General features: G+C 39.3%; 8 protein-coding genes, 2 long non-coding RNA genes and 2 other non-coding genes across 15 annotated transcripts in view; 8 read left to right on the top strand and 4 right to left on the bottom strand.

The window, feature by feature from the left end:
* The window catches only part of LOC144700427 (uncharacterized), a 1,972-nt gene extending 1,428 nt beyond the window's left edge, over window positions 1-544 (top strand). Inside the window, exon 3 of the long non-coding RNA XR_013580756.1 lies at window positions 138-544. This is a non-coding gene — a long non-coding RNA (uncharacterized LOC144700427). The remainder of the gene's footprint in view (window positions 1-137) is intronic.
* A 15,777-nt stretch (window positions 545-16,321) lies between these two features.
* LOC144700426 (serine/threonine/tyrosine-protein kinase HT1-like) lies at window positions 16,322-18,153 on the bottom strand. The gene is made up of 2 exons (XM_078571845.1): window positions 17,037-18,153; window positions 16,322-16,587 (listed from the first exon to the last, which is right to left on the bottom strand). The coding sequence occupies exons 1-2, from the start codon at window positions 18,003-18,005 to the stop codon at window positions 16,381-16,383; spliced, it is 1,176 nt and encodes a 391-aa protein (XP_078427971.1). The 5' UTR covers window positions 18,006-18,153; the 3' UTR covers window positions 16,322-16,380.
* A 30,480-nt stretch (window positions 18,154-48,633) lies between these two features.
* LOC144701247 (Transducin/WD40 repeat-like superfamily protein) lies at window positions 48,634-70,044 on the top strand. Its single transcript, XM_078573000.1, has 21 exons — window positions 48,634-49,028; window positions 49,111-49,195; window positions 49,447-49,486; window positions 49,598-49,846; window positions 51,265-51,364; window positions 51,478-51,552; window positions 53,704-53,802; window positions 54,056-54,172; window positions 54,276-54,391; window positions 54,472-54,571; window positions 55,878-56,236; window positions 56,370-56,700; window positions 57,268-57,485; window positions 62,760-62,978; window positions 64,955-65,141; window positions 66,186-66,436; window positions 67,933-68,025; window positions 68,107-68,208; window positions 68,607-68,967; window positions 69,045-69,182; window positions 69,499-70,044. The coding sequence occupies exons 1-21, from the start codon at window positions 48,897-48,899 to the stop codon at window positions 69,865-69,867; spliced, it is 3,741 nt and encodes a 1,246-aa protein (XP_078429126.1). The 5' UTR covers window positions 48,634-48,896; the 3' UTR covers window positions 69,868-70,044.
* A 6,402-nt stretch (window positions 70,045-76,446) lies between these two features.
* Window positions 76,447-76,517, top strand: TRNAG-GCC (transfer RNA glycine (anticodon GCC)). Its single transcript has one exon. It is a non-coding gene; the product is annotated as a tRNA-Gly (tRNA).
* Window positions 76,518-78,833: 2,316 nt separating this feature from the next.
* Window positions 78,834-78,904, top strand: TRNAG-GCC (transfer RNA glycine (anticodon GCC)). Its single transcript has one exon. It is a non-coding gene; the product is annotated as a tRNA-Gly (tRNA).
* A 370-nt stretch (window positions 78,905-79,274) lies between these two features.
* On the bottom strand, window positions 79,275-81,863 carry LOC144701246 (transcription factor bHLH30-like). Its single transcript, XM_078572999.1, has 2 exons — window positions 81,474-81,863; window positions 79,275-79,873 (listed from the first exon to the last, which is right to left on the bottom strand). Exons 1-2 carry the CDS (start codon window positions 81,714-81,716, stop codon window positions 79,424-79,426), a joined length of 693 nt encoding a protein of 230 aa, XP_078429125.1. The 5' UTR covers window positions 81,717-81,863; the 3' UTR covers window positions 79,275-79,423.
* An 8,345-nt stretch (window positions 81,864-90,208) lies between these two features.
* Window positions 90,209-94,569, top strand: LOC144701245 (ketol-acid reductoisomerase). Its single transcript, XM_078572998.1, has 10 exons — window positions 90,209-90,536; window positions 90,622-90,714; window positions 90,882-90,947; window positions 91,070-91,210; window positions 91,311-91,538; window positions 91,986-92,103; window positions 92,181-92,320; window positions 93,111-93,278; window positions 93,349-93,504; window positions 94,065-94,569. Exons 1-10 carry the CDS (start codon window positions 90,240-90,242, stop codon window positions 94,419-94,421), a joined length of 1,764 nt encoding a protein of 587 aa, XP_078429124.1. The 5' UTR covers window positions 90,209-90,239; the 3' UTR covers window positions 94,422-94,569.
* Window positions 94,570-101,703: 7,134 nt separating this feature from the next.
* Window positions 101,704-105,005, bottom strand: TAP38 (thylakoid-associated phosphatase 38). The gene is made up of 11 exons (XM_078572997.1): window positions 104,644-105,005; window positions 104,146-104,274; window positions 103,935-104,037; window positions 103,715-103,825; window positions 103,433-103,512; window positions 103,277-103,330; window positions 102,753-102,869; window positions 102,578-102,632; window positions 102,478-102,510; window positions 102,034-102,080; window positions 101,704-101,938 (listed from the first exon to the last, which is right to left on the bottom strand). Exons 1-11 carry the CDS (start codon window positions 104,967-104,969, stop codon window positions 101,818-101,820), a joined length of 1,176 nt encoding a protein of 391 aa, XP_078429123.1. The 5' UTR covers window positions 104,970-105,005; the 3' UTR covers window positions 101,704-101,817.
* A 307-nt stretch (window positions 105,006-105,312) lies between these two features.
* Window positions 105,313-111,646, top strand: LOC144701240 (Tetratricopeptide repeat (TPR)-like superfamily protein). 4 transcript variants are annotated; one of them, XM_078572994.1, is made up of 12 exons: window positions 105,313-105,387; window positions 105,566-105,694; window positions 106,138-106,408; window positions 106,562-106,712; window positions 106,816-107,038; window positions 107,121-107,212; window positions 107,635-107,770; window positions 107,854-108,185; window positions 108,259-108,510; window positions 109,650-109,758; window positions 110,647-110,849; window positions 111,297-111,646. In XM_078572994.1, the coding sequence occupies exons 1-9, from the start codon at window positions 105,335-105,337 to the stop codon at window positions 108,507-108,509; spliced, it is 1,638 nt and encodes a 545-aa protein (XP_078429120.1). In that variant the 5' UTR covers window positions 105,313-105,334; the 3' UTR covers window position 108,510; window positions 109,650-109,758; window positions 110,647-110,849; window positions 111,297-111,646. The 4 variants fall into 4 exon arrangements, with proteins under 4 accessions (XP_078429120.1, XP_078429118.1, XP_078429117.1 ...); XM_078572992.1 differs by having other exon boundaries at window positions 106,135-106,408; window positions 111,308-111,646; XM_078572991.1 differs by having other exon boundaries at window positions 106,135-106,408.
* Window positions 108,954-113,250, bottom strand: LOC144701242 (putative protein ABIL2). The gene is made up of 9 exons (XM_078572995.1): window positions 113,119-113,250; window positions 112,598-112,953; window positions 111,634-111,716; window positions 111,355-111,505; window positions 110,847-110,946; window positions 110,607-110,751; window positions 109,813-109,922; window positions 109,630-109,733; window positions 108,954-109,297 (listed from the first exon to the last, which is right to left on the bottom strand). Exons 2-9 carry the CDS (start codon window positions 112,706-112,708, stop codon window positions 109,127-109,129), a joined length of 975 nt encoding a protein of 324 aa, XP_078429121.1. The 5' UTR covers window positions 112,709-112,953; window positions 113,119-113,250; the 3' UTR covers window positions 108,954-109,126.
* A 207-nt stretch (window positions 113,251-113,457) lies between these two features.
* Window positions 113,458-114,691, top strand: LOC144701243 (Glutaredoxin family protein). The gene has a single exon (XM_078572996.1). It carries the CDS (start codon window positions 113,605-113,607, stop codon window positions 114,508-114,510), a length of 906 nt encoding a protein of 301 aa, XP_078429122.1. The 5' UTR covers window positions 113,458-113,604; the 3' UTR covers window positions 114,511-114,691.
* Window positions 114,692-128,673: 13,982 nt separating this feature from the next.
* On the top strand, window positions 128,674-130,088 carry LOC144701239 (uncharacterized). The gene is made up of 2 exons (XR_013580958.1): window positions 128,674-129,517; window positions 129,711-130,088. It is a non-coding gene; the product is annotated as an uncharacterized LOC144701239 (long non-coding RNA).
* The last annotated feature ends 14,091 nt before the right edge of the window (window positions 130,089-144,179 follow it).

The raw sequence follows: 144,179 nt of genomic DNA, 5'->3' as shown, positions 1-144,179 counted from the left end.
ACGATTTTGTTTAAGTATTTCGATGCGAATTATTCTAAGTTGTTCATCCAGATCAAGGCCTCCAATACCCAATAATCCCTTCTCCATGGAAGTGCAATCTGATTTGTCAATAATGTTATGTTTATTTTCTTTGCCAGAAAACACAAACCCCTTAGGGGTTCTTGGACCTTGCTCAAGCAGGAGCCCTTATGGGATGCACTCATGCAAGAGGTCTCCTCCAATTTGAGAAAATGCTAGAATGGGATGTCATCACTGGAACAACAACATTGACTACTAGAAAGCCCTAAAATTTCCACCCGATCTCACAACAAGCTCTGATACCAATTGATTTATCTAGGAGCATACATGTAGCTTCCATGACGATGTTATAAGGCCACCTACGCTCTAGGATCTTCTATGATGTAGAATGGCTCTTGCAAGCATGTGACTCCCTCTATGGATAAGCGACATCAAAGACTAGGTAAGCATATCAAAAAACAAGATGTTGGGAGACCTTACATGTTCTCCATTAATAGGGGACATACCATAATGCCCCTTAACACATTAACCCTACTGTGTAATCTTCTACCATGGAAAAGAAGGTGATAACCTTATACATTACTAGTTAACAAGGTCAACATTTTAGTATAGAACATCAAAACGAGAATCCTACACGGGAATATTTAAATTCCTGAAAGAGTGTAAAATGTTTTTTTTTCATGTTGGTGTGAAATAAATCCTCTTGGGCTCTCATGGCCACACTCTGCCTCGCAGTAGGTGGTGTGCTGGGCCCGTCTAGGTGTACTGGCTGGTTGGAATACCTCCACATTGGTTCAACAATGTCAGCTCCTACTGTGGGTCCATGCCTTCAATTATTTTTTATTTTTGGGCATTAAAAATCATTAAGTTCATAATGTATTATTATACCTTAGAAATTTAATATGTCTTAATTTATAATTCAGACATATACAAGAAAGGCATTTTTAATGAAATTTTATCAATCGTTTTCTGATGTCCATCTTCTTTAAAATCATGCATCCTGAAATTAATAAATAAGATAGAAAAAGGATTAGTTTAAAGAGATCCACCTATGTTTTTTGCTTCTTTGTCATTCAGCTTACTGAAAGAATTTACTCAATAAATGGGGTTAATTTCAAATGTTTCAACCTTGAGAAAGGTGAAACATGAATAGAATTTTATATAATTAACCTTTAATTACCATAAAAATAGGACTTTGTGGAATGGAATGGTAATGGTAACGATATCATAAAATAATGAAATCATGAATCAAAATCATGATAATTTAAGCATATAATATGGCAAAAGATGATATAAATGAATGCACAAGGTGAAAGTTATCACTTGAAGACCACATAATATCCATCAGCATTATACACAATGAGAAGTAGGCTTCACTCATGGAAATTAGCTTTTCTCAGTATAAAAAAGGTTATTTCACTCATTCCTAGATCCTAGAGTCTTACCTTTTTTACAGAGTATTTATACTAAACATGCGACTGATACTTTTTAACACTTCATGTGCACATCTTATTTTATTTCAAGGTGAATGGAAAACCTAAGGAGAATATAACATGCATTTCTGAGGGACTAAAAATGATTAAGTTGGGGTACTTGATAGTCACAAATAAAATAGTATTTCAACTATAGTTTCAGAACTATTTTTACAATTATTTTTACTAATATTTTTTCTCTAAGAGAGCGACTGGCCTATACAAACAAAACCTTTCTGCAATCAATACAGCTACTTTTGTGTAAAATGACAATACACATGGAATCACGCAAATTTGTGGAACAAAGAGGCCCATTCATTTTTACACTTTTTAAGTCCATAATGCAAAATTTTAATGGCCACAACATTTGAAGCATAGAGTTTCATGCAATGATTAGCACTTTACACAAAACACGAGGGCACTGATAACACACTAATTATTATATTAATATCATTTGTTTCCAAATTTGTTTCTGAAAAAAATGATTATATTGTCTTCTGAGTTTTTGGTATTTGAATGAAATTTTCTGACATCACGTTCCTAAAGAAAATAATTTTCTTACTTGAAATATATATTTCTAGAAATTTCTGACATTATATTTTACGAAATATATTTTTAAAGTCAGAATAAGTGTCCTACATATTTTTATGAATTAATTATATTTTATAGAATAATTTATCTGGTATTATAATTTTTTTGGTCTCCAAAAGTTTCACACATGAATGTAATGGGAGAGAGAAAATCAGATTGATAAGAGTGATTGGGCATCAAATCACAATATCTACAGTCTAAATGTGTTTGGGCTGAAAATTTGAGGGTAGTTTTGTCTTGCGCTTCTATCCTTCCATACCCTCTGATCTATAAATAAATCCCTCTATCCATGTTAAAGTTATAGTGGACATTCTTCTATTATTGGAGGTCGAGTGAAAGAAAGTGATTTTAAGTCCATCCATTGAAGTACGAAGGAGAAAAAAGAAGTGGAAGGGCTCTCATGGTAGAACATAAGGGGTCTAAGGGAAGTCTTCTTGTGCTTAATTCGTCATCTTCTTCTTGACATCATCCACCTATTCACATCCATCCATTCACATATACCCATCCACATTAATCTCATCCATAACATCCATATACATCCTTCATATCTATTTTATCCATCATCATCACTTGATGTACCCACTTGTTCCAGTCATTTTATATACATGAATTATTCTATATGTCTGCATGAAATCATGAAGACATACACATCTTAAGGCCATTTTTTACCATTACTTTACTGTTATTATCTTCATTTTATGTTAAATCCCATCTCACACATTAAATGTGTCATTTTGTTGAAAAGACACCTTTTAATGTATATTTTTAATGGCTTGAATTATACTCTCCAATAGTTACTCTACAATTTTGCAGGGCTTTATAGAAATAAATGAATTAAAATAAAGAAGATAAATGAGAATACTAATTAAAGCAAAACAAAAATGGTTTTAACAGCCAAGGGAGCCAACCAAGTCGGGCGCATCGCACAAATTGCGTGCAGCCAGCAAGCCCCAAGCACTTTTGCTTGCAACGACACTTATGGATAGACAAAATTGTAAGATTCAACATATTATAACCATTTTTCATGTCTCGCATTCAATTTATTTTGGGAATTCAAATATTTAAGAGCCTCATGGTCAGAGTATAGGACAAATTCTTGTGACAAAAGATAGTGATGCCAACGTTTAAGGATTTGAACTAGTGCATAGAGTTATTTTTCATAAGTGGATTACTTCAGTTTAGCATCATTTAACTTCTCACTATGGAGGGCAATAGGATGACCCTCTTGATTTAAGACACCACAAATACCAATTTCGAATGGGTCACATGCAATTTCAAAAACCTTAGAAAAATCGGGTAATTTAAGGATGCAATTTCAGTTTAGCATCTTGATTTCAATGATTTCAAAGGATCTTTGGGCATCATCTGTCCAGAGAAAATTTCCTTTCCATAAACAACTTGTAATTGGAGCTATAGTGGAACCAAATCTCTCACCAATTGTCAAGGAGCTCCAAGTTACAAGCAACAAGGCTTGGCAGAAGGGAGCCCTCAGTAAAGGCCCATTAAAGGGCCCACATTCAGCACAAAGTTGAATGGTGACCTGCACAACACAATGAGTAGCTTTATTTAATCCATCAATTAAACATTTACTACATTTGTATAGATAAAATATTTTTGGTTTCCTTGATATGGGATTAATCTTTCTTTGTTTTCCAAAGCGCAAGCAGGCTGGGCTTACAGGGCCAAGTGCAAATCCCGCGTCATAGCAGGCTTATTTTTATTTGTCAATATAATATTAACCATCTGATGTTCTTAAGGAATATTGATTGTGACATTTAATGAATAAAAGTTTATAATGTTTTTCCTCTTCTCATATGTTGCTGATGAGGATTGTGGGGCCAGACAATCGATGAATCAAGAAGACAATTTCTGGTCGAGGGGGAATGCCACAAATGGCCAAGGAGGACCCCTAGTGCTGGTCTGCACAATCCACAACCATTGAAGCTCATTTGGGATCCTTAAGAAAAGGGTCTATGTGATGGAAATATATGTGGCCGGCAAGCCAATCACACATTCCACATCTCGTTCCATGTTCATTAATAGAACATATTCATTATAGTGCACATGTGATGCGTATAATGAAGTCCATGAATACATGATCGGACTTAGTGAATTATGATGAGATCGTAATACGGAGATCACTAGTCTCGAAGCATGTGTTCTAAACATTCCTATTCAAAGGATACGAGATAAGGGCATCGAAGTATCCGGATAGAATAGCACAATCTAGCCTCACTCATATGATGAGTATGGCCGGTCCCGTAGCATTAGTGTGGAGAGACTAAGGATAGTTAGTGGGTGTTCTTTAGTGGAAAGAGTTCACTGAATTGATCCGTATGAATCCCTGAATGGTATTATACCGAATTGTCAATTAGGTTGATTCACATCATGGTTGTGTATGTGGTTCTTAGACATGATACACCAAAGACGTCTTGTGGACGGACGGTTGTACTTTGACTATGGCCAATGAGTCTCTAATCATGGGATTCTAAATGCTCTTAGTTCGGGTACATCAAGAAGTTCGTGAAGACAATTGAGTGGTCAAGATGGGATCGTCCACCCTCAGTATAAGAGGTGACAGCTCAAGGAAGATGATGCGATGAAGTCTTTGGCCAAGGCAGTGAAATATCAGAGAAGAGTTCTCCGATGATTTTCGAATGCAGCAATACTAACTTGGATGATCTATTAGGGTTTGACAGTTGACTATACCTTAAGTCGGCCAAGGAGCGTCAAGTGGATGAGGGATTGTACATACATGGTAACCGATGACGAACAGTTTCCATGAGTGAGTCGATACACACTCTTTGTATCTTCTATGACACGAGGTGTAGCTTGACACCCCACAAGTAGGAGTCTCGACCTATCGACTGGGTTAAATCGATCCGACATTAATTAATCTATATGATGATATAGTTAATTAATTTGGAAGGCCAATAAAGGTTATTAGGCCGCTGGAGTCGTTAACTAGACTGATACATGGACCTAGAGGGTCACACGCAAATGGTATTTTTGACGTTGGAAGATTGATGTGAAACGGCGACGGCCGGGATCGATCGACGCGTTTCACGTCACAGGATTATGATGCGAATGTATGGGATGTAAGCCGAATGATGAGAAAATATGAATGAGCAGATAAGGACTTGACGGATAGCGACGTCGGCCATTCCGATCAACGAGAGAGGAGTGATCCTAAGATCAAACTCCCAATGACCCGCTGGACCTACTAGACGTCTACTAAGTGAGGGGCGTCTAACAACCCTGGAGCGTTCGGCGTCCAAGTCAGATGACAGTCCGTCTACCACAAGAATCCCTACGCTCGACAAGGTGGCTAGTCCTATCCGATGATGTTCGAGAATATCGCGGTAGCGGACGCGATAGGGGAAGACGAGACTATCGAAGATAATAATACTGGAGTTTATGGAGGTGAGACGAGACTGACCTTTGTATCACTTAGTCCAAGGCGTCCAAGTCGTCGAGCGGATGCTTAGTGTCGGATCGTGCGGGCGAGTGTCGTTGACGAGGATGAAACCGGGTGTGGACGGTGCGGTCGTAACTACCAGCAGAGAGCTGAGTCCACGGGTGGCGTGTAGCAAGAGTCAGAGCAGAGGGCGCACAAGGCGCGCGCTTGGCTGGCGCATGGCGCAGCCGTGTGGGCGGGCAAGACAACGAACCAAGTATCGTGGGAATAATCGTGTGGGTGGGGCAGAAAACCAAGAAATTGGTTATGGCGTAGAGGGTGGGAGTTAAGAAATCAAGAAAGATGAGGGCGATGGGACGGCGAAGGGGAAGACGAAGGGGAATCAAGGTGATATGGTGAGACCAAGAAATCAAGAAATCATGTAATCAAGAAATCAAGAATTCAAGAAATCAAGAGGAAAGAAAGGTGGACGATCAAGAAAGGCAAGAGGAGGCGGTTGGGAATCAAGAAACGATGGGGAAAGGAGGGCGGACGATCAAGAAAGGCAAGAGGAGGCGGTTGGGAATCAAGAAACGATGGGGAAAGGAGGGTGGGCGATCAAGAAAGGCAAGAGGAGGCGGTTGGGAATCAAGAAACGAAGGGGAAAGGAGGGTGGGCGATCAAGAAGGCAAGAGGAGGCGGTTGGGAATCAAGAAACGAAGGGAAATGGATCAAGAACGTGGTAGGAGGGATCAAGAACGCGATGGGAAGGGGAATGGATGGTGGAGGTGGGAAAAGGTACCAAGAAATGGCTTTCTTGAACTGTAACAACCAAGAACCCTCCAAGAAAGAGGAGTTCTTGATGGATCTGGGGTGTGCTCCCTCGGCGGAGCAGATTTCCCCGGTTGATGGCGTGTCGGCGATGCTTCTTGAATCTCCCAAGACCCCCGGAGTAATCTCGACGAAGGCCTCTTTTGATTCTTGATGGCGGCGGCTTCTTGAAACTCTTTCCTCGCACTGGAGTGATCTCGACGGTGCGCTTTAACACGTCTCCCTCGGAGTGATCTCGACGGGAGAGACGTGGGCTCTACCCACGGAGTGATCTCGACGTGGGGTGGGGCTAGCCAAACCCCCTACACTACTCTCTACGATAAAGGGGAGACGAATTGTGAATAAAATTTTCAACAATGACTCCCAAGGTGTTCCTTGGGCATGCCATCCCCTTATATAGTGACGATGGGTGCCAAGTGAACGTGGGAGAGGACGAACCGTCGCGAGACGTGGTTCGGCCTCTCCTTACAAATTCAAAATACAAACATAAAAAGTAAAAACGATGAGGACGGGGCCCAACAACATTGGCCCAGTCCACGAATCTGAAAATACAAACACACATGAAAATGAGCATAAGTAAAAAGATAAAAGTTCTTATGCGAGGTACTTAAACCCCAGGTGGCGAGCGTCGGCGCGAGCTGCTCGGCGTGGCTGACGATGTCCCGTCGCGTCATCCTCGAGATGGTCCTCCATCAAAGATATACTTAAGTTTTGGGGTGTTTTATGGAAAATACCCACTTAGTATAAATAGGGGAAGGCCCTGAAAAAAATTCACCCAGGCCAGAATTGTACAGGGGCATTTCCCCTTCTTCTCCCATCTCCCAACACCCCCTCTCCCTCCCCGATTTGATCAAGATGACGTAACGACGCCGACGGAGAAAGAACGGGACTCGTTAACGAGGAGGAGGAGATCCAACGTGCTGAGGACTGTGTAGATACGTCAAGAGGCTGCACACGTGAGCAGCTTGACTCGGCTCACTCCAGGATCCAAGAAATCATGGATGCAATCTGTGAAAAGGCACTTCGTTTAATGGTTTTTGTTGATGTCGTTCGATTCGTTCAAGTCTTCCGCTGTGAATTGTTTTCATTTATTCATCCATGTCAAGGCCTCTAGATCCCAACACTATGGCCCCTAATTGTCTTTTAAATCCAGATCCAAGGTAGAGAGATGAGACCCTTCTGGTGGTAGGACGAGGTAAGGGAGAGATGTGACACCTCATTGACGGCTCCACACACATAGGACAATGCCCGAGTCCTAGAGCCCTTTGGATTCATGACATCGTAGAGGAAGGTGGGAAGAGATGCACATCAATGCTCCAGAGCGGTGATTGACATTCCCATTATTTAAAAATATATATTAAATATAAAAACTATATAAAATATACTTTGCTACTATATGATATTCCCTAACTATATATAAATAATCTAATTGATTCCATGGCACTACTCATCCTCTCTCTCTCTTCTCTTCTTATTCTTTTTCCCCTCTACCTAAGTTCTTCTACAATTAAACAAAAAATATTATCTCTGTCTCTATTAATATGTTATTCCAAATATGTATATATCTGTGTATATATATTCATCAATATATATCTAATTAAATAATACCTTCTTAATCATATCATAGTCCTTATACATTCATCTTTTTTACTATCTCATATTCCATTAAAAAGATAACCATATTCACTAGTTACCTAAATCTCGTATCCCTTTACTTACTGTATATATATCTCTTCTACCTTACATATAACCTGGTAATAAATCCATGATCATCCACGTTCATCTCATCCATAATATCCATACACATTATTCATCTCTATTTTATCCATTATCGTCACTTGACGTACCAACTTATTCCACTCATTTATATAGATTAATTATCCCACATCTGTACATCAATTATCATCTTTCTCATTTCAACATATTCTTAATTTATAAGTTACCATTCATCATCTCCTAATCGCCATATAAAATGGGAATAGATCCTTAATATTTGATCCCTATGGAGATTACCCTTGTTAATGACTAGCTATCCACATACTTTTACGAGGTAAGGTTTATGATTCTTTGTCGAGTTAATCAAATAAAAATGAACAATTAGAACCTTAAATTTGAGTTCATCAGGGATTTATTGGAATGCTTATTTAAACATAGAGTTTGATCCCAAATGAGAAAAACCTGAAGCTTCTACACCATGTTGATGGTCCATAATGAAGGGACAGAATAATTCACTATGTTATTTAATATTCCATAATGAGTTTTGGAATTAAAGGTCAAGGTTAGTTCAGGTTTTACCTCTTTTATCCATCAGTGGGCTTGGATCAATAAATAAACGCCTGCATAAAGGTAGAAAGACACCCTTAGATTTTGTTCGTAATTATGATTTATGGAGTTATTTGTCCATTCAAAGTATTGTTTGGATCCGTCCAGTTTTGAGAGCAAAGGATTGAAGGATTCATGTCATTATCAAGACTAAGGAAGAGAAAACATCAGTCCACCCATTTGGCATGTGACAATAAGGCTAGTATAATCTTTATCTTCCTTAGCCTCACGTCTCCATCCATTTTCCTAGGTTATAGTTGTCAGGGATAGCCTGAGTTTTCATCCCACCATCAACATACTGCTCGTTGGCGCTTGATAACATGCAAATAAACATGATAATTCATGTTTATTTCATGTACTTTAGAGCATAATTAAGCTAAATTTATGCATGTTATCATGAAATATACGTAATTTTCACCAAAAATACATATGTCCACTAAATAATTATTATTGCATTAAAGTCAGTATATTTTGATGTTCTAATGATATAAATGGTATTATTTCAAAAAAAAATTAACTTGGTGAAAATGCATCCAAAAATGAGTTTTAGATAAGGTATATTTAATTTTTTATTTAAGGGAATTTTATGGATTATATTTGATATTCTTTCAAAGTATTTTTTAGGTTAAAAATGGCAACATCGAGGCCTAGTGAGGAGGGATGATATGGAACAAATGGTGGCTCCCTTTTCTTATGGAACAAGTCAAATTAGATCCCTACAAGGACGGATGATGTGGCATGCTCTGGTGGCTCCCTATACTGGTGGAATTACTCAAACATACGAATGGCTAGAAATGCTCAAAATTCAAAAGGCCACAACTGCTGATCCCATGGGTAATTTTGGATCAAATGGCCATCACTTATTTCTCTTTACGTGACCTATGGTTGAGCCTATACATAAATCACAAAATTAGGCTCTTCTTATACTTCATTTTGCCTTTCTCCATGTGGGAGACCTTGTAAAACAAAGGTTGATGGCGAGGACGCCAATGCATCAGCCCGGGACACGTCACCGCAGGCAGTCGGGGTCAACACAGACGTTACGGATCCAAAGATGAAGTCAACAGAAGTCAACCCACCTCGGTCAACAGGAGTCAACGAAGAAGTCAACACGCCACAACCGTCGTCCGCCACGTCACCACCCGCGCACGTCACCACCCGCGCACGTCTCCACGCGCGTCATGACACGACGCCAAAGGCAGATCCACAACTGCCCTTTAGCGTGACGTGATGCACATTTTCCCTTGCGTGTCTTATTTTCTAGTTATTTTCTCTTTCCTCCAAGGCCTATATAAGGTCATTTGTCATTAGGCAATCATAATTCAAGAATTGAGTTTTCTTTCTAACTCTTCTTGGAGGATTGCCCTACCCCTCATCTTGCCCTACCCCCCCCCGCCGTCGCCGCCGCAGTCGTCATCCCCGTCGTCGCCGCCACCGCCACCGCCGCCGCTGCAGCCGCCGTCGTCATCACCGCCGCGCGCAGCCGCGCGGCCACACGCCGCGATCGCACGCCACCGCGTGCCCTCCCGCCGCGCGCCGTGCGCCTCAGACGCCATGTCGCGTGCGGCGCTGCGCGCCGCCGGGCGGCGCCTCAAGCCGCGCGCTGCTCCGTGCTGCTCCGTGCGCTCGCGCACCCTTCGCAGCTGGAGTTCGCCGCGCCACCCGGCGTCCCGCTTCATAACGCGTCAACCAGGGCGGACAATGCCCGAGCGCCCGTTCTAGTATCACGCCGCCGCCGCCACGAGCAGAATTACCTGCAGCCTCTACACGCACTCACGGTGCTGAGGTATACCTGAACCCTGTGGTGTCGGCGTGTTCTCCGCTCAGTATTTTCTCGGAGGTTTCACCCGTCCAGAATTAGACTTGGATTTCCTCTTCTTCTCTCCTTTTCTCGAGTGTTTCTTCGCGACGTGAATTCGAGGTATTGATTTCGGTGCTTAGGCATCGTCGCGGTGGGGGAAGACAGTACTCCCGCCCTCGATAAGGGTCGGAGCTGCACCACCAGATTTCATCGGTTTTAAGTCCGAGAATCGACCGTGATTTCTGTGGATTGTTTTATCCCTTAACCCATTCCTACCCATAGCCTCGTCATCCGCCCTAAATCGTCCATCCCATAGTCGTCCTACGTCAAAGGTGCATTTTGAGTACCAATTTAGGTTCTTTCCTCTTTCCAAAACTGAGTTTCTTCCCTCTCTTGATCTATTTTCATGCAATCGCAACATGCTAAAGCACCGGGCAAAATATAGGGCTCATGAATAGAGATTAATTCTCGGGCGCATCGCCAAAGGAAAAAGTAAGTCTTAAATGTTTAATTAGGGTTTCATTTCGTTCTGATTCCATTTCATCCATCCACATATTTTCCTATCCTTCCACTCTTTGTTATAGGTTATCAAAACCCTATGAGTAGGGATTAAGAGCTTATACCACCCATTCCTAATTATGATTTTCATAGGAAACCCCTAATTAGGGTTTCTTCATTACATCCATGTTGGGTTTGGTGCCTTGGTTCGTCCATGGAAAACACATTTCCATGGATACGAAAGTGTGTCGACCGATTCACGATCGATCTTTAAAACAAAGCATTGAATGTACCTTGTGGAGAACTCGTTCCACCCTTTACTTTGCCGCTTTGAGATCGTTTTGAAGCCATTCTTGCGTCTGGCCTCTAGAAGTATCCATGCGATCACTAGGCGCTTGGATCTCCACGTCTTCTTCTTTGATTCTTCTTGAAAATCTAGAAGATCTCCTCACCTTGAAGACACTCTCCCTTGGATGTGTGGAGAAGAGAATGGAGAAAAGGAGGTGCTCTCTAATCAGGCTTGCATGGGTGCTAAAAATGAGACCCCTGTCCCTTTTTATATTACACTTAAGGTTTTTTCTCAAAAACCTAATAAAGTAAAATATATTCACCAATGCCCCTATGCTTTTATGTGTGTGACCATCTAGGGTCATGTATCATTCTAGTTAATAACTTAGTGTCCAATAATAGTTATTGGTCAACATGATTAATTAATCATATCAACATATAGATTAACTAACTAAGGATCGATCTAACCCAATCGACAGCTTAAGTTTCTAGCCTGTGGGATGCCAAGCTAAACCTCATGCTCTAGAAGATACCAAGTAGTGTTCGAACTCTCTCATGGAACCTTTACCGTCATCGGTTACCGTATATGTGTAATCCATCCTCCGCGCGAGACTCTCAAATGACTTAGGGTATGGCTTATCGTCAAACCCTAAACTGTCATTCAATTAGTACTGATGTGTAACAGGGATCATTGGAGAACACCTTCTCCAATATCCTCACTACCTTGGCCACGGATTTTTTTGTATCGTCTTCCTTAAGTCGATATCCTCTTATACCGAGGGCTAATGATCTCATTTTGAATACTCAATCATCTTTGTGAGCTTCTTACCACATCTTGATTAACGTTTAGGTATAATACCATTCAGGGATTCGTGCGGATCAATTCAGTGAACTCTTTCTCCAAAGAGCGCCCACTATCTGTTCTTCGTGTTTCCACACTGATAGCCCCATGATTAGCTACACTTATCGTATAAGTCAGATCCACTTGTGATATTCTATCAGGAAAATTCGATGTCTGTCTCGACTATCCATTGAATAGGTATATTTAGAATACATGTTTGAAAACTAGTGATCACTGTATTATGATATCACCATAATTCACTAAGTCATTGCACATATTCATAGACTTCCTTATAAACATCACACCGGAATGATAATGAATGTAAACACTTCATTCAATGAAATTAAATAAACATGGTGGTGTGATTGGCTCGAAGGCCACATAATATCCATCAACAAACAAATTTATAATTAATATCTTCCAGGATTTGTGCTGGCCTTCATAAATCCCATAATAGAATAAGCAGCAGATATTTTGAGATGTGACTCTAATAATCCTAGAAATGAGGCATATTGCAGAAAGAAAATGGAGTCTTTTTCTTAGGCTACCTTAGCCAATGAGGTAACCATAGCCTTTCTAAATCAACTATAGCACTATTCCCAAAATATCAAAGGCCTTTTTCTCTATTGGATTGATGATCTTTAGGGTATCTTATAACATAAAAATATACATTTGGGCATGTTTTGATGGTGACTCCTTTGGGGACGTAGAACACACTGGAAGACAACAAAGCTTGTGTTATGCAAAAGCCGACGTGTTCTCCCCTAGGCACCATTGCTACTGTGAGGTTGGTGAGGTCGACAAGAAATATGCGGACATATAACAAACCAGATGACAACAGAGGTTGATAATGATGGTCAAGTTATTAAAGGGTTGAATCAATTTTATTATACTAGAATATAGAAAAATGCACATAAAGACTGACATAGAAATAAATATGAGATATTCTTTATAGGAAATCTAATAGACAATTAGGTAATGATCTAGGTGCCCACTTAAATTTCAAACCTTTTTTTACTTACTAAGAAAAAACATACAGAAACCTATATATACAGACTAAAAAAATACCTGCACACTTTTACTTATATTAAAATATATTGTTTCTAGAGAACCAGTTGATGAAACTAAGTGATTCATGAATACATTTATGGTTTCACTTTTGCATGCCCAGTGTCAAATATCATAATTAATGTATAAAACTTTTAATTTGAAAGATCCATGAAACTAAAAAAGTTATGGTTTTATTTATCCAGAAAATCACATCAAGCTCGATAAAAAATGAACCATAGTTATAACCAGTTGAGTCCAAGTTAAAAAATTAAAGCATAATACCTCATCTAAATCTAAACTTAAAATAAACGAATCCAACAATTAGGATTCACAAATAAAGTATGCATCCATATACTATTCATGTTTGCGGGATTATGATCTAATGAAAGCTACTTATTGATTATTAGTCCTAATTCTTCTTCTATCTATCTTATCTATATTATTCATTGTATCTATGTCTTACCATATTATGCCTTTCATATTTCTCCATCCTCCAGTAAGACTATTTTGGCTATCAGGTTCAACGTGCCCTAATAGAGGACTCCACTATTAGGATGGATTTGGTCTTGAAGAAGCTTGAAAAAGCTTCTATAAGATATTATATTCCTTTATATTATTCTATAGCTTCAACACTCTTATGTGTCTTCAAGACTTTTCTAGAACCTTCAAGAAGCTTATAAATCCTTGTAGACTTTTGTTGAGAAGTGTCTTCATAAAAGATACCGTGGAGTGATAAAAGAGGAGGAGCTCATCACACACTTGAGGTGCCCTGGAGATTTGAGGCTATTAAATTTTGTGAGTCGAACCAGAGTGAAAACATAGCAACTCGAAAAAGAATCTTTCTTACGATGTGTCTCCACATGTGGTTCTTCTCATCCATTTGTTCCTTTTATATTTTTGATCTCATATTCTCTTTGTTTCTTCTATTATAGACCTCTATTGTAACCATTGATCATCCCATTAAAGAGGGTTGCTTTTATTCAATGTTTTTGTGATTTTCATTATAATATTCTCCAATTATTCTCCAAATAATGTAAATGTACACGACTCTCAATTCTCTTGGCATATTTAGTTTCTCCAGTTTTTTTTTATGCCAAATGTTCTACGATGGCCAAGTTAAATGACCAAGAAAGACCTTATGCTATGAATTAAGGACATATTAAATAGAGAATTACTATTTTTAAAACTTCCATGCTCATTTCAGTTACATTTTTCAGATAAGATGCATTTTTTCTGACCCTGTGTTGGATCTTATATGTACTATTTATTTTAAATCTATGTATTATTTTTTTTCGAATATCTCATCAAAATTGACTTTTATTTCTATATTTTTTTGTTTCAAAAGATTATTCTTTGAGTTGAAGAGTAGTTTGTATGTCAGTCTGAGGCATTATTAATAATCCTAGTGGTATATATATTTCTGACACTGAGTCAGTTACAGAGTGGTGATGAGTAGTTTGTATGTCAGTCTGTGATAAACTCAGATTTAGGGTTAAAATTATGTGATTGTTGATTTGAGTTTTATCAATAAAATTCACAAACCATTATGTACACGATAATTATAGCTAGTGGATAAGTACATGTTCCACAGGGAATGTATCTTGGAGATTAAATCATCTCTAGCTAATGATTTGGGTATAATAAGAAGGGATACAAATAAGATAAGAGGTAGGGATGCAATGGAGACAGTGACATGAGATGGAAGGTATTAAGTATATAGCTAGGGTGTATTCATAAGTAATAAGAGATCATAGGTGGGATGACACAATTTAGGGAGTAAGATAGACTAAGACATAATGGATCGATTGCAGATGTAGCGGATGAGTGAGAAGGAAGATGGAGTAAGATAGTGGTTTTGAATTTATTATTTAAATGGATGCAAAAACACAGGATGAGATTGTAACGATGTAGATGATGAGTGACGTAGATGACAGATGGTGGCTGATGATGAAGGATGGTAGATGACAATGAAATAAGAATGAACCTAACTAATGGTTGTGATGGAGGTAAATTAATTTGAGGCAAGAGACTAACCTTAGATCCCTACGTTTTCTTCTGGGATCTGGGAAATTTCTTCGTGAAGATCAGCCTATCCTCTTCTTTGTTGACCTTCTCCAAGAACTCAAGACACCATGAAAACCCTTAATGGACCTTCAAAACCTTACTCTCTTTCAATCTACCTCTCTTGGAGGAATTGAGTTTAAAGATGCTTTCTTGCAAAGATCTGGGGTCAATTTATACATTCAACTGAATAATGGAAGAGGAGATAAAGATGAAAATACCCTCCAAATTTCAGCTCTGTCGGGCTTCTCTCCCCATCGTCCCTCAATCGTTGAATATCAATTCGTGAAGTTAGAGAATTCTTGGAGGTTAAATATAATCACTGGTTCATTTTTTACCATGGTATCGTTGATTGATGGCTCACACTGCAGCCGGTATCCATACATGAAGAAGACAAAAGGGCTAAAAACGTATTATAAATTAATTTACAGACTGATAACACACATTCTTAATAGGTTAATATGAAGATATTTACATGTTTAATTGCATTAAAATGAAGTCTAAATAATTAAAATGAAGATTAATTTACATGTTTAATAGGTTGATTGATGGCTCACCTGGATCTATCTTGCAAGATGGATAATAGTGGATCTTCTGAATCTTATTAGTAGAACCTCTGACGCAGAAGATCCACTATTATCCATCTTGCAAGATAGATCCAGGTGTGCTTCGGTTGCAAAATAATTTCTACCAACATAACTTTGAATATTCATTATTTTATTGCGAATGGAAGCTAAATAAACTTATACTGTGGATGTAGCGTTTAAACACATTACTGTACCTCTTGCTACCATTAGGATAAGCGTGACCCATTCCCCTTTCCCCCTGTATATAAGATATTTTAAGAAATTTATGTCCCTCTTTTACAGACTATATAGATATATTCCTGACCAGGCACTGGACTGATGATAACAGTAAACAATATGGTTGTGCAAAAACTCTTGAAATAAATATCTCATAAATTATTTTTCACCTCAATGGGGATTTCGATCGGCAGCGGCTAATTCAGAACCACTGGTCGAAGTGTAAACAAACCGCACCTTCAAACCGCCTTTTTCTTCCATTAGCAAAAACTTGTCTCCCGTGAGTATCATTAGGGATTTTAATTACAAGTTCAAATGCAATTTAAGGAACCCCACTATCTACGGGTTTACTATCTTCAGAGAAAGGTCTACAAGGGTGATCAGAGAAGGAAAGATTGGGAGAGAGGTCAATAGCGAAGAAGGCGTTCAGAGGTGAAGAGGGCTTGAAGGTCGACGTCTTCGTCGATTTGGAGGTCTGTCGCGAGTTTCAACTTGTCCAAGACCCTGGCAATCCACGAGAACTCTGGTCTGTCAACCGACGACGGTGTCATGCAATGCGCGATCAGCCGTTCGAGTGCCGCTGCGTGTTTCGCCTGCCTCGCCGGCGTTATCTCCTGCACCAGCAAGAGTCATCTACTCAGAAATTTGAAGAGGGAGGAAAGTAGAGACAGCGGAAGATGAGGAAAAGACTGAAGGAGATAAGATAGGGAAAGCCAGAGCAAGAGAGAACAGAGAGGGTTTGTGTTAGATACCGTGACACAGAGACAGAGAGACAGATGGAGAGTAAAAGAGAGAGAAAAGGATCTTTAATGGGCAGTATGGTTGAGAGAAATGGAGATGTTATGAGAAGAGATGAGAGAGGAAAGAGCCATATAAGCGTAAGGGAAAGAGACAGAATGAGAGAGGGTGACGGAGAAATGTGTTTGTAAATTAGCAAACGGAGAGGGAGAGATGGAGAAGAAGAGGTTTGCGTAAGTTCTGTGGGAAAGGGAGATAAATGTAGGAAGCTATGAAGAAGATGGGATAGAAATAGAGAGGTCGAGAGAGAAACGCGTAAGCTGACCTCAGTGACGGATTCAGGCTCTGTTGGAAAGAGCATGTTTCGAAGGGGTGCGATCCCGTAGAACATCTCATAGAGTAACTCGCCGAAGCAGCGCACGTCCTCCATCCTGTCGCAGACTATCTCCCCGTTCATCTTCGGCGCACACGAGACTCCCGTTTCCGGAGACCCCTCTCGCTCTTCTTCGCAGGCCCCCCAAAACCCATCGACGATCACCGAAGGAGACGACGGTCCGCCCTCGATGAGGATGTTCTCGGGCCTCAGCTTGCGGTGAACCATTCCCTTCTCGTGGACGTGCTCCATCCCCCGCGCGATGCCCGCAGCTATTCTAACGATTTTTCTTAGATCCATAGGCTTGGTAGATCTCCGGATGAGATCTTTCAGGCTCCCCCCGCCATGGCGGAACTCGTAGGCCAAACAGGAATACACCTTCTGCTCTCTCCCCGCGGCCACCAACTGCGATAACTCTTCCTCCGTCAAACTTACAATGCCTTGCCGAGAGATAACAAAAGAAAGAAATACCTTGATGACGTTGGGGTGGTTCAGGCGGGAGAGGAAGTGGGCTTCTCGAAGGAACTCAATCTCCAGAGAAGCGGCGAGGACGGCGTCGTCCGAAGGCGGCGTCGCGATCTTCACGGCCACGGGCTGTTCTCCGTAAACTCCGCGGTAGAGGAAGCTGCAGCTATGGCGGAGTGTAACTCCAGAAATCCTGGACCCGATGGATAGCCTGTTAAGGGACGCGGCGTCCTCTCCCGCTGCAACTCGCGTCTTTCTGAAATAGTTGAAGAAGCATCCCCTGAACGCCGGCCGCTTGTTGGTCCGATGGCGGTGCAGCTGCTGGGGAGTTAGCCGGACAGAGCCCGAGAAAGATGGGCGAGTTTCGAGGGGGATCTCTGCCGGGCGGTGGAAGACGGTGGAAGAGAACGCAGAACGAGTTACCCAAGAGACGTTGCCTTCTCCTTTGGACGCCATTGCTACTGAAAGTTGAGGAAGAAGACTTTCGCTGTAGAATAATGGATGGGAGAGACGAGGGTATCGCTCTGTTTATATACAAGGGCGTTACGCTATTTTTGCGGTAGGGGTTGGCTACGTCGCCGAGAAGAACGCGGCCAGGGTTATAAACTCCGCGATTGAAGGGGACGCTTATATCTAGGAGACAGTTATTCAACGGTAAAATAGCATAAATTCTACCGGAAAACAAGGACCATAACATACGTGAGCAGAGGCAAAGAGATGAATAGCTTGATAAAAAAGCAGGCAATTAGCTACATGCATATTTACGGACTAAAATTTTACTCCCTACATTGCTTCTTTCAACTTACTACGTAGCTTCTTTCAACATACTACATATCTACTTCATAACGGAACGGAACGAAACGGAACGGAACGGCAGAACTAAGGGAACAGGTTTATGTGAAAGAAGATGAGGCGGCGTCATCAGGCGGGGTGTCGCACTACTAACAAGAAGACGTCATTTGGAAAGGCGGCACTGCCACCCTAATATGCTCAGATAATCTCATGATTACATGGAATGTCGGCAATGCTGCCCAAGTGTCAATCCTGAATGAACCTCATTAAGGATTCAGTTCTCCCGACTCTAAACTGTCATTTCTGCCCCTTGAACTACGCATGTATAGAAACTCTAAAGACATTGAAATAAGTTTGTTCTTTCATCAGTACTACCTCCAGTTTCTATGATGGTATCATAGCCTCTCCTCTGGCACCCTGAAGAAGAGTCATCTGATGAGGATGTTGTCCAGTGAACATGAAGAGCAAGAACCAAATCGCCAGAACAATTTGTTGAAACTAGTTGAAGAAAAAAACAACCAGGACGGAGTAAATCCAAAACCCAAGATGCTATGGTGGAAATGCGGAATCCACTCGGACAAGATAAGTACGTCGGCAAATAGGGACAGATAATAAGAACCTCTTTACGTCACCGGCGTGACGTCAACGTCCAAGGCTCTCGGTGCAGGGCACTGGCTTCTTGTGTGGTGCAGTAGAACAACACCTCCTTGAACTCCCAAGCCAAGGGAGTAACCACCAAGGAGTGATGAAGACAAAACAAGGGAGAGAGAGGAGAAGAGAGGAAGAGACGAGAAGAATTAACAAAAAAGCAATTGACGGCTGCAATTTGGGTTCAAGGGGGATGAACACCCCTTTAAATAACAGAGAAATGGGCCCCTAAATGGGCCATTTCCTCACAAAGGACAAGAGGTGGGGGGCGCACCTCGGACCCATGCGCCCCCTCTCTCAAGAGGGCTTGGACAAGTCAAGCCCCCCTTCTCCCGCATTCCCGTGGTGGGGGGGCTGACAAATCCCAACACAAGTTGCTGCACAAAACATTGGAAGCAATATTATCCCAGTGGGATTGAAGCTTAGAGGGTTGAATCACCCTCTATGGCTTCACTGTGTTCACCTGACTCATGAATCCTTGTCCTAGGCCTAGGTAAGCACCTGACACATGAAAAACCTTCATCAACACCTTTGTTTTTAGACCCCCAAACATTTGTGGTAGAAGAAGGATATGGCAGTCATGGCCACCATATGGTCATCGATGACTGATGAAGTATTATTGATCATCCAAGACTACATCCCACTGTATGTAGCATAGTAAATGCTTACTCGTGAACTACTCTCCAACTCAAAGTTGAGAATCATGAAGCTGATGAACAAGCTCCGCAACTTGTGATGAGGTAGGCACATCCGTTGACGGCTTAACTCATGAGATTTGTTGCATTGGTATCTATCTAGTGAGGTAGGTTGTTCCATAAATGAACAAAAGCAAGAGCTCATCATTCTATTGGGGATGGGAACGACCCAAGATTTTCATACTAGTGCGAACACTCACATAAGTAAATACTCCTTTGATGCAATCCTTGCAATGATCTGATCAGAAGAAAACATGCTTCTCTTCGGCAACAACCGCGAGACAGAAGAACACTCAACTGAAACCAATCAAACTCAAGATGGAACTGACCAACATCACAAATAGAACCGCGGCGAAGGTGGGCAAACCCGAGGTCGTGGTTGCCCTAGATTGACCAGCTCCAACCAACAAAAATAAGGGAGAACTAGACTAAAATGTCAAAATATGTTGCCATATTGGACATTGAGTTGATGTATGTTAACATATTTAGTCCAATACAAGGACGCAATGATCATCCAAAATAGTCCAACCACATCAAATTACCCACACGCACAAGCATATTTTCTCTCTCAAGGGAGATACCACAATGGTATGCGCACAAGGGAGATATGTGTCACATCACCGTCAACTCTTAACTAGTAAGTCACACAGCTCCTTACAAAGGACCTCACAGACAGTTCGTTAGAGATGTCTCAGGCTTACAAATCTAACCTGAGACCCCACAGTTAATTCATCAGTACTAACACAACAACATTATCTTACTTTAAATAATATTTGACAACTTCCTGAAATCACAAAAGATCTTCAATCTATTTGTAACTTATCATTGAAAATTATGTTTTTTGTTGAATTTGAACCTCTTGCTTATTTTATGAAGGACAGATGTACCGAGGACATGCTTTACCGCCTACCTCTGTCTTTGCCAACTGCATCTTTTGGAACCAGGGCCACACCGGTTCCATAGCATCAATGAATGAAACATCCTCCCTTAACGTTTTGAGAAAAAAATATAACTCATTTTGGTTTTCCTCTAACATAACTGCCTACACTGCATGTTTGTGAGTTATGTTGTCTATCTAAGGAAAAAACATTTAATATCTTCACAATATGATCATGTATTTTTAAACCTCCTGAGATCATTCATTCCAAGATTAGGGGGCCGGCTCTCATTCACTTGGATTTTTCCTATTACATCACCTTCATTGATGCATTCAACAGGTACACCCAAACAAGAATAATAACATTATTGATACCTTTATCAAAATCCATCATCTAGTTTATCGCCGATTCAACATCAATATCCTAGTTTTCTAATCCAATTGGGGAGGGAAATACCAGACTTGAAACCACATTAGCTATGATCCATCGTGTATTATGACTCAACACTTATGGGACAAAGCCATTGCAACTGATGCATATCTCCAATTAGTGTTCGCCCGTCCCGATGCCGGTACCGGATACCGGTATCGGGACGGATGCTGGATGGATGCCGGTACCGGAAACTTCCAGTACCAGTTTTTTCCGATATCCAGATACCGGATATCGGTATCGGATATCGGCTGCTACAGTGCCGATATCCGATACCGGTATCCGTCCGATACCGTGATCCGTCTCCCGTCTCAGGGGGACAGATGACGGTATCGGATATCGGATGCGGATATCGGTTTTCGATATCCGCATCGAATTTCATAAACATTTCATATAAGTTAGTTCTTTTATGAAATTTCATATAAGTTACGTATTTCGATTTTTTAAAGTTTTGAACCTTGTTTTCTGGCAACGGCGGGAGCGGGCATCGGCGAGCACCGGCGGGCAACAGCGAGCAACGGCGGGCAACGGCGGCGGCGGGCAACGGAAGCAGAAGGCAACAGGGGTAAGTCGATTTTCTGCTGGCAAAATAGGACCATTGCTCTTCTGTTTCCGTCAATTTCAGCTCTCTCTCTGTCTTTCCTCTCACCTTCCTCTTTTTCTCTATCTTTTCTCTCCCGTTATCTTCGTCCTCTCTCAATTTCCTATCTCTCTTCGTCCTCTCCCTCTCTCACTTTCATATCTCTATTTTACTTCTCCCTTTCTCAATTTCGTAGCTCTATTTTTCTTCTCCCTCTCTCAATTTCATATCTCTATTTTTGTTCTCCCTCTCTCAATTTCATATCTCTGTCAATTTCCTATATCTATTTTTCTTCTCCCTCTCTCAATTTCATATCCCTATTTTACTTCTCCCTCCATCAATTTCATAACTCCATTTTTCTTCTCCCTCCCTCACTTTCATATCTCTATTTTACTTCTCCCTTCCTCAATTTTGTAGCTCTATTTTTCTTCTCCCTCTCTCAATTTCATATCTCTATTTTTGTTCTTCCTCTCTCAATTTCATATCTCTGTCAATTTCCTATCTCTATTTTTCTTCTCCCTCTCTCAATTACATATCCCTATTTTACTTCTCCCTCCATCAATTTCATAACTCCATTTTTGTTCTCCCTCCCTCAATTTTATAACTCCATTTCTCCTCTCCCTTTCTCAATTTCATATCTCTATTTTACTTCTTCCTCTTTCAATATCATATCACTATTTTTGTTCTCCCTCTCTCAATTTCATATCTCTGTCAATTTCCTATCTCTATTTTTCTTCTCCCTCTCTCAATTTCATATCCATATTTTACTTCTCCCTCCATCAATTTCATAACTCCATTTTCCCTCTCTCAATTTCATATCCCTATTTTACTTCTCCCTCCATAGATTTCATAACTCCATTTTCCCTCTCTCAATTTCATATCCCTATTTTACTTCTCCCTCCATCAATTTCATAACTCCATTTTTCTTCTCCCTCCCTCACTTTCATATCTCTAGTTTACTTCTCCCTTTCTCAATTTCGTAGCTCTATTTTTCTTCTCCCTCTCTCAATTTCATATCTCTATTTTTGTTCTCCCTCTCTCAATTTCATATCTCTGTCAATTTCCTATCTCTATTTTTGTTCTCCCTCTCTCAATTTCATATATCTGTCAATTTCCTATCTCTATTTTTCTTCTCCCTCTCTCAATTACATATCCCTATTTTACTTCTCCCTCCATCAATTTCATAACTCCATTTTTGTTCTCCCTCCCTCAATTTTATAACTCCATTTCTCCTCTCCCTTTCTCAATTTCATATCTCTATTTTACTTCTTCCTCTTTCAATATCATATCACTATTTTTGTTCTCCCTCTCTCAATTTCATATCTCTGTCAATTTCCTATCTCTATTTTTCTTCTCCCTCTCTCAATTTCATATCCCTATTTTACTTCTCCCTCCATCAATTTCATAACTCCATTTTTCTTCTCCCTCCCTCAATTTTATAACTCCATTTCTCCTCCCCCTCTCTCAATTTCATATCTCTATTTTACTTCTTCCTATTTCAATATCACATCACTATTTTTTTCCCCATCTCTTAATTTCATAACTCTATTACTGCTCTCCCTCACTCAATTTCATATCTCTATTTCTCTTCTCCCTCTCTCAATTTCATATCTCCATTTAACTTCTCCATCTACTAATTTCATAACTCCATTTTGTTCTCCCTCCCTCAATTTTATAACTCCATTTCTCCTCTCCCTCTCTCAATTTCATATCTCTATTTTACTTCTTCCTCTTTCAATATCATATCATTATTTTTTCCCCCATCTCTTAATTTCATAACTCTATTACTGCTCTCCCTCTCTCAATTTCATATCTCTATTTCTCTTCTCCCTCTCTCAATTTCATATCTCCATTTAACTTCTCCATCTACTAATTTCATAACTCCATTTTTTTTCTCCATCCCTCAATTTTATAACTCCATTTCTCCTCTTCCTCTTCTCAATTTCATATCTCTATTTCTATTCTCCCTCCCTCAAATTCATATCTCCATTTTACTTCTCCATCTATTAATTTCATAACTCTATTACTGCTCTCCTTCTCTCAATTTCATATCTCTATTTCTCTTCTCCCTCTCTCAATTTCATATCTCCATTTAACTTCTCCATCTACTAATTTCATAACTCCATTTGTTCTCCCTCCCTCAATTTTATAACTCCATTTCTCCTCTCCCTCTCTCAGTTTCATATCTCTATTTTACTTCTTCCTCTTTCAATATCATATCACTATTTTTTTCCCCATCTCTTAATTTCATAACTCTATTACTGCTCTCCCTCTCTCAATTTCATATCTCTATTTCTCTTCTCCCTCTCTCAATTTCATATCTCCATTTAACTTCTCCATCTACTAATTTCATAACTCCATTTTTGTTCTCCCTCCCTCAATTTTATAACTCCATTTCTCCTCTCCCTCTTCTCAATTTCATATCTCTATGTCTATTCTCCCTCCCTCAAATTCATATCTCCACTTTACTTCTCCCTCTCTCAATTTCATATCTCCATTTAACTTCTCCATCTACTAATTTCATAACTCCATTTTTCTTCTCCCTCCCGCAATTTGAAATCTCTATTTTTCTTCCGCCTCTCTCAATTTCATAACTCCATTTTTTCTTCTCCCTCTCTTAATTGAAGACGAGCTTGTCTGATTGAGGACCGGAAGAGTAGAAGACCCACATATGGGCATTATTACAACTGAAGAAGAGCTCTTCAACGGTATTTCTTCACCTAAAATCCTTTATTACACTATGGATTTTATTGTTGATTTGGTGTTTAGGTGTCAGTCTAGGCAATGTGATTTTTATGGTTAACTTAGATCTACTTTTCGTGCATATTTTATCACTTCACGATTCTGGAAACAAACGTCAAAATTGTGGGGAATATGTTAATTACGATGATGAAGATGGAGGTCGTGATTTTGATTATGCCAAGTTTTCTGTACTTCCACTATTTAGATTGATTATTAATGTATCTAGATTTGAATTTAATTGGTCCAAAACATGTAGGATAACTTGAATTTGTGCAGAAAGATGAATCCAACTAGAGGCAGTGACCCAACCCAAGAAAGAGCTGGGTCAGGAGTCGTACGTCCCGAACGTACACAGGAGGGAACTTCCCATGTCGTACAGAGTCGGCCTCGCACGAATCGTTCCCTCATCATCGACTACTTCGAGCTGACGGAAGATGGGTACTATATATGCTTACTGTGCCGGGAGTTGAACCCGCACAGTAAGAGGAGACCCATTAAGAGGCAGGCGGACAGAAGCACAAATGTGTTTTGGCGCCACTTCAAATCATGCCATCCAGATCGTCATGCCGAACTGAAGGGCGAAGTCCCTGAAGAACGTGGTCAGACACGCATCACCGATAGAATGCAGAGCAGGCAACAGGGAGAGCCAAGCCGACGGGGCCGATCAGAGGGCACACCCCAGACGAGACGAAGAACTTCATTGCACGGTTCGTATGCCTGACAGATTCTCCATGGAGCATCATTGACAACGTCGCATTCAAGGATATGTGGCGGTATGCTACGCTTATAGACCTGGATCCTCCAAGTGCGAAGGTCATAAAGAGGTGGACCATCCAAATGCATGGCCAAATGAAGATTGGTGTGAGGAAGCATTGGGAGACCGTGGCCCGAGTGTCACTGACCGTAGACGGGTTGCTAGGCATCACCGTCCACTGGGTGGACGACAAGTGGACGTACAGAGAGTGGGTTCTTGCCATCCGTGAAATCGTCGGCAAGCACGACGGGGGGAACATGGCGTCCATTGTTCTCCAAGCACTAGATGAGTTCTATTTGCGGACGAAGGTCAGAACTCAGCGTGTTGATCGTTCTATTAGTAGAGCTTGCTAGTTTTCTTGTCTAACGTAATTATGCAGGTCTATGCTGTTACTACGGACAATGCGACGGTGAATAAGAAGATGTTGGCTTTGTTGGCGAGGAAGGTCAGGAGCGTGAACCCGACGTTTACTGCCAGGAGGCACGTCCCTTGTATCGCACATATTTTAAACATTGTCGTGCAAGCGGCGTTGAAAAGCTTCAACATTCCTTCGGCCCAGAGCGTGGAACCTGAAGAAGGCGATGTTATGATAACCGCAAATCAGTATGACAGCGACCAAGACAATGAACTCGGAGATGTCTACTCAGTATCCGATGAGATTGACGGGCCGCGCAAGCCATTATGTTTGGGTGACGCAGTTGCGAATGTTCGCAACTTAGTGCGGAGTATTCGAAGCTCTACGCAACGACGAGAACTGTACACCCAAGCATGTGAAGACGACCCCGAAGTTGAGGACACCAACATGGTTGTCCTAGACTGCCCCACCCGATGGAATAGCACATACGATATGCTAGCGGCCGCCGTAGAGAAGCATGATGTGCTGGACGAAGTCTCGACAGCTTTCGGCTGGAAGGCAACGTCCTTGAAGCTGTCGAAGGATGAGTGGGAATTGGTCAGACAGTTCTGTCGCATCCTTGGCCGTTTTGCCGTATCCACAGACCATGTTTGCAAGTCCGTGACGCTAGCGATCTGCGATGTCCTACATCTCATATACGGCCTAAGGGTTCACATGGAGGAAGTGGTCGAGCAAATTGAAGATGGCACATTCTTCACATCTGTTCGACGTTTGCACGAAGGAGATCGGTCAAATATGGCACAGGTGTGTAGAGCGATGCTTTCCAAACTTAAACAGTACGCGGAGATATTGTGGGCGAATGAGGCGATCACTGCCGCAGCGTTGATGGACCCAATCCACAAAGAGTCAATGCTCCGCTCAGGGGTTCGAGAGGCGACTATCGCGTACGTACAGTCGTTGTTGCCTAGTGACAGGTCGAGCCGTGTTCCGAGAATGGCCGCTCAGAGGGGGCGGCGAGGAGGTGCAGAGTTGGTTGGGTGGCTTAGCACCACTATGCAACACGTGGAACCAGCACCGTTGACAACGCGGTCGGCCTGGGATGAGTTCGACCAGTTCCTTGCGGAGATTGTGCCGAACGAGGGTGTCTACACTCCACTGTCTTGGTGGGCAACGACGGGGGCGAAGCATTTCCCCTTGGTTGCAGCCGTCGCGAGGGACTTGTTATCCGTATGTGCGACGAGCGCCCCCGCCGAGCGCATGTTCTCGGTTGGCAACGCTATTGTCACGTACAAGCAATCCCGTATCCCACCGCTAAGCATTGAAACACTCATCACCATGAAGTGTTGGCTCCGTGCGGACAACAAACATTGGTACAATGACGTCGAGCTAGACGAGGATATTGAGGACGACGAAGATGGTGGGGTTAGCTGTTCTCGAGGTACACGTCACATAACTCAACCAAATGTTATTTATACATATTTATCACTACTTATCACTTCTCTTATGCAACGCAGGTGACGATCAGGTGAGCAGAAATCTTTGACAGAGACGTTGGGCTTATGATTTTTTGACAGGGCTGCATTCATAGCATACTCGTAAATTTTTTGACCGAATATCAGAAAACCGGATACCGCCGAACAGTACTGTATGGTGTCTTTTGTATTAGTAGAGTTTTAATGCACTGGCCAGTCATGTAATTAAATATCCCAAATTTACTATGACAATACAGTTGAATGCACTTGCCATTAATTTCTTCATTCCATTCACTAACTATCAAACGCCATAAATGAAAATTAACTACAACCCGTGAGTATGTTCGCTTGAAATGAAAATCGTTTCCAGTTCTTAATTCAATTAACTATGTATGAAACACCATAAACTCAATTAACTTAATATGTTCATTACTGTTAATAACTAAATCTGCACTCTTCAATACACTAACTACAACACGTGACTTCTACGCTCCCAAATACACTAACTACGCTCCCAAATTCACTGACTACGCTCCCAAATATAGTAACTACAACACGGGACTTTGTTCACGTAAATGAAATTTGTATTTACTCTTTAATTCAGTTAACGCAAATTTATTATTATTTTTATGAAATACATCACGTAATTCTGTTCACATAAAATAAAATTTTTTTTGGCTTCTTAATTCAATTGAAAAATTGTATTACTATTTTTTACTATTTCTGATAACTACAACACGTTAGTTAATATTTTTGTTACCTACATCTATGCTCCCAAGTACACTAACTACAACACGGGTCTTTGTTCACGTAAATGAAATTTGTATTTACTCTTTAATTCAGTTAACACAAATTTATTATTATTTTTATTAACTACAACCTGTAATTCTGTTAGCTTAAAATAAAAATTGTTTTTACTTCTTTATTCAATTAAAAAATATTTATTAATATTTTTATTAACTACATCACGTAATTCTGTTCACTTAAAATAAAAATTGGTCTTACTTCTTAATTCAATTAAAAAAAATTTATGAATATTTTTTACTGTTTCTGTTATTTACAACACGTTAATAAATATTTCTGTTAACTACATCCACACTCCTTAATACACTAACTACAACACGTGACTTACTTCTCTTAAAGTGAAAACTCCATTAATTTATTAATTCCAATAACTAAATATCAAATGCCATGAATTTTCCCAAGATAACATTAAGATTTTTAGTATTTTTATTAACTACAACCCGTAATTCTGTTAGCTTAAAATAAAAATTGTTTTTACTTCTTAATTCAATTAACAAATATTTATTAATATTTTTATTAACTACATCACGTAATTCTGTTCACTTAAAATAAAAATTGTTCTTACTTCTTAATTCAATTAAAAAAAATTTATGAATATTTTTTACTGTTTCTGTTATTTACAACACGTTAATAAATATTTCTGTTAACTACATCCACACTCCTTAATACACTAACTACAACACGTGACTTACTTCTCTTAAAGTGAAAACTCCATTAATTTATTAATTCCACTAACTAAATATCAAATGCCATGAATTTTCCCAAGATAACATTAAGATTTTTAGTATTTTTATTAACTACAACCCGTAATTCTGTTAGCTTAAAATAAAAATTGTTTTACTTCTTAATTCAATTAACAAATATTTATTAATATTTTTATTAACTACATCACGTAATTCTGTTCACTTAAAATAAAAATTGTTCTTACTTCTTAATTCAATTAAAAAAAATTTATGAATATTTTTTACTGTTTCTGTTATTTACAACACGTTAATAAATATTTCTGTTAACTACATCCACACTCCTTAATACACTAACTACAACACGTGACTTACTTCTCTTAAAGTGAAAACTCCATTAATTTATTAATTCCACTAACTAAATATCAAATGCCATGAATTTTCCCAAGATAACATTAAGATTTTTAGTATTTTTATTAACTACAACCCGTAATTCTGTTAGCTTAAAATAAAAATTGTTTTTACTTCTTAATTCAATTAACAAATATTTATTAATATTTTTATTAACTACATCACGTAATTCTGTTCACTTAAAATAAAAATTGTTCTTACTTCTTAATTCAATTAAAAAAAATTTATGAATATTTTTTACTGTTTCTGTTATTTACAACACGTTAATAAATATTTCTGTTAACTACATCCACACTCCTTAATACACTAACTACAACACGTGACTTACTTCTCTTAAAGTGAAAACTCCATTAATTTATTAATTCCACTAACTAAATATCAAATGCCATGAATTTTCCCAAGATAACATTAAGATTTTTAGTATTTTTATTAACTACAACCCGTAATTCTGTTAGCTTAAAATAAAAATTGTTTTTACTTCTTAATTCAATTAACAAATATTTATTAATATTTTTATTAACTACATCACGCAATTCTGTTCACTTAAAATAAAAATTGTTCTTACTTCTTAATTCAATTAAAAAAAATTTATGAATATTTTTTACTGTTTCTGTTATTTACAACACGTTAATAAATATTTCTGTTAACTACATCCACACTCCTTAATACACTAACTACAACACGTGACTTACTTCTCTTAAAGTGAAAACTCCATTAATTTATTAATTCCACTAACTAAATATCAAATGCCATGAATTTTCCCAAGATAACATTAAGATTTTTAGTATTTTTATTAACTACAACCCGTAATTCTGTTAGCTTAAAATAAAAATTGTTTTTACTTCTTAATTCAATTAACAAATATTTATTAATATTTTTATTAACTACATCACATAATTCTGTTCACCACTAGTTGACCTTTGATCAGTGTAGGATCGTGCCCAATCTGCGACACTGTAAGCGTTTAGACAAATGTTAGAACTCTTAGAAACTTAAGACCAAAGAGAATATGTCCCTTGATATAGTGTAATAGATATTTCACTTGAGTCCAATAATTTGGAGCTGGATTATGCATTGATTGGCAGGCCCTGTTTACTGCATAAGAGATGGCAGGTCTTGTCAAAGTGGCATTTTGTAGTGCTTCCACTATACTTCTGTAAACTTGTCAAAGTGACATATAGAGGTTTGACTACAGGGAGTCAAAGCTGGTTTGCATAATTCCATATTAGCCTGCTCGAGAATAGAAACTCAGTATTTTTCCTGTGATAGTATGTGTTGATTTAAGTTGCTAAATATAGCCTAAGAGGGGGGGGTGAATTAGGCTCTACCCTTTTTCTTTCTGAATCTTCTTTCCCCTCTAGTGATGTGTTTTATGTAGATATCTCAGACACTACTTAGACTTTAGAGGAGGTGAGGGACAATGCACGATATTTTTATACAGGTTAGGACTATTCCCCTACTCCTGTCCCAGGATATCCCGTCCGTTTATAATCAATCCCTAACCAAGTTCTTTAACCCCCCCAGCTAAAACAGATTGGTAATAGGGATACACGGATATCACCTATCTAGGAATTGAAATGGAGAGTAGTCTCGGGCCCCCTTAGTGTTCACAAATTCACTCGTCCCTTCAACTCCTTCTAGGCCACACCATTCAGAGATTTGTGATTTTTTGATGTTTCTGCACCTTAAGATGTCTTCTTCTATATGTCTGACTTACACAGAATATAACTTGAAAAGGTGGATGAGCAGTGTCTATTGATTTGTTAATCAGAAAATTCAGATTCGAACCTGTAAGACTTTGTATAAAGTCTTTACACCTCACCCTCCGGTGCCTTGAAGTTTGTTGAATATATTCTTACCTGCATAGTGAGTCTTTCTCCACCATACAACTAGAAATATATATAGTGGATTTTTTAAGTATTCCCTCGTTATCAATATGATCTTTAGGTAGCACTTGCTAAAAGGATTTGAACACAAATTGATTTCAGCAATGACACTCACCTGCTGTAATTTGTTAGTGATCTCAAAACAGATGATGATAATCAAATGACGGACACCTAAAACCACTTAACCAATTGATTTTGAGATGATATAATGCTTATCAGCCTCAGTTCAATACAGATAGATTAGTTCAGCAATTAATAAGATAAGTACTGATAACTTGGATCACGGGAATTAAGTGTTCAGAGCAGATTCTTTAATTAGAGAGTTAAGTCAGAGTGATTATTTTGATGTAAACCTTCACCAAGAAAATTAAGCTCAGAGTGATAAAATAGAATTGCGTTCAGACCAATATTATTGATTTAGATAGTTAAAAGAGATGCTATCAGATTGTCGATTCGAATTTTCAATAGAGTAGAGTTAGTTCAGAAATAAATAGTCAATTTAGATTTTCAATAAATAAAAAAAAAACAGTTCAGAGAGATCTTGTCGATTTAGATTATCAGTAAAAGAACGATCAATTCAGTAAATATTTTGTCGATCCAGATTTTCAATAAAAACGATCAGTTAAGAAATGTTTCGTTGATCTAGATTTTCAATAAAAGGACGATCATTTGAGAAGGATTTCATTGATTTAGTTTTTCAAAAACAAACGATCAGTTCAGAAGGATTTCAACGATTTAGATTTTTAAAAACAAACAATCAGTTCAGAAAGATTTCGACGATTTTGATTTTCAAAAACAAACAAACAGTTCAGAAAGATTTCAACGATTTTTGATTTTCAAAAACAAACAATCAGTTCAGAAAGATTTCGACGATTTTGATTTTCAAAAACAAACGATCAGTTCAGAAAGATTTAGACGATTTTGATTTTCAAAAACAAATGATCAGTTCAGAATCCACCAGTTTCTTTGCAGATTCAATGGAACGCAGACTCAAGACTCAGGGTCCTGCACGATGCAGATTGCAGTCTTTCCTCCGAGATTCAACACACAAGAACCAGATGATTTCTTCACTTTTGCTTTTGCAATCGCTGTATCTCTTCAAGTTCTGCGCAGCTTGAAAGAAAACTTTGATCTCCACACGCCTAGCAAAAACTGAAAATCGCCCCCCTTTTCCTTTTTGTTTCTTTCATTTCAAATCTTTTATCTGGTACCAAAAAATTGTCCCTGCATTCTCTATATAACGGCTATTTTCTTCGAGGGTAATAAGGTGAAGAAATTCTATAATACTAATATTAGCATAAGTTATGGATAACACTTCTAAAGAGAATTAGCTAATTCGCATTCATTATTGATTCCATTTTTCCTAATGATTTTCTTCAAAGTGTCCTAGTGATAATATTGATCACAAAACAAATCATTAGTACATTATTACTGAAATTCACATTCAGTATGCACACGTTACATTCAGGAATAAGTTCTATGCCAAGAAAGTACTTTACTCGTCTTAGATCCCTGGTTGCGAATGGGGATGACAGACACTTGATGACATGTTGGATAGCTGAAGTATCTGGGCTTATAATTAACATGACATCAACATAAATCAGTATAAAGATAGGGAGAGTGGAGTTGGTTTTCAAAATTAAAGAGGTGTCAGGTTTAGATCCAACAAATCCAAGAGTCAAGAGATGTAATGTTAAACTTTTAAACCATTCATGTGGAACCTGTTTCAGGCCATAGAGGGCTTTCCTTAGCTGGCAAACATGATTAGAGAATTGATAATGGAAAAATATTGGGTTTGTTCCATATATATGTTCTCATTTAATGATCCATGTAAAAACAAATTGGATACCTCTGTTGATGTATGTTCCATCGTTTGATGATGGTGGCAGCTACGAGAAGCCATATCATTGTATCTTTGATGACATGACTAAATGTATCAAAGTAGTCAAATCCTTATTCTAGATTAAAAAAAATTTCCACCAGTCTAGGTTTATATTGATCAAACTTCCCATTTACATCTTATGACATTCATTGTAGGTAATCTAGGAAATAGAATCCAGGTATTATTTTGGATTAAAGCCATGAGCTAAGAGTGCATTGTGTTAACCCAAATTGGGTGTTGTGAAGCAACCTTCTCGGTAGTAGGTTCTGTCATAGAACTAAGAATGGATGATAGACATAGGGAATGATTGGGAGTGAGTTTGGCTTTTTTTGTCCTATGAAGGTAATATTTAGTATGGTCTTCTTGGAGGGCAGCAAGATCTGTTCCAAGGTCAGCATAAACATCTTGTAATTCCCTGGTTTTGGGATTGGGTAGTGAAGACACGTTTGAGGCCTTAGAGTAAATTTCTGAGGTCAAATTTGTAAAGGTTTCAGATTCTGGTAAGGGGTCCCTAATGGAAGTTGGATTTTCAGTTGTAACTTTTGAAGGTTCTTGTTAACTATTGATGGAGATAAGTAAAACCATCACCTTTTAAGGTTTTACAATTCTAAGAATTGATTTTGATGATTGCGAGTTGTAAAAGTTTGTTTCAGAATAAGGAAATCTATTCTCATTAAATATATCATCTTTATAAATAAAGATTTTAAATGATTGAACTGATAAGCACTGGTATCCGATGTGTGATCCACTCTATCCCAAGAGCACACATAGTTTGGTTCTATATAGTACTTTTTGAGAAGCATATGATCGCATGTTAAGATAACATAAGCATACAAATGGTTTAAAAAGTCCATAATCAGGTGTTAAAGAAAATAATTTTCAATATGGGGATTTGTTTTGAAGTAACAGAGTAGGCATTCAATTTATAAGATAAGTTGTAGAAAAATCTTCATCCCAAAACTTCTGAGGCATAGATGCATGATGTAATAAAGATAAATCAGTTTCAACGATTTGTCAATGCTTCCTCTCATCAATTCCATTCTGTTGGGGTGTATGTGGACAAGACACTATAAGAGATACCGTGAGTTTTTATGTGATCTGTGAGAGCTTGAAATTCCCCACGCCAATCAGATTAGCATGCTATGAGTATAGTTGATAATGGACATTCCATTATTGACCGAAAGCCAATAAAAACTTGTAGTACATCACTCTTCCTTTTAAGAGGATAGAACCATGTATACTTACTAAAATCATCCACAAAATAACATAGTAAGTGAAACCAGAATGAGACAGAATGGGTGATGGACCCCATAATTCAGAGTGGACTAACTCTAATGGTTTACAAGCATGATGATCTGAAAAATTAAATGCCAACTTATTGCTTTTAGCAATGCAGCATGAATCACAAATGTAATGTCTAAGTTTTCCGTCTGTACGCAATCCATAGATGTTTATTATATTTTGTAAAGCTCTAAAATGGGGATGACCTAGTCGACTATGCCAGGTTTCTGGGTTATTTTTGGATCTGATGACATCAGGTGATACAAGCCTTCAAGACGTTCGATGAGGTGTACTTGGCATGTCACCTTGTCCTTCACCTAGCAGTGGGAGAGTGAAACTCAAAGAATATAGTGTTATCTGATGTTAGTTTCTGAGCAGAAAGTAGATTTTTAATTATGTCTAGAATATGCAATATATTTTCCATCTTGAGGGGAAAATGTGTTGAATCAAGTTCTGATGAACCATGAGATAAGATGTTCGAACCTGAGCCCTTACCTAGGTGGAGTTTTGCAGTGCCTTGTAGGGTGACATGTGTTGAATTTTTTATGGATTTGGTGTGATATGATGGGTAGCTCTAGTGTCCGAATACCATGACACCGATGAGCCAAGTTGTGATTGATCTGGTATTGGTCATGTAAATTTGAGTAGGTTGAGGATATCTATGGTTGTTTTGGAACCCAAAGTTTCCAGTGTTTTATGGTCCTTGGAAGTTTTGATGTTGAGCTTGAATATGCCATTCTTGGAAGTTTTTGTTAAATTGTTCTCCACAATTATGCTCTCTGTTTCCAAATTGTCTACAAAGTTGACATCTTGTGACAAATCTATTTTGACAACCTCTTCCTTTGTTAAATCTTCCTCTGCCATGTCCTTGATCGGTGGATACATTCTAATGAGTTTGATTTTCCATATGATAGCAACTTCATTCTATGGATATGTTCCTCTATGATATCAGTTCATCTTATCCTCTGATCTTTGAAATGACATCTTCACGAGTCATGCCATCTGCACGAGCATTTAGACCGGATACAAAGGCATAGTACTTGGGTCCTAATCCTCTAAGAAGATTAAAAATAACAACAAAGTCATCTATCATTTATCCAGTTGCTGAAAATTCATCATTAATGGAACTGAATTTTCTGAACATAGTTGTGTGTTGCCATTGTTCCCTTTTTAATGCTCTAGAGCTTGTTGTACAGATTCATGATCTTGGACTTATTCCTGTTTGCAACATCTTCTGCAAATACCTTTCCTTATTTTCTTTGTAGTGTTGTGCCTTTCAATGTAAGGCAGAACCAATTTTAATATTGGTTTGGAGATCGGCATGAAAACATTGAACAAGGAGAGTCTTTTTCAATGTTTTTTGTAAGCCCACAACTCTTGATTAATAGGATAAAGTGTATTTTCCATGTCAGGAAATTATCACACATCAATTCCAAAGGAACTGGCATACCCTAGGGAACCATTGTTGAGGTAGTCAATCATGCATTGGCAACATTCTCTAGAGCTTCTGGGTTTCCTCCATCATTGGGCTTTGAATCTCCCTCCTGATGGTTGTCTATTGTTTTTAAGCAGATGGAACTAATACCATGAAAAGGAAGATAGAAGGATAGAGAATCAAGAAGATGGAAGAGAAAAACAGTCTTATTCAATTGTCTACAATGTTTACATGTAGAGTCATTTATAGACTTCACTCTGGGATTTGGAGGCCATTGAGTCCATAATTGGGAGGTGGCCATTAAATTTTTTGTTTCTTTGTTTGAGTTGTTTTATTTCTTTTTTTAGTCTTTATTTATGTGATTTATGTGTTTGTTTCCTATTTGCTGATATCTTAAGTGAATCCAAATTGGTCTATTCATACTTATTTTTTGTTTTCTTTGTTTTTTCTTATACTTCAAGTGGGGTATGTGTCCTTAGATGGTTTCCTATGAAGTGATTTGCTATTGGTTGAGTTTCCTCTTTGAGTTGACTAAGATAGGCTTACTTCAGTTTGACTCAGATAAGCTTAGAGTCTGAAGCCTTCAACACGTTCCTCCTCTTCAACCTCCGCTCCAACATAACAATTTTGCCAACTTTCTGAATTATGCATTGCCTCTTCCAAATATTCATGATCAGTCTATTATTTATTTTCCTCCATACCATTAGTACATCCTCAACAGCGCATACTCTTCAGCGTCCTTGCTCAATGGCATCAAGACATGCATGAGGAAAATGATCCTCTTTTGTGCAAAAACACTTGGGACCTTTCCCCTCCCTACAAACTTGTGGACTCCAAATGGATCTTTTGGGCCAAACTTCGTAGTGATGGCTCCTTTATTTGCAACAATGCTGACCTCGTCACTTAAAACTTCAGTAAATTTTACTATCATGACACATACTGCTGTTTTGAGATGACGACCTAACATATTCTTCTTATTTCGCCACTACTTAGAATTGGGGTTTTTAACAATTTGATATCTCAAACACATTTCTCAATGGGGATATCCTTGAAACTATTTACATCCTTTAACTCCTCGGCTTTATTTCTTCTCACAACCCAATCATGCTTGTCACCTTTGGAAATCTCATTATGGTTTAAGACAAGGCCCCCACACCTTATATCAAAAGATAAGTTTGTTTATCCTTTATCTGGATTTCACTGGCTCTCAAACCAACACCTCGTTATCATTTCCAAATACTTCCATCTATGATTTCATCTTTGTTCTCATCTATGTGGATGCAATATTCATCCTTGGATTGGATAACTCAGGCATACAAATCATCATCTCCACTCTTTGCTCACATTTGTAGTAATGCTCCAATCATGTACATCATTTGTTGGGTATCAATTTACAACATCTACAAACATGTATTATTTTATCCCAAACTTAGTACACCATTAAGTTGCTAAGCATGGTCTAGATGGATCGATGTAAACCCGTGGACACCCCTTGATGTGCACAACCCCTGGCCCATTCATCCTAGGGAACATACATACCCAGACACCAAAGTGATCCGACTCAAAAAATGATTTTTCTATAAAAATCCTAGTAAGAAAAATGATTCAGATTAGCTTTTAAACAAAAACTTATCTGAATATATGAAAAAAATCCGGAAAATTGCTACCTCCAAAGGTAATACACCATCGTTTGTGAAGTATATAAATCATAAACAAATTTAGAATCTCTAGTAAGAAAAATTAAGACCCCCTCATTGGTTGATCCCTTTGAGAAAGCCGACCTTACATGTTCCAAATAAAATTTTGCGAAACCAAAATTAGGGGGGACAAAGAATATAAGAAAGTCCTGAGATGAAAACATCCAAAAAGATATCACTATCAAAGATAACCACAAATTAAGGGGAAGCATGGATCAAAGAAAATATCTATGGGATCTTTTTATAGATCCTGGATGATCATGGATCAAGCCTTAAATTCACACCATGGATGGTTTTAAATGATATTTACAAGGGAATGACAGCCCGCTAAAATATTACCATTTGTCGCCAGGACAAAAAGAGTAAAAGGGCATCCATAAGGGATGTGATGGAACATCTAATGTTTTCCAAGTGTTTGATAACCAAAGAAGATCTAGAAAGTGGCTTAAATGATGTCTCTGTCCCTTCAAAGATTAAAAAATCTCTTAAAATGACAAAAAATATATTTCTATCCCTTGACATAACTAAATGTCTTTAAAATCATTAAATGATGATTAATCTCTTGGTGAGATGATAAGAAATCTTGACAGATATTAAATCAGAGGTTGTAGTAGAGATACTATCATAGAGTATATTATATAACATATTCTTCCAAATGATAAATTATACAAGGATTCTACAAAAATTGTAAAGTTAGCATGAGATTACTTACAACACGCACCCCACTTTGTGGCTCACTAGTGCAAATTTGCTTCCATCTTCACCACAATTTGTCATGGTAAAACATCTCTTCTCTGCTCAATCCACAATCCCTTGTACCTCATGTCAGCTAAGGCAATTATGTAGGATTAATTATTTTCTCTTATTCAGAACCCATAGCCTTCACCATGTTGACCTCAAAAGTCTTCTAGGATACACTTCCTCTCTATAATTAAGTTAATTCAACTATTCATAGAGATGCATATAACTTCAATGAAATAGATTTTATGGATATTCAATAAGAAACCATCATAAAAAATATATCCTAATTTAAAAATCTTTAAGTATTCAATTTAGCATAAGAATATGGTTTTATACACCCTACTTTTACCTGTCTCTGATTCTATTATTTGCATCTTGTTTTATCAATATCAAACTCTCCTTCTTAAGATTAAATTCACCATGAGTTGGAGAGGTGTGGAAATGAATATTCTTTGATTCAAACCTCAGGGTTAGCTTCTAGCTGTTTCCTGCTCTTGCCTTTAGTTTTTGAGTACTACACATAGAATTATGAATAAACTATCCACAGACCCATTAGGATCTGAAGAATAAATATAAGTTGATTTCAGGGTGATACTGTGAGTAAATCTTGATGAACCCAGTGAGGCAAGAAAATATACAAATCTTAAGGCCATTTTGGCATCATCTTATAGATCTTAACTTTGTTTTGATATGAATTTTCAATACATGCATTAGTTTCTACATAATTTACATGCCCATAAACTCTCCATCAAAATATGTTTTAAGATTATAGATTTAATTCTTTTTCGACTAGGATATTGTTCATTTAAAAGGGCTAAATTAAAGTAGAAACATAAAAGAAAAAAATTAGTAGCTAAGTACAGAACAGTTGAGCATGGTGCAGCAGCGCTCAATCCAGCTACAAGCGAGCGAGTGCACAGTGCTCAAGCTTGTCCACCGCTGTAAGCCACCTGACATCAGCATAAAGAGCACAACGAGCTCACGTAGGCCTACATTCGAGATGCCCAAAAAAATATTGTGGCTTGCACGTGCACATGAAGACGGATAGCATCTTACACTTTGAAATTTTGATATGGGATAGCAACTAACCTACTTTATTCTGCCCTGCATCGGGCCTAGCCGGAGGGAGAGACAGATCACAATCCAATGGACCACAATCTTGATAAAAGAAGAAGAATGCAATGAAATGGATTTGAGATGACCCAACCAAAGCCTGTGTCATAACAGGCCTATTTTAAAATTGACATATTTAATCTCAGCCATCTAATATTCTTAAAGGAGATCATACAGTGACATTGAATTGAAGTACATCAAGTAATCACCATTTTTTTATTTTGTGCAGGCTTCCAATTTGTCAACAGTTGCCAACGATGATGGTGGGGCCACCCGATTAGAGAATCAACTACTTAGAAGGTGGCTGACATGGCAGATGATGTGGCACAAAGGGGTACCCTCATCCTTCTCCACACCTCGGACATTGTTCCCATCGGTCGTCCAATGGAGGCCAACGAAGAGGGGCCATAGACCAATTCAATGGCCCTAAGAGAGCTGTTGTATTAGGGACCACTTGATTAGGGATTGAGAGAGGGTCTCGTTGGACCCTTTAAATGAATTTTTTAAAGCCTAATTTCTCTATCTCGTCACAAGGAGAACAACTCAGTAGAGACCCTTTTGGTGGCTTCACAGCTCATCTTAGGTCATGACAGCCTTGGAGGAGCTTGGGAGCTTCAGGACGGTGCCATAGAATGTGGAGGAAGACAAATAGTTTCACCAACATAGTGGAGAAGAAAAGGGGTAATCACACTATGGCTTGGGGTGGTGATTGGCACCCCCACCCCTAGTCTTCAAGTCAGGGTGGATCCAGTATCTTTCTAACTCAATCTGGAAGAAAAATAGTTGAGGAATATCGTTGAGTGCATTAAATTTAGTTCAATTCAAAGTTAGAGTCAGATTTTGATGGTGGACCATCCCACCAACAGGACAATGGTTTGTGAACAACCTCATCATGAAGCTCGAGCCAACTCTCGTGACCCAAACTTCAAGTACACGGTGTAGCGATGGGTCGTAACAGTTGATTTTATTGTCATGTGTTTTGTTTTTTAATTATCAAATGGATCATCGTGTTTGAGCCTCGTCTGTTGTTATTTTACTTTTACATGTATTGTTGTACATTTAGGGGACATTTAGGGCATTCTCCTTACCCTATATAAAGGGAGGCATGTCCAAGGAGCCAAGTGGAGTTCATTTGAAAGTTGAATTTGAAGATTTCTTCATCTGGGCTCCCTCCCTCCCCCCTTTTGGAGTTATCATTTACCATTTTCTAGATTAGATCGTGAGGAAGCCGCACATCACCATGCCATCAGATGCACCGACATCAAGCAACTGTCTTTGTCAGAAGAATGATTGTCGTTGCCACCGCCGTGTCCCTTCTTGTTCACCATAGCATTTCTTGGAGCTTCTTGGAGTGAGTTCAAGAATGCTCCCCTCAAAACCTACCTGCCTCTTCTTGCTGCCCAGAACGCCCCTTGTGATCGTTCTTGATTGAATCATCACTACCCTATTCTTGTCGTCAATGAGCCACCATGCTTGGCCATCGCATCTGCTTAGTCAAGAACCAGATTCTTGACATCCGCGCAAAGCCTTACGCATCACGTCGACCCTGCTCTGCCCATGCTGCCCATGCAGCCGACTGCTGTATGCACCCACCCCATCCACAGACTCGCTTGAGCCCCAAGCACCCAGCATGCTAGCGCGTCACACCACCCGTGCGCGCTAGCATGCCCGCGTGCCCTGCACACTGTCGCACGCCAACGCACGCGCCCCAACACCAGCTCCACACATCCATGTGCCCCGCCCACCAACGTGCACCGACCCACATGCCCATGCAGACGCCTGCTCGCACGTTGGCATGCCCACACACGTGAATGCACTCCCTTGTACTCGTTCCTCCTCTAAAGCCAGCCGCACACGCACATGCCCGTCCACCAATGCATGCAAACACTCATTGGACACCCACTGCCGGTCAACACTCGCGTGTCTGACTCACAATCAATTTCTAACCGTGTATCCCACGATCCTCACTGCGTGTCAACTCGTGCCGATCCCCCTTCATGCGCCATTCCTCTAACGTGAATCGTATGCCTTGCACCATCATCAAAAATCAATGATTGCAACGAGTCGAACCTGTCATCATCCCAATGATCTCTCACACGGACTTTTGTGTTTCAACCCGTCAAGTTTAATCGCTTCCCCTCATCTTTGCGGTATCATTATTTCCTTCAGTGCAGATTTTGAATTGCTCCTCTGCCTAGAATATCATCGTCTACATGATTAGCCACTGTCTCGACGAGAGGTAGGAATTCATTGAGATATTTGATTAGGATCTCTAACAGAGAGGGTTGTGGACCCCCTGCGGATACTAGTTATCCCTCACTATGTAGCGCTTTGAGTCGATCAGATGGGTCATTGGGTGTCAGATCGCAGCTTAATCCACTCAGGTTCATTAATAGGTCATCGAAGTCGTCAACAACTGCCGTACACTTCTCATTAAATTTTCACAGCTTCCACATTCATCTTAACTGTTGCATACAATCACATCGCTTTTCCCTATGGTGTAACACGAGCCGACTGATCCCGGCAGTCATGTTACATCAAATTTCTTTAGAATTAAGTCTAGCAGCCTCATTGAGGCCTTTTCACAAACAGCTATCAGGCATCGAGTATTTTACATGAATTTCTCATATATTCCTCCTGACTTTATCTTATAAAAATATGTATATTAAATATCTATACCCATATAAATCATATCATCATAATATATCATATCCACTAATCATACATTATAATATAAATATTTACACCTTGATTAGTCTTATCATCCCTCCTCGTTATCTCTTATCTTCTCCATTTCCATCTAATAAACTAAATTTTTATAACAAACAAAAGCTATTCTCCCCCTATTTTCCATAATTCCTATCCCCTTTCCTATCATGTTCTTCATTTTATATCTTAATAAAATAAAACTATCTATACACTACCTACGTAAATCTTAATTTGCCTGATTATAGTATCTCTCTTCTATCTAACATATGACCTCGTCTTAATTCAAAATGCACAAATAATTCTTAAACTACCTATTTTACTATCCCTCTTTAATGAAATAATATAAACTAATTTCAATTTATCATATTCTTACTATCTCTAATATATATAAGAATATTAATTCTAAAAATAATATAATTAAGATATTTACCTTATAAATATATTTCCTCTAGCATTCCACATTTCATTATAACTCTTGTTACCTATTTCTACTTACTACTTATTTTCTACCTTATCACTATCGTATCATTATTATTACTTCATTTCTTATATAATCTTATTACATAATTAATTCCGCTTATCATTCACTTTGTCTGGTTTTCTTAACCCTAACTCAAGTATATGATCAATATCTAAATGCCAGTCCTTGTGGAGATGACCTCACTCCCGTTATACATACTTGAGGTATGTAAATTTTGTCCTGACCAGCCTATATGGGCTTCAAAAGTGAAAAGGGAAGTCAGTAATCTTTCCGATTCCAATATTCAAATGCATTTGATATGATAGACGAAAATAATACATAATAACTGTTTTAATATCTAATTGACATAATTAAAACAGTTTCATTCACTTCATAAGCAATAAAAGGTAACAATATAATTTTATTTCCTCCATGAATTTAACTTCAAAAATTCCTCAAAGCACTATTATGTTATCTGACATCATATTATTAAAAATATTGGAAATATTTAGGTTTATTCATCTATAATTAAGCTCTATAACATAAAATTTTAATATGGATATAAGTATTTAAGTCTTGATGTCCAATTTCCAGGCATTGATCATTGAAGTGACTTTATATAGAATAACAATAGAGTACCATATATTATCCTTAAACTAGTAAAGTAGTTTGTTATTTTGATATTTTATTTTTGACTCATCTAATAGCCTGAATAATCATGAGGTCCATGAGATCCACAACCAAATAAAATTTTCATCTTTGTTAAAATTTTACTATTGATGTGATTATATGATCATTTTCCTTGTAATAATTTTAATTTATGGGTTGATATTAACTTTTATCCTTGAAATTTCAAACATGTTTATAAAATCTTGAGGGGTCTAAAAATTTACTAGATCATTACATAAATAAGAACTTACAATACTGTTTGAAAGTAAATACATGCTTAGTTTTGAAATTCCAATAAAGGAATAAAAAGTCATAAAGGAATCAAAAGGCAAGACACAGCCTTAGATAAGTTTGAAGGTGCATGTTGCATCCCATATAGTGCCTTCCTAGTGCTCTCATTGGCGTTGGATGGGATAACAATTAGTCTCTATAGGAAATGTAATTGCCTAAATGCAATAAAGTGGTTGTACATAACTTATTGGCTTATAAATTGTCATCATTGTTAGAGTCGTAGGGGCATTGGTTGAGATGACATACATTGCTTGAAACATCACCAGCATTTCAATGCTCTACGAATCAAGGTGTGATCTATGATATGAGGTGATCCCTCGGTTGACGGAAAAGAGTCATTCCACCAGTGCGCTTGTTGGGCTCACGACAAGAAACACAAGTGTAATTTTGGAAAACATGAGAAAGCATTGTGAGTTGACCTCCTTCCTACAGCTCAAGGGGGTATCTTCCACCTCACTATATGTGATGTTCAAGTACTTCTCCAACTCCTACCTGGGTGTTGAGCATGGTCGATGATGATGGCCCCGTCGCATAAACATGCACTTAGAGGTGATGTAATGTGGTGATCCTTGTCCTTGTAATCATTGTCCATGCTTATACTCATCATTGCTTGCATCTGAATCTGATTTATACTCCATGAGATTGTCGTGCACATTCTGGTGGTATGATGAGTCTGTAGGGTTTGTGCCTTGGTTTATCCATGGAAACACGTTTCCATAGATGTGTAAGAGTGTCGATCGATTCATAATCGATCTTTAAAATTAAACATTGAATGAGCCTTTTGGGGAACTCGTTTCACCCTTGACTTTGTTGCTCTGAGATTGTTTTGAAGCCATTCACGCTTTTGGCCTCTAGAAGTATCCACGCGATCACTCAGTGCTTGGATCTCCATGTCTTCTTCTTCAACTCTTCTTGAAAATCTAAAAGATCTTCTCACCATGAAGACACTCTCGTTGGATGAGTGGAGAAGAGAGTGGAGAATGGGAGGGGTTTTCAAATCTGGTTTGCATGGGTGCTTGAAATGAGAGCCCTTTCCCTCTTTATATTTCACTAAATTTTTTTCTCAAAAACACCAATGCCCTCATGACCTTATGCGTGTGACCCTCTAGGCCCATGTATCATTCTAGTTAATAACTTTAGTTGCCAAATAACGACCTTATTAATTAACTATATCACCATATAGATTAATTAAATAAGGATCGATTTAACCCAATTGATAAGTGATAACACCCTGAATTAGGTATTTCATTCAAGACCTTAACACAATTTTATGCATTTAAAAAGTTTCAAATTGGGTTGATATCATATATTACATGATAATTTATTTTTATAAGTGAATTCTGATTTTTTTCCTAATTTTCTGTCAATTTTGTGACTTTTATGGTATTTATTTAAGCTTGAAATAATTCTGTTTAAATGAAAATGGTAGAGTTAACAATTAATGTTAATGTTAATAATGTGGGAATGAATTACTGAATTTTCTAGAATTTTCTAGCCTTTTATTGGATTTTTGGTAAATATATTAAAATAAGAAATGAATTTTTAAATGGAAAAAAGTATATTTATAAGAAAAATAAGAGTTTTAAGCAATTTCTAAAGTTTGAGGGGTTTTTCTTAAATTTTCATTGCAATTATGCCTTTAATTCTGTTGTCGATCGTGGTTGTAAGAAATTAAAATAGTTACAAGGTTTTATTGAAATTAATCAGGATTTTTCATGGTTTTTTAAGGAAAAATGGAGGAGAGAGAAAGCTAAAAGGACATACACATAAATTTTTTTTGGGGGGGTCAGTTTGCATGCGCATATTTAATGAAGGATTTTAAAAAAAATTCTAGGAAAATTCTCTCTCAGGGTGGTATGTTCACTTCCCGTGATGTGCATACAAAGCGCACACACGGAAAGTGACGTGGCACTGAAATGTGATTGGGTGTAACTTACAAGGCGCACAGGTACGTGCAAATCACTATATATTGTGCCTATTTTTATTGTTTTTTTCTTTATTTTGATTTCAGGACAGGGGTACGTGGTATACGAGAATGAACCTGCCATTTTAAGTTCAAATGCATCGGCCAATCAGAGAACGACAGGACATTGCGTGTAGAAATAAATCAAATTAAATAAATGAAAATTGATCCAACGGCTTAGATTGGTCAATTTTCATTTATTTATAACTTTTGATCCTGAAGTCTGATTGAGGTGATTTTTTATGGATTTGCTTTTCTCAACCTCCTGTTTCTATATGTACAGTTGGATCATTCAGATCAAGCCTACATTGATGGATAAAAATTAATTACTAACTGGGGTAAAATGGTAATTTTTCTACGTAACCTAAGTATAAAAGTCAATTTTGAGAGGAGGAGGTCATTCTAGAGGTGGTTCTTTCACAACTGCAAGACAAAGAGGAGTATCATCCTAGATCAACCCTATTAGGTGCTTTCTATTTCCTTGTATTTGAATTTTAGTGTCATTAAGAGTATTTATTAGTGTAATTTGTGATTTTTCCTATTGATCTTGGTCTGTATTTCTAAATCTCTTGGCTTGGGAGGCATGTACAAGCCTTTGCTGGGATTGATAGGACAGATTGTGAAATTTACCTGGCTATTCCATTTGCACGTTAAAAAAATTCATTAAAGTTTAGCTTCTCGGATGAATTAGATTGTCATTATGATACAATAGTTCGTGAATTTGGTTTCTAAATCCCCCCAAAACAAAATAAAAGCAAATCAGATCATCTTTCTATCCCCTCTAATTGACCCCTTTGATCCTTTTTTATTAGATCAAAGAATTCAATCTAGAGCTCCCTATTACTTCTATTCCTCTCATGTCCTCTACCCCCTTTCTAAATTCCTAACCTAATTAGGGTGATTTGATCTTCATTGAAGATTAAATTAACTCTAATTAGTATTAAATTATTAAACCAATTAACTAACTAAATTCCGTACTAGCTTCCCTTGGACGATACCCATAATTAGCATTATACATCTTAAGTTAGTGTTTTATAAATTTTATTGTAGAAGTTAATATCAACAACGGTAAGGTTAACTTTCCAGCCAGCGGGGTGCCAAGCTACACCTTGTGCTCCATAAGATACCGAGTAGTGTTAAACTCTCTTATGGAACCTTTACCCGCATCGGTTACCGTATACGTATAATCCATCATCCGTGCGAAACTTTCGAATGACTTAGGGTATGGTTTATCACCAACCCTAATCCATCATTCGATTAGTATTGATGCGTAACGAAGATCATTGGAGAACACCTTCTCCAATATCCTCACTACCCTGGCCACGGATTTTTCTGCATCATTTTCCTTGAGTCGATCTCTTCTTATAGAGAGGGAGGATGATCCCTCTTGACCACTTAATCATCTTTGTGAGCTTCTTACTACATCCGAGCTATAACTTGTTTGAATCCTATGATTAGAGGCTCATAAGTCGTAGTCAAACTGTAGTCGTCCATTCACGAGATGTCCTTGGTGTCTCAGGTTGGTGGATCACTTATATAACCATGACATGAATAAACCTGATTGACGTTTAGGTATAATACCATTTAGGGATTCATACAAATCAAATGAGTGAACTCTTTCTCCAAAGAGCACCCACTATCTGTCCTTAGTGTCGCCACACTAATAGCCACAAGATCAACTATACTTATAATATAAGTAGGATCTGGTATTACTATTCCATCCAAATAATTTGATGTCCATCTCAACTATCTGTCGAATAGGAATATTTAGAATACATGTCCAAAGACTAGTGATCAGTGTATTATGATCTCATCATAATTCACTAATTCATTGCACATATTCATGGACTTCATTATAAACATCACACAGAATAATATTGAACGTTAATATTTCATTCAATGAACCTCACTAACAAATAATCATGGTAGTGTGATTGGCTTGACGGCCACATAATATCCATCAAGGTCCTATGCCTCTAATTTTGAAAATGGATCCAACATGACTGCACTAGAAAAGGTTTGATTGTGTCGAATCCAGATCATATATTACATGAGCATTGCATGCATGTCACCGCCCAATATGATTAATACATCCCTATGCTCAACAAATTAATGCATCAGACTCAAATCCCAAAAAATACAACATTGATTACAATGAAACTACGAGCCACATGAAGTTGAACCAATTGTAAATGTACTGCCCACATATATTCTATTTGCCTCCTGACTTAGAGAGTTTGTTGTGAGGTGGAGTTTCTCTTCCTATCATATACTCAGACCTATTTGAGTTATCTTTTATCCCTCAATCCATTAGTGATGATGTCTTGTCATCACTATCATTACTTGTGTCATATTCTGTCATCACTTCTTCCTCTAGCTATCTCATGCGAAGAATGACATAAGGCTATGTGTCTGTATTATTACTCTCCAATTCTTCTTTTATAAACTTCAAAGAAGATTAAACTGCTATTTTGAAATTATAGATTCTGATACATGGCAGTATGAAAACTCAATGCTAAAAACAGATACTCTTTGCTAGATTTGGCAGCAAGAAACAATGGCTGAGAATACAGATAAGCAAGGTCCAACTCCAAATGCTACAAGGTCTGAGAGCTGAGACAGCGAGGGCCGAGAGCACAAAGGGCAGGGAGCTGTGAAGTTGACTTCTAAGCACTAAGAGGGGTGAGGGTTGACAATAGAGAGGGCCGAGAGGGGATCACGAGGGAAAGCCTTGTAGGAGTCAAGAATTCATAAGGTTGGCCTATTTTTTCCATCACGGATGTCAGACTTGACGAGGATGTCTCAGATGGGATGTTCCAATAATATTTGGGATGGGACAGATCACGGACGGGACAGTTCGAACAAGCCTCTAAAAATTGGGACATGGGACAGGATGACCATCGACCAGTCCCATCCTGCACCCCCATCCCAGATGATAGTGCACTATACATATAGTTTTGGATCGTCTCAGACGTGGACAATGGATGTGACGGGATGAATTTCGTCCCGTCCGACTATAAGGTAAGTTCAGGGATGAAGGACGGGACAGTTTTTCGTCCAACAATAAAAAAAACCGTCCCGTCCAATCATACCGGGATGGTTTATCGTCTCGTCCAGTCCTTCCGGGACAAATTTTTGCCCCGAAATTTTTCTGGGACCAAAAAACCCATTTGATATTTTTAATATATTAATATAGATTTTTTTAAGTTTTTAAGGGAAATATGGAGGAGAGAGAATGCAAATGGACATATGTACAATTAATTATGAGTGACATCAGTTTGCACGCGCAAAAAATACAGTCACCTTGATGCAAATTTTCATAGCGAGGCCACGTGGCGAGATCTCAACCGTCGGATGCGAATCCGGCGGTTTTTCATCCACATCCGTCCGTCCATCGTCCGAGACCTCTGGAAGAACGGTTTTTTCATTCCACAGGACGAAAACAGTCCCATCCGGTGGTCTTCGGGACAAAATTTTCGCCCCAAAATTCGTCTGTATCCTGGGACGGGACAATTTTTTTGTGTTGGGACGAAAAAATCGTCACGTCCGCGTCCCTGAACTATGGTCTATACATCTAATACAATGTACTTTCATGTTTTGTCCTTTTTAATGATGGCCTTTTGCCACATTTCATATTAGGAAAGCCCATTAAGCGAAGTCCGGCCCATTGCTGGACTAATTCGGTACTTAAATAATCATAGATCTGAAATACCAGTCCATGATCAGAAATTCTGAATCAAGCTCTTGCGGAGCCTTCGACAATGGAGGCAGCGAGAGCAGGCGGCCGGCTCGAGATCCTCCGCAGTTTCTCGCCTGCATTCATCTTCATCTCCTCGGCTTCTCCACTGCTCCGATTTTTCTAGGTTACGCAGTTTCTGTTGATCTCTGCGCTTCTGAATTCGTTCCAGGATCTCGTTGATCGAAAGAGGGAAGAAAGAGATCTGGGGATAACTGCTCGGGAGGATCGTGGATCGTTCAAGATGCTTCGACTCAGAGCGTTTCGTCCGACGGGGAGCAAGATTGTGAAGATTCAACTCCATCCGACTCACCCATGGCTCGTCACGGCGGACGATTCCGATCACGTCTCCGTCTGGAATTGGGAGCATCGTCAGGTATATGATCTTTCTTCGTCTCGAGATTTAGGGTTTTGGTTTTGATTGCTTTCTCAGTGCCGTATTTTTTCGTCTCCGAAAGGTGATCTACGAGCTCAAGGCCGGCGGTGTAGATCATAGGCGAGTGCTCGGCGAAAAGCTGGAGAAGCTGGCGGAGGGAGACTCCGGTATGAGTAGCAAAACCGTACCGATATCACATTGATTTGGAATTTTTCTCCCTTTTACTCCTCAAAGTCTGAAATTTTCTTGTCGAGCAATCGAAAAGTTCGTAAGAAGGTTCGATTGACGACATTGTCTCACAATTAGAAACAAAACATAATATTATCATCCTAAAAGGAACATCAGTCGGCACATCTTTTGATCTCATTTAAGTCTTACAAAAAGACAGTTATAATTAAGTAGTTTCCTTCCCGTCCAGATGCAAAATCCAAAACAATTGAAGCAACGCGCGGAGGGAGGTAAAGAATTTTGGCATGCAATCGTGAAGATTGCTTTCATGGTTAATTAACAGTATTTAACAAATAATCATCGATTCGTTATTTCAATTGAGGTCCGTGCTGTTTGTAAAGTGTCAAGCAGGTCAACTTTTACGATGATGATGTTCAGTATTGGCAAGTTTCGCGCAACCGGTCTGCGGCATCTGAAACCCCATCATCAGTCAGCCAGCATACATTCAATGGCAGTTCTCCTGGTTCATCCACAAGGGGAAGACACTTCCTTGTTGTCTGTTGTGAGAATAAGGCTATATTTCTTGACCTCGTGTCAATGCGTGGCCGTGATGTTCCAAAACAGGAGCTTGACAATAGATCTCTCCTTTGGTGAGTTCCATTTTTCCTGTAGTTGAACTTCTGTTGTGGTTCAGTTCTATTTCTTTCCCATGGTGTCCACACCTATATATATTCACTTAGAGAAATTCTTTCAAACAAACATTTATTTGGCGAAATGAGTAAAAAATTCATTGGTTTTGATAATATACATAAATATTCGTCTATTGCTTTTATATACATAATATGAAGAGCCGTTCTGGCGCCCTTTATCTGTCGCTAGCTTTTCCTCTTTTCCGATTTACAGCTCATTGTTTCTTCCTGAAGAGCAATCTCTAGACTACGGTAAATAGTTTTCTACTGCAGGGTAACGGTTTAAGATAGAAAAAAATACTTTGTCTTCCGTTCAAATCTAATAATTTTCAGCCCCTCAGTAGAAATTCCGTGAATCATTTGTAAATTGCTCCTTTTTGCCTGATAAAAATATTGGAACTTTTTTTTCACATCTTGTGTTTTCCAAAAATGGTTTTATGTTTCTTAATCGATCTCTCTCTTGAACTCTGCATATTATCATTGGGGATTCCAATCTCTTTGGTGCCATTAAAACAAATGTTTTGTGGTTTCTTTTCATTAGAGAAGAGGGACAACATTTTCCACTGCTCCAGAACCTCCATCAATTACAGGAGATACCCAACGTTAAAGACATCTGCAAGGGAAAATTTTGTTATTGGATTGTGCTTAAAAGTTTATCGTGTGGCAATGATAGATTAACATTGAGAACTGGGAGGGTCACTGACTTGTCGGTAATCATACCTTTTAAAGTTTCAAGAAAAAATATTCAGAACTCTGTAAATGGTGTCATATTTGGGTGTGAGTGGCAAGTGTCAGTCCACAGAGTTCGATCGTCATTAAAGGGTCTTCTTAACCTCCCATATGTAATCCCTATATGGCCCGTTAGATAAAACCCTTAGAGACCTACCACCTGATGACTAATATGGCCTAAAATGAGGACCATTAACCCCCCTTTATTAAGTGGAATTTCCTGCTTTAGTTTTAAATAGTTGAACCTCATTTTCCTCTTGGAAACCTTAATCTCTCTTCAGGTCAGCTCCACAGGCGACTATCTTTGCTTCCAATATTTCAGTGGCTTTCAATGGTTTTTTTAGCATGAGATTTGATCTTCTAAATTGTGACAAACCTTTATAAATTCATTTTTCATCCATTCGGGCTTATCTTTCTCTCAAAATCCAGAACAAACATAAAATCCAGACGTTCTTTGGTTTGATTAACGAACTCTTAGTGTGGGCCATGTTCCAATTTTAATTTATCTTTTGAAGCTGAGATGCGCAGCTTGATGTATTTTAATGATTTCTATGTCGTTGAAGTTAGACTCTGAATCTTTTAGTGGCTTAGTGTTAGTTCATGTGGATAGTATTCTACAAAACTAGTCAAACACCTTTTATCTGATGCAGCATGGAGTTTCTCCCGAGATCACCAGGTGGTGACGGGCCCTTGGTTGCTTTTGGTTCATCTGATGGTGTAATCAGAGTCCTTTCAATGATAACGTGGAAGGTTAGTACTGTTGTCGACATTTCAGACTATTGCCTGCTAGCCCATTCATTTTTATTTGAGAAACTGCAAGCCCATTCTTTATATGGTCAACCAGCACCGAATCTATTTTTCAGCTTGTTCGAAGATACACCGGTGGTCATAAGGGCTCAATATCATGCTTGATGACATTTATGGCATCTTCTGGTGAGGTAACCATTATTTGTGCTTTTGTATTGCGATTCTTTCTTGTTTTCCTGATATATGTGCCTGCTATTTATAGTTTTTAAGTTTAGTTGTTCATCTTATTAATCATTTCAGACGCTGGTCGGCTTTTGATTTGGATCTGATAGGAACCCGAGAGTTCTTAGCATGGAATATAGGATAGAGGAGGGAGACTGGCGATAAGATTGTCATCATGAACTCAGAGGGAAGGGATAGTGCTGAAAGATCATCAGCATAGGGAGGGGATGCCGTGATGGACGTCTGCTGGAGGAGGGATACCAGCAGAATGGACATGGCCCCTGTGGGTTCCCCCCATGTGTCAGTCTACCCCAATGTCGAAACGAATGATGCATCCCCACCACCTCTATGTGAATACTGATTTCCCCCTCTAGTGATATCATTGATATCTGTACATTGAAGCTCCGCTTGATTCTTCTGATGACCCGTTGGATTATTATTTTTTGAAACTTTCCGATGACCTGTTTGATGGCGGCTCAACCATCTCCTCTGTCATCTGTGGACACCAACCGTTGACCTAGTCTTTGCTCAAAGAAAAGTATCTGTGAAACCAGCAAAGAGACATTAAGAAGGTCCACCTTTGTACATATCAACCTCTGATATTCAACTTCAAATTATCTCAACATAATCCAAATGTGCTAAGCATATCCTGCATATTTTTTGACTGACTACCTATTCTGAGCCAAGTGTCAACCCTGTTGGTTATTTGATTCCTGTTCCATATAAATCGAATGGATACTAATAATAGTCTTGGTTTTGAAATCCTGAAGTATCATGTCGCTGACCGATAACATTTTGGTCGACAGATATATGGATCCACATTTTCTTGACTTTATACTAAGTTTTTCTCACCGGTCGATTTGTGAATTCTCCAAAAGCAGATTCGCAAATACTGCGGAGGACCATTGGTTTGGACTCAATGTGAAATGTGCTTCTTAGTTGGAAACTTTATATACACTCTGATTATGTGGTGTCAATTCCAAATCATATGTTACTGCTTGCAACTGCTCATTTCCTTTTAGAACCTGATGGCAATGTCAGTTGCCATTCCCAGTGGTTGATGGATCATCTCTGACAAAGCCACCTGGAGGTCTAGCGGGTGGAACTTTAATAGGGATGGGAAGAATTTTTTACCTTTTGGGTCAAACGACCTAATTTGTCATGAGTTACATTTGGTCCATTATATAGCCCATATGTAAAGGCTGTATTTGGGGGGGAATGCATTATATTTAGGAAACATGAGGGGAAACTGATGCAGTCCTTCCAAGGACCTTATGGAAGGAGGCCAAGGAGATTGCACGAGGCACTCACACTTGCCAACTGAAGGGCACCTGTCTAAAAGTGCTATAAATAAAGAGCGATGCATGAGATCCAAGGCATTCAAGAAGTCTGTTATGAGACTCCTGAAGGAGACAGTCGAGAGTGGCTGAAGGCTGGATGGGGGAGAGGTCTGGAACCAGATGGGAGGCTGACAGAATCTTGTCACGTCTTTGCAAGAAACAATGTTGAATGGTCTACTTCATCACAGAAATAAAGTTTAAAGCTCTCGAGGAATTCTTCAATCATTCAAAATATTGGTTTGTAGCTAGATTCAAATTTGTGATTTTTTGTTAAGCCTTGTCAAGTTCTTCGCGACCACAAGTTTTTAATCAGTACGGAACTTTGAACCTAACCAACATGACCAAGAAGACATTAAATTGATTGATGTGTCATAAAAAAGGTCATGTCATAAAAAACTATGTTACAAATTCTTCAAAAAGAGTTGTCCAGGTCGCATTTGAAACATTTCTGTGGCAACTGGACAATAATTAATGTTCATTCTTAGAGGCTAGTTTCTAGCCTTTAAGAATGATTATTTATTATTCCTTCATAAACTACCTCCTCCTGTTTTGAACTTCTTCCTAATTGCTAATTTTTTCTCTTTATGGATCGTACATTGGATGTACTTATACCTGACAGTAGCTCTACATTGGGTGTAGACAATCATCTTTCTATCATTCTTCCCCTTTACTCCAATGACTGAGGCCTGTTAGAGCACGATTAGTTTTATTTCTCGGATTATTATTTCTAATATTTAGATTTATGCATAAAATGCAGCGTTTCTTTGATGTATCTTTCAGACACTCCTCATTTCTGGCGCAAGTGATGGATTAATAGTAGTCTGGAGTGCAGATTATACTCAGGATTCACGTGATCTCGTGCCTAAACTCAGTTTGAAGGTACTTAGGATGAAATTTATTTTTAAGTGTTGCAGTTAGTGCATATTAATTTCAGTTAACTTAGAAGATTCATCAACTGATTTCAGCAGGTAATATAGTTAAATTGCTTTGTTTTTAGTGGTCGTTTCTTTTCTTCCCATTTGCTTGGTTAGGTGCTCTTTTATGTACATGACTTGCCATCATTTGGCGCTGCTTTGTTGTGGTGGAAAACAGCAGTTAGCGTTTGATACTACTCTTGCACTCATTCTTGAAGGCACATGATGGCGGTGTTGTGGCTGCTGAGATTTCTAGAGTTTTGGCGAGTGCCCCGCAACTGATCACCATTGGTGTTGACAAGACATTAGCTATATGGGACACTGTTTCTTTCAAGGTGTTTAATACTACTCTTTATGTTTTGTCTTTTACCCAGTTAGCTTCTTAGTATTTCTTCTTAAGTTTCTTAGTTGTGCATCATTTGATTTTGTCTTATTCAGGAGTTGAGACGCATCAAGCCAGTTCCTAGACTTGCTTGTCACAGTGTGACATCTTGGTGTCACCCACGAGCACCAAACCTTGATATTCTGACTTGCGTTAAAGACTCTCATATCTGGTATAATTTCGTGTTTAACTGCATCAGAATTTTAGAAAATACATGTTAAACTGTTGTTTTGAATGTGATATTTTTTCCAGGGCCATTGAACACCCAACTTACTCTGCTCTGACAAGGCCACTTTGTGAATTGTCATCGCTTATTCCTCCCCAAGTGCTGGCTCCTAGCAAGAAACTAAGAGTATGTTCTTATAATTATGTTTATTGAGGTTTACCTGTTACTTCATGTTCAGTCATCTTGTAGCATCTATTCTATTCTGTGCCTGCCCTCTCCCAGTTGAAGAGCTACTTTTTGGCTGACGATATTTGGATAAAAATCATTGTTCCATTGAGTTGAATAAGATTCTTAAAAAAAACGCATTTTATGTATTATTGCATCAGGCAAATTAACCAGGTCTCTCGGTAAGAAATGGCTATTTCAGGCAGGTCAGATTGAATATAGGGCACGAGGGAAAAACCGGCCACCCCTGGTGCAGTTTTTGGGTCTTGATTCTTCATTTCTTCCTTTCACTTAAAGCAGGTTGAATATCTCAAAATTACATAAAACCCCAGATGGAGTATGAAATAAACTACCCCTTTGTAATATAACAGTTGAAATATCCAGATTTCTTAATGCTAGGATACTTTGATTTATCATGTGGGGTCCGTCCCATTAAATTTTTTTTTTTTTAGAACAAATGAACCAAATGTGAGATCAAATTGCAATTGGAAAAATGCTCCTTGTCAGCCTTTATGACCTGTCTTCTGATTCTCAAGGATCATAGTCACTTCTAAACACACACAAGGAGTCATTTGAAAGCTTGTTCCGCTACTTTTGAGATGTTTTCATTTACCCATGCTTGCGGATACTTGGTTCTTGGATAGCATTTTTGGTTGAGATAAAAGTTTGTCGTTTATATTTAGATTTATCTTGTTGAATTTTGGTTGCTTAGATGTGATCCTACACATGAAAGGACATCACATAGGGAGAGCGGTTTTGGTTGACTCTGAGCTATGTATTTGGCCTTACTTTCTGATAGGCTTCTTTACCTGTTGGTCTATTGCTTATCTGACTGGGGTCGGTTTCATTCCGCAGCCCAATTTCTGAGCTATGACGCCAAGGATTTTCCGTGTAAACGAAAAAGTGATTAACCTTCTAGGCTGAGTTTCTTGCAAAATTTTAATCCGTTTTCACACTGAGCACTCGTCTTCTGTAAATTAAGAGAGAGCTAGTTTAAGTTTCGTAAGTTTCTAACATTTAGATCCTTGAGATAAATTGCCTTTTGAATTTAAAGTTGTAAGGAGTTTTTTTGAGTGACTTTTTGTGGGGATGTGCTCCATTGGCATCCATCCCGTGAGCTTATTACCCATTCTAGATTACTCAAAGCTTCTTTATTGCTCCCGTCCATAGTTTAGGACTCTTAAAATATTGAGATTTAAGATTTTTGGGTTTCCATGAAAATTGAGGTTGCGGTGTCAGAGTCTAAGCTCTCCGATCCGTGGTGTAGGTCTACTGCATGGTGGCTCATCCTCTACAACCACACCTTGTGGCAACGGGAACAAATGTTGGCGTCATACTCAGTGAATTTGATCCAAAGTCTCTCCCTGCTGTTGCTCCTTTACCAACCCCTTCTGAAAGCAAAGAGCATTCAGCTGTGTACGTAGTTGGAAGGGAACTCAAGTTGCTGACCTTCCAGTTATCAAACACAGCAAGCCCAGGGCTTGGAGGAGGTGTATCTACATTAGAAACAGGAAGGGGAAGAGGGGACTTCACAGATGTGTTGCACATCAAGCAAAGTAAAAAACACATCAGCACGCCTGCTCCTCACGATTCATATTCTGTTCTTTCTGTAAGCAGTTCTGGGAAGTAAGTAGCTTTGATACGTTATTTATATCTTTGTTTTGATGACTACTAACCAAGAAATTTACTTTTTTGTATTTTAATCTCTCATGTTTATCACAAAATCATAGCATTTGAGCCAAGAGTATCACTTTTGCAGGTATGTTTCGATGATCTGGCCGGAAATTCCTTCATTTTCCATCTTCAAAGTAAGCGACTGGTCAGTCGTTGACTCGGGGTCTGGACGCCTTTTTGCTTGGGACACATGTCGTGACAGATATGCTCTTATAGAGACTGGACTCCTCCCGCGTATGCCGGTTCTTCCGCGGGGGGGTATGTCGAGGAAAGCAAAAGAGGCAGCTGCCGCAGCAGCCCAAGCTATGGCAGCAGCTGCCAGTGCCGCGTCATCAGCAACTGTGCAAGTGCGGGTATTACTGGATGATGGATCTGCCCACGTCTTGACCAGGTCCATTGAAGGTCGTAATGAACAAGTACGCACCATCTGAGACAGCTGTATATACCTTCATTTAACTTTACATTTTGTTCATTTCTCATGTAAACACAATTCCTTAAATCCCCAATCTTCAAATCTCCTTTTCTAGTTGTTGAAGTCAACGCCAGCCTCGAAAAGCAGCCCTTGATATCAGCTATAGCTTTTATCCAGTGGTAGGTGCTTGACTCAACATGGAATCAGAGTCCAGGTCGAGGGTTCAAACCTTAGGCACAACACACTGAATCTTTGCAGCTTTTGTTGAGTGGAAATGCTGAAGTCAACGCCAGCTATAGCTTTTGCATGGTGACTGGTGCTTGAATATTAACACTAGTAAACCAGGTTAAGTTGCAAATATTTGCAATCACATGCGTATCAAATATTGGCTTATACATGTTTAGTTCTCTAGGTATCAAACGAAATATAACTTGATGATGCGGTATATTATTTGACATATCATATGGGATATAAGTTTGATGACGTGGTCTTGGTTCTCATGTTCATTGCTTCTGCCTAAGAATATTTTCCCCGGTCATTCTCAGTTTACACGCTTGAGTTTGCCTTATAGGTTGTTGGTTTGTATGGAGGCGCATTACTTGGAGTGGCATATAAAACTTCACGAAGAGCAAGCCAGACTGCGCCATCTGCTATCTCAACAATGCAAGCAATGCCATTATCTGGCTTTGGAAATGGAGGGGTATCTTCTTCTTTCACTGCGTCAGAGGATCCGTTCTCTTCCAGCAGAACAGCAGTTGAGGCAGCACCTCCCAATTTTCAGCTGTACAGGTATGTGATTCTCATCTTCTTTGCTACGGCCCCAGATTCTTACTCATTCTTACACCTTTTTAGAGTCTCGAGATATTAGTCCTCAAGTAAGACAAAATGTGCTTACAATGAGTTGTCTTGGTAGTCCATTAATGTGAGATGCTAGTAGGATTGGTCTCAACCCAAGCCTATGGGTGGTTGGACGATTTTGTTGGGGAGGGAAGGAGGAAGATAATGACATACCTAAACCAGAGTACATAGAAGGGTATGTATACCCTAAGAGGGGGAGAAGGATAGTTGGGCTAATGGGCTTATAGAATAGGGCCCATTAGCCCATGAGGGAGACTCTCTCACTAACACCCCCCCGCAAGCGAAGTATGGATGTCTTCCATGCCGAGCTTGGAGACAGCACGTTGAAGAAGGGGGCGGGAGAGTCCCTTGGTGAGGACGTCCGCTGCCTGGTTGGCGGAAGCAACAAAGTCCAGATCAAAGATCCCTTCGTCCATTCGCTCCTTGAAAAAGTAGTGATTGCGCTCCATGTGCTTGATGCGGCCTTGTTGTCCAGGGTTCTTGGCCAGCGCGATCGTCGACTGGTTGTCGCAGTAGAAGTGAATCGGGCCAGCATACTCCACGCGGAGATCGTGAAGGATGCCATAGATCCACTGGCCCTCAGAGGCTCCATCGGCGAGTGTGCGGTACTCGGCTTCGGCACTAGAGCGGGACGCTTTGTCCTGCTTGCTGCTTTTCCAGCTGACGAGACTGCCAAAGACAAAAGTGCAGTATCCCATGGTAGACCGATGATCCACAACGGAGCCGGCAAAGTCAGCATCAGTGTATACTTTCACTGTCCAGTCAGGGCTGCGAGGGAAGAGCAAGCCCTTTCCGGGGCAGCCCTTCACGTACGCAAGAACCTGGTGGGCGGCCTGACGGTGAATCTCTCGTGGGGAGTGCATAAACTGACTGAGCAGGTTGACGGCGAAGGCGATGTCGGGCCGAGTGTGCGTCAAGTAGAGGAGCTTCCCCACCAGCTGCTGATACCGGTGGGAGTTCGTTAGCAGCGAATCCTCCCCTTTGCCCAACTTCACGTTGGGATCAATAGGAGTGCTCACCGGCGCACAGTCGGTCAGACCGGTCAGGGCCAGTAAGTCGACGGCGTACTTCTGCTGCGAGACAAAGATCCCACGAGGGAAGTAGCGAAGAAGGCCGAGGGCCTTGATCTCAAACTCCTTAGCCAAGGCAGCGCTGAGGCGGACGGCTTCGGCAGCATCAGATCCCGTGATAAGGATGTCGTCGACGTACACGACAAGAATGGAGACACCGGTCGGGCGGTGGCAGAAGAAGAGAGAGGCATCTCCATTGCTCTGAGTGTACCCTTCGGTCTTCAGAACAGAGGAGAACCGCCCAAACCACATGCGCGGGGACTGCTTGAGTCCATAAAGGGACTTCCGCAGTCGGCACACGTGACCGGGGGGGCCAAGTGAGTAGCCCGGTGGCTGCTGCATGTACACCTCCTCCGTCAAGTCTCCGTGCAAGAAGGCGTTCTTGACGTCGAGACATGGAGCACGGCAGCAGTTTGCTGCGGCGTGTGCAGCGGCGGCTTGCTGCGGCGTGCGTGGCAGCAGTTTGCTGCGGCGTGCGCGGTGGCGGCTGCTGCGGCGCGTGCGGCGGCGGTTGCTGCTGCGTGCGCGGCGGCGGGGTGCTGCTGCGCGTGCGGCGACTGCTGCTACGTGCGCGGCGGGTTGCTGCTGTGCGTGCGGCGGCGATGGGCGGGCGATGTCAATTTGATGCCGGACGTCGTCTCAACGGCGTCCGACTGTCACCGAGGGTAGGAACTCGGTGTCGTAACACTAACTAATCGGTTCACGTCCGCGACGTCAACCGATGGATATGCGAGATCAGATATGAATATGTGACGATAACGAGAATGATGACCCTAATATGGTACGTGCAATGCGCCGACTAGCGATGAAGTGCCAACCCGGAGCAGGGACGGAGTCGCCAAGTGGGGCCGGACCGGTCTTCCAAGTCGTCCGAGGTGGGTCGGGGGCGCGCACGCCGTCGAATGGGATAACTCCCACCAGGATGCTCACACGCGTCAGGACGTCCCGACTTGTACCGGACGGGTAAGACGCTCGTTTTGCTTTCGTCGTTTTCTCAACCTGTCTCACGCTCACCTATCTAACCCGAGCGCGGTGGAGGCAATACGAAAGAATACTGAAGGAAATAAATGACGTGAAGAAGCTAGGGTAGCAGGGTACCTTCGACGCGCGGCGTCGAGTGATTCACGTTGGAGAATCCACGGAAGGGGCCGGCGGGCTGTTGTGCGTCCGATCTCGAGAGCACTGGACAGGGAGAGCCGGCGGGTGTAGCACCAACGCGCTGTACCGGAAGGACGCTATACGACTGCGCAGCCGGAGATGACAACGGGCCGGCGCCGGAGGTCGGTCGAGGGACGGCTGGGGCGGGTCCTGGCCGAGTAGGGAGACGCTCCTAGAACCGCTTTGGTGGCTGGGAGGAGCGGGGCCAGAACCGACCGTGGGGACCGACCGCAGTTGCGGTGGCTCGGGTAGGCTGGACGGCGGTCGGAGGAACACGGAGCAGCCGAGGCTCACCAGAGCGTCGAGAGACGCCAACCAACGGTGGCCGGGGTGGCCCAAAACCCTCTAGGGCGGCCGAGCAGGCGGCGCGGCAGCACGCGGCTGGCGGCGCGGCGGCGCGGCCACGCGCGCAGGTGGCGCGGTGGCACGCGGCGAGCTAGAATGGCGGCCGGAGGGGCTCGGAGCAGCGGGGACTCACCAGGGCGTGGGGAGACGCCAGATAACGGTGGTCAGGAGACCTAGTGGCCTCGGGGGTGGCCGAGCTGGCAGCGCGCGCGGCGGCGGCGCAGCACGCGCAGGCTGCGCGGCGGTGCGCAGCGGCCTGGTGCAGCGGCGCGCTGAGAGCGGCGGCGGCGTGGAACCCGGCACCGGCTGCAGCGTGAGCGAAAGCGGCGGCGGTCTGCAGGACCACTCTCTTCTTCCCTCTCTTTCTCTCCTTCCTCCTCCTCTTCTTCCTCCTTCTTCTTCTCTTCTTCTTCTTTCTTCTCTTCTTCTCCACGACCTGACCCTTCTTTCTCAAAGTGCAATTCTTCAAAATTAGGTCAAAGGGTGAGGGAAGCGCCCACCTCTTCCCCTTATATATGGGTGAAGATGGGCCCTTCCTTAAGTCCAATAACACAAAAGAAAAGTAAGGAAAATAAGCAAGAAAAATAGGAAACGGGCTTGTCAGGCCCAACATAAAAAGGGGGGGGAAAAGGGTTCCTCATATGGGCCCTTCCCCCGCTACACGACAATACGAATAAAGGGAAAAACTATAAGATAAAGTAACTGACTGTAACGGTGTGCTCCGGTGGTCGGCGTCCGCGTCATGCCGAGTAACGGAATGCGGGATCCCGTGTTGCTGCGGCGGCTCGTCGTGGTGGCTGGACTCGTCTCGGTGGCGAGCTGGGTAGTGCCGGCTCCTCGGGTGCTGAGTCGGGGACGTCCTGCTGCTCCTCTGCTGCTGGCTCGATGACGACCGGTGGTGACGCGCCATCACAAACCCTAGGAGAGCTCTGGTGCTCTGATACCATGTTGGGGAGGGAAGGAGGAAGATAATGACATACCTAAACCAGAGTACATAGAAGGGTATGTATACCCTAAGAGGGGGAGAAGGATAGTTGGGATAATGGGCTTTTAGAATAGGGCCCATTAGCCCATGAGGGAGACTCTCTCACTAACAGATTTGGTTCAAACATTCGATTCAGTCTGAAGTGGGGCAAATTTTTTGACCCTGTCAGATTTTTATGGCACGCTTAATGATTTGACATACAAGGCTCATGTGGGTGTCTGGCAGACTGGTATATGTTCTGTGACATGGAGTTCCAGGTTTAACCTATATCTTCATTTGACTCTTAACCCATTACTATCGGGACGGCCTCCTCTAAGTCTAGATTACGACTTCTAAATTGTTCATACACGTGATGCAAGCCCATTAGGAATTTGAACAAATTATCTTTCACAGTGAGGTTGGACTTTTTTTTAGGTCAATAATGATCAACCTACCAAACTGACTCTAGTGGATCAGATTTTGCAGTTAAACCACATCTTCTCTTGAATTCTTGAAGGGCTTGATAAAGTCATTCTTTCTCTTTCAACGATTGAGTATATTACGACAGTGGACATTGGTGGTTTGTGTCAGCCTGAGAAACCTTGTCACGTATTTTGTAAATTGAATCATTTTTTGTATTTCTGTGTCTCTTTTCCCCGTTATGTATGTCTTTCTTTTTTGTGTATGCTTGGCCCATTTATACTGGGCCGACTTGTTAACCCTATAAAAGGAGGGGTCGACTAAGCTAAGTGATTTTTCCACCTCAAAACCCTAGACCTCCTCTGCTTTCTTCTGCCAGCTTTACCGCCACGTGGAGGTGAAGAAGAGTTGTCGCTGACAGTTAGCTTTCTTCAGATGGCCTGGGGCTCTCCTTTTTTATATTTTGAAAGGAGATGTTTGATCCTCATGCATTCTCTTCATGTCCTTTACCCTTTCATTTTTTTTCAGTATTTCTATGCCACTTCACAAGAGACGTAATTGAGAGGAGTGAGAGCCAGGTGTTCAGGACTGATTGAAGCTGGTCTACCTGAAGGAACCTTGCTCTTGTATCGTGTCTTCTCAAAATCTAGCCCCGCTCAGTATTGTGGATCCACCTAAAATATAGGTCCAATGTAATATTACTTAAGTATCTGATTAATAATTATTAACATATAATAATTTAAAGAGCCTTTACTTTCTTTTATATTTAACCCCTTCTTCTGGCCTTTTTTGACTTTCGGGTCGTATGATTATCTGATGGATACTTGTGTATCTTCAGTCCAAGTCCTGAATGCTTTTTCAAACATCTTAAGTTGTAGAAATCCTGCAATAAAAGAGAGATGTTTTCTGGTTGCCTTTTGCAAGTTTCTCAGCACAGCTTCTGAGTCTCTTAAGGCACCAATATTATCAGGTCTCATCAAGGAATCTTTAAAAGACGATATGCATTTAATACAAAAAAAGAAGAGAAAAGAGAGAGATTTCATGATTGGACACATATTGAGGACAGAGGTAGAGAATGCAAAGGAAATGTATCGCATACGAAAATAAAGCTTATTCAGCATATCTCTCAATAGGTTTTGATCTTTCTTGAATGCTTGAGGTACCGTCTCAAAAAAGTCCTTCAGCTCATTTTTCACTCACTTTTATAAATGCCTGAAGCGCACTCACCTCCCCAATGTGGCCTTGCAGTTGGGAGACATTTCAACCAGTCGGAGGACTCCTTGTGCAGCCAGAGTGGACGGCTTGGGACCAAACTGTTGAGTATTGTGCTTTTGCATATCAGCAACACATTGTTATTTCATCTCTCCGCCCTCAGTATCGCTGCCTTGGAGACGTGGCCATACAGTCTGCAACTTGTGCAGTTTGGCATCGTCGACAGTTGTTCGTTGTTACTCCGACCACTATAGAGTAAGCTTTTTATCATCTGTGTGGAACTCATTTTGAGTTCTTATTTTTTTCTATTGATATCTCTCAATTTTTTCATAAAAATATATATTGATATCTTTCAAGCTTTCTTCCCTTCCATTCAGTTTAGGAGTTTATTTCTGCGTTTGCAGTTTTCTTTTATTTTTTTTATGCCCCTTTACTTCTAGACTTAAACCAAAACCACATATTAAGTGATCCACATCTTAAAGGTCTGAACCCGAAAACCAAGCAATACAGGTATAAATAAAAACCATCAGTTGCAAGCCACCATCGACGTTTCTACCCAAGCGGAAGTGCATCCCCAAGGAACTCTGGCAAGCGTGGAAGGTAAAAGTCAAGGATCATTTAAAACTGGGACAGTTACTTATACAGCCAACACTTTATGAAAGAAGAGGGAATAATCTATGAGGTAAATGTCGCTATTCTCTTTTACAGTGGGGCCACCCACAATTCCCATTGAAGATTACAGAATCGGCTGTCACTACATATTAGTGAATTGCAAAATTGTGGTGTTATCATGGGACATGGACATACGACCAGAGAATGGGGATTTTGCAGAGATTTTTCAATTGTCACATTGGGTTGTTGATTATAAAGGCCTTCTAACCGTGGATCTTAACAGTACATATTTGGTTTTGGCTATGCAGTAACTAAAAATGTTTGGCTGAGTAAAAGTGAATTATGACTATCTGGTGGTTATAATAATATTGATGTCATATAAGGACATATGTGCCTCTGATAAATGGGATTGTCTCGAAAATCAGGTTGCAAAGGATTGATGAAAAGTGAAGTTTCCATTTTAAAGCTTCATCAGATATCAGCAGAAGAAGAATTCAACATTGACACGAGCTTGTGAGGATATAGAAGAGTGTCAGAAGGTCAAAATCTTGGACGTGTTTGAACCATTGAACCATAAGATTTTACCCCCTACCATGTTCAGGACTGTTCGGCAAGAGACCATACAGGTATTCTCTTTTGCGAAAAAATGAGAGAAAAATTGGTGTGATTTGTTGATGGCAGGAATCATGCAGACGTCCAATAGTCTGTGTGCCAGTTCAAGAAAACTTTGTTGGATGCAGTGCTTAGAATGTCCTAGACATTTTTCAATGCCTGTTTGCCCGTATGATTTGGGCCACCGCAGCGCAGCTGACAGTGAATGCGACATCCAAGGAGGCCTTCTGGAATTCCATACAGAGACAGCCCTAGGAAGAGGGAAGAGAGGGGCCAAGTGATGACAGTGTGCTGGGCAATACGGCTCCACCGAAATGAGGTCTTGTTTAGGGGGAGGAAAGTTTCTACAGACAGGCTCGCCCATGAGGTCAAGGGCCTCATGGCATCATGGTTTTCTCAAGCTGTAAATATATGGGGGATGGGTTGCTCCCGAATGGGTACAGCATTAGGGCTCTACACGTGTACTTTTGGGTGGTTACAGCTTTGTCAGGTAACCGCCTTCTTTTAATCATCTTTCAAAAAAAAAAACCAATGCCTGTTGTCGATGATTTATTAGATTATCTTGATGGCATGACTATATTTTCAGAGTTCAAACTACTACTGGGATACTATCAGATCAGGGTAAATGAGAGTGATATTACCACAGATCGACATCTCCTCCGGCAGCCCAGCTTCCTTCAGTTGGGTTTCGTTTTATTTGAAGAGACTGCATCTTTGCACATGCTGTATTTGGGTTGTTTTTTGTTGCCTTCCATTTTTCTTGGCACATTGTATCTTGCAAAGTATTGTGCTTTTTAATGAGAAATACCTTCTTTAGAAACTTTGTCCGTTTTTCCGGTGGAAAGGCTTGTTTTCCTTCTAAAAGGATGTAGTGCGGATGAATATTAAGAGAACCTAAAACGCTTGTGTTCCTTCTATCGTATCAAATATATCATTTTTGTGTCTCAATTCAGAGTTTCAGACTTGCTTATGAGCTCTACCAGTTGCTAAAATGCATTATTTCCCAGGGTTGTATTTGTGGATGCTGGTGTTGCACGAGTTGACTTGGAAACAAAGAAAAGAAAGGAGGAGCAGAAACTTAATGAAGCAAAAAAAACAGCCTTTGCAGAACATGGAGAGTTGGCATTGATCACTGTTGAGAATCCGCAGAGAGACACTAATGAAAGAGTATCGCTGAGGCCTCCAATTCTTCAGGTAATGATACATGGCGATGGTTCCTTAGACTTACTGAATTGACAGATTGACTGATCACATAATCTACGCTCATGCATGAGAATTTGAAAATTCTTTGCACATTATTTAATAAAATACGGACATTAATTTTTCCACCGTTCCCATTCCAAGCAAAGAAAAGGTCTGCCGAACTGAAGAATTTGGAGAAACCGTTCCTATTACCCTGATATCGTTCATGGACGGACGAAGAGGATGACTGAAGGGGAGGTGTTTTAGGCTGGAAATTTTTGTGACCCAATTCTTCTCTTCCTCTCCCTCGGTCTTATCATATTCTCTCTCCCTTCCTCTCTCTACTCAAACTAGTATCACTCTCAAACTTTCTTTTGTCTACCTCTTTTAGGGTACTAATGCAATCTTGTTCATCTTGTAGCTTACTAATTTCAAACAATTTCCTTCAACTCTAAGTCATTGAAGTCATTGATTTCATTTCGACCTACTTTACCTGAGGCCTTTATTTGTTTTATTTCTCAGCTGTTGGTTTAATGAGGTCAGATCAGTCCCACTTGAGAATAATCGCTGTTCTTGGGTGATCTTCCCTATTTTCTCCAAAAAATTAAGAATAGTTTCCTTAAGGTCAAAGTGGTTTTCTTTATTAATCCCCTCCTGTTGGAAAAATAAATGTTGAAGTGTAAGTTGTGTTTTATTCTCAACCTCTAAAAGCTTTCAGATGGACTGGATAGTCTTGTAAAACCTTTATTTAATAACTTCAACGTTTAGGATATATTCCCCATTATCATAAAAAAGCTGTGGGGCGTCTTTTAGAGTCTACTTTTTTTTAGGTGTTGTTTTCAAAAAGAAAAACCTTTTTTTAGGTCTCAGTTGGTATCTTTGACCTAACGGGTGATATCATAACCAAATTTTTACTTCTTCCAACAATAAAACTTTGGTTATAATTTACTGGTCTGACTTTGACTTCGTTTTTCTTTCATTGTCAACGTCTGTTAAACAAGGAGCTCAATACCACATTTGTAAGACTTGACATAAACGTATTTATTTTGGTTTTAGGTGGTTCGGTTGGCCTCTTTTCAGCATACTCCTTCCATACCTCCTTTCATATCTCTGCCGAGGCAATCAAAACTGGATGGGGATGACATTACTTCTCTGAAGAACATAGACGAAAAAAAAGCCAGTGAAGTTGCTGTAGCCGGTGGTGGTGTTTCTGTAGCAATTACCCGCTTCCCTCAAGAACATATGAGGCCAATCGGACCTCTTGTCATTGTGGGTGTTAGGGACGGCGTACTTTGGCTTATAGACAGGTAATCTAACTTGGCATGCATCTTTTAGAGTTAAAACTATGATGAGTGGCATTTTTTCCGTTTTCCATGTGGAAAAGAAAGTAGTTTTAAGCAACCTGAACACCAGCTCTATTTGGAAGTCTGTGCCTAAGAGAGGATGAAAATAGAGATATTTTTGGTTCAGTATTGCTGGTTTAAATGCTGCTTACATTGGACAATAGGCAGACATTTTTACAGAATAACTCCATTTGTGAACCTGTAAAACAATGCGTGGGAAATGTGTACAGTCAGTAGTTTTAGCTGTAATCCCTGAGGGAAAGTTCACGCTTGTCTTGAAATATGGACAAATGTCATATGGTTCTGTTCAATAATGTTACATCTATATAGATCTAGTATCGTCTCGAATAAAAAAAGTAGGTTTGATGATGGTGAATACCTTCACCAAGAAAGCTCTTCAATAATTTTCATTGCAGACACATTAATAAAATTTATGAGACCATTTGAGGAGTTACAGAGACATTTGCAGCATTAATTTGAAAATATGCCCTCATTGTTGTTTCTTAATGGTTTGACCCGATTTCCCCTACAGTTAACAACAATTCTTCTCGCAAATATGGTTAGCGATTGCCTCAACAGAATAAACGGATTGCTATTATCTTTCTTTTGGGGTTTTGATATCTTAAATGGAAGGCAGGATCTAGAAGTAGATGATGCGAATAGTTTTTACGTTAAATAAAAATTTAGTTAATATCAGATGAGGCAGCTGTAATGCTATTTGTAACCATAAGTTTCTTTTGATGCTTGATTCCCTGCAGCTCCTATACCATTCTTTATTCGCTTCAAAAAAAATTAAGCATTGAGGCTTTCAGTGCTTGATTCGCTTCTTTATACTATTCTGACTATCTCTCTCCACTTCTAAAATAATTAGGCGGTAAGGCTTTCAATGCTTGATTAACTGAAGGCCCTACACGATTCTATCTTTATCCACTTCAAACAAAAATGAAGCAGTGCGGCTTTCATGCTTGATTACCTGCAGGCCCTATACCATTCTAACTATCTTTATTAGCTTCAAAACATAATTAACCAGTGCAGCTTTCATGTTTGATTACCTGCAGCTCCCATGCCATTCTATCTTTATCCGCTTAAAAAATATTTAGGCACCATGGCTTTTCTGTTGGATTGGCTTTTTTTCCTTAGTGGAGGTGTGTATAGCCATCAGCTCTGCCCTCAGACTTAACTCGTTCATTTCTTTCAGAATATATCTAAGGAAGTTCGCCTCAGGAACAGTCTTCACTAAGAGTAGTCTCTGAAGTGCTGGTTTCTTTATTGCCTGTTTTATAAGAATTTTAAAGAGTGTCACTCTGCCTTCAAACCTGATTTTTCTCTCGAATTTGAAGTGATGCTCCAGTAAAGGATTATCATATATTCACTGTTTAATCACTAATGATGGTTTTTAGAATGATTTCGTGCTTTCGAAGATTTTAATTGCCGTTGTTGTCTCCTTGTGTTCAATGTAGGTACATGTGCGCGCATGCCCTTTCCCTAAGCCACCCCGGCATTCGTTGTCGATGCCTTGCTGCCTCTGGGGATGCCATCAGTGCAGTGAAATGGTTCGCCCATGATAATTCTATCTTAGGCACATTCTCACTTGTGGGATTTTATCTCATCTTGTAAATGAATAATGTTTCCAGGGCTGGTAGATTGGCGAGGGAACACCATGACGATTTAGCTCAGTTCATGCTCGGTTTGGGCTATGCAACTGAAGCGCTTCATTTGCCAGGGATATCCAAGAGGTAAGTATTGCAGAAACGTTCTTCCTTAAAACATATAAAAATTTAATAAGATGTGCATCAGAATTATTATGGTGTTTTATGTAATCCTTGTAGGGTTCCAGCTGCCTCTAACGGTAAATCAAACCCTGTTATGAATTTGAATCGCTTTCCACCTTATTCCGTCCGATCTGGAAAATTAATTAAAACACCCTGATTATTCTCTATCTCACCCTTATATTTATTTAGCACTTATTTGATCCGACGATGCATAGGAGCAATATGAAAAGGGCTTTACAATGCTTCTTCATGGAAGGGTTCCATCTACCTTTATAGGCAGACGGAACCCTTGAGCAATTACATTAAACACCCTAAAATTTCTTACGATGTATCAATCTTATCTTTCTTTGCCACTTTGCCAGGCTAGAGTTTGATCTGGCGATGCAGAGCAATGACCTTAAGAGGGCTCTTCAATGCTTATTAACCATGAGCAACGGCAGAGATGTGGGGCAAGACACCGCAGGCGCTGACATCAGCGATATTCTCAGTCTGTCGGCAGTGAAACAGGAGAATCTCGTAGATGCTATCCAAGGAATCGTCAGATTCGCTCAAGAATTCTTGGATCTCGTCGACGCCGCTGATGCGACTGGGCAAGGTGATATTGCTCGTGAAGCTCTGAAGAGGCTGGCGGCTGCGGGATCAGTTAAAGGGGCCCTCGAACCCAGAGTCTTACGAGGCATCGCTTTACGCCTTGCGAACCATGGCGAACTCACGAGGCTATCAGTATGTCTTTGTTTCCCAATTCAATTTTGGCAGAACTTTGGTTTTTTCACATTAACTTTGTCACTTACTCTTCACAGGGTCTGGTTGGTAATCTGGTTACTGCGGGCGAAGGCCGAGAAGCAGCTTTTTCTGCCGCAGTATTAGGCGACAACGTGTTGATGGAGAAGGCATGGCAGGACACTGGAATGTTGGGCGAAGCCGTTCTTCATGCCCATGTAAAATTTTCTCTCTCTTCCATTTCATCATAAAATTTTCTTGTTTCACCAAGCTTTTTTAAGGCCATTTAGGTAGACAGCTCTAAAATTTAACTCATCCCTCTAAATTGCTGCATTAGAGTAGGAAAATACCCCTAAAATCTCACCTTTCGAGATAGACAGACGAATAGAAAGATAGATGCATACATAAAGTTCGGTTGATAGATAGAGCGAGAGTGATAGATTGATAGACAGACGGACTTAGCTGAAAGCTCTATACTGGAGAAAAAATATCGTTTTAAAGGAAAAAGCTTGCGATATTGACGCTGTGTTGCAGGCCCATGGTCGGCCAACGCTGAAGAACCTTGTGGTGGAATGGAACAAGGTGCTACAAAAGGAGCTTGAACAAAAGCCGAGCAGAAAAACAGACGCCGCTACCGCGTTTTTAGCCTCTTTAGAGGAACCCATGCTCACCTCTCTGGCGGAAGCCGGGAAGAAACCTCCGATCGAGATCCTTCCTCCTGGAATGGCTTCTCTTTCTGCTGCTCCCATCTCTATTAAGAAGGCCTTGCCTGCTCCAGCCCAGAAGGTGATAGAGAATCAGCCAAAGGAGCCCTTGGCCTTGGAAGCCCCCCCAGCCCAAGAGGTCCGTCCTGAAATCAGCAGCCCTCAACCAGATAATGGAGAAGCTCAGCCCGCTTCTTAATCCTTTTTCTTTCAAATATCATCAATTTTTTTTTACATCCTACTACCTCCCTCTCTCCCTGCCTCTTGAGCTTGTTTACCTTTGTGTCTGCTAAATATATTCAGTTATATTTTATTGTGTTTATATAATTGCCGACAATCAACAATTGAAATGAGTTGACTTTGCGGGCTCGTGCAAGTGGGTTTTGTCGGGGATGTTGATTTTTTATGGATCTCATTCATCAAAAGGAGTTGACTTTGTGGGCTCGCGCAAGTGGGTTTTCTTGGGGATGTTGACTTTTGATGGATCTCATTCATCAAAAGGAGTTGACTTTACGGGCTCGCGCAAGTGGGTTTTCTTGGGGATGTTGACTTTCGATGAATCTCATTCATCAAAATGAGATGACTTTGCGGGCTTGTTGACGTAGGACAACTAAGGAAAAGGTGATTGAGGGGATGGATGGGTTGACGACAGGTAGGGGTAATAGACGGATTATAGGTAGGGATGAAACAATCCACAGAAATTCACGATCGAATTCGGATTTAAAAACCGATGAAAATCTGGTGGTGCAGCTCCGACCCGTTTCGAGAGCGGGAGTACTGTCTTCCCCCACCGCGGCGATGCCTAAGCACCGAAATCAATACCTGAATTCACGTCGCAAAGGAATACTCAAGAAGAGGAGAGAAGAGATAGAATCTCAAACCAAATCTAAATCTGACGACGGTGGAAACTTCTCGAGAAAATACTGAACGAGGAACACTTTGACACCAAAGAGTTCAGGCGTACCTCGGCACCGTAGTGCGTGAAGAGGTTGCGGGCAATTCTGATCGTGACGAAGCTGGGCGAATCCGGGCATTGAGCGGCCCACTAGACGAGGACGAGGCTGGACGTTCGGGGCGTTGAAAGGCCCCGATTGAGTGCGGTTGTCGTGGGCGCAGCGTCAAGTGTGGGCGAACACCCGCGCGCACGAAGCACGCAAAGGGTGCGCGGAGCGCACGGAGCGCCGGCGCGCGCGGAGCGCCAGCGCGCGCGCGGAGTGCGGCGGAGCGCACCCGAGTGCGCGTAGCGCGCGCGGCTCGACGTGCGGATGGCGTCCGGACAGGGGCAGCCGGAATGCGGCCTCGGGTGGCCCTAGAGAAGGCTGCCTGGGCGGCTCGGGCAGCGCGTTGGGGCGTGCGGGCGGCGCGCGGGCGGTGCGGGCAGCCTGGGTGGCCCCTTGGCGGGCTACCTGGGCAGCCTTGGGCAAGAGAGAGAGGGTGAGAGAGAGAGAAAGAGAGAGAATCGAGAGGAGACGGGAGGCCGACGTCGCGAGGCGGCGGCGGCAGCGGCGGCGGCGGCAGCGGCGGCGGCGACAAAGGCTAGGCTTAAGAGGGATAGGGGAGGCTGGGCAGTCCTCCAAGAAGAGTTAACAAAACTCAATTCTTGAAATAACGACTGCCTAAGTGTTTCTTGAAAACATTGGCCTTTATATAGGCCTTGGAGGAAAGAGAAACTGACGAGAAAATAAAGACGATAAAGTAAAGACGTGCGCCGTGTCACGGCAAAGGGCAGTTGTGGATCTGCCTTTGGCGTCGTGTCATGACGCGCGTAGAGACGTGCGCAGGGGGAGACGTGCTCGTCGGCGGTCGTGGCGTGTCGGCTTCGGCGTTGATTTTGGTTGACTCCGGTTGACCGCGGACCAAAGAATGCGTGTTGACTCCGGTTGACCGTGGTGACGCGTTCGTCGATGATATGTTGGCGTCCTCGCCATCACTCGTGCAAGCAGGTTTTGTTGGGGATGTTGACTTTTGATGGCTCTCATTCATCAAAATGAGTTGACCATGTGGGTGCAAGTGGGTTTTGTTGGGGATGTTGACTTTTGATGGCTCTCATTCATCAAAATGAGTTTACCTTGTGGGTGCAAGTGGGTTTTGTTGGGGATGTTGACTTTTGATGGATCTCATTTATCAAAATGAGTTGACTTTGCAGGCTCATGCAAGTGGGTTTTGTTGGGGATATTATTTTGGGTGGGCTTCTTTTCTCTGTTTTTATATACTCTCTACATCTTGCATTTCTTTACATTTTCATCTTCCAGATATACAGTTATATTTTATTGTGTTTGCATAATTGCCTACAAAAAAAGTTGACTTTGGGGTTTGTGCGACTGAGTTTTGCTGGGATGTTGACTTTTGGTGGATCTCATTACAAAATGAGTTGACTTTGGGGGCGCAAGCAAGGGGGTTTTTTTGGTGATGGTGACTTTTGTTGGATTTCTTTTTCTTGGCCCTCATGAACTCTCTATATCTTGCCTTTGTTAACATGTGTATCTACAAGATATATTCAGTTCATGTTATTTTGGTTGTGTCAGGAGCCTCGACACAACCTATAATTGATGCAAAAAATATCAGAGTTTCATAAGGGTTACAGAAAGAGAATGGCCCCAGGGATGTTCTGTCATGCTTAAAAGTATAGTTTGAAATTTGGAAAAATAATATTCAATCATAAAAATGCAGATTCATGCAATAAGATTCCATAAGTAAATTGTATAAAATTTACATATCTGTATAAAATTTTGTTAAAATAATTCAAAAGGGCAAAGTAATATACAGATCATTATTAAGATTCTTGGACAATGAAATGTTGTGAACAGATATTCAACATCTTCACAAAATAACAAACAAATTATTAGGCATTAATTCATATCATTGAGGGATCTCAAAAATTGCTTTCTTCTCCATTTTCATGTGCTACCCCCAACATTTCTTTTACTCCATCAATATATCACATTCCTTATTCTATTTTTCATGCATCGCCATTGGCGCACCATCTGTTGCTGTCCTGACTATTTTTGGTGGACAAGTTTAATTTTCTCATGAGGCAATCCTCACCCACCCAGTTCAAAATCCAGCTCATGCACTCCCATGTCTGCTTGCTGGTTGATTCAACCTCGTCAAATCTTTGAATATTTTAAGAAACCAAATACCTACCTACCTCAATATTTATCATTACTTTGTATTTATTATCATTTATGTAAGGTAAAATAATATTTAACCATTTTTGTTTAAGTGAAATTCAAAATAATAACTAACAATCCATGAATTTGTACCTCATTCATAGTTCTTCCATCGGCACTCAACCACACATTAAAAATGAAGTAGTTGATATTTCATCCACATCATATATTCACCAGTAAGATTTCAGCTTAAAATTTCTTGAATATGAATTCATCCACAGCAGCTTGTGATTTTATGTGGTCTCTACATAAAAAGTGTATCTTCCTATGGTATTTTCAATAATAATAAGGGAAGAGAGAATTTTACCTATGACATAATCAGGGGTTAAAAAGACCTGCACAAATATCAGGTCAAATCATTTTAGATATCCCTTATTATTGCATAGGTTCATAATGAACTATCGCTACATTTTACATCATAATAAGATCGTGTATATATGTTCCTCAGTATTCTAAAACCCCTTTACCCAAACATAGGTTATCTGAGTCTATATTTATCTAACTTATGTACATCTTGTTACACAATAGTAAGATTAAAATGTAATAATATCCAATTCACCACATCTGAAGTAGATATTCAATAAACAAAAGTTAACGAAGGTTTATTACTTACCATGACTTAAATTAGAGTATCTGACAGGTAGATTCAAGTAAAGGTTAAGTGCATATGTAGAATCCCCATATTTTATGGGTCAAACTTTATAATTTGTAATATTAATAACATGATTGATACCCATAGAATCAAGATATTCTTTTTGGATAATAATATATGAGCATACATGATGGCATGACTTTTGTGTCTTAGCGCAAAATTTCCAATAGGTGATCATGATTTCAAAATATTTTCCTGTTCTTTTTTAGAAAAATATGTCACTAACTACTGGAGTAATATTCAAAGAAAACACATCTAGGCTTGATATTATGATTAATGGATGCTACTTTTTTAGTGAAAATGCAATAAAAATAATTTTCTTCATTTAAATAATCAAGGAAATTTTACTATGATTAATTGGATTAAGTTGTACATATTTTAAATTCATCCAAATATATTTACTGAGTTTTCATGTTTAGAAACTCCCACTGAATAGAAACCCTCCAAAAAAATGGTTGTTTCATTAGCTACTCATTAGACGAATGTAGGAAGAAAATATGTGAAAATATATCTAGAGGACGAGTAATGAAATCTAAGTTCAAGTAAATAAAAAATAGATGTGTTTTATGCTAGGCTTATTCAGCGGAGAGCTTCTTGTTTATTGCAGAACGTCTTTTTTTCATTATTCAAATATGTATCTGTTTGTGATTTTTCATGGTTCAACTATGGAGTAAGTTGATTAAGTTTTTTGAATAAATTTACTTCTTTTTAATACTCGTGAACTGATCCAAAAATTAAAATAAAGAAAGGTTTTTTATGATTATTGACTGAACATAAACCAAAAAAATATTTTAATTAGATTGAATAATATTCTTAAATATTATTAATATTTATCTTTAATTTTGCCTTATTAAATTTACGATGATAACCCACAGTGTTAGAGAAGTGAGAACTGTGGATAATGTTTCAACGTGGTCAGCTCTAAAGGATTCTCACTCAAACTGAGATGAGAGAGAAAAAAATTATATTTTACGCATAATATATTATGATTGAATGGACATCATATAATTAGTTTTCCATGCCATTTACTCTTTCATCAGGTTTAACTCTCTTTATGTTTAGATGGTGTTACTCTCTTGCAATATAGGTCCCTCCTGCTTTTGGGTGCATGTGACAGCCATGTGGATCTTTGGATCACCATCTCTACATTTATATGGACAAGGTGGGCCTATAGATAGCCATTTTTAAGATGGCCTTTGGATCAACCAGATACAGCACACCCCTTTCTCAAGTGCTCTATTCTGAAAAGTCTAAGTTAATGTAATTTACAAGCAACTTGAAAAGGGAGTGATCCATGTGTTTTTCCTCTGTGTAGTATACGTCAGATTCATGTATACATTTATGGAAGAATGCAAGCTCATTCACCTTCATCCATCTTCCATTTTCAGGTCACATAGCACCTAATGTGTGCTAATATTAAAAATCTCTAGATCAAATTATCAATAACTATTTTCCTTAAATGAATTCTTGTTCGGGTTTTCAAATAAATAAAATTCATCAAAGATAACATTTATAATTTATAAACAATTTAGATCATGCACAAATACTAATAAAAATATTTAAAACATGCACTTAAACTTCCTAATGTGATGTGCTAAGTGATATTAGCTATCTGGTATGTATGTATTTAAGGGCATACTATCATACCCTTAAATTAGAATCATTGGTAAATACCGTAGCAATGATATTCACAAACACAACTAATAGATATTTTCTTCAAAGAAATCCCATCAGATTACCGCCAATTTCATATGTGACTTAGATTGAACATAAATTGAAGTGTCCATCTAAGTTTTTTCTACGTCCACAAATTTAATGTAAAATTGAAATTTTATCCCTCACCAATTTTTCAATAATTATTAAAAAATCATAAAGTCATTTATATTCTCAATGGGAATTCATTATCATCATTTAATTCCCTTATTATTAAAATATCTCATTCCTTTGTCATAGCTATGTAGTTAGATAATGTTTTAAAAAATATACTGGACATTTAGTACTGAGTGAATCAAAATGTTTCTCACAGTTAAAGTTAGGACAAAGTAGATAAGATGTAAAGGAGTATCATTTTATTTGACAACGAGAAAGAATCTACTTAATCACGTGCTAGGCAAATCCAATAAATCAAGTCCTTAGTACCAAAAATTAGGGACCATATAGTTAGATTATATAACCCTATAGCATACCCCCATTTATATTAATTTTATATTCATAAAATTAACAGTTGTGAATTACAGTTTAAACAAGAAAAGTAAATGAATGATATTTTGATCTTCCCAGAATGAATCACATTATTTTTTCATAGAAAACATTATTCTCATGTGATATACATAAACCCCCATTATGTCTGATTTTACAAACTTTTCTTTGAGCCATAATCAGTGTTATCTTTAGTTCAGAATAACCTATAAAAAAATTGGAAAAATAATATCTTCTTTTCTAAAGTAATGATTAAATCATATATAGAGATATTTTTCTTGAGAATACAATGTTATCTGACTTTAAATCTAAAGCTTTCCTCAACTTGAATGTAATCTCAATTCATCATTCAGTCCATCCACTCTTTTGATAGAATCTGAAGATTACTAATTAACATTCATTATACGTGAACTTTATGAATTATGAATAATGATCGCCAGAATCATCAGAATAGTTTATATGTACTCAAAAAATAGAATAATAATAAATATTTACACTTAGGGCATTATTCCGTTAAAAAAAGATGTTTCTTGATATTAACAAATCAAGAAACATGAAAGAAGACGGAAATATGAAAAAGTAAAAGAATAGGGGTCAGGTTTGTATTTAAAATAGAACAAGTATGATATTATAGGATTTTCAATTGACAAATGACAAAATCCATTTAAGAATAACTGCACATATACTCATTGAAATAATGTTAAATGTTTTACTTTCTATAGTTCAATTAATATAAATTACGAAATATCAAAAGCCAGCACCAGTGGTCTAGTGGTAGAATAGTACCCTGCCACGGTACAGACCCGGGTTTGATTCCCGGCTGGTGCAACTTTTTTGAAAAATTAAATATTTTAATTCTAACATCATTCAATGTTTATAATATTCTACCCCTGTTTATTTTTTAAAATATTCTAACATCATTTAATTTTTTAATTTTCTAACATCATTTAATTTTTTAACATATTCTAACATCATTTAATTTTTTAATTCTAACATCGTTTAACTTTTTTAATTCTCTAACATCATTTAATTTTTTTAATTGTATAACATCATTTGATTTATTAATATTTTAACGTCATTTATTATTTTTAATTTTCTCACATCATTTTATGTTTTTAATATCTTATCATCATTTAATATCTAACCATCATATTAACACTTGAAATATTTTAATATCATTTAATTTGTTAATATTATGCCCCCAAAGAATGCTCTTGCAAGAACAGAACCAACTAGATTTTGGATGAGCAAATCATTTTACTAATCATAATTAGGAACAAAATTCAAGGATGCTTGTTTACAAGAATAGGCAGTTATATTGATAAATCAAATATAATGGATGGATAGAGGGGGAAAAGATGGAACAACCCTCATATTTCAGCGAAAAACCCAGTCTTGATCATTAGATATCATTGTTTGATCTTGGCGCACTCTGAGCCATCCAGTTTTTGCTCTCCTCCGAACTTCCCTGTCGATAGCCAGCATGAAACACACTTCTGAGAGTGGAAAAATTCAAAAATAAAATAATATTTTTTAATAACTTCAGATTTATATTTTTCTGACTTATAAAATTATTTTTTATAAATTTAATGTCAATTTTTTTCATAAAATACCAAGAAATCCATAAAAATCAGAATATCATTTTACAAATATAATAGATCCTTATAAAATTTTAGTGAATCTAAATTTATATTTTATTAATTATAAAAGTATTTTCTTTATGAAATTCATGTCAGGAATTTCTGTTAAAATAGAATAAAATATAGACAAAATTGAACCTCATTCTAAAACTGTAATAAATCATTTTAAGGATTAATAGTATAGATTTATGATAATTTCAACGAGAATAACATAAAGTACTTGAAAATACTATGAAAATTAGCATGTTATTTGTGATTATCATACATCTTTCTTTCAGCGATAAATGTTTATAAAGGATTGAGGGGTGATTCTAGGGAACAAACGAAAGGATATGACTCCTGGGATAAAGGATCATAAGATCAAACCACAGTGAATCTGGATAATCTCACAAACTAAAAATAAGCCTACCAAATCATGCACAATATCAACCAAGTCAAACTCATGAAGCTAAATGATGGATGGACATGTCAGAGCCCATTCAAACTAATTAACATGTCAGGAATACATGTCCAGATTCAAAAGTAGATAAGAATCTGAATATTAAGACTAGTTGGATGTTTTAACGAATGTTTAAAGTGAATAGTGCCAAGTAAACCCTCATTTATTGGTTCTGATATCAGCTTAGATAGGTGTTTCTAAGGATCCATGGTGCCTTTATATTAGATAACTTACATGTAAAATGTGGAAAGGCAATGCATATGAAGATAACCAATTTCATATAGTTTGAACTATGAAACACACATGGATTGAATGAATACCTTCATGTTTACAAAGGCATGTGATATTTGCTCATATGGTCCATGGGTCAAACCATAAATTTAGGACTCACGGTTTGATACCCTTGGCTAAATACTTATGCTGATCAAACAGCCCTTGGGAAGTAAAAAGGTTATGTGCTATTATCAACCTATATAGGATACTTATATCCAAATTAACGTATTTTTTTATACGTCTTAATTATAGATTAATAAAATGAGCTATTTGTAATATTTTGAAGAATATGATTTCATAAAACACGAGATTTTTAAATAAAATTTCAGGTTAAATTCATGGAGGAAATATAATTATTAATCATACATTTTATGGCTTATAAAGTGAATAAAAAGTTGTAAGCATGCTAATTTGATAATAAAACAGCTATTAAGACTTATCTTGTTCTAGGGGAAAATAGTTTTATATATCAATAAACCTCTTCCATACACCCATTTATATTTTTTATTTTATTCATTAATACTAGTTGTTCGGTTATTGGTTATATTGTAGTGAATTGAATTTTATATTTTTACTACTATCTTTTTATTAGTTGTTTGGACATTTTAAATTTTATATTAGTTGTGAATAAAGTTTTAAATAGAAAATTAAATGAATGATATTTTGATCTTCCCAGAACTAATCCCGTTAAACTTTTTCATAAAACACATTATTCTCGTGTAATAAACATAAATCCCATGATGTGTGATTATTAATAAAATTAATAAACATTTTTTACTTGGGTCTCAACAAGCACCAGTGGTCTAGTGGTAGAATAGTACCCTGCCACGGTACAGACCCGGGTTCGATTCCCGGCTGGTGCATGGTAAAAATTTTATAACTTTTTAAAAATGCCAAATTTAATTAATGTTTTTAATACTTTGCCCTCACAAAAAATATATCGCCGTCTTCATCTCATTAATAATACTAATTAAACCATTAATCGCAAATACGCAATTACCCCCCCTAAAATATATCACATCACCGAAGACCATTCAAATAAAAAAACTAACCTTTTCTTTTTCTGCTTCAACGATTCACTGAAGCAAAAAACACCGCACCCATCGACAGAATTAAACAAAAAAAAAAATTTAAAACTATCGCCGCTCATAATCTCATAAACTCCTCACCCATAATCTCATCAAAACTCAGGGAGAAGAACTCATCGCCCATTACGTCCTCCAAAACCATTCAAACGAAAAAACTGAACTTTTCTTTCTCTGCTTCAACGATTCACTGAAGCAAAAAACACCGCACCCATCGACAGAATTAAACAAAAAAAAAATTTAAAACTATCGCCGCTCATAATCTCATAAACTCCCCACCCATAATCTCACCAAAACTCAGGGAGAAGAGCTCATGGCATGGAACGGCGAAGAAATCCTTCGTCGCTTGCCGGGAAACTCCGGCGGCGCTGCCGCCCTCTCCAACACAGACTTCAACGCCTGGTGAACGTTGTTTGTGAAGACACTGCACTCGGAGTCGTCTTCACAGCCGTCGCAGGTCAGCACAACTTCGTTCTTCACTCTTCCACCAACGGTGGAGATCTCTGCCTTGACAGTCCTTAGCGGCAGGGAGAGGAGAGTCTGCCTGAGATCGGCGAGAAGGTCTGGCCTGTCAGCGCAGCAGATGGAGGCCCTAAGAGAGAAGGGGCCCCCGCCATGGCCGTTCACCTCCACCTTCACCTCGTCGGCGTCGGCGGGGACGTTCACTCCTTGGCTGATCTCCGTCGTGCTCGTCCTCAGCTCCTTTATCCGGCCGATCACCTCCGTTAACAGCGCCGCCTTGTCCATCTGCATGGCCATTTCAGAGCTCAGCCTCCCTTGCTTTTCGCACAGTGATACTAGATCATGTTCTCGATGTATGCTTGTCATCAGTCATAGCTTTTAGCACAGTGATAATAATTAGGGTTCTCGATGCTTGTCATCAGTTATAGCTTTTAGCAAAGTTATAATAACCCATGTTGTCGATGTCTGCGCTTGGTATCAGTTATAGCTTTTAGCACAGTTATAATAACTCATGTATGCCCTTAGTGTCTATTATAGCTTTTAGCATAGTTATAATGACTCATGTTCTCGACGTATGAGTTTGGTATCAGTTATAGCTTTTAGTACAGTGATAATAACTAGGGTTCTCAGTGGATGTGCATGTCATCAGTTATAGCTTTAAGCACAGTTATAATAACTCAAGTTCTGGCTACAAGTCTTTCTTATCTGCTATAGCTTTTGGCACAGTGATAATAACTAAGATTCTTGTTAGATTCCTTTGTTAGCTGCTACAGCCTTTAGCACAGTAATAATAACTAGATTCTAGCAAGGTATAAGGAGAGTTGCAGGTTTGAATAGTATGTCAACACAGTGTGTCTCCTTGCTTATAACTCAAATTCTAGCACAGTGGTAATAACTCAAGTCTAGCTATACACATTTGTTGTCTGCTATAACTTTCAACACAGTGTAAGTTAGCACACTGTACACCCTTGCGGCCAGTAACAGCTTTTAGCACAGTGATAATAACTCAGATTCTAGCATTGTATTAGAAGAGCGGAAGGTTTGATTAGTAACTCAACTCACTATACCCCTTGCTATCAGTTATAACTCTTAGTACATTGAAAATACCTCAAATTCTAGCTAGGGTATCAGAGGAGTTGAAGGTTTGAAGCTTAAGTCAACACACTGTACCCCCTTGCTATCAGTTATAGCTTTTAGCTCAGTGATAATAACTCAGACTCTAGCAAGGTATAAAAAGAGTTGCAGGTTTGAATCCCAAGTCAACACACTGTACCTTCTTATAACTTCAGCACTATGAGAGTACCTAAAATTCTAGCTTGGGTATCAGAATAGTACAGGTTTGGATGTTAGCTCAACACATTGAGAGCCCTTGTTATCAGAAATAGATTTTAGCTAAGCCATAATAACTCAAATTCTATCAAGGTATCAGAAGATATGCATGTCTGAATCTTAAATCAACAATCTGTATGTATAGCCATGTATAGGCTGTGAAGGGTGTTGTGCGGGAGTGTTGGAGATCAACATCCTCGCTAATTGGTAATAAGATAAGTTGCTCTCTTGCTATCAGCTATGGCTTTTAGCATACTTCTAATAACTCAAATTCTAGCTAGGTATGAGAAGAGTTGCAGGTTTGAATATTAAATCAACACACTCTATGGCTTGGTCATGTATAGGTGAGACAAGTAGTGCCCTTGCTATCAGATTATCAAGCTTTTAGCATACTCAAAGTTCAACATCGATTTCCGAGCCAAGGTTGCAGATCCCAAAAATAACACTCTGCATGTCTGGGCCATGATTATACCCCAATTAATAGTAGAAGTAGCGCCATTGCAGTCAGCTATAGCTTTTAGCACAGTAAGAAGCACTCAATTCTAGCAGTGTGTACCTTGCAGGTGCCGGGTATGAGAGACCGGAGAGTGGAGAGATGAGCGTTGATCCTCTCCCTACGCCGCCTCTCAGCCTCGCTGTGGCTTTTCAACGCCATGGCGGCTCTCGGCTCCGCGCCCAACCTGTTCTTCCCCACCCTCTCCGGCCGCGTCCCTCTCTCTTTTCTCTCTCTCTCAAACACCAGCGCCGCCTGCGCCGCCAGCCCACCATGGACAGCCCCCTCCGGGATCCCCCTCATCATGTAGAAATCTCCAAATTCTGGAGTAGACAAAAGAGGAAGATGAAGATCAGAGGAGGAAGAGGGGGAGGCTTATTTCTACCCGGATTCTTCCGCCTGTAGATTATCTTCAAGAACATAGTTTAGTCCTTGAATAAGCGGCTACAACGCCACGAAACGCATTAAAGAACTTAACGGGTCAATTCATCGGTCATCATCAAGAGAGAGAGACTAGAGCAGAGGATGCCCATTGGGAACGCCGTCTCCGTTGTCGTCGGTGACGTGTTGAACAGGCAGTTTAGCTTATAGCTCAGTCGCAAAGAAATGAAATAAAAAGATTGAATGAAGCAGTGGGGGGGCGAGGGGGGGTTTCAGCGGGGCCGAGATTATGGAGACTCGGACGCGCGTTTCTTCGAGTTGGACGGGGCAGCCTAGCGATAGTGACAGACGGTCGACCTCGACTTATTTACGCCAACTTGAAAGGGTCGATTCATTTGGCCGTTGACCTGACAATAATGGCTTCGCCATTGGCCTGAGAACAGATGGACGGAGAGAAAGATAGAGAATGTGCGGAATAGATAGAGGCGGACTAGAGATGTAGACGGATTCCTTTCTCTCTCTTCTCTTTCTTTGTCACTCCTCTCTATCTCTCTCTCTCTCTCTCTCTCTCTCTCTCTCTCTCTCTCTCTCTCTCTCTCTCTCTCTCTCTCTCTCTCTCTCTCTCTCTCTCTCTCTCTCTCTCTCTCTCTCTCTCTCTCTCTCTCTCTTTCCCTATATGTCTTTGTCTCTCTCTGTCTTTCTCTTTCTCTCTCCCTGGGTGCCTTTTTCTCTATCTGTCTCTCTCTTTCTCTTTCTCTGTCTTTCTCTTTCGCTCTCTATATTTCACTTTCTCCCTCTCTCACACCTCTCTCTGTGTGTCTTCTCTCCCTCCTCTTTCTCTGTCTCTCTCTCTCGTCACTCTCTCTGTGTCTTTCTCCTCTCTCTCTCTTTGTCTCTTTCTTCTCTCTCTCCTTGTCTCTCATCTCTCTTTCTGCCTATCTCTGTCATTCTCTTCCCGCTCTCTCTCTCTCTGCCTATCTCTCTCCCTATGATTCTCTATCTTTCTCTCTCCTCTTTCTCTCTCTCTGTGATGCTCTCCCTTTCTCTCTCCTCTCTCTCTATCTGTGATCCTCTCCCTTCTCTCTCTCTCTGTGATTCTCTCCCTTTCTCTCTCCTCTCTCTCTCTGTGCCAATATCTCTCTTTGATTCTCTCCCTTTACTGTCTCTAGGAGACTCTCTCTCCTGTCTCTCTCTTCTCGCTCTCTGTGATTCTCTCCCTTTACTGTCTCTAGGAGACTCTCTCCCCTGTCTATCTCTCTCTTCTCGCTCTCTGTGATTCTCTCCCCTTTCTCTCTGTCCTCTCTCTCGCTTTGCCTATTCTCTTCCTGATTCTCTCCCCTTTCTCCCTCTCCGAGACTCTCTCCCCTGTCTATCTCTCTCCTCTCTCTCTCTCTGCCTATTCTCTTCCTGATTCTCTCCCCTTTCTCTCTCTCCGAGACTCTCCCCTGTCTATCTCTCTCTCCTCTCTCTCTACGTAAATTGTAATTCTCTCCCCTTTCCCTCTCTCCCCTCTACGTCTGTCTTTCTCACTCTACACCCTCTATGTATATTTCTACATATATTTTTATAAATGATAACTCTCAGATGCGTCCGCGCGCTCTGCCACAATATACAATATCGGATCTTGTCTTCTTCCCCCCTTCGATGGCTATCCACTTGTCAAGCTCTTTTATTACCGAACTTGGTAAGATATTATTTTAAAGACTAGAACCTTATCTCCCCCTAGTTTTTTATATTTTAAAAGATTTTTTCCCCAATGTCATAGTCGATTGACTTTTATGGGCTATTGGGCTACTATTGATTATCTAATAATAGCTATATGTATCAAAAGAACTCTCTTCCCATATAAATACAGTCGGAGCCAGACCTACACATCAATGTTCTACGGATGTTGATTAATTTGAATACCTCTTGGTAGAGCTATGTTAGGATAAGGCTAAAACTAATCGAGATTCTATTTGGTGGCTTATTTTTTTAGAGAAAGGATGTCAAAATCAGCGACCTAACAATTAATTGATATAATTTCCCTGAATAACGAATACCTTGCACCAAATTCTCTTTCTACTGAATTTCAGATCCGTGATAAGAGTGTGGACAAAGTAGTAAACCAATCATCATGTAGACATATGCTTCATGAGAAATAAATTATTTTTCATGAGGGGGAAGACATGACAAAGTCCTCTTGAGAAATAATTTTGTAGAAAATAGATATAAAACCATATAAATGTCTTCTGAGATAATTTCATTTTTAACCCTTGATAACCTAATATCTTAAAACCTCCTGATTGATTACACATAATATTTAAAAATGCAAAAATAAATTGATGGATGAGATGAATCTGAAGAGGTTTTTTATCTAGTGAATATAAGATATGTAAAACTAATAAAACTGATTTCCCTTTTTAATTAAGTCAATTTGAGTACATACATGTCATGATGTAGTTTGATATTGATAACATGATTGTTTTCTTCATAATTACTTTTGTTTCATATGATTTCTTAGAATCCACTTTCTGAATTTATCATGTTATAGACACAATTTCATTACTCTTTTATGTTTTTCAGGTAAATAATACACACATTTCAAAAAACTTTATCAATGATGAATATCTAAAGACTCATTTTTATGTAATTGCATGAATTTAATGGGAGAATTATCTATTGGCTAGAGCACTCCATGTGAACAAAAATCTAATCCACTGGACTATTGGTCCAAAAGAATAACATTAAACTTGGGCATCAATTAAGCAGTTGAAGGACTATGAAGCACAACCTCTCTCTAATAACCCCTAGCTTTCCATCCTATGGAGAGAGCATAACATTGAAACTAAGGAGCTCTCAAAAAATGAGAAAAAATGAAGAAATAGCATGTGGAGATGGTAGCAAAATACAGAAGGGCAGTTTAGCAATCATGCTGAATGTACAAATATTTTCTTATTATCTCTCTCCGCAATCTTGATGTGGTCTATAATAAACCGAATGACCAGAAGGTTAAGGCATTTTAAAAAAAGGTTAATACACTGGGGTGATTTAAGTGTTTTGAAGTGATTTCTCTTTGTCAAATATCCCTCACGGCGAAAAATGTCTGAAACTAGCAAAATATAATGGCCCAAACTGAGGGATAGATTTGAGAGCTCAACAAACAAACATCAACACAAGGAATGTAGAACCCACTCATTTATATAATCTCCATCCATTTCATACATTATCCACACAATTTCTCTCTATATATATACATGTATATGTATATATATATTCTCCCATTTCTACCAATTTATCTCTTTTATATCTCATGTTCTCTCTCTTTAATATTCACTAGGTCTCTATTTATTGACCTTAAAAATAAAAAAATAAAAAATCATCTGACTTTTAAAACTTCTCAACCTCCTTTGCCCATCGGGAATCCACCTTTCACTGCCCACAAAGAGTGTGTGACTGTACACCTCCCTCACATGCCTGCTGTTGATGCTCACACTCCATTTGCCCACGGTTGGCTGCATGAGATTTATGTGCATCTGATAACCTGGCCTCCCATGCCATCGACTGTTGGTAGACCATCCCCAAAGTAAAATTATATTAGTTTATTGTGAATAAAATTCAATAGTGCATTATAAATAATATAAAAATGTATTAATATTTCGATTGATTTGATCTCAGAAAGTTCCTCAATATATCTATTCAAAATATATACTTACATATAAGCCTCTATTTCTAGACTTCATCTATTCCAAATCAACCGATGCATTAATCTGAAAATTCATGAAAATATTGCTGGATAGGTCTCAATTATACAAGAACTAAAAATACCTGAAGCTTGGACCGTATCAGATTGCATGAAACTGTGTGGATTGTAAACCTCATTAATAATTTTGCATAAATATGTCAAATTTTCTATCACTCATTATTTCTTGGGTTTGTATAAACATCACATCTTAGAACTGGTATCATATTATTTTATAATTTGTAATATTTAATGTGTCAAATATTGAATTTTTTAGAGATATTTTAATCCTTCAATGTATATTTCAAAATTTTAGCCGTTTTGTAAAAAAATTATATTAATAATTCGAATGGGCCAAATGATATTGATTAATTATGTGCCTTTCCTATAAAATTTTGGAATCAAAATCTCTGCATAACTCTAATAGATCGATTAGTAATGTATCATTCTTCATCTAATTATGATTCAATTTGTTATCTAGTACCATCCAAGTTTTGTATGAACATTGCAGATATTACAAGTTTAGTGATAGATCGAATATGGTCAGAAGGAGAATAGTATATATGTAAGCATGTGCTATTGTGGTTTGAATGTGCATGATGTAACATTTGCCTTACCAAAAAATATATGCTACACAAAAGCATCATAAAGATGAAAATTCTTCAAAGAATACTCGATGCGTAATTTCCACAACATCAGTAAAAATTGAAAATTTTCAATACAATAACATGTATTTATAGGAAAGTAATAACATCGTTTGTTGATGAATAGAGAAAAGTAGGATGAAAATGAATATGCAAATTTTTGTATCGGTGCATATGACAGAACATGAAGAAATTTATTAACTTTATGTTTCTCTGGTCAAATAATAATACTAATTTTCCTTATAATTCAAATAAAGAGTATCCATCTTATTTGAGCGTAAAAAATATATTTTAGACCTCAAATTTTATGGGAGACAACTATAAATTTAGAGGATTAGTAATATCAAATATCGAATTATGTACTGTGTCCATAGATTATTGTTTTCTTAAAGTAGTGAGTTATACAAAGAAAATAACTAATGAATCAATTTCCTTAGAGTGATTTTATCACTAACCATGGCTAATAGGACTAAAATATAAATAATGGTTTGATCTAAAAAATTTAATGGAAGCCCTCAAATAGTAGAAAATGATTTGACTCATGGGTTAGATAAAAAATTAGTCATAAATTCATACTTATGTAAGGGATAGAAGAGAATATTTTTAAGTAATATATATGTCAATATTTGACTGACCATTAAAAAAGGAATTAAATAATAAACTTTTAAAATCAAATTTTATATTGATAAATTTTCATTTCTCCTTGTGAATGGAAAAGTTAACTAAATAATGTTTGAGTATGATGAAAATTAACTAAAATTTGGATGGGAATTCAGGATATATTGCCAATAGACCGTAGACTGCATCCAGGTGTATTAGAGTATGGTAAAATATATTGAAAAAATTACTCAATCATATCAAGCCACTCTAATTTGCTAAAATGTCATCATCGCTGATCATAAGGGAGAAAAGGTAACCAACACATAGAGCTATAACCATTTAATGTTTAAAGCTTTTTTTGTGAAATGAACAGTGAGACTATCGCATGCCAATCAAATTTTGTTGTGTGCCTCTCAAAAATATGAAATATGAAAAATGAAAATAAAATATTAAAATTTCAATTCCTTCTATATGACTTAATGTTTCTGCAAGACAAGCTGTATTTTCTCAAAAAAGATAGTGATTACTGTGTGCTTGAATTTCACTGTGTAGTGGAAAAAGTATATACAATATGAATGGATTCATTAATGTAATGATATTTTGTTTAGAGTGTAGAAATATATCAGACAATAAAGAACCCTCTTCTCCGCCATAGAAGGTTTGTACCATGCGCTTTATTATCATTACAAGCAAATAATATTTTCCAATATATGAAAACTATACTATAAGCTATAATGGATCAAATAAATAATTTACAAATAATTATTATTATATTCATTGCCAATATTCAATTTTCATCCTGTTAGTCACAAAAAATATTGTAAAGATTTCTTTGAATAGAAATGTTTATACTTACAAGGTTCAATCAGACCTCTAAAACCATTTTGGAACTATGTTTATGTAAGAATTTTCAATATCCTAATCCTTGTGGATTTGAACCTTGCTCATTCTATATTTAGTAAGGAAAATCTATAAAAAATACTGCTTAAATCAGTGTTCTCAATGGCATAGACAACCTTAAATGGGGGTTTTTCGCATTACTCCATGAAAAATTTCGCATCTTCCCTGTTTTAGAAGAAGTCTAAAATAAGCATACTGACATTGAGCTTAGTAGCTCACTGTATATCTCTCGTTGTGATTAAGTTAACATTTTTAAATTAATTATTTTTTATTATGTTTATATATATGTTTGTGTGTGTGTTTGTGTATCTTGAAATATTTTTTAACTCAAAAAAGTATCAGATTAATAAACAAAGGAAGCATCTGAGACAAAGGGCAAGAGGAAGGTGATCAAAACATTGAATTGATTTTTATAACATAATTCAACACAAGTTCATCAGGATTTTTAAGCTTAAAGACCTACAATTGGATAAGAGGGAAATATTTGGAGATATCATACATAAATGCACTAAAGTAAGAATGTTATTTGTATGGCTTGTATTTATCATTAAGTTGACATTGAGATAAAGTGAATAAGAACCAGCACGTTTTCTGTCTAAACATAAAAATTGATAACTGAATTATTTGAAAAAAAATAAATATTGAGGTATATTGGGATATTTTTTATTTGAGTGAGAGTGCAAGTGAACTTGGAGGGAGATGTAAAAAAATATCATTTACAGAGGGATGGATATTTATTGGTGACATTTTTAGAGCCTCACTTTGAAAGTTATCATTTACAAATGACATAGTATAATTTATTTTTAGACTATATCTTGAGACTCAACTAATAAATTCAACTTAATTGAGAGGATTTATGTATCTAAGTGTTTACCAAGCAAGTCATGACATTACCGATGAAACCTTGAGTTTTGACTATAAACATTTAAACCACAATGGTTCAAGCCAAGATTCGTCAAATAGTCATATGATTCCCAGTGAATTTTTCATAGTATGATTAATAAAACAGTCACTGCTAACATCCCAATGGTTTGTAAACCAAAAAAATCCAATTCAAGTCGAAACATGAAGTTAGTCAGGTACCATATAAAGTTTATATAAAACTGAATTTTAGAATAATTCAGAACTCCATCAATCAAGTTAACTCTCACTATCAAAAGGACAATGATTCATTAGAAAAATTGTCATCCATCTCCAATAATTAAGTTTATTATTTAAACAATATAGTGTTGTTTTATTTTAAGATCTGTGACAACAATTTTTTTATTTTTTGTTAAATAAATCATATGAATTATATCGATAAACATCGTCAAAGAAACAATATGTGTAACTATTTGTTCGGTATTTAATATATAAAATAATCCTATATGTTTTTCCTATTTATTATCAACAACTGGCTTACCTAATCTATATAATTTTACCAAATAAATGCATGTGATAATATATTTCTATTTTTGTGAAGAGTACGAAGCGAACACCTGCATCCATTGACTATATTCATCTTGTAGGTGGTGAAATACTCAACACTTATTTTAAGACGGAGTCCTTCAAAGAGGTCACATAGGATAGTGGCTGGCAGTGAGATATAGAAATTCATTCTCCATAAGTGGTAGTGATAAGCTACACGATTTCATTTTAAATTCGAGGCAATTGGAAACTTCATTAGTTTGCGCACAATAATAAGGGTCAGGGAGGTCAAATTTTCTTGTCTATGAAAACATATAATAGGATCACCAGGATCTTGGTCTTAGGACTACATGACAAATTGAAGTTCAAAAAATCATCTATGGAAAAAGTGACGAATTGAATTCAAATATTTTAAAATATATACAAATGATTAAAAAAATCTTCTTATTACTATCATTTTCAAATAAAACACTTAGATTTAATTATCAATGTAAGTCCGCGCGGTATTGAACGTTGACATTAAGGTAAATATTGAATGTTGTTATAACATTTTCACAGTTTGGTGATTTATTTGGATGATCATTAGACATTAGTGAATGGATGAATGGAATTCGTGACATTAATGAAAATGTCTAAGTTCCTCATGATATCTCTTCCTGAAGACATCCTAAAATTTTCCTAGTTTTACGTAAATGGAATCTCCACACTTTGAAATGCTATTGTTTTTTTTTTTTGAAATTTAAATACCGAATGATTAGTTTAGTCCCCCAGAATCAATGATTATGTATAAAAATATCCATTGCTAATACAAAATGATCAAACTCTTTAGATGGTTTGACAAGCTCCAAACAAATTAATAAAATACATTTTTTGGAATGCGGAAGCCATGAATCATGATTAGATAAACCCCCATCTCCAAGCCATCTTCAACAGGCTTCTAGATCAAAGTGGCAAACTATATTAACAGAAGAAACCCTGTCTGAAACGGTATGTCTTACTAAAATATTTTAATTTGACCCAAGTTTTTAGAAAAATTAAACGACCCCAAGGTTATTCCGGAATTTCCGGGCTTTAAAAAATAAAGAAATTATGAAAGATATTTACAGGTTTTGAGCGTATAAATAGACTCGTTGTTATCCCTTCACTCTTCCTCTGATCTCTTCTAGCTCAGCAGACATGGCGACGGCGGCGATTTCTTCGATCTCGTCCTCTCTCGTGGCCGCATCTCGGCCGTCGAAGGCCTTCAAAGCCGCTCCAGGAACCCATCCAGCCGTCGGTTTCATCGCTTCATCGTCCAAGTCGTTGAGCCTTCTCGCCTCTCGCGTCTCCTTCAATGCCATCTCTTCTGGTGGGAAGAACGGTTCTTGCCTTGGCGCTCGCATGGTCTCTGCGCCCTCCATAGAAAAGCCTTCGCTTGACTTTGAAACTTCGGTTTTCAAGAAGGAGAAGATCACCCTCTCGGGACATGACGAGGTGAGTTTTGTCTGAGTGGTTTCTAATTTGTTTTTCTGCGAGATTCTTTGGCCAGATTCTGAAAGTTGTCTTTTTTTTGTTCTAGTTCATCGTAAGAGGCGGGCGGGATCTGTTTCCCCTGCTGCCCGAGGCGTTTAAGGGCATCAAACAAATCGGGGTCATCGGATGGGGATCGCAGGTATTTTTCTTTGATCTCTCTTCGTTTTTATCTTTGAAATGAACGATGTAAATGCAGATTTAGTGCTTTTAATGGCCAAAAGTTTTTTAAAAAGTTATAAAATCTCACGGTCTCGTTCACTTTTTATGATTTTCGTTATGATCGTCGTTCTAAAAATGTAAATTTAGGGTCCTGCCCAAGCGCAAAACCTGAGGGATTCGCTGGCGGAGGTGAATTCTGATATCGTGGTCAAGGTTTGTACCCTTTAATTTCTTCGTTTTCGGGATCATTCCTCTCAGTTATTACTTTTCGAAAATTTCGTCTACAAACTTTACATTAGTTTTACATTTCGATGTGTTTCTTATGTAAATTGAAGATTGGATTGAGGAAAGGTTCGAAATCCTTCTTGGAAGCGCGTTCTGTGGGATTCATCGAAGAGAATGGAACCCTTGGTGACATTTGGGAGACTGTTGCTGGAAGTGACCTCCTGTTGTTGCTGATTTCCGATGCCGCACAGGTTTCTGGATTAGATAAAACATAAATTTTGAAAAAATAATGGGTTCGTGCGATTTCTTTCTGATGTGAGAGTATTTTTTTTTGAATGTTTTGTCATGAAGGCGGACAACTACGAGAAAATCTTATCTTACATGAAGCCAAACAGCATCCTGGGGTTGTCCCATGGTTTCCTTCTGGGACACTTGCAATCCCAGGGCCTTGATTTCCCCAAGAACATTAGCGTCATAGCAGTGTGTCCCAAGGGAATGGGTCCATCTGTCAGAAGACTTTACGTTCAGGGAAAAGAAACTAATGGGGCTGGAATCAATGCCAGTTTTGCAGTTCACCAGGTACACATTGCTCTCTAGTAATTTTTGTTAGCTGTTGAATCTTGGGGATGGGGTTTGCACACGATGTTGTCGTTGTCATCATCTCTGTTAGTCTTCCGCGAGGGACTTGTAATAGGGAGGAGAGTCTCATAATCGATGAAAATATATCATCGTATGAACTGCATTTCTCATCTATCTATAACTGTTATCATATTTGGTAGTCTTCCACGAGGGTGGCGATGATGAGGATGAGTCATCATCATCGTACATGCCTGGTCACAAGTGATAATGCTTATGGCGGTTTTGTCATCTTCTTGACATCGCCATCATCTCTGGCAAACCTTACTTGAAGCTTTAGCACCATCAATCCTCAATGAAGTCTTCGATTTGTTCAAACATTCTTAATCTCAATCTCTTTTCCATAGGTATGTAACTTGATCAAACATTCTTAATTCCATTGAAATACAGGATGTTGATGGTAGAGCCACAGATGTGGCTTTGGGATGGTCCGTTGCTCTGGGCTCCCCTTTCACTTTTGCCACCACTTTGGAGCAAGAATACAAGAGTGATATCTTTGGAGAGAGAGGTGAGACACTGATTCCATCTTGGAAATATCTCCTTGACATTTTTTTATTTATCTTGGCTGTTTATTGTTGTGTGAAGGGATTCTCCTTGGAGCCGTGCATGGGATTGTGGAGGCTCTGTTTAGAAGGTACACTGAGAACGGAATGAGTGAAGAGGATGCCTACAAGAACACTGTGGAAGGTGTAACAGGAGTCATCTCAAAAACTATTTCGACCAAGGTATCCATCTTCTCACCACAACTGACGTATTTTGATTTAGAGTCTAGTGTTAAGGTCATTAGGGCTTAGGGTTTAAGGTTTCAGATTCCAGATTATTGGTTTACAGGAACTACGTTTAATTCCTGATTAGGTGCTTTGGGGTCTAGTATTTGGTGTTTAGTCCTTAAGGTTTGGGTTTATGGCAAATGGTTTCCTGAGAACAATTTTTAAATACTGACTAAGTGTGTTAGACTTCAGGGTTCTGTGTCTAGGGTTTTGGGTTTATGGTAAAGGATTTCCTGAGAACAATTTTTAAGTACTGACTAGGTGTTCAGGCTTTAGGGTTCAGTGTCTAGGGTTTTGGGTTTATGGCAAAGGGTTTCCTGAGAACAATTTTTAAGTACTGACTAAGTGTTTTAGGCTTTAGGGTTCAGCGTCTAGCGTTCTGGGTTTATGGTGACGGGTTTCATGAGAACAATTTTGAAGTACTGACTAAGTGTTTTAGGCTTTAGGGTTCAGTGTCTAGGGTTTTGGGTATATGGCAAAGGGTTTCCTGAGAACAATTTTTAAGTACTGACTAAGTTTTTAGGCTTTAGGGTTCAGTGTCTAGGGTTTTGGATATATGGCAAAGGGTTTCCTGAGAACTATTTTTAAGTACAGTCTAAGTGTTTTCGGCTTTATTGCTTTGGGTTTATTGTCTCCTGGGAATAACTGACTAAGTGCGTCAGGGTTTAAGGTTCTTCAGCGTGGTGGGTAAATGGTTTCTTGATAACTATTTTTTTGTTACTGACTAGATGCTTTTGTTATGTAGGGAATGCTTGCTGTCTACAATGCCCTGTCCGAGGACGGGAAGAAAGAGTTCCAGGCTGCGTATAGCGCTTCATACTATCCTTGCATGGACATTCTGTACGAGTGTTACGAGGATGTTGCTTCTGGAAACGAGATCCGCAGCGTCGTTCTTGCTGGCCGGCGCTTCTATGTTAGTCACTTTTCAATATTCATCTGAAATGAAGGATTGGCCGGTTCTTAATTTATATGGTGATGAACAGGAGAAGGAAGGTCTTCCTGCCTTCCCCATGGGCAAGATAGACCAGACTCGGATGTGGAAAGTCGGTGAGAGCGTCCGGGCAGTGCGCCCTGCTGGTGACTTGGGACCTCTCCACCCTTTTACGGCTGGAGTTTATGTGGCATCAATGATGGCACAAGTGAGTCATCCCCCTTTCCTCTCTCCGACTATGTAGTCTCCGACTATTTCACAGCTAGGATTCACCTTCGAGTTGAGGAAATTCTCTTATATTTTTATTTTTAGTTGGCCCCAGAATTTAAGTACTATAAAACCCTCAATTTCATGTCCGAAATATTTACTTGGCATATCTTAACCCTAGGGGTTAGAGAATTATTATTTAAGTAATGTGAACACTCCATCGAAAATATTTTATTTGAACGATTTTATTACTTTTTGGAATGCTTTTCAAAATAAATCTAGTCCGGCTTGCTGAGTACAAATTTAAACTTCAATTTCATATCTTACATAACTACATACCATATCTTGATCCTAGGTCCGAGGATGTCTTATTAAGTAGTATGAGACACCTTCTGAACCAATTTAAAAACGATTTATTGCTGTCTGGAATGCTACTCCACATTTTTGTAGAAAGTTTGTTTCAAAATTTTACTTAAAAGATATGCTACTCAATCTCATATCTTGAATTAGTACTTAACATTTCCGAATCCTAGACCAACTTTGAATCTTTGATCTTGGCAGATCGAGCTATTGAGGAAGAAGGGGCATTCTTACTCAGAGATCATAAACGAGAGTGTGATCGAAGCCGTCGACTCTCTAAACCCATTCATGCATGCCAGAGGTGTAGCCTTCATGGTGGATAACTGTTCTACAACGGCCCGTCTCGGAGGGAGGAAGTGGGGCCCCAGGTTTGACTACATCCTCACGCAGCAGGCATTAGTGGCTGTTGATCAAGGCGCAGCCATTAACCAAGACCTTATTAGCAACTTCCTCTCTGATCCGGTCCATGCTGCCATTGAAGTTTGTGCTCAGCTCAGGCCGTCTGTGGACATTTCAGTGCCTGAAGATGCTGATTTTGTTCGCCCTGAGCTGCGGTGAGAAGGATTATGAGTAAGTTCTTTGTGCTTCGGATTTGCTGCTATTTTGATCTGTGTTTTAATGGAGAGTTGTGGCTAGAAATCTCATGTTTTATGTTTGATGAACTGGTTCAAGACTGGTTATTAATCGGCGTGTTGCAGCAGTGGTATTGGATTGTGTGGGTAAAAATTTGCTGTTCTTGTGTTATAGTTGGATGTAGAATCATCATTGTGAATGATGTAGAGAAACAGAACCAAAATGATGGAGGTTTGGAACTCTAGATCATGTGGTTCTATGTGAACTGAAAGGTTTTATTTGATAAAGTAATAGTTAGGCTCCGTGAAATTAGAGAATCATAATCTGATTATTATTCTTTCAAGGAGGTATGCGACCTAACTCATCAACGACACGCTATGCAAGAGAATGAATAATAACAGATTGTCAATCTTGATGATCGGTCCATGGCTCTATTTCAAGAGGATTACACTGCATTAGAATATGCTAATGAGCAACAGTCAGTATGAAAATAAATTAATTTTTATCTGCCACCTCCAACTAACTCTATGGATGGACAATATGTTCTCTGTGAAAGATTCTATTCATATCTAAAATAGCTTCAGCCAGAATTTGAAATTGCCAGAGCACAATTGTTCAAATTGGAGCATTGAATGAGTTTCGAAGATTTAACTATAAAGAATCCAAAAGAAGAGAGTTATCTTGGTCTGACATCTGACCATTCTACCAAATCTAGCACTCAAAATTCTATGTGCCTCATTGAACCACCTCAGAGTTCCAATGAGACAAGCTGACCTACTCCAAAGCCACTCTATCACCTACTGCTGAAACAAAGTACACATCTATCAAAAGGACATGGGAGGATGACAAAGATAGTTGATGGAGTAGCTACAGTCGCCCACATCAACATAAGAAAGACGCATATGAAACTATGGAAGACCTACTCGGGCCGATTAACTTATTAGTAACACTATGTTTCTAACTTCAAACTGAAAGTGAGCAACATCCTCAACAAGAAAATGAGCTGGCTTGATTGCACTCAGAAATGCATCTCCTTTGGAACCAGCTCAAGGCCACAGAGTTTGTCATATTTCACACACTCCGGTAACCCTTCCTGTTTCTCAATTATTTCCTCCAATTCAGCATTGCAGATTCTGGCGAAACTGATCAGATGAGTCTTTTGAAATAACCATTCAAACATTATGAAATTTATCATAGCAAAAAAGAGTTCAAACTGATGATGGTACTCTCCTTACCATTTCTGGTGTTGATAGTATGGGGATTGAACCCCTCAACGTTCTTACGCATATCTTAGATGTTCCTCACTTCTGGCAGTCTTATCTCTGTTGATAAATTTTCACAATTCTCATCATATAAGCCAAGCTTTTATGGGGTGAATACATTTATTTATGCTAAGGTAGCAGGATGGAAGCATTGGGCTAGCTGGGATACATGATGGCTTGTTCTACTTGTGATCTCCCCAACCTGGCATGACTTGCATGATGTAAACATATGAGTAGGCTCCAACATCCATGGCATAATTGGCTAAGAAATATCAACTCCGGCTTCTTCAGCAGCAGCTTGGCCATTCGTCTTTTCATTTCTTACAGTTATATTTTCATGATGTTTTCTAGGGCTAATGTGTGGATATTTTTGTAAGCTCATTCTATCATTTGGCAAAAATAAATGTACCACCTATACATTATTGAATTCTAAGTCTTCTAGTATTTTTGAACTCCTCCACTTTGACATGTGGGGACTGTTAACATGCATCTTGTGCATTCATTTGTATCATCCTTCACTATATTTAATGCCTAATTCTCATGATTATGATGTATGCTATCATTAGTGTTTCATATTTTCACCATTATCATGCCATTCCACTTAGTCATAAAGATTATGTTAATTGAATGTTAATGATATTTTTTATTCATGTTTGCCCTTTCTCGAGGTCAAACCATTTGGAATGAACCACATTTATTGAGTTTAGTTCTTTCAGGACTTAAGTGGATGAACAAGGAAGCAAGAGATGGAGGGGAAGATTAAAAGAATCAAAATCGTCCTAGTTTTACTTTACAAGTCAAACTAATGATTCTAGTAAGCTAATCATTTTTTATCTAATTATTTATTTCAGGTAGCATGGGAAACAAATGGAGAAAAAATCATTTAAAATGCTTTAAAAAATAAAAGATATGAATTTTCTAAGTTAGATTATTTATTTTAGACCTTCAATGATTGTTTAAAGGCCTAAAATGCAAAAACAGATATAGGCATGGGCTTAAAGCAACAACTGACGTGGATGCCCCGAGTCAACACAACTACAAGAGCCCAACACACTGCCTACATGGCATAATGTAGCCCACACAAGCCTAAGTGGATTATATTCATACTAACATTCAGTACTAGACTTTTATACTCTTCTATAAATTTAAATATGTCTATTTGGGCTTATTACTCTTAAGTTCTATGTAGGTACACATGGAAGAGCATGAGTCATTGGATGATGATCTAAAAATCAAGATTTCGAACCAAATTTGTGTTGAAAAAATTTGTGGCTGGCAAGCCAATCAGACATTTCATATCTCATTCCATGTTCATTTATATAAGATATTCGTTATAGTGCACATGTGATGCGTATAATGAAGTCCATGAATACATGATCAGACTTTTCTTGAATTATGATGAAGTCTTATTACTGAGATCACTAGTCTTTAAGCACATTTTCTAAATATTTGTATTCGAAGGATAATCAAGAAGGACATCAAATTATCTAAATAGAATAACACTATCTAGCCTCAATCAAATGATGAGTATGGCTGGTCTCGTGACCATTAGTGTACAGACGCTAATGATAGATGGTGGGTGCTCTTTAGTGGAAAGAGTTTATTGAATTGATCAGTACAAATCCATGAATACTAAACTATTAATTAGGTTGATTTGCGTCACGATTGTGTAAGAGGTCCTTAGACCTGAGACACCAAAGTCATCTTGTGGATGGACCATTGTACTTTGACTATGATCTATGAGTCTCTATTCATGGGATACTAAATGGTCTTAGCTTGGGTGCATCAAGAAGTTCAAGAAGACGACTGAGTGGTAAAGATTGGATCATCCACCCTCAGTATAAGAGGAGACAGCTCAAGGAAGACCATGCGATAAAGTCCTTGGCCAAGACAATGGAATGTCGGAGAAGGGCTCTAATGATTTCTGAATGCATCAATACTAACTCGGATGACCAATTAGGATGTGATAGTTGACCATAACCCGAGTCGTCCTAGGAGCATTAAGTGGATGAAGGACTATACATACACGGTAACCAAAGATCAAGTGGATGAGTCAACACACACTCCTTTGTGTCTTCTAGAACATGAGGTGTAGCTTGGGCACCCATGGGTTGGAGACTCATATAGATTAATTAATATCAATCTGATATTAATTAATCTATATGATGATATAGTTAATTAATTTATAAGGCCCACAAAGGTTCTTGGGTTGCTGGAGTTGTGAGTAAGACCAATACATGGGCCTTCAGGGTCACATGCAAATGGTGTTTTTGGCATCGGAGATATACTTATGTTTTGGAGGTTTTATGAAAAATACCTAATTAGAATAAATAGGGGAAGCCCTTGAACAAAATTCACCCAGGCCACAATTGTTAAGAGGCTTTCCCTTCTTCTCCCTTCTCCCCATGGCTCCTCTCCATTCTCGATGCGATCGGGATAACATAACAATGGTGATGGAGGTTGAACGAAGCTCACCAAGGTGGAGGAGGAGATTCAATGTGCCGTAGATTGCATGAATTTGTTTAGAGGTAGTAAACATGAGCATCTTTACTCATATCGCTCGAGGATTCAAGAAATTATGATATGGTCTGTGCACATGTGCTTTGTTTTAAGGATTTTTTGATGTCTTTACGATTCATTTAAGGCTTCCATTGTGGATCATTTTGAGTTCTTCATCCAGATCTAGGCCAATTGAACCCAACATTATGGATCCCACGATGTGCAGGACATTGTGTTTCCTAGGGCGGTCGAGATCATCTCAACCGTGGCATTATCTCAAAAGGAGCATTTCCTAGGACAAGCAGAATGTGGCATCATCTCAGCCATCCAAGATTTTTAAAATAATGGACGGTTGAGATTTCTCACGTTAATATGACTCTAATTCAGTTTTTTTCTCTTCACAAGAAAGATACATTAGAAAACCACAATCGATCAATTGCGCAATCATGTTTCTTCATCAAGAATATAATGATTTTCATTTTTGACTCTGTAACGCTTGTCTTGGTCAAAAAATCTTGTCAATCCATCAACAAAAGAGGGATAATAGTTATACCCGGATACTCCAAAGCAAAAAAGAAGGTGTTAACAAGCTTTAGAATTGATTTAAGGACTAATTTTTTAGGGGTTACGGGTTGGAATTATGTACTATTTGTAATTTTGGTTTAGAATGAGCTAAAAATTACAACTAGATTTTAAGAAATAACGATTTGTTTTTTTTCAATACTCACCGTTTTTCCTCAACTTCTCGTCAATTTTTTTGCTATGACATAGGTTACATTTATTATCCTTTGTTACTCATACTTATAATGGCAATTTATGCGTATCATATTCCTCTTTCCATTTATCGTATTCCTCTTTATGCGTATCGTATTCCATAGGTTACATTTATCGTATTCCTCTTTCCATTGATATATATATAATATAAATTATCTTGAGATTTGGCTACCCAAATATTTGTTTGACTACCAAGGCTCATGCAAATAATGATTTTTGGGCCTTAAATTTGGAGATCCATATCTTGGTCTTCGAATCTCCAAATTGCATTATTTTCATATATTTGGAATTATATGTCATCATATTTCTATCTTCTACTCATTCATCAAATTCTGACATCAATTGTTTCTCAAATTTGTGGACTTTGACTGTATATTAGTAATCTGGTAGTTCTCAAAGTTTTGACTTTGAAAATTGATATTAATTTAATCTCATATAAAAATTACTTAATTTGTATGATAATTATCCTTTATCTCTCTAGTCTCTGAGAATATAGTTTTGTAAAATGATATCACCGTTTTGACTTTTGGATTCACCTAAAGTCAATGGGTTGGTGAAAATCAATGCTTTGAATTTTCCATTGATTTTATTCTTATTAAATTTAAAAAAATTACATTAAAATATTATTAATAAGTCTTACATTATCCTATCTCTGAAAATAAAAAAATCGTAAACATTAAAATTAATGATCATTAATTTTAAATCAGATTTTGATTTTTTGACCTAGTTTCACTATAATACTTCTTGAATTTCATTAGATAAATATTATCTTAGATCTTACCTCTTTTTTCATCCATTTTAACCTTGTTCAATTCAGTCAACAGTTCTAACAATAACCAACCCTACTTCTCCATGGATATGACCATTATTCATCATCATACTCATCTTTACACATTTTAGTGAGTTCAGAATTATATTTTTTTGATTGAAGAATAGTGCGTCAACATGTCTGTGTGATTTTTTCTCATCATTGCTAATTCCATTAAATACTGAACACATTTTTTTATTTTTCCTAATTCTTACAGATGATGTCATTCATTTTACGTGTATTCACCTAATAAATCATAAATAAAAGGTTCTGATAATTATTAGAGGATTTGTTGGTATGATCAACTGCCAGTATGGTACACTGATTATACATTTTTTTCACTAGTATTGATAGCAATGCCTCAAGTATGACCTTATAGTTTTGTGTAAGGCATTATGCATCATAGGTATGATTAACTCCCTTAGCTACGTCCTATGCATTGAGGTTGCCCATTCCTCTAGCAGTATTATGATGTCCCTACAAGTATTTATAAATTATAATTGATGAAACATGTGATCTTTAATGTAATCTAGTGTTCACCCCAATGGAAATTCAACCTTGAACTTAAATATGATAATAATGAGCTTAAAAACCATTACATGGGAGTTGAAGACAACTGCATGGCCACAAGCCAAGAGCACGCTTGAGCTCTCATTCACCAAAGGTCAAAACATCTATTGAAGACCTAAACTTCTATTGAGTTCATGATGCTAGAAGATCAACTTATTGACCACATGCAATCCCTCAATAGCTTTGTGGCATATTACTACATTTTCTTTTTGCATATTGATTTTTCCTACCGCTGAATTTTGTGTGATAGTTAAAAATTATTTCACTTTGAAAAAATGTTCCATAATGTTTTTTCCTTTTTTTCCATAAATGTCTACCAAAACTTAACACCTTGGGTTTATTTTCCGGTTAAATTTGTCAGGAAGATTTTGAAGAGCTTATAGAGAGGTAGTGATTGGCACATTCCACTGAAAATGAGGCATACCGACGACCTTGACTTTGACATACATATGACAAAATCTCGACCACAATGTCGTATGTTTGCAGAGTCCCTAAACTTCATTGTTCACACTGATTATAGTCATCAATGACTATCTTCGCAGAAAAAGGAAAAGTCACAATTGATGACCTTTCCTTGTTCTGTCAATTCCGACTTGCAAACTCAAGATCCGTCATTCATGACACACAAATCTTTCCTGTCAATCCTGCACAAAAAGCATCACCACCTGGCAGTCAACACTCGCTAGAGAACTCAGCGGAGAATGTTGCCTGTTTCCACTCACCGGAGAACACGTCATCCGATGACGAAAACAGCATCATTGTTGCTCATCCGCAACCCTCCACCATCATCATCAAGGAAGCCATCTACGTTGTTTATCAACATCATACTGCCAATGCCTATAGGGAGCTGGTCTGGCCACCACTCATGGAAGTTTTATGTCTTAGATGAAAACCTTACTACTTGCACCTTACGTATATCCACTGCTCACTTCAAATGTAAATTTTATGACATTACAAGGGAGGAAATAAAAAGAGAATTAATTGAATGAGGGATAAAATGAGTACCAATAAGGAGGAAATTGCTCAATAACTATACATATATTTTCTAAAAAATGATAAAAAGATATCCACGATCGGAAGTTACGATTATCACCTTATTTGCGTTTTAAAATGAAGTTCATTTCATTTCTATCACTTCCAGATTCGACCTTTAATCATATACAAGTCAATAATCCCAATTTTTAGTAACCAACTTATAGATTTACCTAAGCAAATGAAGTTTCACTAAACCATGGTTTCCCTTTAGCAATGACCCTACTTTAATAACCTTTAAATGCGGGCTGCAAATTCTTTGAAAGTCTCCCCATCAATGCGGGTTGAAAGTTTTTCTCCTCGTACTTAATCTGTGCTAAAGTGAGCCTAAAAAACAATGGAATAGAGTTAAACCATTCGACATTAATACATTAATCTGAATCTGGGCACCCACTGCATTCTTATTTAAATACAAATACCCGTAGTGCCAATTGTCTCACAAGACGAGAGATGTCATCCATATTCCCAGGACTACAAAACCCACCGTGGCGAAGGCCTGGCTGACTTCTGACAGGTAATTTGGGCCCTGAACAGGCAGATTCTTCCAGTCCGTTCTCCTGAAAAGATGCATCCCATCAAAAACTCATGAAAATAAATCAAGCTGATATTTATGAATGTTCAAGATGATGATGGAAGAGTATTTGGTTGGTACCCTAAGTCAGCAATGACGATGCTTATGTTGTCCTCTGATCTTCTATCCTGAAAGGATGGGTAGAGAGAGGAGAGAGAGCTTGGGGTTAGTGGCTGTCTTGTCAACGGTCTAGTCAGATGTGATGTAAAGATTTGATCAGACAGTTGGCCCTGATTGAGATTGGATCAATCCAATCTGATCAGATTGACGGGATTGATATTGGAAAGATCTATTGGATCCAATACAAAATCTGATACGCTGCAGACTCCTATTTAAGGTAGGGCCAGAGAACAAACCGGATATGATCCTAATATTATATTGATCAATAGGCTCGAATTGTGATTAAATGCATCCTGTCTGACTGATTTGGAGACCAGATCAAGATGGGATTGATTGGTTGATCCGACAAAAAATATAGTTGATCACCAACACCCAGTTAAAACAGAGATGAGCCAAAGGGATTACCAAAGCTAAACGGGCTAGTGCTTCAGAAGCCATCTGGAAGGAGAAAAGAGGCCCATTAGCAAGTCCATAATGTTCAGGAAAGAGAACTTGATAAACATACCTTCACATCACCATGCTGACGCAGCTGATTGCGGACAAAAGTCACTGCATCATTGCTGAAGGACCCACAAAGATTATGGAGGAATCAGAAAATGTATCTAATCACTTGTACAAATAGATGTACATATTGAGGTATATAAATAAATGAAAATTCGAATAAGTTAAGTCATCAAGACCTCTTCATGTAGTCCCATAGACCATCAGAGGCCAATAAAATGAATTCATCATCAGTTCCAAGGTCCACTTCATACACGTCTGGCACAGCAGTCACCAGATCCCCCTTGAATTGTACCCTAACAGCAAATGATTAGATAATCACATGTCAGCAGCATCGAATAAAAGAGCATGAAATCCAATGGATAGAGAAGATTCATCTTCATCTAGATCTTACTTAAGTCAATGAAGATTCAGATTCATGGTATGGAGCCAATTCATATTCAGATGAGGAAGAAAACATTCTGTAAGTGACTTTCACTACTAACCAGTAATAGCTCATAGAGTTATTTTACTTAAATATTGATAAATAGAATTTTTTAAAAATGCTGTTTTTTGTCATATGAAGAACCAAAAATTGGGTTTTATTCATAGAAAACGACACATTCAAAGGAGAGTAAAGAAAAATTTTCAGCTGACTACCAAACAGGATAGCTTTTGAGTTTTTTCCTACATAATTAGGCAAAGTAAAAATTATAAAGCTTACCGCGATACAAATTTCTGGCTCCATCGTCTTTCAATGACTCCCTTCTCTAGCATTCTAGTGAAAAAGAAAAGAAAAGAAAAACTAAATGTATTAAAATTTGCCTGAAATGATATTTCACACTTTCAATGAGAAAAGAGGAGAGAACTATGGACTAACTCCTCTTTCTTTGTCTTGAATCGTATATCTCCAAAAGCCCGAGATACGGATATGTCCCCACAAATTCGTCCGTCAACAATCTACATTTACAAAAAATATTATACATATCTAACCAAAAGAAAACGAAAATCCCACAAACTAGTTTTTTCTGAGTTCAATATTATCTCGCAAACGCAAAAGTAGAAATAAAAAAATTCGAGTTGTATTGTCGAAGGAACTATAAGATGCCATAAGAACAACTGCTATTATATAATGGAGTAGAAATACAAAAGAGAAACATACCCATCCTCCTGCCGCTCTGATGCGCTTAATCTCTTCAAGAGACATCCTATTGTTTCCGTAAGGTCGATGTGGACAAGTAATCATTTCAGGTTTTCCAGAGCGTGAGACGACCTTAAAATTTTTATTAAACAATTTCTATAATGAACTTGGCCAAAAAAATATGAGAGTATTTTATTGAGAAGATTTCAATTCATGACGACTTGGATGTGAGGAGTTATACCACGCAAGAGTCACCAACGTGTGAAATGAACATCACATCACTTCGAACAAAGATCGCCGTCGCCGTCGATCCTGATTCATCCTCATTCCCCATTGTATCAAGCCTCCAAAGAACAAAAACAAAAAGTGAATCCCCCAGAAATTCCCGCAAAAAATTCACTAGAATTTATTGGGTGTGAATCCATTTCATCACAGAAAAAAATCAAACTCACCGACTAAGAAGCTTTTTATCGACGGATTGGAAAGCCTCACGCAAAGCATCTTTAATGGCATTTAAATTCTTGTCAGCCAGAACCAAACCCCCTCGCAAGGCTTTACTGCACTCCTCATACAACTCTTCCCTAAACCCAGAAACGCAAACATGGTTAAATCAAAGTTCGAAGAACGATCATAATTTGAATTCTCGGCTAGCCCAACGAATAAGGAACAAAACGTACACCAAATAAAAGTTCTTAGAATCAACAAAGTTTGGATTCTTCCTCTGGCAGAAACCAAGGAAACACCAAATCAGCTCACCAGATAAACTCCAGTGAGGAAAAAAGCAGCGATTCTGATCGTTAGAACTAGAAAGAAATTTGAATTCACACCTAAGAATAAATGAATGATCTTCGAATCATCAGAAGCGGAATTCTGGCCAACCCTTTTAGCACAATGCGGAAGAAATACCCCAGCTCGATATACCCAAAAAAAAAAACGTAAAATTACCTCACCTGATGAACTCAACGGAGGAGAATCCAGCGTGCCCGTCAAAAACAGCAGCAAACGTGAAATCTCCCAATCCATCCGATCGAACGACCACGTCATCCTCCATCTCGGAGCGCAAGCCTTGCAATTTGCTAGAACCCCATCGAATTCTAGACACAGAGGACAACTCCGAGGGGGAATCGACAGCAATCGCCGAACACAATCTCTTGTTTTGCTTCCTCGGCTTCCAAATTCGACTACAAACGGAAGACGATTTGCAATCGCAGATGCCACTCTCGCTTCGCCTGCTCCTCAGAGGCGATTGCTGCAGCCTCGAGCTCAGCAGCGCCATCTCTCTCTCTCTCTCTGATCCTTCGATCGCGCTTCCTCGGCCCTTACAAAATTGAAGAACAATTTTCTCAGAAAATTGAAGAAAATCAGGAGAAAAATCCTCCGCCATTAACTCTCTCCCCCTAAAGATTTGGTTCAGATTACTTTAATAACTGTCATTCCTTATCAATTTTCTTAAGCAGATTATTAGTCGCTAAACAAGACGGAACGTAAAAGATGACGTGGCGTCATCCATCCGTCCACAACTGAAAATTAGTTAAGAGGGGGTAATTAGTTGCTAAATACGGTTAGAAGACGATTAAGCCAGGGATAAGTTGCTATCCTCTTTTATCAGTTTTGAGTTCGAGTAGTTCGTCGTCGGCGGGAATGGCGGCGTCTCAGCTCCGGGTTTGGATTTCAGCTCGGGGATTTAATCTACGGTTAGTGTTGGAGATGAGAGTGGAGATTTGGTGGTTTTTTCCTCGAATTTTTTGTAGAATTTCTTGTTCACTGATGTGGATTATCGCATTTCTAGTTCACTACTCCTAGTTCGATTATGTGAATTTTTATTTTAATTTCTGTTCTGGTTCTCCGGAATGCCGCTCTTTTGGTTTTCAGGAAGGCTCCGTGCGTCAGGAAGCGTTTTCTCTGGCGGATTTCGGAGGATTGCATGTTTGGATGCCGTTCGATCTCCGTGCCCGGAAGAAGAGGAAGTGTGTTTGATGTTTCGTCCCCAAAATTGAAGAGGTGCGACATTTAGCATTGATGCTATTCGGTTGTAGATATGCCGGGGTTTATGTACTGTTTTCCGGAGATTTGTTGGTGGGACCTTTTGGTTTTTCTGCGCAAGTTATTGGGGATAATATCTGAGCAGAGTTTTGAAGATTAACTTGTAGAAAAGTTACTGTATTTGGCTAAATCACAGACACGAATTTGAAACAGCTTTCTTCTACAATATAAAGGTATCATTAAGTTCGCTTGACTGTTTCTAGAATATTGGCTCTGCAGTTCTGTGAATTTCCTGTTTGGACCGAAAATGACTCTAGTTTTCTAGTAATAGAAGGAACTTGATTCCTGTTTCACTCCGAAGCAACGAATATATGACTGAAATTAAACGTCTAGATACTCGAATTAAGCTTAATCGAAAGAATTCTCAAACTTTTCTGTTTTATTTTAAAATTATGTAGTAGGTTGTCAGCAGTTAATGGCGCAGGGTCTTACTCGAATGGCTTGCAAGATTTTGAGAAACAACTGGAAGAGCTCTTCTCCATTATTAAAACGATGATTAAGTTGGGGCGGAAGGAGGATGCCATTGAGTTGCTCGAAGCAAATCATGAGGCTGTGAAAGAACAGACGGCAGAAGGTTCAAAGGGGATAGAACAAGCTGCTTTACTAGACATTGTTGCATTAGGTTATATGGCTGTTGGCGATCTCGAGAAAGTGGAGAATATTCTGGAAATGGTATTTCCCTGAGCAAAACCATCGAATTTGGATAGAAAATTTTATTTTTTAGTTTTTACCGTTTGAGAATTCCATAATAAATAAAAACTCGATGATAAAGAATCCCTTTTTCGCATAGAGGTATAACACTGTGTAAACCTCTGTGATGGCCAGTTGAGTGAAGTCATCGGATGCATTGCAAATGAGACACCTTTGAGGGATTCTATACTGATACATATGGGAGGCCTGTATGCCAATCTTGGAAAACTAGACTTGGCGTCTCATGCATATGCCAGGAGCCTCAACATACTTGAGGATGCTTTTGGTATGATCACATATTCCATCCATCCTCACCATCATCATCGTCATCATCATGGTTGGGCTTCTGCTATAGTCATTCTTCAATATGAATTTGTTGCGTCTGGCAGGAAGCCAAAGCCCTTTTGTTGTGGTGCCACTCTTGGGTTTGGCTAAGGTCTTGAAATTAAGGGGAAGAGTGACAGAGGCAATGGAGGCCTATCAGCGGTCAATCGCTGTTCTGGAGAAAAGCAGAGGATCCATGAGTGAGGATCTTGTTCTTCCCTTGTCATGCATTGGTAATCTTTACATTGACGATGGGCGAGCCACAGATGCGAAGGCCACTTTTAGCAGGTGGCTATTTTAATACTTTTTCTTCGTTCCAGAAATACTTTAAGCAAGTCAAAATTCATACTCAGTTGCTTTAATTATGCAGAATCCTGAGCATTTACACTCGGTCATACGGAGAAGATGATGGAAGAGTTGGAATGGCTATGTGCTCCTTGGCGCATGCTAATTGTGCTGAAGGTAACTAATTGTGGCAGCATTCTCACTTTCATCATTGTCATCATCATCCAGGCAGTTTGTCATCATCGTCTGGTACAAATGGCCAGGGATGAAGATGACACAAACCATCATTGTCCTCTCATCATCTACGAGAGAGAGCCATAATTAGAGAAACATAATTAAATTATATAAAACGCTCGCCATCCATCATCCTCACCCTCGTCATCCATCTGTGGCATTGTAGACGATGATGATGACTACTCATCATTACTGCCCCTAACCACAAAATAATGATGATGGTGGTGAGTGGTCATTATCATCCTCTCTGCAGACGAATGACAAAGGTGATGATGACTCGACGTCCTCTCGTCATCGTCATCCTGGAATCATCATCAGGAAATTCACTTTCATCCAAATCATCCGGTGCCAACTTTTCCATTCAGGGAACATAGAAGAAGCCGTCCGTTTGTACAAGAAGGGCCTTGAGGTCATCAGCGACTCCAAATTCATGTCCATAGATGACGATGTTCTAGAAAAGATGAAGATAGATCTGGCCGATTTGCTTCACACTGCTGGGAGGTGAACATTTTTATATTTCTAGATGAAATTATAAAAAATATACTAGATTAAATTACACAAATTTCTGATGAATTGAAATGTAGGGAAACGGAGGGACGAGAGCTGCTGGAGGAATGCTTGCTGATCAACGAAAGATACAAGGGGAGTGAGGACCCCAGCACTGCAGCGCACTTAGTAAATTTAGCCGCTTCATACACTCGATCAAAGAACTTTGTAGAGGCAGAGAGGCTACTGCAGACGACCTTGAGTTTGATGTCAAGAACACTTGGCGCGAGAGATCAGTCTCTCTCGGTGCCGATGCTTCACCTCGCCGTCGTCCTGTACTATCTCAGACGAGACGAAGAAGCTGAGAATCTCGCTCTGGAAGCGCTTTCCCTCCGAGAATCCGCATTCGGCCGGGAATCGCTTCCCGTTGGTAAGCATGAGAGGCCCAAGTTCAAGAAAATTTTAATTGAGGGAGTGCATTAACGCTCTTTTTCTTGCTGCAGGGGAGGCATTGGATGTTCTTGTGTCCATTCAGGCGAGATTGGGAAAGGACGATGGCGAGGCATTGGAGAATTTGAAAAGGGTTTTGGCTATTCAGGAGGCAGAGTTTGGTGTAGAGAATGAGGAGGTCATGGAGACGCTCAAGAAGATGATTTTCTTCCTTGACAGGATGGGAAAAAGAGTAGAGAAAGCGCCCATTCAGAGGAGGCTTACGGCTCTCAACAACAAGTTCAAGTATCTCGTCCCTTCCTGAGGTAGAGCTCAGCACTCATCGACCCTCAGTTGACAATGATATTGGCGTTGCCTAATTTTAGGGTTGTTGATGATGAACTTGACATTCATGATGGCATTAACTTAGTAAAATTCTGATGAAAAAATTGTAAATGTTATCCGACCCATATCGATGACATTAGTGGGATTGTATTGACGGTTGACAGTGAGGACGAAGTTGGGCGTCTTTTGCAAACTGTTAATCAATGTCACTGCCACCCGTCATGAAGCTTTCTCCTATTTAGAATACCTTCACATTAATAGATGCTATGGGATCTGTATAAACTCCTCTGGTGTTCTTTGTGAGCATATTTAGGCTTTATCTGCACGATTGTGACATTGAAACATTGTTCTGGTCATTTTAGAAAAATAATCATTTACTTTCACATTCTGTAATTGTAAATGATTGAGAAGCCCAAGAAGGTGATTACATCCAAGAAGATTTTGAAGGGTCTGTGTCATTTTTGTTTTCTCTGTACAGTAGGGGAAGACTATCTTTATTGAGATCCTAAGAACCATAAAATCGCATTCGCCAGAATTTCAGCTCAGTGATCAGGGATAAAGATAGGATGCATATTTTATCTTGTTTTTTGACACGTATCAGTACTCATCCAAGTAGGCGTAGAGCATGTCATCCTTCCTTGACTTGCGCCTGCTCAGTAATGCCTTGAACAGCCGCTTAGTCTTACTTATACTCTGTTCTGCATCCTTCTGGTCATTCCAGTAATCTTGCTGTCTCACAGATGCCGATTTCCGAGGCTCCACGCCAAACTGTATTCAGACAAAAGAGGGAGAGTAGATGATTAAAGGCTGCATGCAGTCATTTTTCACTTGACCATAAACAGATAAATCAATGTGAAAGCTTCAAAGAAAGGTGCCAGCCGGAAGTGTATTTCCATCATTGGATGTTTTCTACAAAAAATATATTATCCTGTCTGTCTATTTAAGGGTTTATTTTTTGTGCTCCTCCCGTTGCCTTGCATCCTCTCTATCCTCTGTTCATCCAAAGACTGACAAAAGATATCTTCTAGATAAAACAAAATAAACCAGTTCTCCTCATCTTTGACAACTACGATCTTTCTATTCGACTTCATTGTTCTTACCCATAGGTTGCCATTTCCAGAAGGGTTTGGAGCAGGTTGTCGCCGGGGGAGAGATCCAGACCGAGCCAGAGTTGCGTGGGGAAACAGTGACCCAGCTCTGTCCTCTGGTGCACAATATCAGACAATCAGGTATAATTATCATCATCGTCGTCATCATCATCATCATCAAAGAGAGAGAAAAACCTGAGAGTGGAGGAGGGACACTCAGTTGAGGGGAAGGGGAGGGAGCCCGACCCTTCTTCTGGGGCGAGATGGATCGGCCCCTTTGAGTCGGAGACAGAGATCTGAATTTCCTGCGAGGAAGCACAGGCCCAATAATTTGTCATGTTTCTCTCTCTCTCTCTCTCTCTCTCTCTCTCTCTCTCTCTCTCTCTCTCTCTCTAGTTCTTGAGATCAACCAGGCTGCCACAAGGTTTTGGCCAATTTCTCTCTCCGGGGTTTTAGAGATCAACCAGGCTGCCACAAGGTTTTGGCCAATTTCACTCTCTGGGGTTTTAGAGATCAACCAAGCTCCCACAGAGTTTTGGCCAATTTCTCTCTCTGGGTTAATTTGAGATCAACCAGGCTCCCACAAAGTTAAGTCCTGATTTTCTCTCTTGGTTTTTTGAGATCAATCAGATTGCCAGAAGATATAGTCCTGATTCTCTCTCTAGGATTCTTGAGATCAATCAGATTTCCAGAAGATTTAGTCCTGATTCTCTCTCTAGAGTTCTTGAGGTCAATCTGATTGCCAGAAGATTTAGTCCTGATTCTCTCTCTATGGTTCTTGAGATCAATCAGATTGCCAGAAGATTTAGTCCTGATTCTCTCTATAGGGTTCTTGAGATCAATCAGGTAGCTACAAGTTTTAGTCCTGATTCGCTCTCTTTGGTTTTTGAGATCAATCAGGTTGCCACAAGGTTTAGCCTTGATTCTCTCTCTAGGGTTTTCCCTGATCCACTCCCTAGGGTTTTGAGAGCAACAAAACAGCCACATACCTTAAAGCAGGGGCTGATTCTTTCAAGATTGGATGTGCAGCTGAAGCAGCCATTATAGTTGGCAGATCAACAGCAGCTTCTTTCGGCTTCAGATCTTCATGATAAGCGACAGCATCCCCCCCAGACAAGGGCATGGATCCTCCTTCTGCACATGAGATAGAGAGAAACATGAGGGTGAGATGGCTGTTATAGGAGGGCATCGGCCAGATCTCCAAAATTCATGCAGAAATCGTAAATTGCCTGGTAAGATGTACCGCTTGTGGTACTTGGGAGCTGTTATTATCAATTCCTGCTGCGCCCGCCCCTCTTTATCCATCATCCCCTGGCATGTCCGCAATCTCTGCATCATCATCATCATCACCACCACCATCATCACCATCAGTTATCATCATCATTTATCATCATCTTGCAAATTGAAATGTTACAAGCAATTCATATGCATATCCTCATTCTCTGCATCATCATCATTTATCATCATATTGCAAATGAAATGTTACAAGCAACGCATGGGCATATCCTCATTCTCTTCATCATCATCATCATTTATCATCCCTGCCCCAATTGATAAGCTACACACTATTCAGGGGCATATCCCCAGTTCTGGATCATGATCATAATCTCAATCTTCATCATTTCACCATTATCACCATCACCATATCTCTATTTCTGGAACTAAGTTTGTTTATTCAGTTTCAAAACAGTGATCCACCCCAGAATATTCTTATCATCATCATCATCATCATCAGACCTGTTCGATGGAGTTGACTCGGAGCTCGGCGGCGGAGACCTGGACGACCTTGTCGCAAAGGAAGCCGTCGACCTTGCAGGAGACGGAGCCGAGATGGTCAACGGTGTTGACCAACGCCTTGACAGCATAGTCCTTGAGGGAGTCAACCACCCTGGTCAACCCGGCAATAATTCAGGTAAATAATCTCTCCCTCAGGATTACTTTTTTGCAATAATTTACCAAAAATCGCTTTTCGAGGAAAAATTGATGCAATTATTATGAATAAATAATATTTCTTACGTTTGTTTGTGCTCGTCGCTGGAGTAGGAGAGCTCAAAATACTCCGCAGCAGAGTACAGCTGCGACCGAAGATCCCGCAGGTCCTGCAGAGATAGAGAGAGAAAGACATGCATGAGGAGAGAGAAGCTGCCATTGAAGGAATTAAGGACAGCTTGAGGCCGACCAAGAAGAGAGAGGTGCAGAGATAGAGAGAGAGAAAGACAGTGAGAGAATAGCAGAGTTTCTCTCGGAGAGAGAAAGAGAGGGATGAGAAGAGAGAGGTGGAGGCATAGAGAGAGAAAGAGATGGATGGGGAGAAAAAAGAGTGAGAGATGGCCATTGGAGGAATTGAGATCATCTTGAGACTACTCGGAGAAGAACCGGGTTTCTATCAGAGAGAGGTGCATAGATAGAAAGAGAAAGAGAGGGATGAAGAGAGAGAAGCTGCCACCATTGGAGTAACTGTGGGTGACCTGGGAGAGATAGAGAGAGAGATAGACAATGGAGGAATTGAGAGAGGTAGAGAGAGAGATAGAAAATGGAGCAATTGAGGTCACTAGAGGCTGTCTGGAGAAGAGCCGGGTTTGTCTTAGAGAGAGAACAAGGGGGATGGGGAGAGCGGTGCAGAGATAGAGAGAGAAAGAGACGGACGGGGAAAGATAGATAGAGAGAGAGATGGCCATTCGAGGAATTGAGGTCACCTTGAGGCTGTCCGAGAATAGTAGGGTTTCTCTCTGAGAGGGAAAGAGAGGGATGAGGAGAGAGAAGCCGCCACCATCGGAGGAATAGTCGGTCACCTTCAGTCTCTCGGAGAGAAATGCAGGGATAGAGAGAGAAAGAGACAGATGGGAAGAGATAGAAAGAGAGATAGCCATTGGAGGAACTGAGGCCACCTCGAGGCTGCTCGTGAAGAGCAGGGTTTCTCTCAGAGAGAGAAAGAGAGGAAGGAGGAGAGAGAAACCACCATTAGAGGAATTGAGATCACCTTGAGGCTGTCGGAGAAGAGAAGGGTTTCTCTTAGAGAGAGGTCGCTGAAGGTGGGCGATTCTTCTTCCGACGCAGCCGAGGAGGAAGACGAAGAAGAAGACGTCTCCATCCACTCCCCCCTCCCCTCTCTCTCTCTAGACTTCTGGAGAGAGATGTTGAGAACAAGGGTTTGTGGAAAGAGGGGGGATAGAAGGTATGAGACTGGACGGTCTCTCTTTCTCTCTCTGGAACTCTCTATCTTTGGCGGCTTCTAGAGAGATAAAGAAGAGCACTCCATGGTCCAATCTTGGAAGTTCCCTCGAGCTCGCCGCTTTAGAGAGAGAAAGAGAAGACCAAAGGCGCCGCTTTAGATCCCTGGAGACGTTTCCACAGTAAACAGCAGCTACTCAACATGATAAAAGAAAAAACACCCCCCCTTTACTTCTCCTTCCCCTCTTTACTCTCTCTCTAGATCGGTTCTAGAGAGCAACCCGTGAACACATCAAAGGAACAAGACAAAAGCGAGAGAAGAAGCACTACCCACAAGCGAGAACCCCGTGAAAGCCACAAAAATCATCGCAAACATCCCAAAATCCGGACCCATCACTTGACTGAAGAATCCCCAGCAACCCGATATGTGGCGCACAAAGCAACAACTCAAGACATCAGACGAGACAAAAACCAAGGATAAGAGGGCGATGTTCAATTATTCAAAGACTATCCCCCTCCACCACAACCCCTCCTCCCTCCTTCCTTCTTCTTCTTTCCTCCAAAGAATCCGTCTCTCTAGAGAGAGAGAGAGGGAGGATAAGAAGGCAATATTCAAAGAGTATCCCCTCCACAACCCCTCCTCTCTCCTTCCTTCTTTCCTCCAAAGAATCCATCTCTCTAGAGAGAGAGAGAGGGAGGATAAGAGGGCGATATTCAAAGAGTATCCCCTCCACAACCCCTCCTCTCTCCTTCCTCCTCCTTTCCTCCAAAGGACCCATCTCTCTAGAGAGAGAAAGCTAGAGAGAGAGAGGGAGGATGGGGTGCGCGTCGTCGAAGAGAGTGGAGAGGGCGGTGGTGGCGGAGGTGTACAAACCGCCGCCGGCGAGCATATCCGTCTTCGACATAAACACAGTGGAAGAGCCGTGGCTGATCACGGCCAGAGAAGGCCCGCCGGAGAAGGAAGAAGCGCCGCCGGAGAAGGAAGAAGCGCCGCCGCGGCCGGCGGAGCAGATACTACAAAAGATGGAGTCTTTGGAGCAGCCCCCGCAGCCCTGGTCCGAAGTAAGCCGCGCCCTCCAAACCCTCAAGCCGGACCTCCTCCTCCCGGCCGGGGCCCGCCCGGTCTCCACCAACCCCTTCCTCCTCCGCGACCGCCAAGCCAGCCGGCCCGCGCCGGACGACCCGGCCCGGCGCTGGCGGCGCGACCCCCTCGACGGCCTCCCCGCGCTGCCCCCCCCCGGCGGCGCCGCCCGCGTCGTCCTCTACACCACCTCCCTGCGCGGCGTCCGCCGCACCTTCGAGGCCTGCGAGACCGCCCGCAAGCTCGTCGAAGCCCACTGCCACGGCCTCGCCGAGCTCGACGAGCGCGACGTGTCCCTCCACGCCGAGTTTCTCAAAGAGCTCCGGGAGTTGCTCGGCGAGGAGGCGCTCGTCCCTCGGCTGTTTGTTATGGGGAGGTACGTTGGCGGAGTCGAGAAGATCGAGGAGTTCAACGAGATCGGACGGCTGAGGCTGATCGTCAGGCTCGCCGCCGGGGGGAGCGTTCGAGGGGTGTGCTCTGGCTGCGGTGGAGCGAGGTTCGTGCCTTGCGTGGATTGCAGCGGGAGTAGGAAGGTGGCTGGGCTGGGAGGCGTGGAGAGGTGCGGTCGGTGCAACGAGAATGGGCTCGTCCGGTGTCCGGCTTGCGGGGGGACGGAGGATGAGGAGATGGACGGCCCCTGAGAAGGATAGCTTCGCTGGTTGTTCTCTTTAGATATATGTGTGTATAGGACTATATTTTTGGGAGATGGGTTTTGGGTTTGGGGTCTCTGAAGAGGGGACGCTGGGCTTGATTATTCTGTGTAGATAATATTGTGTGATTGGTAGTGCTTCCGTTTATTTGAATAAGTGGGTTTTGGATGGATGTATGTCTGTGATTGTACTTCTGGGAGATGGGTTTTGAGTTTGGGGTCTCTTCTGGCTCTGAAGAGAGGATAGACTGGGCTTGAATACTCGGTGGAGATAATATTGTGTGATTGGTAGTGCTTTGGTTTATTTGAATAAGTGGGTTTTGGATGGATGTATGTTTGTGATTGTACTTCTGGGAGATGGGTTTTGAGTTTGGGGTATCTGCTGGCTCTGAAGAGAGGATAGATTGGGCTTGAATACTCGGTGGAGGTAATATGGTGTGATTGGTTGTGCTTTGGTTTATTGAATAAGAGAGTTTTCTCCAGATGTATGCATGTGAATTTTGCTTCTGGGAGATGGGTTTGGGGTCTCTGCTGTCTCCGAAGAACGGACGGTAGGCTTGATTATTCTGTGTAGATAATACTGTGTGATTGGTAGTGGTTCGGTTTATATAATAAGAAGGGTTTCTCTAGATGTATGCATGTGAATTATACTTTTGGGAGATGGGTTTTAGGTTTGGGGTCTCTGCTGGATCTAAAGAGAGGAGAGACTGGGCTTGAATATTCGGTAGAGATAATATTGTGTGATTGGTAGTGCTTCGATTTATTGAATAATAGGGTTTTCTCTGGATGTATGTATGTGAATTATGCTTTTGGTAGATGGGCTTAGGTCTTTGTTGTCTCCGAAGAGGGGACGCTCGGCCTGATTATTCTGTGTAGATTATACTGTGTGATTGGTAGTGCTTTGGTTTATTGAATAAGAGGGTTTTCTCTAGATGCATGCATGTGAGTTATGCTTCTGGGAGATGGGTTTTGGGTTTACGGCCTCTACTGCTCCTCAATCTCAAGAGAGGAGGCTTTGCTTGATTAGTAGTGCTTCGTTTTATTGAATATTAGGGTTTTGGGTAATTTCTGTTGCCTTTTGGTAGTTTTGGGCGCGAGAGATAGATGGGTTTTGGCTATTGCTGACATAGTTCACAAAAGCAGAATTCTTGAAATTGTTAAATAACACCAAAATAACATAAATACTGTATTCCTTGAGGGTGAGCCGAATGGATTTATTCCTGTAGAATGGGACTAAGTTGGTGGAGCGGGGATTTAACAAGGACAATTAGGGGATAACTTTAATATCCTAACTTAATGGAAGTAAGATATTCGAAATAGTTAATCAAAGTGTAGCACGCAGATTCATTAGATCAATAATCACTCAAACCAAATAAAAAACTATCATGAACCAACAAAAATTATCTCAAAGTTAAGGTGTCACAAGGTACCTCGGAGATGGGTGCCAATAGTTTGGTTGTTCTGATGTTGAATGGCCTTGATTGACACTGATTTGCAGCTCCATGAATGGGAATGAATAAGAAGAGGAGAATGTGTGGGAAGCAAATATAGTGGGAGTGTATGATTTGGTTGGCACGAGAAGATGTTAACGTGTAGCGTGAGAGGGGTGGAGATGAAATTTGAAAAATGAACTTACAAGGAATATGGGATAAGGCGTGAGAATGGATGAAGATAATAGGAAGGGATAAAATGAGCAGCGAGATGGAGATTATGGGGTTGAGAGGAAGGGGTTTGTTCGATGAGGTCAAGGGTGAGATGTTAGGAAAATGATGGAGGAAGATAAGGTATGGAGAAAGGGAAGGAGACCCCGAAGAGGAGTTTATCGATGTTGAAGATGAGGTGCCGCAATAGCCGTTTCCGTTGCCATTATTACTATAGAATCACTCTTTTATCATAAACAAACTTCACAATAATTCTCAAGCAAAAGTGTTCTTACAGATAGTCTCATAGCCTTTTAATGGAAAAGAAAACATGCAGTTACAAAGGAAATGAACCGTGGACTGTTTAAGAGAAAGTAGCAGAGAGAGGAGGTGGGATTTGTGGTTTACAGGGAAGAAAGCCGGCGGCGGGGAGGGGGCGCAGGTGGCGGGGAAGATGGGCCGGCGGCTAGGAGGGGACGCGGACGATCGGGGGAGGGCCGGGGCAGCGATGGGGAGGGAGCGCAGACGGCCGGGGGAGGACCAGGGGGGCAGCGGGAAGGCAGTGCGTGTGGCCAAGGAAGGCGGTGAGCGGTGCGCTGTGCGAAATTCGCACCGCACTCCGCACATAGGCACGAAAAATTATCTCAACCCAGCATTGAGAGCGGGCCCCACTAATAGAAAGAAAAATAATAGATAGAGAAGAAAAAGTCAAAGAAAATGAGAAAAGTCAAATAAAGGGGCTGATTGAGGAGAGAGAGAAAAGAACGTGGGATAGAGAGGAGAAAAGTCAAAGAAAGGGGCTGAGTGAGAAGGTGAGAGAGATAAAAAGAAAAGGGAGATAAGATAAGAGAGGAAAATGCTAAGCATTTTTCATCATTTGCCTTGTGGGACCGTTTGCGTATTTGTTGTGCTCCAATTTTATAGGATGTTCTTGAAGTGAGACTTTGGGTTTCCTTCTTACGTCTGTTTTAGGTGCCTTTGTTGTCTCTTAGTAGAGAGGGAGGAGCTTAACATGGTAAGTATATTTCTTGGTCAGTAAAGCTTAAGTCCTTTAAATCACATTACTCTATATTTTCACTAAGTTGGCTCGCTTTCTTGGAGTATTTCTTGATTTGTGCAGAGGCCATGCTAATTGGATCCCCAAAAGGCGCTTTGGTGTGTCTTATATCTGTTTTAGAAAGAAAGTGAGACTTGGGTTTTTTGTTGTCTGCAAGTAGAGGAAGAGGTATGTGACAAGGTGTAAATATATCATGTGTTTGGAAAGGATCATTAAATGAGAAATGAAAGGATTTCCCTATTTCATGAAGCTTTATAAAATGGGGAGGGGGATGGTATTGGTTGTCTAGCTTATTGTACACCAGACTGAGATATTGGTTCATGGATTGAGCACATCTACGTAGTATGAACATAATTGTGGTATATAGAGACCATATGATAATCATGGATTTATCGTTATATACATGCATTAAAATGTTATTATAAGATCACACTTTATTATTAAATTATGTAATTTTGCTTATCTTGATAAAAAAATACCGAATTTATATGAATGGTTTATTTCTCACTATTTGGATGAGCATTTGGATCTGAGGGATAGGAAGCCCATTGAAGTGTGACTTAACTATGACACCTATGAGTCCATGTGGCGGCAAAGCCTGGTCAGCTCAGCACATCAGAGAGGCACTTGCACGCCATGATAGACCAAAGTCTGCGAAGAAAGTGAAACAAATACAGGAGACTTGGGGAGCACCCACATGCGGTGCGCAAGAGAGGTAAGGAGCGCCTTATATGTGATTTTGAAAGGTATCTTATTGTCTTTATTTTATATTAAAAAATCCCAAAATTCTCCGACATGGGATTAAAGGCACGTGAACATGTGGCATGATCACGCACACTCTGAGAGGCAGCATTGATCGGACCCATTGGAGCCAAAAGACTGCAGGTTCCTCAGTTCTGATGGGGCCAATGGCTATATTGTGATCTAAAGGCCACAATCCAACGCGTGCAAAAACTATTTTTTAAAATTAAGCTGCTGAAGTTTTGAGAGCCTTTTCATCATGATTTAAAAATCACAATCAAACACAATGGCTGCTCCCCTCTGGTGAGCGCCAATATGCGTCAAGTGTCTGATCATGATCGGATGTCGATGATTAATCAAAGCCCTTTCTCTTTTACCCATTACAAATGACAATCGTGGACCATCCGATCGCAATCGCCGTGATCGGACAGCCACATTGATGCCGCAGCCTAGTTCATCAATTGGGAAACTGTCACACCCTATCAGAACGTGACATGTGTCCCAGCATCAGCATCAATGAAATAGTCCATAAAAGCCCAAATTAAAACCTTAATATTTTTTATCCTTTAATCCGATTGAGCTGAAATTTTTATGGAAGCTTCCCTACACCATGCCCTTTCAATTGGTCTGGTTCGATCATGGTTTTGAGTTTTAATTATTTTTTAAAAAATTGTAATGACCAAATGCCCCTGTAGCCCTAAGTAGACCTTATAAGAACCTCCATTTTCTCTCTCCTCAGTGCCTTTAGTTCTCCTCTTAGCAGCAGGCTACAAGCATGATTCAGAGAGGTTCAAGGCCCATTCCTAGCATTTTTTATGCTAAGGAGAGTTTTGGAAGTGGATTCAAGTGAGGAATCATCGTCGGAGCAGGCCTCACATTACCCGGTCTACTACATGCATCACCATGGGGTTTGAGTCTAGGTTTGGATGTTTTACTTCCTTGTAAACCCTCCGTGGATAATGTAGACGTGTTATACTTTTAGTTTTTAGTAGATTTAATCATTTAATTTTATATATACATATATAACACTTGATTCTCTCTTCCCTCCATGTTCGCTCTTTAAGTGTTTGTTCTCACCATTTAACTCATCCAAAAATCATCCTCATCGCTTACTCATATACTTAACTACGTATTATAATTGGTTCTAAAGTCTCTACCATCGTCTCATCATACTTTTCTTTCTCCATCCCCCTCTTAAACCACATTCTTAGCTTTATAGGCACCTCACACTCTCACTCAACTCATCATTAGAAATAATCTAATTTCATACCTGATAAGGCAAGCCTAAGAAGTGGTGTGATAAAATGCCAATTAATTGTGTCATTAGATTTAGACTTATGCGCTAAAATTTGTAAAATTTCCCTTGATCAAAATATAGAAAGAATAGGATGAGAAAAAGGTTGCTCCACACGGGGGAAACTATCTAAAAGACAATTCTGAATTTATATCTTGATCAAAGCTAGGAAAGTATAGAAGTATTAAGTGTAATTTATCCTTATGGGTTTATTTTTTTTTGTATTATCAGGAATGTATTTATATTTTTTTTATTGGAATTTTAACTTTCAGTCAAAGAAGCTCAGAATGAAACTGATGACCTATTTTTTAGTTAAACCGAAATCAAACTGCTGCAACAATAAGATTGTATGAAATTCTTTTATTGTATTTGTTTGAGAAATATAAAGAGAGAAAATGGAAATTAAAATTTACGATCAAGATGGATGAATTTTCGTGTGAAATTTTATGGAATTGTGTAAAAGAATTAATTTCCAAATCTAGAGAGAGAAACTAGAGAAAATAACATAGAGAAAGAAAGTAGAGAAAATTAGGGCGAATATGTTTTAGGTGGAATTAGACTTGTACTTCCAAATAGAAGACAGTGGATGAGATGAGAAATAAAATGCGAAGATATTTTAATATTGAATTAGAATGAAATTTCAATGTTCTTCACCATTCAAAAACCTCCAAGGTCATGTATATTTTTCCCATGCCTTGGCATATTGGAAACATTCAAGGAAGAATTCAAAGGCAAAAAAGAAACTTACAATATCAATTCAGGAATCAAGAAAATTTAGCCCCAGAAGCAGCTGATGTGTCCTTTATGGCCAACAAGGTTGGGGAGAGCTTCTTCGATGTTTTTACCCTTCCTCCTGATGTTTGTTTTATGATCCAATCATATGGTTGAAGAGGGTGAAAAGACAAACCTGCCTTCAAATTTGGGCCCAATCTGACAGTTAGATCTCCAGATTTCACTATTTTAAAATGGTTTAATCTCAATCATTGGATGCATTTTCTATCTCCTCCACGCAGGCGCCACCCGAATCATTGGATGCATTTTCTGATTCGTCAGTACATTTTATTGTTTTCTCTGCCATTGAATCATGTGTTGCCACCTGTCCTGAGTGCTAAAAGCAACGCAATCATAGATTATTTAATGATCAAAAGAATATAGCTGCTTGATGGCTGAGAGCGCGCCACATGTTACGATCTGCATTGGCGTTGCAGCATAATTAATGCAAAAAGGTGCTTTTAAATTTTCTATTAAAAATTAGTCACCATTCTTTCACATGCATTTATTCCATGCAAAGGCGCAACATTTTTTTCATTGAATAGTGTTCATGTGATGATTGTATTTAATAAATAAAAATAAAAGTCAATCTCGAGCCATGCACCACATCTACAAAACGCTGTTTTATTGGCTAATTATGGCATCATAAGTATTCTATTGCGAATGACTAACAGCGCCAATCATTGGCTGAAAGATTGGCGAATCATACATAACACATGACAGTGAGTTTAAAACCCCTAAAATACTTATTAAATATATTCAATAATTGTTAAATTTACTCCCTTAATTCTACAAAAACATTTTCTTTACTAAATACCGGTCATAAAATTCTAAAAAATATGAAAAAGTTTGAAAATTTAGTAAATGCCTTTATAACTTCTAAACAAATATTTTCTGACCTGGAAAAATTAATTCCTCAGTGAAACTAAATTCAAAATGTTATCTAAATGTATTAAAATGTGGAAAAAATCATAAATCACAGTAAAGGCTATTTTGGTCCGTTTAACCATGATAAAATGCACATTTGGACATTAGGATGCAGATATGTATGTAATATGCATGAGTTTTCAAAGTTATTTTGCATGTTATCAATTCCTAGGCTCCCTGAGTTTTGACCCTTTGGCCTTGTACTAAGTGAGGTAATATAAATTTTGTAGTGTAAAATTTATTCACAATAACAATAATTAACACCCCTGAATCGAGTTCATCATCGTTCACTGATGTAATTGCATGTAGAGCTGGAGCCGGGTATATTATATATATATATATATATATATATATATATATATATATATATATATATATATATATATATATATATATATGTATACGAGAGAGAGAGATGTTCAAAGGTTCTCAAAATGGCAAAAAGCTCATAGAAAGTCATTTGTGTCCTTTCGGGTCTTTCTGAAAATTGGTTCTTTGGGGGCTGTCGTATAGTTTTATTTGTTACTCCTCTCACTTATGATGATTTTATGTGATGAAAGATTATTTGTATTTTCATTTCATTTAATTTCTCAAAGATGTCTTTGATTTTATTATACAATGTAGAAAGTAAACACCTTTACATAATTTTTTGGTAAATCTGATTTGAAATCCTTTTTCATATGAGATTTTTACTCAAAGCTAGGCAACCATAAATATATCTCTAGGATCTTTTTGGGTAGTATCCACCTTATTAATAGAATGAAAACTCTGGTCGGTGATGCCCCTTCAGAATTACTAACATACTAACATTTTATTTGTGTGGATAACTCCAAATGTACTCCATTTTTTTGGCATATTGATGCATAAAAGGGCATCTAAATGTTAGCATTCAGGGTCTCCCTGAATCTTTTCACTTATACTATATTCATGAAGCACATAATGAATCTCCCCAAAAATTTGAACCCATCATAATTTAATTGATTAAGGACATAATGAATGTCTTACAGTACTTCTTTGTGTCGGTTGGGTTGATTTGGAAAAAATGTAATGTTTGACAAACCAAACCATATTAGAATTTTTCTGGAGAAAAATTATTTTATTTTATTAATCAAACAAAATATATTATTTCAATAGAAATAACTATGAGATCTGTTCCCCAAGTTTGGATCTCAGGATTGGTCACCCCTCTCATCTTTTAGGCGGAAAATTTTATTTAATTTTTTTCTATCCGTGATAGCCACATTTTCAGTCATACAATACTTTATTTATCCTTGAACTCTTCATGATAGATTTTAGTTTTTTTAGGGACACCATGGATCCCAAGGGCAGCCTAAGATCAATAACTTCATGACGCATATTATGTGGTCGTCAAGCTAATCACACTTCCATTTCATATTTTAGTTTATTGAAATAAATATTTGCTCATTTATTATTTCTATACGATTTTTACAATGAATTCTAATGATTCATGAAATGATGTAGCGAATTATGGTGACATCATATTATAATGATTGCTAGTACACAAACATGTATTCTAAATATTCTTATTCGAAGGATACTCAAGAAGGGAATCGAACAATCTGAATATAATAACACAATTTGATTCTACTTGTGTGATAATTATGGCTAATCTTGTGGCCATAATTGTGAAGGCAATAAGGCCAAACTTTTTGGGCTCTTTAAGGAAGGAGATCACTCAATTGATCTATATGAATCCCTGAATGGTATTACACATAAACATCATTGAGTTGATTCATGCTATGGTCATACAAGAGGTATATTAATCTAAGACACCAAGGATATCTTATGCATGGAAACTGTATTTTGAATAAAATATATGAGTTTCTATTATGGGATTCAAATATGTCTTAGCTCAGATATAGTAACAAGTTACAAAGGTGATTGAATGGCCAACATGGGATCTTTTAGGTATAGGAGGGGATTCACTAAATGAAAAAGATGCATCAAAATCCTGGTCAGGTAGTGTAGATATTTGAGAATGCATTCTCTAATGATCCATGTTACATAATTTTTCTTATTGGCAAAAACACGGTGACGGGTACAACTAACCCATGGTTTGTGCTCGCAGACTTATCCAGTTGTGCTCTAGATGCCACCCAAGGGGGTTTTATATATATGTAAGGTTAAGTGTTTATAAGAGTTTATAGACGTGGAGAGAGTCTAAATATCCCAATTACACACAGAACCTACTCACCCATGCCCATGACGCAAACGAAAAAAAGATATATTAATGATACTGCTGGAGGTCGTGGAGGAGATCTCAAGCGCCTACAGCTTATTCTTGATTGTTAACCATACCCTAAGTCATTTGGGAGGAATATGCATTTAGGTTAATTGGTGATGGAAAAGGTTCCACAAGACAATTCAATTACTTGTCTATATCTTATCGAGCATGAGGTATAACTCGACACCCCATGGGCTAGAATACTTATTATTTGATTGGGTTAAATCAATCCTTAATTAATCTATATTTTGATATTATTAATTAATAAGGTGGGATAATAAATACCATTAGGTCATTCAAGTAATTAACTAGACTAATACATGAGACTAGAGTGTCACATGCATAAGATCTATGGACATTGGTGGTTACTTAAATTATAGAGTTTTATGAAAGTGCATTAAATAATTATAAATAGAAGGGGCGCCCATGCCAATACTATGTAGCCTAGAAACCCATTTTCTATAGCCCACTATCAACTTGTGACCCAAGAAGAAGATTCTTCTAAAACTGACATGATCTGCAAAAAAGTACCTAGAGCCCCTCAAAAGCCTTTGAAAGTTTTTTGCTGACAGAATCATTTGAAAGATTTTCTCTAACAAGATCCTCTGATAGATTTTCTTTGACAAATTTTCTCTGACCAGATCCTCTGACAGATTTTCTGTAACAATATCCTATGACAGAATCCTCTTACAAATTCTTCTTCTGCCTAGATCTCTTTTCTAACTTGTCAGAGCTGCATATCTTCTATTTTTTGTCCCATCATGATCTTCTTGAGTCACACAAATATCTCATGGCAGATTCTACAGGCCACATAATCTGCAGGATATCTCTGCACAGGCCTGTCAAGCTGCTTATCCTCTGTTTTAGCTTGTTAGATTTGTTTGTATCAATGTTTTGAGTTATCCTTTCATGGGTACAATCATTATGGACGACCTTGCACTTGTTGTGGCCTATATAAGGCTCCCATGTACCCTAAGGATCATTATTGAAGTGTATTGTTTTGTTGAAACTCTTGTTTGTCCCCTATGAGTGTTCTCTTTGCTAGAGAGTGCTTTAGTGATTGTCGATTCAAGCACAACCCCTTGTGAACTCAAGGGTTTGGAGAAGCTAATTCTATGGATTCAGGACTTGGGTCCTTCAAGAAGAGCAAGGCTTGTGGATTTAAGTCATGTTCCTATAGTGTTCGTGTACTAAGGCTGCATCACAATAGACCTTGACACTTCCCCTTTCTTCTTTCTCTTCTCATTCCACTCATTCCACTTGAGAGGCTTCATGGTGTGAAGTCTAGATTTGGTTATTTATGTTGAAAAAAAATAAATAAAATACTTTTGTGTATTTATGTGTGAAATTTTTTGATTTATATTTATGTATGAGGTTATAAATTATGTATCATTAATACCTAACAATTTGGAAATGAAACTCTTCATAGGTTATCATTATCTGGGTTTGGAGATTCATTGATCTTGGATGATAGGTTATTTCTCACATTCCTTAATTGACTAGGACTGGTAGCATACTCCATGGTACCAGGCACACAAATTTTCATTCTTTAGGCACACCATATACTCACACACACATTCTGAAAAAAGTTTTGTCCCTCTTAAACCACCTCTAGTGATGCAATAATCACATGCCACCTATCTTCTTACTTCTCTTTCACATTTATCATTTCATAAAAATTATAAACATTGTGCGGCTTCCCTTTGGTTTATCCCATTAAGGCTTCTTTTGAATATGATGCAACCTAATGGTGCTTTTTATTTTTTATAAAACATTTAATTTTATGATTTTTAGTGCACCATGTTTCCTACGCATATTACGAATAAAAATTTGACATTAGAAAATAATTTGTTAATGTAAATTCTTGTGATGTGGTTTTTTATCCTTATGAAGGCATGCTTATTTTTTACCTTTTGTGGCAGTAAAATACATGAAAATTTTCATATCAAATGTGATGGTAGGGACATGTGATGCATATTAAAACAGAATTTTCCAATCATTAGGTCACATAATGGTATTAAATAATAGCTCCAAAACCTAAGTGAAAGTGATTACGATACTTATTTTGTGAAATATAGCCTAATAAAATACTCAAATTCTGATTGCAACAAATAAAAATTGCATGCAATGATAGTAGATGGAAAAATATTTATTCATTTATGAACGTCATGATATAAATGAAATAGATTAATGCCTTTATAATTTATGTTCTATAAATTTAGTAATTATGTATTTCAAAATAAAAATTAATACATTGACAAATTATATAGGAAAAGGTAAATAAAACAATACGTCCATATCAAGGATCCTAAAACTTACTCTCACAAGGGGTCTTTGTGCAGACTATAACTACATATGTACTCGGGTCCAAATTGGCATGGTGATCCTTGAGGTTATTATGGGGATGTTGATAAACAAGAATTTGGGTTAAATAAGTCGTTATAAGGCTCTGATTTGTACAACAATATTTATAAAATTTTCCTTAGAATAGGGTAAGGTTTGAATCCAAAAGAAGCAGGTCATGAGAGAGTAAATTCTGTTTCAAATATATTTTAAAATTATTATTTTAGGTGATTTATATTTTTCTGGATTTTTAAGTAGTTTCTACATAGGGAAATCAATGAAATAAATGAAAACTAGTCAAAAATATTTTAAATGCATGAAATAAATTTTTTTTAGATAAGGTTAAATAATGAAAATGTGATTTTTGGAGAATTTTTCAGAGCAATAAATACGATTAAACATTGAAGAAAACCTTCGGCCACAATTTGTGGGCGGCGGCGCTTCCCTGGGCAGGTAGTAGACTGAAAACGTTGTAACTTTTGATACATGAGGAATTTTTCAGTGTTATTTCATGTGTTGAAAAGCTTGAAGTCTAGCCAAAATTGTGAGATAATTCAAATCAAATATTTAGGAGATCACACGAACCTTGTTGTCACTTCCCCAAGGGCCAAGTGGTGCTCTCTCTCGAGAATCTTGATCACCCTTGCACTCTCTCCCACACTCTAGTAGCACAAAAATGGATCAAATAAATCTGATGCACTAGGCCTCCAACAACAAGTTGGGAGCAGAAATCGAAGATGAGATACAAAGAGAGTGGAGATGAGAATAAGTAGAAGTTTCCTTACTCTCTCGGCTTTGGGACTTAATTCCAAGAGATTGGAGGGCTAGTATTTCTTGATTTCCAGCCTGGACCCACGTGCCCTCCTTCTCAGATTTGAAAACAGACCATTCAAATTCAAATTGTGGGTAGTTCTACAATACTTGCCTTCAGTTGACCTGGTTTTTAAGGAGATTTGAGTAAGCTTCTAGAATGGGCTTCTTGTGTGTTAGGCCTCCTCTCATTATCTATTAGAGTTCTAATTACCTCCCATTTTTATCTCAAATTCACCATTGTATATACTTATGTCTTGTCTATCAAATAAAACTTTAAGAAGATGTGTGAAATCCACTTGACTCTGAAGAGACAAGTGGGGTTAGTCTCAAAAATCAATAAAATATATAAAAATAGAGCTTAGGAAAATAAATAATAAATTTCTCATTTTATCCTTAAATGATGAGTAATGCTAGTGCAAATATAAAAATATGTGGTAAAATAAGTATAAAAGCATAATTTTACTAATCTAATTTTACTTTATCAGATGTGATGATCTGAGAACATAGTATATAGAGTAAATTTAAATGTGGGAATGATATCATGGAAATGGTATGGGTGTGAACAATATCACATGAGGTAATTGTTGCACTTGGTGCTAAATTTTTAATAAGTATTTCATTCCAAAGGGATGCATATTGTGTTGGTTTTTACGGCTTTAACAATCCTTTATAACTATATCATAATGATCGATGAATGTATCATCTTTTGTAGAATGTAATATATGATTTCTTGATTTATTGAATGAGTCACAATGAGTATCTGAATTTCTATGGAATGATCTTCTCGCAATTTTGGTAGCATTTTGAGGTGAGGGCACTTAAGTAAAGAAGGGGAAGTAGGGAGGCCCACAGAAATAGTTCATTTTAAGGGTTCTTTTATACTTAACATGTTTTTTTTCATAAAGCCCATGCACTTTAAGTATATCCTCCAACCTCAGATAAGCCTTATACAAGTAATCCTTTAAGCATATGTTTCAATGAAGTTAATATTTCCATAAGCCCAATTACTCTTTACTTGGTAACCCAACTAAATAATTATATCAAACATATGGATTAATTAGTCTAGGATTGATTGAACCCAACCAATAGATCAATTTTATAACATATGATGTGCCAAGATACACCATGTTCTCTAGAAGGTCCAAGGGGTTTATTGATGAAAATTGTGTCTTCATAGGTTTCTGGTTCAGGCTAAAAATTATGATTTCTATACAAGCATATAGCAAGGGTCAATTCATAGAGAGCAGGTGCTTATATAAAAAAAAATTACACAACTTTATTAAGGCGAGAAAATATTTTTCATATTAAACCTTATTTATGCAAAAATTTTCATCTAAAATTTTCAAATTTCATGAAATTTACAAGTATAAAATACTTATTAACTCTAATTAAAATACCTGAGCTAGCACTTCAACAGCGCCTGGTGATGTTTGATAGAAACATATATGAATGGAGAAAATAAGGTTTTTTGAATACCAACAGGGATTGCAAGAAATGTTGGGGAATATTTGAAGAAAATCAATGGAGTGGATTGAGAGATGTGGATTAGTGCCTCTGGCTACAGAACAAAATAGCTGGAGATATGCACAAATGAATGGTTAATATGGTGGTGTTGTGCAGAAAAAGTGTGAACTAAGTACATCCTCTAGGGTTATAACCCTGGATTGAGAGATGTGGATTAGTGCCTCTGGCTACAGAACAAAATAGCAGGAGATATGCACAGATGAATGGTAACTATGGTGGTGGTGTGCAGAAAAAGTGAGACTGAGTACATCCTCTAGGGTTATAACCTTGGAGAAAAGTATAAATAAATCAGGTTGGCAAAATACATCATTACACTAATCTTGTCATCATGGGCCCAACCCTTCACACTTGAAAATCAAGAATTGACCTGAAAGAGATTTTGAGTAAGAAAATAACTATTCAAAAGTTAATTAGGAAAAAAAATAAAAGGACGTATCTTGTACATTGATGGCGCACGCCATCAAAGATCGTCATCGACGTCATCCGCGCTGCGTGCCCTCGACATTGAAGACCGGGTGAAGCCGCTCCAGCTATCCTTTCTGTTTTCTCATCTCTCTCTCTCTCTCTTGTGTTTTTGTCTTTTTCCGTTCTTGTTCATCCCGTTTTCGTCCATCCACGTTTTATCGTCAAGGGGGAGGGGCCGTCCTATGGCCCTCTCCCCTTGCCCGTTCCTCTTTTCCTCTTCTTTTCTCCCCTTAATTTCCCTTGTGTTTTTGGGTGTTGTCTTTTCTTATTTGTAATGGGGGGAGCCCATTTATAAGGGCTCCCCAAAGGGACACTCTTATGGCTCATTAGGGGCCCATCCTTTCCCCCCTTATAGGGGAAGGGTGGAGGAAAATTGTCAAGTAAGAATCGCTGTTTTTGACTGGTCTCCTCTTCCTCCACCGAGAGAGGAAAAGAGTAAGAGAAGGAGCGAGAGGAAAACGAAGAGGAAGACAGGAGAGGCCGATCTTCCAGACCAAGGTCGTGGAAGGCTGGAGGAAAGGAACGACCAGGGGAAGGACGGTTTTCCCCTCCCCAAGGTTGCGATTTCACTCCCCGGACTCCCGTTGATCCCGTGTTTGCACGCCCCAGGCTCATCGATCATCATCCACGATTGGTGACGAGTTTCCACCGCGTTCGCAGATTTTGTGACGACTACACGACGAATTGGCAACTTCTATGCTGGATCGGGTGGCACCCAGCGGTTTCTTCACCCCTCCATCCGTCTCCAGCTTGACGGTCCCCGACCTCCCAAACCACCCAAAATTCGGTGCGGTATTTCTCAGGCCGTATGCCCTACGGCCGTTCAGTCAAGCCCTTCCCGGGTATCTTGGTTGGGATCTCAAGCGCACCCTACGGGACCCTACTGTCTCTGCCAGCGCTGGTCTGCTCGGGTGGTGAGTTTTCCTGCGCCCCCACCGCCTCGGCTCCGCCGCCCAATATCGTCTCTTGCCAGTTTCGTTCCCACCTGGAATCATTCCCAGGCAATCCAAAAAGGATCAAGCCTTTGGGCAAAGCACGGCACCTAGTTCCCATCCTCCGACCTTCACCGATTGCTCCGACAACATTGTTTGATCGTCGAGCCGCCGTGACCCCTCCGGCGCCTCTTCATCACACCCGCTCCGACCGTCGCCCTGCCTCACGAGCCATGCTGACGACAAGGTACGACGTCCTCTCCCGTCGCTCGTTTATTTACGTCTTGCAGTGTACTTTCGTCCGTTCACCGCGCTCGGGCTCGGGCTAAGTAGGCGAGAGAGGTTAACGAGAGAAAACTACGACTTTGAGTGTCTTACCGGTTCGGACGAGTACGTCCGTTACGTGCGAGCCCTACGGATTAACTCTGTTCGGTATGTAGGCGTCCTCGTCGCTCCGACGAGGTTCAAGAGGCCACCGTCGCCGTCACCCGGCGACCCCGTCCAAGCTTGGAGCTCAGCGCCTCCCTCGAGTCGCAGCCTGCACGTACGACACGTAGGGCATTTAGAGCATCGGAGTCGCATCGACCCGCTAGGGTTTTAGTCCGTCGGACGACGACACCGCCGTATTCCGATACATTTATCATTTATCGCCACCGAGCCATCATACCCGGTGGGGGTTTATTTACATTTCAGAGACAAATGATGGATAGAGGAGGGAAAGAGGAAGTTACCCTCCTAATTCTGGCCCAAAACTCCTAGATTGTCAAACATTGCATTCTTAATTTGGATAAGTTTGGTTTATTGATTATTTGTCTCCTTCTCAATCCACATCATAGGCCTGCCAGTGTGGTGACAGAAGCCTACAATTTCATTAAGATCCTACATCAAAATCTTCACTTAGAATGTGCTTCAATCTAATGTTGATGCATGTCGTCAAAATTGCCAAAAAGCCAATCATTGGCATAAACATATACATTTTAAGTATGTTTTAATCCTCTACTAACACATGTCCTTGAATTTTCCAAAATGAAACAAAACATTGGCCAAAAAAAACCCTTCAATCAATTATGTTTTTCCTCATGGATCTAAAAAGGAATGAATAGAATCACATTTAATACGATGTTTAATGCATTTTTCCATGTTGAATTGCATATAATCACATGTACTGGGTGGATTTAAAGGGTCAGATAAATTTATTATAAATTAAATTAGAGATTTTTTGTGTCTTCCGCATCAGTCCACATTTATTTCAATTAATCAGCCTTTTATCATTGCATCCACATTTCTTTCAAAAAAATGGGCGCTGTGAGTGGTGAAACTAATCATTGGCCATAGCCAATGGTTGACTTCTGCCAATAATTCAGTAAACCCAATGATGGTAGCAATCAAAATGAGTTGGATATGACAAATATCAGAGGATATTTAAACATGAAACATGCATTTAGCACCATAAAATATTAAATAAATCACCAATTATATATTCTGCATTATCAATTAATATTTTTACAAATTTGACGTAAACAAAATTAGAAAGATAAAAAATTAAGAAAACTAAACAAATATTTTAAAATGTATTGAATTCATTTATGATTATTTTAATAAAAATAAACATATAAATTATGTTATATTACTATTATAATTAGCATGTTATGTGTGATTATTATTTTTTAACCCTTTCATGGAAGGTTCACAATAATCCCTCATGTGTTAGGCTTTCAAAGGGAAGAGGCATGCTCTAGAAGGTCAACTATTCATAAATTCAGTCAATTCTTCATCCATATGATACTTCTAGAACGAGAGAGAGTATGGTCAATAGTAATAACCTAATGGGTCATTCTAATTAGGACTGATACATTAGGAAATCTTTGGATAACTATTTGTCCTATATTTAATATGCATTGGAAAATGTCTTTATTGTGTTTTCTTCCTTGATTTATATCCTCTAATACTACAATCAGGCTATCCCATCTTGACCACACAATCACCTATAGTCAATTATCGCATTTCAGGATGAACCCCCAATGAATGGATTGATCAAGAGAAAAGGAAATTCCTTAGGGAAGTTTAATTTTATTTTTGGGAGGATCCTAAACAAATATTAAGGAAATGTGTGCCCGAAGAAGAACATAGAAGTATTTTAGAGTTTTTTCATTCATCATTTTGTGGTGGTCATTTCTCTTCCAAAATTGCGACATCTAAGGTTCTTCAATGTGGTTTATTTTGGCCAACTTTATTTAAAGTTTCTTTTGAGTTTTGTAAGAATTGCTGTAAATGCCAATCCAGGGTGAATCTTAAGAAGAATGATGCTATACCACTCAAACTTATTATTGAAATAGAAATATTTGATTTGTGGGGCATAGATTTTATGGGAGCATTTCCACCATCACATGGGCACACATCTTCTGATGGTGGGTGATTACATGTCCAAGTGGGTTGAAGCCATTCCCACGAGGACAAGGGATCATATAGTCGTATGGAAGCTTTTAACTGAGAATATATGGCCGATGGTGATGCTATGCCCTAAAGAAATCATTAGTGATGGTGGATCGCATTTCAATAACTCCCATTTCAGGTCCCTCCTTAAGTAGTACAGAGTTCATCATAACATGAAAACTCCTTACCATCCCCAAGCAAATGGCTAGGTTGAGGTTAGGAACTGTGAAATCAAAAAGATCCTTAAAAAGATCATACGTCCAGTTGGTAAGGATTGTAGTGAAAGGTTACCTAACGCATAGTGGGCTTATCAAACTGCCTATAAAGGACCCATTGGGATGTCCCCTTATAGATTAATATTTGGTAAAAAATTTCATCTTCTGGTGGAAATCAAACATCGCACTAATTGGGCAATTTGAAAATTAAATCTTGCTTTAGAAGATGCAGGAAAACACTGAATTTTACAGTTTCAGGAGGTGCAGTATTTGAGGAATGGCATATGAGAACGTGGTGATTTATAATCCAAAATGAAGGCTTTTCGTGACAGGAAAATAAAAATGAACAATTTTTAATGAAAATCAAAAGGCTTGGCTTTATAACTCATGTTTGAAGTTATTTCTAGGGAAGCTTCGAAGCCAGTGGGATGGATCATTTATTATAGTTAAATTATTGTATTACAAATGTTTTTTGATTTTAGATCTTAACTCCAGACGGAAATTCAAAGTAAATGGTCAAATATTGAAGCCATACTTGGAACTCGAATTTCAACAAAAGGAAGTTACGCTGGACCTACACGAGGAGCTGGCAACATAATATTTCCTCAATCAGTCTTCTTAGAGATTAAATTTTCTTTGGAACAATTAAAATTTTGGCATTTACATTTGACGTATTTTGGCTTTTACTTTTAGCATCCTAGCCACTAAATGGCTATCATATGCATATCCTTGATGACCTTCTAAATATCCCTCTCTAGGAAGTTTCATTTTGATAGGGCTCCAAAAAGAGAAACCCAACGGAACGGAGCAAGGAGACACAAGAACAAGTACCTTGTTATAAGTAGGGGGGAGGAAAAATTGGCTTCCAAAATTTTTCTATTCCTTGCATCCTTTCAACTTTGGGTGGTAGCATATATTTGTATGAATTTAATCATGACCATCTTGGAGAATCAGTCACCCTATGTCCCAACAACATGAGTATAGAAGTTAGGCTCATGTAGCGAATCAAATACATCACTTAATGGTATGATCCATGGTCAAGATGCTTTTGTTTATCTTCCGAATGGTTAGGATATCTAGTAGGGTGACGAACATACATGGAATCAAAGGCTTGAAGTACTAACGTTTGAGAGGAATGCCGACTGAGCCACCCATCATATACCGTCCAATGAGTGAATCGTGTGTATAGTTTTCATCTCCACTTAGTGAATCCTCTTTGGGGTAAAATGGTCATATTTTCATTTCTTAAGTACAGAATCACCTTTCCTTGTGCCACCTTGAAAAACCTTTTGAAACCTATGTTATCCTCTTCACCCCTTTTTCCTAGCTTACCCCGCACCATTAACCCATATTCACTCATTCCTATATGTACCCGTCTATTCCCCGCAAGTCCTAGATGCTTATGATATGCTTACTCCCGAGTTTCTTCTATCCTTTCCCTTTGTGATACTACTCTCTTATGATATCTTTTCCTATGTATCCCTCCCTTTGCATTCTTCTATGTCCTCTTATCTTAGTTCATCTTCCTCGTACTAGCATGGGATGCATACAATAATGTGTATTTGATCAACCATCACCTTTTCTCACATTAATCTTCCATTTATGTTGACCCTTGTTGAAAAAAAAATAAAAAAATAATGAAATGAAAAAAAAGAAAAATAGTAGAAGAAGAAAATAAAAAGAAGAGAAGAAAAATATTTTATGGGGTTTCCTATTGTTTTGGAAGCATTTAATTTTGCTCTTTATGACTGGTGATCAATTTATCATCCATGCTTAGTCGTTGTATTCCATCTTCATTTATTTTGGCATACCATTCAGGTGTCATCTACTATTTTCATCTATCATGGGAGTAAGCTATCTAAGTACTCTAAGCCCATCATTTACATTTGACATACCCTTCATTTGTTCTTCACTTCTATCTTTACACATAGTTAGATAGGAGCCTTACTGATGTAACACATAATGCCAGGATCGAACGGCATGTGCTACAAAACAAGGAATTAGATAAATGCACGAGTAGAAATGGATGCACAGTTTAGAAATCATTCTCAACGAACAATGGAGGCAGATTGTCTGAACTAGAACTATCGTTCAATGGATCTTCGAGAAGGGGATCGTCACGTCCAGACACCCAATGACCCGTGAAGATAACTAGAACACCTATGACGTGAGGGTTCAATGACCCAAAGGCGTCCAGGACTCTCTCTATCAAATAATTCAAATCCGAAAACCACAAAGATAAGCCTAAGTCTCGACATAAGTGGCTATCCTATACTTCGTATGTAAAGATTGGTAGTGAGAACAGATTGCGAAAGACAGCACTACAAAAGGTAATAATAATGAAATGTGGGGGGGAAGTGATGGTACCTGAATGTTCGCACGAACTATGGTTGGCAGAGACCTTGACGAATGAAGTTACAGTCGATCGAATTGGTGATACTCGGTGAAGAGGTGGCGAGAATGTGACCCAATGGACAGAGCATGGAGCAGACGACACTTGTAGCGTGCGGGGCCGCAGGTTTGGCGATGCACGTGGCGGCTTGCAGCGCGTGCGCGCGGGCTTGCGGCATGCACGGGCGTACTTGCAGTGCGCGTGCACAGGTGGGCTTGCAGCGGGCGTGCGAGCGACTTGCAGCGTGTGCGCTGACAGCTTGCACTGCGCAGTGTGGCAGACGGTGCACGTGCAGACAGCTGGCTGAGCGCGCAGCCAGAGGCGCGTGTGGCGTGCACTAGGCCGCACTAGTGCATGGAGGATGCGGCAACGTGTGAGGCGTGACGTTGGCTTCCCAGGTGGCACTCAGGGACGACACTGGCATGGAGTACGGGCGTGGGTTGCACGCTCCAAGAAGTGAGTTCTTGGACCTTCTTGACTTGAGAAACAGCCCAAGAAGAAGGATTCTTTGGAGAAACCCGTGGTGGGCTATGATGTTCTTGAAGGGCAAAAGGAACGGTGTACTAGGAAGAAATCTGTGGAAGGTTTCTTGCTGATCAAGGGGGTTAGGCAGGGCACGTTCTAGACTGCTCCAAAGAACTCGAGATGATGTACGGTGGGGCTTCGTTGATGGTGGTTCTTCCACGGAGTGATCTCAACGTGGCAAAGTTATCACGGCGGCGAGGGTTCCACGACCTCATATCGATCTGGATCTACAACTGCTACTCTAACTAAGCGGGAAATGAGAACTCTAAAAAAGAAGATACTTTCAATTTTTCAAGACAGTCTAAGGCATCCTTGGGCATACTAATAATCTCAATTTTAGGGTTTTAAATTCATCCTTGGTAATTGAGATTATTCAATAAAAAATTATTTAACCGTACATAAGAATACTTAGTTAGTGATGAGTAAGGATCGTCTCCATAGGGAACGATGGTTAAGGAATTAATTTGATGGGGGACCATCCGGACGATGCCGGGATGGGACGAGTCCAACCAAACTGGGCTGCTCGCGCCGACGCCCGCCAACCGGGGTTCAAGTACTCCGCGTAAGTGTCATCTCATTTCACGCTTTATTTTGTTTGGATGTCTTTTAGTTTATGGACCTTACGGACTGGGCCGTTGTTTGGGCCTTGTCCATGTTATTTTTCATTTCTCTTGTAACCGTTGAATAGAGGACGAACCACGTCTCGCGACGGTTCCTCCTCTAAACAACGTCACTTGGCACCTATCCTCCCTATATAAGGGGATAGCATGCCCAAGTGAGTTAGGCTTTTGATGAACTGAAAATCGTGTTTTCTTTCTATCGTAGTATCTAGAGAGATTTAGGTAGAAGTTAGAGAGAGTAGTGGGATCGTGGCTGCTCCCTTCCTCACGTCGAGATCACTCTGAGGCCCTTTCTTAAAGATTCAAGCTTTGCAACTCCTTGGAATCATCACGGCTCCTCGTTGAGATCACTCCGAGGACGCCTCCCGAAGATCCAAGAATTGCAGCGCTTGAGTGTTGTTGCCGTCAGCGCTTCCTCGTCGAGATCACTCTGAGGACGTGTCGTCGTCATCACCCGCTAGGACCTTTCGTTCTTGCCACAAGAATCTCCAAGATTCAAGAACCCGCCCTCCTTGCTTGGGTTCTTGATCGGTTAGAATCCAAGAACCCTGGGTTCTTGTTCTGCCGCCACCGCCGACAACCCCGACGTCCGCGCCCCTCCTCTCTGCCACCTCTCCACCTGCGCTATTGTCCCATCATCTCGTAGCCGCCCCTTGCCCGCACGCCGGATCAGCGTCGTACGCCCCAGCCCGCTGCCTCACAGCTTCCTCTTCACCGAGCGCTGACTCTCGGTCGCGTCCCCAGCCCGTGCATCCCGCGCGCGCTCCGCCTTGCATCCGCACGCCGCGCGCCCGTGCGCCGCTTCGCGCCTGCGTGCCGCGCGCCCAAGTGCCATGCGCCCGTGCGCCGTGCATCCGACCGTGCACACCCGCGCGCCCAGAACTCGCGCCCGCGCATGTGCCCTATGCACCCACGGTCCGCACGCCCCAGGCCCCTGCGCGCTCCGCACTCCACCACGCACCCGCATCTCGGGCAACCGACGCCCGCGAACCACTCCATTCGCACGCCGGCTCGCCGCACCTGCACCAAGCCCTCCACCGCCCTAGCGCCTCTGCCCTTTCCTAGCACGTCGATTCCTCTTCACCGGGGATTCGTTGACTCTAGTGCCTAGTCATCATTTGTGACTTCACCGTACGAGAACATCTTGTGGTGGACTCCGTCAATCAGGTATCTTCTCGTCTTCAGCCCCCATTACATTTCAGTATTATTACTTGTTGCAGTGTCGTCTTCCCCTATCAATTCCCCCGCCTAGGACGACGATGATAACTGCTATAGGATAGCCACTTATCAAGAGATAGGGTTTCTTTGTGGTAAAACGACTGCTCGTTGATCCTTAGGCTTGGAACATTTCAGGGCCGTTAGATCGTAATTGGTCTTAAGGGTCATTGGGAGTCTAACTTGATCAATATCTCTCTTAGTGGAAACCATCGAACGTTCACCCTAATTGTAGACGTCTCTTATTGCTCAGTTGGGGTTTTCTTATCCACATTCATTTCATTTAACTGCATTATCGAAATCAATCCACATTTACCGTCGATCCCGATGGAATCGTATTACATCATAATTTCTTATGCTAGTGATGATCAACGAGAGGATAGATGAATACAAGATTCGAGGATATGATGCAGTGATATCGATTACAAAATACATAAGTTATATGTTAATTTAACTAAAAGAAAAGAGTAAGTGAATGTGATGGACACAATGATGAACGACGGTATGAACGCGGATAGTGGTTGGATGTGAAGTGGTACGATGGCGATGATAGAGAGACAAGAGAAGAGTGTAAAATGAGAATGAAGATACGATGATAAACGCTAATTATGTCAACCATGGTGTTCGGAAAGAGATAACATAAGGTGAAGACACTTACCTCGGATCCTTAAGTTCCACCAGGATCACCGTGATTTACGAGTGCGATAAACTCCCCCTCTTCTTTAATGCTTCTTCCCACACACCCACGACACCAAGAACATTCTTGATGGATCTCAAAACTCACTATCTTTCAATCAGCCTACACAAGTAGGGAGCAGATTTAAGATGAATTTCACAATGATCCAGGCCTCTATTTATAGATCAGAGGGTATGGATGGAAAGAGGAGGGGAAGATGAAGCAATGCTGGAAATTTTGGATTCCGCGCCACGTGTACATGAGAAGAAGACAAAAAGACAAAAAGGAAATAGAAGACAGAGAAAAAGGAAAAAGGAAGATTCCTCACAACTGATGTGGCGGCGCGTTAGGGCGCGCCACGTGAGCGCGGGTCCCTTCTTTCTCCTCTCAATAGTAGCCACGTGCGGGCCACGTCGCCTTGCGCAGACCACATGTATACGTGGCCTCATCTGGCGCGGCCACATCGCTACCCGCTCAACCAAGAAAAGACAAAATAGATAAAAGCTAAAATATTCTTTTTTGTCTTCTTCTCCTTCGACCCATGCGCGCATTTTTTGCAAAGAAAAGGGCATCTTTTTGTATTCGTCCACATCATCCTGCACAGAAAATTCAATTTTTTTATTTTTTAGTTATAATTGTAATCATTGCTTCACAAATTGCGAAGCGATGATTGTGACAAAATGATTGGCTGACACCAATCATTAACTCAATTAATGATTGGTTGTCGCCAATCATTATAATCATTTTTAATTTATCGCCGTTCGATGAATCAAAGGGTGACACATGGCGGCAAAAAATAAAAGGCCTCAAAATATTTTTTTAAAAATATTAATTAAAATAAAATCCCAAAAAATACATATAAACATATATTTCGACTCAAAAAAATATATCTTTCCAAATTTAATGTCAAAAAATTCCAGAAAAATCATATTCTGTCTCAAAAATTATATTCTTTTAGAATATATTATTAGAAAAATCCCAAAAATGCAGAAAATTTATAAATTCATTCTAATTAATAGATTTAATAATTTTAAGCTTGATAAACTGCAAATATGAGTAATTTAATGCAGATAAACATGTAAATATGATCATATAAGGTACTAAAAATGCATGTTATCACATACAACCCCTTTATATAGGGAGGGAGGATGCCCAAGTGACCAACAAGGGGGGGAACAATCGCATGACAATATTCCCTTTGAATATACATTACAAAGACGAAAGAAACAACGGATGAGGCCCAAAACATAGTGACTCAATCCGAATCATTCAAGGAAATGAAAATACAAATAAATAAAGCACAATACTTACGAGTAAGAACTACGCCAGATACTTGAAGCTGGGATCATGAAAGTCAGCTCAAGCAGCGCGGCGTAGTTGAACTCATCGCGTGTCGATGTAGTCATGATAGTCCCCCATCACTTGCCACACGTGATTTCTTGATACACAATTGATTCTATGTTTGTATGATAAGTAAAGAATGACTAACTCTTACTTTCAGAAGGGAGGAAACTTATTGGGGAGCCATCATTTGTGAGTGACAAGAGCAAATGAGGGAAAGCATTACCTAGAGTATAGTATCATACTGGTGAGAAGTAGGCTTCACTCCTCATGGCCACCAGCTCTTTCTAAAATCACAAGGGAGTCTTTCATTTGTATTTTAGCATTACATGGGTATAATCATACTTAGATGTGTAGTTGATATCATGATTACTTCTAGCTCATGTTGTTAAGATTATAAGTGTGAATGGATCAACCAAGAGACTATAAATGCCATTACTAAGGGTCTAGCAATGATCTAAGTTGGGGGGTCTGATAACATACATTTTAGTAGCTTAATATGACCATATTTACATGTTTATTTTCATTATTTAACTATATATGTATGTTATCAAGCTTAAAATGAGTATATTTAATTTTAGAATGATATTCTGGATTTTTGGCATTTTTATGTATTTTTGAGATTGTTTCTAAAAGCAAAGTCTGAAAGAATATAATTTTATGAGACTATATGATTTTATGGAATTTTTTGACATCAAATTCAGAAAGATAAAATTTTTATAATTTAAAATCTATATTTATTTTTATTTTTGGGCCTTTATTTTATTAAATAAAAATTTTAGAACATATTTAAAGTTTTTTATGTGGCGACGCCACGTGTTGACAATCGATTCGATCAAGTTTAATGATTGGCGACAACCAATCATTAAGCTCAATTAATGAGTGGCGTCAGCCAATCATTAAAGTAAGTAGTTATGGAACACTTTTTCTTTCATTGTGAGATTGCTATGGATTGTGGCCGCCAATTTACTCACCATTCGCATCCTCTCTTACGCACCCATACTACGCTAACACCAATAGAGTGTTTTGACAGGATCTTTATCTCATCAACACGCTCTAAACCTAGCCCTTACCTACACATCACTATAGCATAATTGCTATGGGAGCTATGGAAAGGGCAAAATTATTATCGTTTTGTAAGGTCTACCATGAGAGGAATAGACGTCATGCACCATGGCAAGCAATGGCTACAGAGAACACACCATCTTGTACTGCCCATTTCCCAATGCTCCCCAATTACATGTGATATACTATGCACCTAGGGAATCCCGAGAGCTTTGATTTCAATGGCCACTCGGTTGCAGATTGTCCATTGGGATCCACTGCCAATAGGCTTTCTAAAGCTCAATGTGGATAGTGCAGCCAAAGGGAACCCTAGCCCAACAGATGGAGGTGGTATCCTACGAGACCACGCAGGGAGTATCATTTTTGCTTTCTCATCTTTCTATGGAGTACAGAAAAATACCACAGCCAAAGCCATGGCGATACATGATGGCTCGCTCCTCTACGAGGAGCAAAACCTTCATAGTAGCATCCTAGAATCAGACCTCACAATTGTTGGCCAACATGCCCTATGTAGGCTCATGCTCCTAGTAGCATCTCCAAAGAGTCTGGCAATACATCATGTGATGCCGCCCACGCGTGGCCAGCATTCATCATTAGTTGTACAAGGGGAACCAAACAGTAGATGCCCTTGTCAACCATGCGGTAGGTTCTCACACCCCCTCCCTATACATCACTTAGTAGGACCTTCCTCAAGCGGCTCTCGGATGCCATCGCATTGAGAGCCTCAACTTGTCTACTTTTTGCACGCGTCGCATTCTATCGCATGTTGGCCATCGCGAGAGGTATAGTGCATGGAGTACTAGAGGCGGGAGTGCGCGACCTCTCGCCTAATAGATGTGCCATCTGCACACATCCACGATGATATATAATGACGGTACGACATGAGCACTTATACTCCATGCATCACCACCTTTGTGAGACACAAGCACACTATGGGTGCCTGCGGCCTTCTCTGAGAGCTTCACCAGTACCATCTTTGTATCTTTTCCTTTTTTTGCATTCTGGGTGTGGGCAAGTAAAGTCCGGGTGTAATTTAGACATTTACGGTCGCTCCACACCTATAAACACTTATAAACACTTCACTTATTATATAAAACCTCCCTTGGTAGCATCCAGGGCTCCGGCTCCGGGGCAGGCGACCGATGATAGTAATGATGACCTCCTGACCCTTGTCAGAATGATGACGGTGTCTATGGCTCCGAACAAACCGAGTCCATGGGTGCTCTCATGTAACCGACGGGCTCGGCCCATACCTATGTTCCCCCTTCCTTCCTTCCCTTTTTTCCTCTTCTTTCTCCCTCTCTATTCTCTTCTGCGGGTAGGAGAGCGGTGGCAGCGGCGAGGGGCTTGCAGGCACCGAGAAGTGGCGAGAGACAGATGGGAGGGGTGAGAGACCTGCGGGTCTCTTTCTCTCCTCTTTCCTCTTCTTCCTCCTCCTTTCTTCTTCTTCTTCCTTCCTTTCCCTTCTTTTTTTCTTCCTCTTCCTTCTTCTGCTTCTCCTTCTTCCTTCTTCTCTTCCTCTCTCAAGAGGCCGTCGACCTTCTATCTATTCCAAAAATTCAATATGACTTAAGACTTAAGGCCGGTGTGCCTTCGCCTCTGCCTTGGCGTGCCGATTTGACTGGGTGTGAACCGACAACTGTCAATGGCGATGGTGTGGGCTTCGGCGGCGTCTTTGATGGAGTAGGGTCTCTTGCTCCATCACCATGTATCAGTCTAGTTAATGACTCCAACGGCCTAATAACCTTTATTGGTCTTCCAAATTAATTAAATATCTCATCATATAGATTAATTAACATCGGATCAATTTAACCCAATAGATAGGTTGAGTCTCCAACACGTGGGGTGCCAAGCTACACCTCGTGATCTAGAAGATACAAAGGGGAGTATATCGACTCACTCACAAAACATGTTCGCCATTGGTTATCGTGTATGTACAGTCCCTCATCCACTTGATGCTCCTTGGAAGACTTAGGGTATGGTCAATTGTCAAACCCTAATCGGTCATCCGATTTAGTACTGAAGCATTCAAAAATCATCGAAGAACTCTTTTGTCGATATTTCACTACGTTGGCCAAAGACTTCATCACATCGTCTTCCTTGAGCTGTCACCTCTTATACCGAGGGTGGAAGATCCCATCTTGACCACTCAATCATCTTCGTGAACTTCTTGATGCCCGAACTAAGACCGTTTAGAATCCCATGATTAGAGACTCATTGGCCAGAGTCAAAGTACAATCATCCGTCCACAAGATGTCTTTGGTGTCTTATGTCTAAGGACCACTTACACAACCGTGACGTGAATTGACCTCATTGACAGTTCATTATAATACTATTCAGGGATTCGTACAGATCAATTCAGTGAACTCTTTACACTAAGAAGCACCCACTATCTATCCTTAGTGTCTCCACACTAATGGCTATGGGACTAGCCATACTTATCATATGAGTGAGGCTAGATAGTGCTATTCCATTCAAATAATTTGATGTCCTTCTCGCGTATCCTTCAAATAGGAATTTTTAGAACACATGCTTAAAGACTAGTGATCTCCGTATTTACATCTCGTCATAATTCACTAAGTCCGATCATGTATTCATGGACTTCATTATAAGCATCACACATGCACTATAATGAATATGTTCTATTAATAAATATGAAATGAGATGTGGAAAGTGTGATTGGCTTGCTGGCCACATATATTTCCTTCAACATGTACGGTAACTGATGACGGACAAGATTCCATAAGAGTATTCAAAGACTACTCTTCATCTTCTAGAACACAAAGTAAAGTATGGCATCCCACTGACTAGAAACTTAACCTATAGATGGGTTAAATTGATCTTCTATTAATTAATCTATATGTTAATATAGTTTGGTCAATAAATGTTCAATAAATGTTCTTATAACCTATAGGTTGGTCAATAAATATTCTTGGATATTAAAGGTATTAATTAGAACGACATATGGGAATAGAGGGTCACGCACATAGGACTAAAAGGGTATTGGAAGCAAGGAATAACTGTTTTGATCTCGGCATTGGTTTTTGGCTAATACCTATACATAAACTTCAGTACAGTCTCGATTCAGTCAGACTTCGGTTTCGGCTTGGTAAAACCCATAAGTTTGGTCACATGTCCCTGAAAAAAAATTATATTGAAAGCTTAAAATCAAACAAAAAATTTAGGTAAAAATACTGATTAAAAGAGTTAAATAAACAGCTGTACTACATAATGATTCTATTATTTCCATGTATTCACTACATAATCAAATACAAAACTGTATTTGTGGCACATTTTATATATTTATAATTTCATAGATTTACATATTTACATAGTCATACATGTACATATTTACATAGTCATATATTTACATATTTATATATTAAAATATTTAAGTATTTACACAATTACATATCTAGGTGTTTACATTTTTGTGTAATTATGTACTTGCATATTAACACATTCATGTCATTTCTGTATTTTTATATTTATACTATTTGTATATTTTTATATTTATATTATTTTCATAATTATGTTTTTTTCATATTTGTTTATCTATATTATTTTCATATTTATGTATTTTTTATATATGTTATTCGTGTCGTTATCTGATTTACGTATTTATGTACTTTTGTATTCGCATTTTTACGTTATTTTCATATTTATGTATTTTATGTATATGTTATTTGTGTATCTATCTTTCTTTGTATTTATCTTATGTTTATTTTTTATATATGTTATTCATGTATTTATCTGATTTGTGTATTTATGTATATTTTGTACTTTTTATTTGCATATTTATGTATTTTTCATATTTATCTTTTTCGTATATGTTATTTGTGTATCTATCTTATTTTTGTATTCATGTATTTTTTGTATATGTATTATTTTGGTATATATTGTACATTTATATCATCAAAATCTTAAAGATGATTGGCGCAGTTGGTGCAGGACCATTGTGAGCTCATAACCAACCAAGGTTCAAATCTGTCTGGTGGCATAGTTTATAAATATTTTGTCCAATATAGTATTCCGTCTGGTTTTTGGTTAGGTTTTCTGGTGAAACCGAACCCGGTACCGAACTTTTGGTAAACCCAAAATTCCCAAACCGACGGTATCAGTTCGGTTCGGTTTTACCAAATTTTTGTAGGAAATGGCAAACCCTAAATGGAAGATATACTTAATAAGTATAACAAAAGGGGGACACCCATTATAGGTGCCTAGGCAAGCCAGATTTGAGCAGCCCCAATTTTCTGCTGTCTCTACCTTCTCTACTCATTCCAGAAGTCACTTTGACGGTAAGAAGAATCACAAGATCTTCAAGGAGTGGTGGACTAGGAGAGGAGATACAGAAACGGTCTAGTCATGTGGATACCGCTAGAAGCTGAGCAATAGATCTGCTTGAAGAAACTCTCCCAGGAAGCAAT

The sequence above is a fragment of the Wolffia australiana genome, chromosome 3, assembly GCF_029677425.1.
Source record: "Wolffia australiana isolate 7733 chromosome 3, ASM2967742v1".
NCBI classification, from domain to species: domain Eukaryota; kingdom Viridiplantae; phylum Streptophyta; class Magnoliopsida; order Alismatales; family Araceae; genus Wolffia; species Wolffia australiana.
The sequence above is the reverse complement of the archived record's forward strand: the minus strand, read 5'-3'. Positions and strand labels throughout refer to the sequence as shown.

Coding starts and splice junctions, on each gene's coding strand:
- LOC144700426 (XM_078571845.1), bottom strand. CDS start 18,005: ATGGCGTCCAAAGGAGAAGGCAACGTCTCTTGGGTAACTCGTTCTGCG. Junction 16,588..17,036: donor AGCCTGAATCCGTCACTGAG/GTCAGCTTACGC, acceptor TTGCTGGTGCAG/GAGATAACGCCGGCGAGGCA.
- LOC144701247 (XM_078573000.1), top strand. CDS start 48,897: ATGCTTCGACTCAGAGCGTTTCGTCCGACGGGGAGCAAGATTGTGAAG. Junction 62,979..64,954: donor GTTACTCCGACCACTATAGA/GTAAGCTTTTTA, acceptor ATTATTTCCCAG/GGTTGTATTTGTGGATGCTG. Junction 68,209..68,606: donor TTGCCAGGGATATCCAAGAG/GTAAGTATTGCA, acceptor CCACTTTGCCAG/GCTAGAGTTTGATCTGGCGA.
- LOC144701246 (XM_078572999.1), bottom strand. CDS start 81,716: ATGATGAGGGGGATCCCGGAGGGGGCTGTCCATGGTGGGCTGGCGGCG. Junction 79,874..81,473: donor TCATACCCGGCACCTGCAAG/GTACACACTGCT, acceptor ATGGCCATGCAG/ATGGACAAGGCGGCGCTGTT.
- LOC144701245 (XM_078572998.1), top strand. CDS start 90,240: ATGGCGACGGCGGCGATTTCTTCGATCTCGTCCTCTCTCGTGGCCGCA. Junction 91,539..91,985: donor CCAGTTTTGCAGTTCACCAG/GTACACATTGCT, acceptor ATTGAAATACAG/GATGTTGATGGTAGAGCCAC. Junction 92,321..93,110: donor CAAAAACTATTTCGACCAAG/GTATCCATCTTC, acceptor TTTGTTATGTAG/GGAATGCTTGCTGTCTACAA.
- TAP38 (XM_078572997.1), bottom strand. CDS start 104,969: ATGGCGCTGCTGAGCTCGAGGCTGCAGCAATCGCCTCTGAGGAGCAGG. Junction 104,275..104,643: donor TCCTCCGTTGAGTTCATCAG/GTGAGGTAATTT, acceptor TTCTGGGTTTAG/GGAAGAGTTGTATGAGGAGT. Junction 102,633..102,752: donor CTATGGGACTACATGAAGAG/GTCTTGATGACT, acceptor TGGGTCCTTCAG/CAATGATGCAGTGACTTTTG.
- LOC144701240 (XM_078572993.1), top strand. CDS start 105,335: ATGGCGGCGTCTCAGCTCCGGGTTTGGATTTCAGCTCGGGGATTTAAT. Junction 107,213..107,634: donor GCATGCTAATTGTGCTGAAG/GTAACTAATTGT, acceptor TTTTCCATTCAG/GGAACATAGAAGAAGCCGTC. Junction 107,771..107,853: donor TTGCTTCACACTGCTGGGAG/GTGAACATTTTT, acceptor ATTGAAATGTAG/GGAAACGGAGGGACGAGAGC.
- LOC144701242 (XM_078572995.1), bottom strand. CDS start 112,708: ATGGAGACGTCTTCTTCTTCGTCTTCCTCCTCGGCTGCGTCGGAAGAA. Junction 111,506..111,633: donor AGCGACGAGCACAAACAAAC/GTAAGAAATATT, acceptor CGGGTTGACCAG/GGTGGTTGACTCCCTCAAGG. Junction 109,298..109,629: donor CTGGAAATGGCAACCTATGG/GTAAGAACAATG, acceptor GTCTGAATACAG/TTTGGCGTGGAGCCTCGGAA.
- LOC144701243 (XM_078572996.1), top strand. CDS start 113,605: ATGGGGTGCGCGTCGTCGAAGAGAGTGGAGAGGGCGGTGGTGGCGGAG.